The sequence below is a fragment of the Phoenix dactylifera genome, chromosome 12, assembly GCF_009389715.1.
Source record: "Phoenix dactylifera cultivar Barhee BC4 chromosome 12, palm_55x_up_171113_PBpolish2nd_filt_p, whole genome shotgun sequence".
NCBI classification, from domain to species: Eukaryota; Viridiplantae; Streptophyta; class Magnoliopsida; order Arecales; family Arecaceae; genus Phoenix; species Phoenix dactylifera.
Window position 1 is genome coordinate 9,899,144 of NC_052403.1, and position 144,179 is coordinate 10,043,322.

At 42.3% G+C, this 144,179-nt stretch overlaps 3 protein-coding genes across 3 annotated transcripts; 1 reads left to right on the top strand and 2 right to left on the bottom strand.

Moving 5' to 3' along the window:
* Positions 1-4,027: 4,027 nt before the first annotated feature.
* Positions 4,028-15,618, bottom strand: LOC120112753 (WD-40 repeat-containing protein MSI1-like). Its single transcript, XM_039132580.1, has 5 exons — positions 15,045-15,618; positions 7,111-7,437; positions 6,238-6,390; positions 4,538-4,662; positions 4,028-4,394 (listed from the first exon to the last, which is right to left on the bottom strand). Exons 1-5 carry the CDS (start codon positions 15,387-15,389, stop codon positions 4,286-4,288), a joined length of 1,059 nt encoding a protein of 352 aa, XP_038988508.1. The 5' UTR covers positions 15,390-15,618; the 3' UTR covers positions 4,028-4,285.
* A 6,326-nt stretch (positions 15,619-21,944) lies between these two features.
* LOC103723089 (N-acetyl-D-glucosamine kinase-like) lies at positions 21,945-68,745 on the top strand. The gene is made up of 7 exons (XM_008813897.3): positions 21,945-22,418; positions 27,039-27,186; positions 29,072-29,263; positions 66,098-66,226; positions 67,120-67,289; positions 67,379-67,509; positions 68,381-68,745. The coding sequence occupies exons 1-7, from the start codon at positions 22,208-22,210 to the stop codon at positions 68,456-68,458; spliced, it is 1,059 nt and encodes a 352-aa protein (XP_008812119.1). The 5' UTR covers positions 21,945-22,207; the 3' UTR covers positions 68,459-68,745.
* A 50,554-nt stretch (positions 68,746-119,299) lies between these two features.
* LOC103698881 (60S acidic ribosomal protein P0-like) lies at positions 119,300-124,118 on the bottom strand. Its single transcript, XM_039132581.1, has 5 exons — positions 123,652-124,118; positions 122,893-122,961; positions 120,242-120,340; positions 119,767-120,159; positions 119,300-119,676 (listed from the first exon to the last, which is right to left on the bottom strand). The coding sequence occupies exons 1-5, from the start codon at positions 123,907-123,909 to the stop codon at positions 119,533-119,535; spliced, it is 963 nt and encodes a 320-aa protein (XP_038988509.1). The 5' UTR covers positions 123,910-124,118; the 3' UTR covers positions 119,300-119,532.
* Positions 124,119-144,179: the final 20,061 nt, after the last annotated feature.

Genomic DNA, 144,179 nt, shown 5'->3' on the forward strand with positions numbered 1-144,179 from the left:
GTTGAGAGCGGTGGCTGAGAGTGGTGGCTGGGCTAGCCAAATTCCAGCTGGACCGGCTCCGATCGCGTCGTTGCCTACTGTAGGCCTTGGATCACCATGGTCAGAGCCTGCACTTGTTGAATGAGTAGGTCGAACTGCTCATTGCCCACAAGCGCGGCCGAGCAAATTCCGAGCTTTTTAAGGACCCTCGGGAGGTCGGAGCGCGGTGTTACAAAGCGTGCGATACAGTGCGGGCTCCTTGTGACCTCATCTCGATGATTTCTGCCTTCGTTAAATGTCGATGAGCTGGGGCAGGTGCCTTCCTCTAGCGCCAATTTATTGCCGCTGAATACGGATTAAGGTTGGAGGGCAACTCGAACAATCTTGAGATCGGCTGGAATTGAGTTGAGCAGACTGGTCGAGGTGTCGGACGCCGGCCTTCTCCACTGGTGACCTGCAAGAAGTCTGCTTGCCGAAAAATTTTCAGCAGATGACCCTCTGATGCCTAAGTCAAAATAGAGAGGCAACAATGAAAGAAAGAAAATTTCAGCAGAGTATGGTGCTCTGTGAATAATATCGGGTGTGTTCTTACATGTGATTTCCTTACCTAAGGTCCCCAAGCTGCCCCTTTATATAGGAAAGTCACTTTGTCGTTACCTGGGCCAACGTGATGCGCTCCAGGTGCCATTAGGGGTGCAAAATGGGTCAGGTCAGACCGGATCCTGAGTGACCCCGATCCGACCCGATTTCTTGTTCGAATCCTAATTTTGGACCCAAACCCGACTCAATAAAAAACTGGGTCGGGTCCATAGCAGACCCAATCAAGTCATTCGGGTCAAGTCGGGTTCGTAAGCTATCATAAAAAATCTAAGCAAAAGCGGAAGAGTTAGAAACAAGAAGAGAGGGAGGGAAAAAAAAAGAATATTAGTAGAAGCAGGGGCTCACCAGATCAACGGCCTCGTTCTTAATCTCATCGAAACTGATCGCCTTGTCCCCTCCCATCTCCAAAGAACCTAGTAGTCCCGAACTAGCGACTGTTACACCTCCTTTCCTCCTCTCTTCTGAAAGAAGAAGAAAGAAAGAGGAAGAGGGGGAGAGAGACAGTGGCTCACGGTGGCCTCTGCTGCAACGCGAGCACCTAGCTTTATACCCCGAAGCCCCACCCCCTCCGTCAAACGCGCAAGGCCCACTCCAAACGTTCCGCCGCCTGCCACGAGCAGAGCCCCTCCGTTGTCCTTGTTTACCAGCTGACGTGGCCTTCGAGGATGGGCTGGGATCCGGACCGAGGACCAGCGGGGTTGGGATCGGACCGAGATGCATTGTCCCCTTCCTCTTCACGTTCTTCCAACTCCCCTCGTTCACCGAGGATGCATTGTCCCCTTCTTCTGGATCTGGTGTCCTTGGTCACTCGGGTCCAAAGAAGACATTTTAATAAATAAAATATTAAATTTGAAGTCTGATTTTTCTGGTGGTGACGATTCTATTGAGGAGAGGTCTTACTTGGTATCCTTGGAGAAGTAGAAGATTTGGCTCTTTGTTGGATAGAAATCTTGGCACTACTTTCTTCTGCCATTCTAAGGTTTTCGTTGGTTGTGCCTTCTCTTTGCTCTTAGAAGAATGTTCCTTTGGGGCCCTTTCCGCTTGAGCAAGAGCCTAGAGGTGAAGGATAGAGCATGGAGCTTGATTTTTGAGGGATTGGCCAGAGGGAAGGCCAAGTGATTTTGAATGGTTGAGGGTTGTGGTGAAAAGTAAAAGAGGCAACTTGGGTGAGTATGTAAGCTACAGTCGTAGAAGCTAACTCTTGTCAGTTGGCTTTCTAGTAAGGTGTAAGCTCCTCTCATACAACTTACGAAGTTTTTTATTTATTATTTATAAGAATACTTTAATATTTTATATACAGGTCACTCGAGTTAGGTCGGGTCTGAATTCAGTAAACCAAGACCCGACCCGAAAATAGAACAGATCTAATTTTAGGACCCGACTCGGCCCCGCGGATCCTCCAATTCGGGTCCGGGGTCGGGTCTAACCATGGTGGGTCGAGTCGGGTCACAGGTCAACCCAACCCATTTGTAGCCTTAGGTGACATACATTGGCCAGTAGTACGGCTTTGACGTAGGAGGTGTATAGTACTAACCACGTGCCGAATACAGAGCTATTGCAACGGCCAGTCGCTGTCACGACGGCCATGGTCAGGATTGTCAGTCCTTGTCGGCACGTGTCGATTGGTTCGTCGTTTGGAGACGAGGTTGTTCTCCTCGGTCGGATGACTCCTCGAATGGGGCTGAAGTCGTCTTGAGGTCGCAATGAGGCCGGTCTTGTCCAAGGTCGAGTGTCTAATATTTTCCTAATCAAGTTAGAAAACTCTCTCTGGGTTGTTTGGTGGAAGATGTGGCTTGAAAGAAATGAAGAATATTTCAATCTATTCTTAGGAAGGAAGATGACCTGATCAAAGGATGTGAAAAAAGCCTATTAAAATAGGCGGCTTCCCATTGCTCCTGCAAATATTGTGATGATCTCTTTGTTCAGGAAGCTTGACTACTTTTTATTTTTCTTATGAGTTTGTATCTCTTGTTGCATTCATTTCAACATCTCAACATTAGAAATCTCATAAGATGGAAGAGGGCACCAAGCTGTTGTTGAATGGAAACTAAAAGAAAGATTTATAAGAAATTTCCCCTCTTGTTTCTAGAAACCAAATTAATAAATTAGAGTAGCATTTCTTATCAAACTAATACTAATATCTATCAACAACTTCAGATAGAATTTTCAAGGGCATTTCCCCATCTTTTATCCAGACTTTTGCATACAAATCCAAGAAAGGTCGCATCAAATCTTCTATCTACATGACCGAATATTTTGGCTAGAGTTAGACTGCACACTTTACATTTGCTCCTTGTAAAAGGAGTTGACGTAAAGTACCTACAAAATAATAGACCATCCAAAATGAAGATTCAAGTTGTTAGGCACAATCTACACTACAAAAGTACCTACAAACCAAAATTCATTTATTTTTGTGATTTCTAACTTATGCATCAACTCAATATAAAAATGAACAATATCAATTGCACTAGTCTGGTAAAATACATGATAAGGCACATAAATTAAAAATCCACTTTACATATCATGATCTATGCATCTTAAAATGTGGGTGGATGTTATTAAAATCATCCATTTGACACCTACACAAAAATACATGAATTTTGGTGTCTAAGAATTTTTTGTAGTGTAGATCATGTTAAAAGGTTTAGATCTAGAATTTGGATAGTCCATCCTTGATTTTGTATCGTCAACTCCTCTTTCAAAGATTTAACATAAAGCGTGTAGTCCAAGTCTTTTCGTTACCCATGAGTCAATATGTTGGCAGATTTTTTTCCCCTATGGTCTGTCTTTGAAATGAATAGTGTAGGTCTGTCTTTTCAGCTACAGGTAATCTATTATACCTCGTAGATGACTGGAAAAGTGGCAAGGTATGTGTAAATTTTCACAACTTCAAGGCTTTTTCACGATGAATCTGAGTCCCAATCTAATGAGACTTATCCAATCAGAGTATGTGATGATGGAAAATCCTCTCATCCATATAGGATTCTCTCTCTCTCTCTGTCACTCACTCTTCTTTGTTGGTGCTTCTCTAGCATATTAGTAGCGCTCCCTTCCCTCATCATTTGTACAGGCTTATACCTTCTCAGAGACCAACTATCATGTCTTGTATTAGTGGGTGCATGCATAAAAGAGAGAGGGGAGGAGGGGGGAGATCAACATGAAAGGGGTGTGCATTAGAGAGAGAGAGAGAGAGAGGAGAGAGAACAAAAGGGAGAGAAGAAGGGGATAATAGCAAGGACTGGGGGTGGGTGGAAGATAAAGAGGGGAAGGGAAGGTGTGCAGGACTGGGGAGTGACAAAGATGAAGAGGCAGAGGGGGAGGCGTGGGGACATCAGGGAGCACAATAAATCCACCTGAATGGGTAGATAACCTTATTGTCCATATACTCTTTTTACTTAGATGGCTCATATTTAATCCATAAAAAAAAATGGAGTGGAGCAAAACTCATGTGCCAATCATCTCCTTATGTACTTGATTTAGATAGACCTACCTAGTTTAGGTGTTAACGTTGTTAGCTTCAATAGTTAAACTTACACAATTCTCATTTTTCTATACTGTGCTTAATGGACTATACCACAAATATTAGGACCAGAACATTTATGGAACATCCTAGATATGTGTAGTAGTAGAAAGCAACAATCATAAACAAGAAAGGTTCTCCAATTAAAATTTCTTAAGCTGATAAATTTAAAAATAAAAAAACATACTAGAGAGAATACCTGCTAAGATCCCACACCATAAGCCTCCTACCAAGGCAGCAAGATGCTAATATAGTCTCATTCTTCGGGTTCCAACCAACTTGGAAAACTTCCTCTCTGTTTTTTTTATCACAACAAAAAATGAGTTTGTAAAGGATGTGCACATTCATATGCTCAGCTAATCAGATTACAGAGAGAAATTGAGCCAGCCACATTAAAAGACTGAATAACACATCACATAACAGTAAAATATTACTTACTTGTGGCAATCAAGGGTATGCAATGCAGTATTTATCTTGCGAAGGTCAAATAATTTAACAGTTTTATCAGTTGATCCAGTTGCTACCACCCACTCATTAAAGGGGTTGAATGCTAAGCAGTTAACCTGACAAAAGCATGATTTCAATGTCTGAGATATAAAGCTGCAGAGCTAGGTAATATATAATCACTTCGTTATTACAAATAAAAAGTTATTGAAGAAGACTGAATTTTAACGACACAGATACCATGAGCTTGTCAGTTTTGATGCAGGAGAAAATGTTTAAAAATACTTCATGACACATTGGCTCGCCTCAGCAGAAGTAAAAATTATATTCCTTCGAAGTCTGAGAATCATTTCAAAAAATATATATCCTTTTGTTTTATATTGCTCATTCATTCAAGCTAAACTAGATCTGTGATTTAAACATTAAACCATTTTTAACATGTTTAATGAAGCTTATAGATAGATTCATTCCTTACTAGTCATTATCACCACAGAGTTGCTACTCTCCCTCTCTCTATGAAACAGTTGCCTCAACTTTACTACATTTTTAACTGCTTACTGAAAGCTTCCCTCCTCTTCAGCCTTAAGTAAATTTGTGCCAAAATCTATTTCCAAAAGCATCAAAATCAGAATTTTGAAAAGTAACTGCTGCAAGTGCGATGGAACTTTCAAAGCCAAGTATTACAAAGATTAAAGGCAACCAATTGCATCTGGAAGCACTGTTCTGTTTATATGCATAGGTGAAATCAAGGTTTATAGCAACAGCATAGGCACCCATAATAGCTTGGTACCATTTTGACGAATGATGTCTCTTGATACCAGAATAGTAAATTAGGGGTGACTTACGATGTCTCAATATGTACTGATACCTTACCAGGTATGATCCAGTATGGCCAGCATGGAATGATATTTGCACCAGTACTTATATCCTTAAGTAAAAAAGGCGGCCCAATGCAGAAGGCTTCCACCATTGCGGGGTTTGGGGATGCTCAGATGTATCAACCTTATCCCACATATGACTAATCCTTAGGTAAAAGATTATTTCTTGCTATATCACTATAGGATTTATGAAGGAAAAAGGAAGTGGCAGTCCTCTGAGTATAAATACACAGAGTCATGCACATATCTTAGCTAAACGCTTTGTGCAAGTTGCTTTTCATTACTTTATGTGCAGGGATAAACTAGTGACTGTTGAACCAATGACACGGCTCTATAATTATAGAAAGAACTGCGACATGTTGTCATTAGCAGGCCTGCAACATGGACTGCTGTTCTCATTTCTTTAACATGTTCCCGACATTGTGTGTTTGTCCTATAATGGTATTGCTTAAGAAGTTATGAGGTCTCTTTCAGTCTCATGAAGAAATTATAGAATAACTATGCACTAACTCATTTTTGTTACCACAATTGTAAATCAAACTCAACAAAGTATAACCAGGCTCATTTTGCAGAAAGACAACAAAAGGTAACAGGCATTGTCCCATCTGCTCAGGATCAGCTAACTAATCTCTTTGAGTTAAGCTCATGATAGATCTGACAGGCAATCATCAACAAAATGAATCATCTTCAAGAAGCATATAGACAGACATTCTAGTGAAAATTCAAGTTACATATTCTACTGCATCTTCCTATGTCTATATATGAAGCAAGAAGAGGGTGGGAAAGAGAACCATTCTTGTTGCTCAGGATACTCACTTCACCTTTATGAGCAACAACAGACTGGCTTGGCTTGGTAGCTGAGGGTGTACGCAGGTCCCATATGTGTAGATGGCGATCATCACCAACGGATCCAAACAGATACTCATGCCTTAGATGCCAAGCAACATCTTCAACAACATCTTCATGGAACTATATAAAGGAATTTCACAAATAAAAGAGATAATAAGAATCATTCACTAGTCATGAAGATATTTTCAAAGTTTGTAGAAAACTGTTTAAATCTAAAAGACTTTAGGTGACCATATAATACATCCAAATAATAGGCTATAAACAAATATTACTTTGCATCCCACCTGATTATTGGAGCAAGCATCAATAGTTACCGCATCTTTCAAAGATTAACATCTTGACAATGCCTCAAAAGAAAAGTTGCCACTTCTTTCAGATGAAAGCTTGATTCAATAATATGATTTTACAAATCAAATACTTATGGGTCCTTGATAGTATTAAAGGTAAAAGGGTTATTCAGCAATTGGGCTTGCTTTAAATTTCATGATTCGTTCACACCTATTACAGCTCATACAGATACATTAAACAGCAAACATATGTCATAAATTACATCCATTGACAATATATGACGGCAACTTTAGTGAAATTTGACCTCATTATACCTTTTAATCTTTCAATATTGCAATGCAGCAAAGTTATCCTAACCTTTTATTATTATCCAACTGCTGAGTCTCTCTATAAAATATATGAGTTACACTCATATGCTAAAAGATCCACCCTATACTTATAGTCAAATGAAAAATCAAATGCATCACTGGGAAACCAGCATAATATATCATATTTAACAGAATTTCCATGTAAAAACTAAACAAGTAAAAAAAAGATTTTCCTAAAATTAACCTTAAAAATCTGTAGACAATCAAGGGCCTTATTTTTAGGAGTTGCATTGATGTCCCACAAGCATATTTGAGCATCATCAGAACCACTTAGTAGAAACCCTTGCTTAAATATGCTCCAAGATAAGCCATATCCTTCAGAACTGTGACCCCTTAACCTCAACTCAGGATTGCATACACCATCAAGAGGAGGTTTTGATGGATGCTTGCTGTAGTCAAAAACATAGACCTCTGCACTAACTGTTTTCGTCGCAATAATGAACTGGTTTTGAGGCATATAGCGAGCACGATTAACCTCCCCATCATGATTTATCTGCTGAATAATTTGCACCTGAAAAAAAATGAAAAAAAAATGTTATAGCATCCTAAGTTGTTTCGTACGTTATATAGATAATCCAAGCATTCTACTATGATAGCTCTGTCAACAAGTAGGATGGAGAAACGAGCACCAAACAATTGACCTATGCCCCAGAAAAAAAAGAAAAGAGAAAAGCGGCATTACTATGGAAAATTGCAATTATGGCAAACTAATCAGAAAACTCTTTTTCTTTTTCTATTTGTCCAAATTAGCACTAAAGGGAACAAATCGGAATCAATTTATGTATATCTTGTTAAGTAACGAAAACAACCAGCATGACTTCACCAGACAATTCTTTGTTTCATTTTGATAATAAGCACTAAAGGGAAAAATAGCATGTCCCTTATCTAAATCTTACCAAATAGAGAAAGCAACCTGTTTGTTCTATTATCCAAAAATAAAAATGAAAGAAAACAAGCTCTTCTTTTAAGATATATATATATATATATCCTCTCAGTGAAGCTGTCATGCACCATGAGTAACTTCAGCTTAGGCCTGAGTGATCTGAAATCTGGTTACAGAAAATTGAAATGCCTTAGTAAAACATCATCATGCTGATTCTTGAACAATGGAAATGAGCTATGGTCAGCCATCATATAAAACTGGTTTGAAAATGTGAAGATTCTTGAAGTCACTGAAAAAAAAGTCTCCAGTAAGGCTACAAGATGCAGAAAATGGCATGTTAGATGCCAAAAGTCTAACTCAAGTTGGCATGCAGTTGCAGAAACACAAAACATTTAGTACTCGAAACATCAATGTAACTAAGAATATGTTATATTTAAATTACTCAAGGAAATTATGATTAAAAAGCAATTAGAAGGAAAACACAAAATCCCTCAAAGGATTAGAAGAAAGGCATGAAATAAGCTTTGAATCTAGTCTCACTAATTGGATCCTTAAAAAAAGATCTTTCCTTGATCATCAGAAAGAAAACCTACAGCAGATAATGACTTCAGTAGAAAAAAGAAATAATATAAGATGAAAGATCTTCAAGAAAAAAAAAAGAAACAAAAGGAATTACATTGTAGACCATGGATTCTAAAAATCATTTAAGTAATTATTATAACACTATCATAAGTAAGCATGCATGCAGATGCATCTATCTCAAATCCACGCAAACACCTTAGACACTGGCCTCCCTTTACATGTTATGTACTCAGTGAGCATCTCTCCCTGCATAGCTTGGAAGCTGAGTTATGCAAAGATTCATATAAAGGAATGAAGGAAGTAATATAGACTCTACAGAATGAGATGAGGTAAGACAACTGGATCAAATGTGACGCCATTTGACGTATACAAAAAAAAATATTTATACATTTGACTTGGATATGATGATAAATTTTTAAAATAGAAGCTCATGAGGACTAGGAGAGAAACAAAATGAAGTGCATGGTAAAAGTAAATTAAGAATAAAGGAGATCAATAAAGTTCCATAAACTTACATGGAATTAAGATCTCAAAGTCAGATTATTATGCTATAGGAGAGGATAGTGCAACCAGGATTTAAAAAGGTTATAACACTTTCTAGAAGTAATTCAGCTACATGTAGAAGATTATCACTGTGTATTCTTACTGAAACAATTGATGGATATATTCAAAATGAAGTGGGAAAACACATATTTTAGAGTATAAAGAGAGCTTAAATGATGGGATGATAGAGACAAGCACAAATAATGAATTTACTGACCTTTAACAAATTTATGAGGCAGTAAGGGAAATTTACTTAGAAGCAAAATGCACTCAGCAGATTTAAGACCCTCTTTGAACATGCTTTAGATCCACAAAGTAGAACTATCTGCAAGGAGTCCTCTTAGCATATGTTTTGTACAAATGATATAATATTGGTCAATAAGACTAGGAATGGCTCAGAACTTAAACTGCAGTTCTGTATTAGGAAAAAGAAGATAGCATGGTCATTAATTTGGACAAACCAAACTAGAGCTGTTGGAGTGTAGCTTTTCCAAATATAACAGTAGTAGGGACTGGAGTTAGAATCACAAAATAAAAAAAATAACCCAAATAAATCACTTTTTCAATGAGATGTTTATGGAACAAATTAAGAACGAGTTACAAGACTAAAAAAGTAATTAGCATGCTGGTGATATTACCTAGCCAAACAGATCACTTTAATTGTTACAAGACGTCCTTAGGAATGGGTAAACCAGATCACTTGCTTATTTGTAAACTCATACACCATTGAGGATATTAGTAATAATCATTAGCTTCACAAGCAGGCCTTTTCTTCACCATATGGGTCAGTTTCACATACTATTGTATGATCAATATCATCGTCAAACAATAACACTTGACAGATTAAAGATTTCCAAAGGAGCCCATGTGTCTTTACATTCCTCAGCATATGCAACTTTACATTGAGGTAACCAAGCACTTTACATTGAGGTAACCAAGCTAATCGCACAATTAATAAGCACTACAATTTTTGCACCCCAATATAAACAGCGCCACTGTATACATTCATGTTACGATGTTGAACCAGGTAATACATAATTTTGCAGATAACCAGAATAACATCAAATTTTGACGCAAAAACAAGATAAGACATAACATGAACTTTCATGAAACTGAAACCCAGATCTCATAAACAAACTGTAGATAAACATCTATTTTTTTCTTTAGAACATAACAAACCAAAGAGCTATCCCACACTTAAAAATGATATCCTTAAAAGGGCAATAAACTATTATTCCTTTTAAAATTAACCCAATCGGGATAGACTTCCTCCATCGTATTGCTCATTCTCTTCTTCGATTCGGGTTCATGCTCGCACTTGTCCTCTTGCTCTTGAAGAACTCCATACTTTATTAATTTATGAAAAAATTAGTCTCGCGGAAGAGGCCTCTATGCAATCTACTACTGCATATATTGCCTCAAGACCTACTAAAATATTCAATCCAAGCAGTGGTCCTACTCACGGTGGGAATAATAGGCATTTTAACAATATCCAACGTCCCAATCATCCTTCAAGTGATAGCATCCTCCCCTCTCCTAATGAGCCTTCCTGTTTCTATTTCCCACACGGCCACTCTTCATGGTCTACTCGCCCAACCTGTCAAATCTATAATAAGGTTGAACATATTGCCATTGTTTGCTATTATTGCATGAACTATGCATATCAAGATTGCCATCCTCTAGAGAAACATGCAGCTATGGTAACCTCTCCGTCACTCACTGATGGCAATGCTTGGTATTCTGACACTAGTGCTACTCATTATATCCCCACCGACCCCAACAAGTTATCCATCTCATCAAAATATGGTAGTTTTGACAGTGCCCAAGTTGGCAACGGACAAAGTTTGTCTATCACTCATGTTGGTTTATCTTCTATCACTAGCTGTAAAACTAAATTTCATTTGTCTAATGTTCTTCATTGTCCTAAAGCTCCTACAAATCTCTTATCTATAAACCAAATCAAGGTCGGCGGAACTGTGCCGAACCGAGCGGTTCCAGCCAATCCAAGTCGTACCGGTGGCTCACCGGTATGATTTCGACAACAGAAACGAGACCCATTACCGGAGCCAGAGAAAAAGAAAAGAGAGAGCGAGTGGGGGAGAGAGGGAGAGGCCCCGGGTGGGGGGGGCGGGGGGCGGAGGCCGCAGCAGGTTCGAAACAGAGGTTCAGCTGTTGCTTAAAAAAAATCAAAATTTAAGTGAAGTCGACTTCACTTAAAAATTCTGAAATTCACGATCGGACCCCTGTTTCGAATTGGCTATAGTCTCGCCCTCCGCAGCCTCCGCCAGCGTCCGCCTCCCTCCCTCTCTCCCCCTTCTCTCTCTCCTTTTCTCTCTCCCACGGTGCCGTGCCCTCGCTCGTCGGTACAAGCCCAACACAGCCCATAACGGCTCGTGCCACCGAAGAACCGATACGGTGCCCGGTACCGGTTCCTCCAGCCTTGAACCAAATAATAATTGCTATTCTTACTTGATGAATCTAACTTTGTTGTCAAGAACAAGGATACAAAAGCAATGTCGTACCGCTAGATGACTAAGAATTGACTTCATCTTTTTTATTTTCTAGCAAAAGATGCACATTATCACTCACCAACAGCCCATGTGAGCTGTCGCATCTCCTTAATCTCTGGTATCATAGTCTCGACCATCTATCTCATGATATCCAATCCTCTAATTTCTCCTCTTTCAATTTCAAATAAACTAAAACAAACTCTATGTTCATCTTGCCAATTAGAAAAAAGCAGAAAATTAGGGGACCTTCCTCGGATCTTTCATGCTCAAACTTTTCTTATTATGTGTTATTTGTTGATGATTTTCACTTTATTCATGGCTTCTTCCCATGTGTTACAAATTTAGTTTCTTTGACATTTTTCTCTTTTAAAGCACAAGTTGAAAAAAAATTTAATAAAGTCAAAACCTTCCATTCCAATAGAGGTGGCGAATTCAAAAGCAACACTCTTAAGTATTTTTTTGTCTTCACACGGCATAATGCACCAATTTTCTCACCCCCATACTGTGGAACAAAATAGCGTTGTCGAAAAAAAACATCGTCACACTGTTGAAACCGGACTTTACACTTCTTGCTTATACATCTCTTTCTCGAAAATTCTGGTTAGAAGCATTTGCTACCGTAGTATATTTAATAAATCGAATGCTTATTGTTTCTCATTTCAAAATTTCATCATATGAGAAAAATTTTCAAAAATTTCCCAACTATTCTCATTTACAAGCTTTCAGTTGTTTACATTTTTCTTGACTTCGACCATACAAGTGCAATAAACTAGAACTTCGATCCACTAAATATTGTTTCTTAGGGTATAACGTTGTTCATAAAGGGTATAGATGCCTCGATTTATTGAAAGAAATATATATATATATCACGTGACGTCATCTTTAATGAACATGTCTTCCCTTTTTCAACCATATCACTGCCTTAATCAACTTTTCACAACCCCACTTCTGCTCTTGATTCTCTTTCTATGTGGTTACCTCAACTCCCCACTCCTATCGACACTATTTGGACTAATAACTGCACATTCTCATATCACTCCACAAGTACACATATCAATCTCAGAATATTTTCATTGGCAACAACATCCAATTCAACTACTACACCATATGACAACACAAGCATTCCAATCGAGCTCATCCCACCACCTCAATACAAGACCACCTCTTACCTTCCCTCCCTCGAATTTCCTCTACCACCACCACCCCCTATCACCAAACTCTACTCCCATACCAACCAACCAACCCACCACAATGCACCAATCTCATGACCATCCGATCTCAATCATGCATCTCCAAGCACAAAATACTATATCATACCCACCACCCTCTCCAAACCACCCTTCTATGTCCTATCCTATTAAACCAACATGTTTATATACAAGCCTCAAAAAATCCAAAGTGGAGACGTGCTATAGATCTCGAATTTACGTCTCTTCAGAATCAGCAGACTTGGACTCTTATCCCCTTTCAACCCAATATGAACATTGCCAGTTGAAAGTGGGTGTTTCAAATTAAACACAACCCGGATGGATGGATCCATCAACAAATACAGAGTTTGATTGGTTGCCAAAGGCTTCCACCAACAACCTAGATTTGATTTTATTGAGACATTCAGTCCCGTTGTTAAGCATACTACAATTAGAACTATTCTTGCAATAGCGGACTCATAATTGGCCACTCCATCAATTTGATGTAGAGTGTACCTCTTTACATAGTGACCTTCAAGAAACGATTTTTATGTCTCAACATCCTAGTTATATTGATCCATCAGAACCCACTCATCTCTATCAGATGCGCAAATCAATTTACGGACTTCAGCAAGCTCCTCATGCTTGGTATGAAAAGTTTGGCTCAAAACTTGTGGAGCTAGAGTCCATTATTTCACAATCGAATCCTTCACTATTTATATATCATCATGGCAGCATTACATTATATCTTCTTCTTTATGCTAATAATATCATTCTCCCTAGCAATAATAATGTTGCTCTTCACAAGCTCATTATTAAACTTGCTAATTCATTTAAGATAAAGGATATGGGCTCATTGTCATACTTTCTTGGTATTCAAGTGGATTGATTGAATGATAAAATTTTTCTACATCAATCCAAATACATCCTAGACTTGTTACAACATACCAACATGCTTAGATGCAAACCATATTCAAGTTCTTGCTCTATTGAAAAGTTAGGCCACATGGATAGCCCTCCTCTTGATAATCCTTCATTTTATCGGAATACGGAGCCCTCCAATATGTAACCTTAATATGACCAGATATTGCTTTCTCAGTCAATCAGGTCTGTCAATTTTTACAACATGCAATGAAGGTCCATATGGTAGCAATCAAGCGCATACTTCAGTTTCTCAAAGACACTATCACTTTTGGACTTCAGCTATGACTAGGCCCATTAAATCTTCTAGCATACTCGGATGCAGATTGGCTGGTAGCCCCATTGATAGACGCTCTACAAGTGATTTTTATGTTTTTCTCGGATATAACCCTATTTCTTGGAGTGCTAAAAAGCAAACAACAATTGCTCGATCATCTACTGAAGCGAAGTATCAATACCTTGCCCAAACTATTGTTGAACTACAATGGTTATGTTTCTCTCTTGCCTGAATTGCATATTCCTCTCCACTCTATTTCTTTAATCTAGTGTGGCAACATTTCTGCCATCTCTCTCACCTTAATCTAATTTTACATGCAAGAACTATAAATATCGAGATCGACTATCACTATGTCCAAGAATTGGTAGGTCGTAAGCTTTTAGAAGTTAAATTCATCTCTGCAGAGCATTCGACTTTGACAGTCCAAGTTTTACATTCAACCAAATGCTCAACTTGAGGGAGGATAATAACATACCTTACATTCTCTCAATTCAAATTCAATTTTTGAATTTAAACTATTGTTGTAATCTTCCCCTTATTTTTCTCCTATTTTCTCTCTATTCAAATTCAAAATTTGAATTGCTGCTGTAATTTTCTCCTTATTTTTCTCCTATAATCATACTTGTACATGCTATATATATATATTCAATACATACTCAAAGAAATCCCAACCGATCAAGTGGGATTTTAGCCATCACATGTCTCTCTTTCAAACGTCACATAACTGATCAGATGAAGAAAACATGAAAAAGGGATTCCCAGATGCCAACCCCCAGTCAAAATTCTATTTCTACTCAGAAAGATAACTCCTTTCCCTCCAATCTAACATAAAACTCTAGTGATAAAAAACAAAGGAAACAAAAGATTGGATTTTTCCTTCAGGTTCCAGGCCCCAGTCAAATCTTCGTCCTTAAAACCCTAGTGATAAACCCCAACTGAAACAAAAGATGAGATTTTTCCTTCAGGTTGCAAGCCCCAGTCAAATCTTCGTTTATTTTAGTTAAAAAGATTATTCCTTTCCCTAAAATCTAACGTAAAACCCTAGTGATAAACCCCAATTGCAAAAAAGATGAGATTTTTCCTTGACAAAACGAGCAATTTCTATGACCAATCTAACAAGCCAACAGAACGGACTAGTACAAACGATAAAGCACAGATCGGAGTGAAATTAAGGGAAAAGAGAGGCGGAGAGAGAGGGAGAGGGAAATTGGTCACCTTCCCACTGGCGCATCCGAACCCTCCGTTCTCGCCGCGCTCGTCGTCGTACTGGCGGGCGTCGGCCTCAGAGTCCTCGAGGGGGAGCTGGACCTGGGCAAGCATCAGGTAGTTGGGCTCGCCGTCGGAGGTGTGGGTGCCAAGCACCATCTTCTGGACGGAGTAGTCCTTGCCGGCGGGCTCCTCCCTGTCCGGCAGCCATTGGACGGTGAGGGAGGGCCACTCAAGGGCGTGGGTGATGACCAGGTCGTACAGGAAGGGGGTGTTCTTCTTCCATATCTTGTACTCCTCGTTGATCAGCCTCTCCTCCACCTCCCCCCGGAACTCCTCCTCGTCCTTCGCCATCTCTCTCTCGGCGGTTCTCTTTGGGCTTTGGGTTTTGGTCAGTAGAAGCTCTTCTTGGCGGGAAGCAGGAAGGAGTGCGGAGAGGCGTTTTGGAAAATTTGGAGGGAGGAGAAAGGATTGGCGGAATGCGACAGAAAGGGGAAAGAGGTAGGAGCTCTGGAGAAGTGCGAGAGAGGAGAGATGAGGTTTTTGCTGCCGCGCGAGAGGCCAGAGCGGAGAGCGAAAGCGAGAGAGAGAGAGAGAACGAAGGGGAGGTAAAGTGACGTCAAAAAGCTGAGGTTTTCGCTCGGGTCCGACCTGCTTCCAGCCCAGCTGGATCTTGTGGACTTTCCATGTGTCAGAACTCACAAATAACCAGTTATGGTACATGCCTACGTTAATATTGTGTTGCTAAAATTTTTTGTTATATTATTATTAAAAAAATTAAATTATAAAAATATTAAAATAATTAATTTAAAATTATTATTTTGGAAGTCATTCCGTCCATTCAATCTTTTCTCCAAAAACAGCCACAATAAGTACGGCTAGATGGTCAGAGGCTAAAGTTTGACCGCGTGATACCTAAGGCTGCAAATGGGTCGGGTCGACCCGTGACCTCGACCCGACCCGCATAGACCCAATCCGATCCAAATTTTAGGACCCACGAGTCCGGGTCGGATCCTAAAATTGGACCCGAATCATTTTCTGGGTCGGATTTGGGTTTACCAAACGGACCCGATCCGATCCGAATGGACCCGAAGAGAGAGAGAGGAAAAGCAAAAGAAAGTCTTTTTTTTTTTCTTTTTTTTTTTGGCATGGGTTGTGGTACTGTTGGTCAGTGTGGGGGGATAGCAAGTTAGTAACAAGCATAGGTTCACAGAATCCAAAGGAACGTCGGCCCGTCAGGATTCTCTCTCGATCTATTACACTGTTAAGACCTCAGGTGTCTCGGTAGCTGCCTTTTTTTTTTTTTTCCTTCTGTTTTTTGGTTTTTGTTTCTTTTAACTTTTGAAGGGAGAAAGTGAGGGAACACTGCAACTGAATATGGGTCATGTGCCAGTTTTCTGTAATGGAATTGGATTTTGGAAGAAGGTCTGGGATTTTTTTTGTCCTCGTGAGAGGGGAGCTGGGAGACACCGAGTTCCGTCCAATCAGTCATATAGATAAAAAATAGTGTGATATGAAATTTGGCTTGTAGACCGACTTAGTTAGTAAGTCATGGGTCACTGGAGCTCAATTGCAAAGTCTTTCAAGTCATGGGTCACCCAGCACCTCATAATTATGATATGACCAAATTAGATTTGCCCAAATTTTTTCCCAAAAGCATGAAAAAATTGGACCCGATCGGATCCGGACCCGACCCGAATCAGATCCGGACCCGACCCGAACCCGACTCGGACCCAACCCAACCCAACCTGATCTTCAACCGGGTCGGGTCCGGGTCCAAAATTGGGACCCGAACAAAAAACCGGATCGGATCGGGGTCACCTAGGACCCGACCCGATCCGACCCATTTGCACCCCTAATGATACCCAAAGCCAAATTACTTTTATAAAGTCCAAATCCGATCCATACTTAATTAAAATATTATATTTCTATCTAATATTAGACTACAAAAAATTAGATATTGAATCATAGTAAATACATATTAAATAAATTATTTTACTCTGCTTCGAACTACTTTATAATTTTATGTGTGCCATCAATTGTGAACCATGCCGAAGAATAATAATAATATACGTAAATATCTCATGAGATTTTTTCATAGGTAATTGGGTTGGTTTTAAATAGATAAATTATAATCAAATATAAAAAAATGATTCATAAGAAGTACTTTAACTACTATATATATATATATATATATATATATATATATATATATATATATATATATATATGTATGTATATAGAAATAGATAAAGACTAGGAGTTAGATTCATCAAAGCCATAACTTGGTCTTACAACATCCAAAGAATTTTGGTGGATTTAGATTAGAGTTGTGCAGCTAAACTATAGTGGGTTGAGTCATTATGAAGCTGGTTGGAAAATACCAACTTTGATGTAGAAGTGTTATAATAGAGAGAATCAAATTCAAATAATGGACAGGAGGAAGGCTAATTAAGAACTCAACGATGAGATGAAGACTAAGTACCCTCAAAATTTGAAAGCCTCAATTAAATTAATTTCGAGCACAAAATTATTTTAGGAAGTGAAGAATGTAATAACTCGATATGATTAAAACTAGTTTGGGGGGTGGGGGGCAGCCTGAAGTGGTTGGACCGATTGCACATGCCTTGCACGTGCAATAGAAGAGGAGGGAACTCTCGATAGGAGACCGCCTTCTTCCCCAAACCCATTAGAAGTAAGAAGTCCTATGGCATGTTGGACTTCGGCAAGATCTTAGGAACTCTTCTATAAAACTATTTTGCCTTCCTTCCAAGAACTCCACCATCAAGAATCCCTTTGGTCGTTGTCGATTTTGAGAGATTTTCCCTAGTTTTTCATCAAGAATTTTACTGGACCACCATTGATACCTCGTCGAAATCAAGGTATGACCTTTAATCCTTCCCCTCCTCCCTTTTTCCGTCTCAATGTCATTATCACTAGATGATTGGAAGTGGCGAGTCATTGGATTTTCATTAAATAGAGTCTTCCTTGATTCTGCCACACTCATGTTTGCCCTTTATTTCTTCCATCGTTGGTCACAACCGACAATGTTCTGCCATAGACCTTACTGAAGTCTGGCTTTCTAGCCGATGATGTCGAGATCACTGATGGCTCTCCATTGTGGATTGTGCATCGGGCCAACTTTCCATTCTTTCTTCTATTCTTTCCTTCACTAGTCAAGTACTATCACTGGGTTGCCACTACAGCCTGTTGCTACCATGGATGCCAACCCCAAGCCACCACCTCTTGCCACTACAATTGCTTGACAATCCCTCTTTTCTCCTTCCTCTATTTTGAAAGAGAAAGAGAGAACCTCCATGGTTTTCATTCCATTTCCCTTCTCTCTCTTTCTCCCTCCTGTCTCTTCCTCTCTCTCTAGTTAATCCAAGTGATAGTGGAAGGGGGTGGACTCTAGTAGAAGGTTTTAGGTTGTTGATTTCTACTTTTTGATTTTTATTGGGATGTTTGGACTTGATTTTGTAGGGGAGAAAATATCTATGCAAGAAGGTATTGAGCAAGGTACTTTACACTCTGGTTCTTAGATTGAGAGTGTGGGATGATGCATACCATGTTTGAGTCTCTCACTAATAGAGGTATGAATTCTTTAACACAATCATCTCCATAATTATGGATAATTTGCTGCATCCTCTCCTTGCTCCCCTTCGCACCATTAAGCCTTATAAAGAAAGAAATAGCTTTCTCTAGCTCGATGAAAAAAATATTTTTCTCGCTCTTTCAGCTTTGATTGTGTAATAGCTTCGTGAAAGCACCATGTACTAATGATTAAGATAAATAATTTGATTCCTATAAATAATTACCTATATGATTGTGGATATTCTATATAAAGGTACAAGTATAATGTGTTGATGATTTAATGTTGTTTGGATATTAATGTTCTTTTTTCTAATTCTATATAGAATATATTAATTAGAAAATCATGATTGCATGATCAGGCATAGGCGCTTGTTGACCCAAAAAGTTTAATTTTGATGATACAAAATAATTGAGTAAAAAGTTCGCTAATCAGTTATTGGGAGTGTACTAAAATTTTTGCATGAAGACAAGAAGAAATTTTTCAGTAACTATCAATATGGACAAATTAAACTTAATTATCTCAAGCTCTACACAAAAAGATTTGACTTCAAGAACACCTTGAAGAGACCCTTTAACACTCACATGCAATCATAACAAATTTCAACTCAGGCTATCTCAAGAGTCAACCCTAGGACTACAACGAGTCGACCCTAGCATACTCTTACAGACTGATACGCCTTCATGAGTCGACACATGAAGATAACGAATCGATTTTTGTCAATGGACGAGTCGATCCCTAAGCCAAACGAGTCAAACCCACAATGGCCACGGTAAAAGGCAACACAACAAAAACTACAGTTATTTCAAGTCGATCCCTAAAGATCATGAGTCGATCTCTAAAAAAGAGGAGTCGACCCATTTGTGCTTGACAACAATAACGGCTAGTTTTTCTATAAATCAGAATGATTGTACAAGTTGTGTCAGCCTTGGGCCGAGGTGTAGCATTCCTACCACGGGCTGGAGTTTCCATAACTAATCCAACATCGAAAAGTAGACTCTAGATAATGAATTGCGCTTAATCATAATTGTGACATAATTAAATTGAATTTTGCATAATTGTAAGAGTGGAGAGAATAGGAGCATCTAGACTAGTCAACTATGTGCGAAGTGGTGTGTTAGTTGTAGGCTGAGATATGATATTGTGGCCACCAGACATGGGCGGAAGCATGGCATGTGTTTGGCCTACCATGGGCTAGAGCATGGCTGTGATTAGTCCAGTATCAAAATCAAACCAAGATGATAAATTTATGTTTAATTATAAGTGAATTGAATTTTGCATATTGTAAGAGTGGAGAAAATAGGAGCATCTGGACTAGTCGACTATATGCGAAGTGGTGTGTTAGTTGTAGGCTGAGATATGATATTGTGGCCACCAGATATGGGCGGAAGCATGGCATGTGTTTAGCCTGCCATGGGCTAGAGCATGGCTGTGATTAGTCTAATATCAAAATTAAACCAAGATGATAATTTATGTTTAATTATAAGTGAATTGAATTTTGCATAATTGTAAGAGTGGAGAAAATGGGAGCATCTAGACTAGTTGATTATGTGCGAAGTGGTGTGTTAGTTGTAGGCTGAGATATGATATTGTAGCCACCAGACATGGGCGGAAGCATGGCATGTGTTTGGCCTGCCATGGGCTAGAGCATGGCTGTGATTAGTCCAATATCAAAATCAAACCAAGATGATAATTTATGTTTAATTATAAGTGAATTGAATTTTGCATATTGTAAGAGTGGAGAAAATAGGAGCATCTGGACTAGTCGACTATGTGCGAAGTGGTGTGTTAGTTGTAGGCTGAGATATGATATTGTGGCCACCAGACATGGGTGGAAGCATGGTATGTGTTTGGCCTGCCATGGGCTAGAGCATGGCTGTGATTAGTCCAATATTAAAATCAAACCAAGATGATAATTTATGTTTAATTATAAGTGAATTGAATTTTGCATAATTGTAAGAGTGGAGAAAATAGGAGCATCTGGACTAGTTGACTATGTGCGAAGTGGTGTGTTAGTTGTAGTCTGAGATACGATATTGTGGCCACCATACATAGGCGAAAGCATGGCATGTGTTTGGCCTGCCATGGGCTAGCGCATGGCTGTGATTAGTCCAATATCAAAATTAAACCAAGATGATAATTTATGTTTAATTATAAGTAAATTGAATTTTGCATAATTATAAAATCGGAAAAAAGAGGGGCATTTAGACCAGCCAACATATGTGAAATGTGATATATGTCGTATCAACTATGGACTAAGATGTAATATTATGGTTGTCGACCACAAGTGGAAATATGTTGTCTATTTTGCCTATCATGGGCTGGAGTGTGGGCAGGACTAGTCCAATGCCGGGATGATAATGTCGTCGAAACTAACCTGTGCTAACTATATAGCGATAAGTAATCTCACTGAAATACTGTTGAATGAAATTGTTGATTGGATGATATATAATATGTGATGTATGATATGCATCTCCAGACTAATTGAGTTGCTATATGGTTAAATTTGATGTAGATGTTGGCATGGCTTATATGTACGATATATAAATATATACACTGGATTGTTAAACACTTATTCAATTATCGGACTATTGATATGTAAATCTTACTATTTTTTTGTCAGCTATATATATTTGCTAAAACTTATTTTTATATTCATGCTAGTATGCGTGTGTGGAGGATTATTATTAGGCTGTAAAGCTCAAATCACTTTTTTTTTTCTTTTATCAGAGTCGCACTATGCTTAATGTATGGCTATGATTTGAGATTCTGGTGAAAAGTTTAATATTTAGAAGTCATTGGTATCGGTCAGATAATTAAGAATTATAATAGAACAATGAATGACCGCTTATTTTATTATGTTATTAAAAGAGATTTATATTATTCAATAATATTGAGGTTATGACGAATTTTTGAGAAAACGAAAAAGGAAATATTGTATACCGAGGCAATAAAGGTCACAGCCGAGGAAACAAAGATCAAATATAGAATGTTGGATTTGTGCGGGAGTAAAATACCTACTCACGGGCTACTTGAGGCAATCGACTTTTGTTGGCACTTGGAACGTGCCACGAGAGCCCATTGTTACCAGCTTCGCCACCTGCTTACGGTTGAACAAGGCTGCTTGGGATGCCAGAATTTTTGTTGACACTTAGAACGTACCACCAGCAGAGTGCAGAAATTTAATAAAATATTTTATTTTAAAATAATTTTTTAAATATATATTTTTTTTAATTTTAAAGGAATACGGAGACATTCGGTTCGTATTGCTTGGCTCACCTTAAAACCCAAGCCCCTTTTTTGCAGGGTCGCGCCGGTCGGTCAGCTCTAAAACGTCCCGAGTCTGAGCTCAACAGCTCATTTCAGTATTTATCTCCTCTCGATCTCCTTCCGCTGGCCCATTTGCGCCCCAATCTCGAAACCCCTCTCTTTCTGGTTCGATCCAAATTCGAATCCATCAATCCATCAATCCCTCAATACTTCCTTCCCCTCCAATTCCGCTTGTTTGGAACAGGGGAGGGAGAGAGAGATCACAAGAATATTTGGGATCGTCGCCTTTTGCATCGAGAGAGTAGTGGAGATGAGAAGGTATCGCAATGGGGAGATATGGAACTTCGAGAGCCAGACGCCCGCGGGCGGCGCCGGCGTCATCCTGGGCCTCGACGGCGGCACCACCTCCACCGTCTGCGTCTGCCTGCCGGCGGCAATGCCCCTCGCCAGCGCCCTCCCCGACCCCCTCCCCATCCTCTCCCGTGCCGTCGCCGGTTGCTCCAACCACAACTCCGTCGGAGGTATCGATGCCTTCCCCCGTTCTCCTTTTCTTTTGTATAGATCTTTTAATCCACATGAGCACAAAGAAAGGCGCCTCCTTTGGGTCCTGGGAAGTTTATTTCCATATGGGTGTTCGTCTTTAATGTGTTTTTATATAAATTAGGTCAATTTACAAACCAGAGATCGGCATTTGTTTGGTTCTTCAGGAATAATTGTTCTTTGCTATTGAATTTTAGATTTATGTTTCTATTTTATCCTGAATATGGTCAAGTCTCCATATTTTTTTGATTTCATGTTGAGCATCTTGGTTTTTCCTTGTGTTTTTAAAGTATGCCATCTCGGTACCGTACTCTTTACTAGTGCCACCTTGTTACTGTATTGGACGCTTGGTATGGAGCCAATTCAGCATACTGTCGGTACACCCCTGTATCATATATATATATATATATATACTAGTACCGGACCGGTACAATATGGTACGGTCAGAACTGTCCGATTCGATACAATATGGCATACCTTGGTTCATTCGTCATACTGTTACATTGCATGATTGTCTTTTATGGAACTAAAATGGGAGGTGTGGTGATCCCATGGCATGTTTTTTTCTTGCTTATGCTTCATCTTGAAGGCCATTCATTTTTTTTTTTTTTGACTAGAATTCAATTTACATGGATTTCTTTGCTCTACAAAAGGATTAGGGCTTAGAAATCCATAGGAATATCAACGATTGATATTAGAGCCCAAGCTTGGTAAGACTAGTGATGTCTATAGGAACATTTGCAACCATTAGCGGGATGAAAGCTTGGTTCATTGTACCAGACTGGACCACTTGGTACCCGGTGTACCTTGTAATACTAGTGGCAAAATGATACTTGGTACAGGGAGGGTGGTATCAAGTGTCTGAACCATGAATCGACCTATGCCGACACTATGTTGTGGTATCAATACAGGCGCCGAAATCGATACTGCTAACCATGGTTGAAAGGTGAAATTCTGTAGCAAGTTGAATTTTGGAATGAGACAGAGAAGAGTGAGTATTGTTTCACTTCGATAGGGCCTGCATAAGGCATTGGACAAGAATGTTAGAAAGGTGGCAACAATAAGAGATAAAGATTGAAAGGAGCTAGATCTGAGAGTGGTGATATTTATCCAATTGTTTATGGCTAACATGGTGGTGCGCAACATCATGGACAGAGTAAATGCTAAGATTGTTGGAAATGTTGGAGAAGTGTATATGGAAAACATATGTTGAAACAGGCTCTTCCTGATGCGACAGTTGTATGACCTGAGGATGAAAGAAGGGAAGAATCATCTACAACAAAAGGACATGTTCAATAGGCTCCTATAAAAGCATTTTGTTTAATTGAGCTAAAAATTGAGAGGTGAAAGCCCCTTTATTGCAGCATAGCCAAAAATTTCTTGCTTAAAAAATATCCTATTAACCAAGTGAAAGCAAAATAAAGTAGTGGATACAGAAGCTAAAATAATTAAATGAGACAAAAATTGTAATGTGTTAATGTAAAATACTGTAGTTTGTAGGATGAATAAAAGGCCTTACACCTTTTCTTGCTTAACCTTTACCTTCATAGGGCCTCAGTTGAAATATCATGGCCTCTCGTGCATCTTCTTCTGAACCATTGTCTTGAACCACAGGTTCTCACACAGTGTTACATGACAAGTAAATTTAAGAAGAAATTTAAAACTCCATCAATCATGATGATAGATTATGTAAAGCACATGGGGTATTTATGGTTTCTAGGGCCCATTGCAATAGCTAGGACTTCTCAGTGCCCTTAGTATTTAGCTCAAATTTGAATTTCTATAAAAGAAAGAGAAATTGGACTCAAAATCAACTTACACTTTGAATGATCTGATTTATGGCAGTAGGCGTTAGATGCATCTAATGTGGTGGCTGGGACTTTAAAGAATTTTTAGTACATTATGAAATTAGTTGCTTATGAATTGCTCGTGTTGTTGATCACCATATAGATTATACATCATTAGGAATCGGATATCATATCATTCAGAGAAGGTCCGCAGTTTTAGTACCAAGAACTATGTTGATACCTGATCATACAGTATGGTATTGAACCTTATTGTATCGACTATATGCAAATGCGTACCGATTCAATATTGGTACAGAAATTTTTACTTTTTTGTTTTTTTTTTATTTTGGAGATTATTTTAAGCTTTATGATGTTTGAAAGGAAAGAACAAGAAAAAGGAAAGAAAGAAAGGAAGGATGGGAGACCTTATGATCCTAAAAGATTCCGATCGCATGATGTGAACCTATAAGGCTATTTTTGTCCAGATCATAAGATCCGGATCATTGATTACAAGTTTTTAGTAACAACAATTCTGATACCTTTTGTTATATTATCATATTTAGTCTTTTTATTGAATTTAATTTATGTAATCTTGAAAAAGGTGATCTTAGTGCTTTAGTTCTCATAATTAGTATTTTAGTTTGAGACTGATTTGGTGTTTATGCTGATTTAACATTCAGTTTCTTCTTTGAAAAATATCTCATGCATCTAATGATGATTTTCAGAAAATAGAGAAAAAACATTGTGGGCTTGGTGTTTTTATATATTTTAGGTTTTAGTTAATTCATGGCATGTAGCTCCTCTCTATGCTCTTTTCAATTTTTTTGTTTCTATAAATAGCGGTAGCTTTTTCATGAACTATAGAAGCTACTCATCACCATGCTCAGATTAGAGCATCTTTTTTTACATATGTTTCCTCATATATTGATTGTTTTCTATACTACTTAGAATCAAAATTTAGGTTGGAAAGAAGAAAAGGAGAGAAAGAAAGGAAGGAAAGAAGAAGAAAAAGGAACAAAAAAAAGGAAGGAAAAAGAAGAAAAGGAAAGGAAGAAACCAAGGTAAGAAAAATAAAAAGGAAAGAAAGAAAGGAATGAAGGAAGAAAGAAATAGAAAGATGAAGAAAAGGAAACAAAGAAAGGAAGGTAGAAGAAAAGGAAAGGAAGTAAGGAAGGAAAAACGGAAAGAAAGAAGAAGGAAAAAGAGAAAAAGAAAGGGTAGAGGACCTTAACTGCCCCAAACCGCTATAAACTAAGTGAAACTAGGCAGTTCTGCATGGTATGGCCCAGTTTGGACGTTTTATTGAGCTGAACTGCCAAACCGTCTGTATAATTGAACTGGTTCAGCTTGGTGCACTCCATACTTGGTGATTTGGGACGGTTTGGCCACACTGAATCTGACAGAAGATAATGGTCATTGACAGAATCTGCAATTTAGGCACCTCTTGGCTACGCCACATTTCATGTTTTCTTCTATGTAGGGAATTATAGTTAGAGGAGTAATACAAAGGGTGGTAATTATGTTAGGTGTGGGCAGAGATAGGACCAAATTTGGTTGGATATATCATTGCATGGTTCAAACCGGTGTTGCTTAGACACATATAGGAATCAGACTCAGACATGTATCCAAGTATCTAACTTAGCAAGAGAGAAAAAGGGAGATATGGGGATACATGGATAGAACATAATTTTAACTAAATTTTATATTTATAACTTTAAACTTTGTTTGCTTAAACATTAAAAAGAAAATATTAAAGAGATATTTGTTTGTTAAAATCGTTCAATGTGTATGTGTCTCATTCAAACTTCCGAATTAACTTAAAGATAACAAAATAATATTTTGTAAAGTTATTTGAATATCTACATCCTTGACTAATCTTTAGAAAGAATAAATTATCCCTCCTAATATCAAAAATATAGGATCAAACTTATTGTTGGAAGAGTTCATCTCTCTTCCAAACTTTAATTGTAGCTGCTAAAGAACTTTATAAGTATCCAAGAATGTGATATGTATCCGACTCGATTATGTATTTGAAACGGATTTGATGTGAGTGCCCAGGGAACAGTGACTCAAACTTGATAATTTTTTTTTTGTTTTTTGGTTCTTGGAATTACAATTTGAGACAAGAATCTATTGAGTGGACGGGTGGTAGGTGACTGGTTACTAATTGGGGCATTCCTTTTGGAGAACAATTAAATTCTACAAACCTGTGTAGGTTGTTTCCTTCTTATTCTAGCGTGCGCTTGGGTATTGTAACCCCCCCACCACCAACACACACACAAACTCCTGTCATAACTTGGACAAATGTTGTTCAATTTTGATGTTGAAATGCTTTTTAAAGTCCTGAGTTATAGCTGTTAGCTTGTTTTTCAAATACAAGTTTAATCCTGTTTACCTTTCAATGTGAGGCACGATACGTTTGTTTAGAAGGTTTTGAGAAAAGACAGATTCCTAAGAATACCCAAAATTAAGGTGCATGAGAATTAAAGGAAGTTTGCATTACCAAAGGATATGACCTTTTGAAAGAAATGGATGACAGCTTGTCATTCACAAAGCTATTCTTGATATGATAGTTCGATTTATCTTGCTTAATGCTTATGAGAAAAATATTTAGCTGTTCAAAGTAAATATCAGAATTATTTTGCATGCTTTGATGATTCTTTTGAGTGTTTCATAACATAGTGGCAAATGCTTATATCATTTGATTAACTGATTTCAATTTGTTATAAGAAAAATGTCTAGTATATTTAAGTTGATAATTTGTTGTTAAACTGATGAATATTCAAGGAGTTGTTTTTATCATGAGTTCCACAGAAACTGCAGCCAGAGAGACCCTAGAGGAGGTTATGGCTCAAGCCCTTTCAAAGGCTTGCTCTAATCGTGCAGCTGTCCAGGCAGTTTGCTTAGCTGTATCTGGAGTAAATCATCCTATGGATCAACAGAGATTACTGGATTGGCTCAGGTCTGTTCCATAACTTATTTCAGGGAAGCAACAGAACTATTTAACTCCTTTGACTCTTTTGAAGCATAGATTCTTGTAAATTTTTTGTCTTCTCCATGCCAACAAGACAACATCAGAATTTACTTATTGCTTTTTCTTTTAAATAACAATGCTATTTTGAGTTATATGAGGAGGTATATATTTCTTCCCTCTCTTTTGTGATATTTCCTCCCAGCTGCTAGAGTTGGTCAGTTCTTAGACTTAAGTGCTACAGTTTTGGTTTAGTTAAATTGTTTCCGCTGTACCGGTACCGGTCGGCGTACCGGTAGCGGCCCGGACCGGTACGTACCGGTTCCGTACCGGTTCTTCAACAATAAACTACCGGTACCGGATTCCACGCTGATCTGGTACCGGTCTTAGGCCGGACCGGTACGTACCGACCTGTCCCGGCCGGTACGGCATACCATGGTTGTCATAGTTATTGGATAATTTGCTTTACCAAGTCGAAGGATTGTACTACCGGACCAAAGACTATCAAATAAGTCTTCTTTCTATAAACTTATTAAATAACTTTCCCACTTTCATATCTTTTATCTGAGGTAGTACATTCGAAATCATATATGTAAAAAACATATTTTCTTCCTAATAGAAATTTAACTTTCGGACGACAAAGGCAACTCACGACAGTTGGGGTTTCATAATTTTTGAAACATTTCACGGTCAACTTTTTTAGGAAACTGAAGAAGTATCATATTTGGAAATCCAACTTTGTAATGGACTTTGGATATCCTTTCATGTAATTGTATCTAATATTAGGATGGAATTAGACGTTTTGACTGTATGTTTTCTACTTTCTGAAAGTAAGATGTTGGAAAAACATATTTCCTTTCATAGAGAATGGCTTTTAGTTATCTACTAGTACTAGAGGACCGCTTATCCTGCAGTTTTCTTGCTTGTGTAGATTTACACCTTGAATTTCTGACCTTATAAGAAGTCTCCATGTTCTCACCTTTCTTATTTCCAAAAAAGATGGATGATAGATGTTGGTTATGGTTGTTGAGCTGGCTTAATTTTCTTAGTCTTTCAGTGGCTTGTATGTCCAATTAGATGATGATTATTTATGCCAAATCCTTGAATTTTACTCCTATGATAATTAAGGGTATCAGTAAAGTATTGATGCATGAAGATGCAGCTACTTATCAATGCGAGTGTTTAAAGATGTTACATTTACATTTCCAAACAAAATGCTAATAGATTCTTCCTATTTGAGATTTTAAAATGAAAACCTTCTAGCGTAGCTTCATTTATGTGATTATACAGATTACATAGTTATTAATTATAGCCAGATAACTAGATAACTCTTAACAAACTAAACATTTGTTAAATTGAGCCGAAACAGAGATAATATGAATAAATGATTGTAAGAAATCTATAGTGCCAAATATGCATTTGTCCCCCCACCCCCTTTCTTCTTCTTCTTCTTCTTCTTTGCTGATTGATTGGTCTACCATATTTGCAGGTCTTTCACTACACTGGCTGAATTCGCACCTCTTTCAGCATTATTCTTTTTTTCAAACGCATACCATATGCAAATGAAAGGGCAATAATGGTGGATCTTTTTGTGTGGGTTAGCATTGTATCTTTGTTGTTTTTTGTTCATCGTTGGGAGTGGGCTGTTTTTTATTGTTTGCATCAATCTAGGTAACTAAAAGATGATCGAAAATTCTCTGCTGTTGTTGAATCTATCACTACTTGCATCTTTCGGCATATCCCGACTTTTTCATCTTTTCCAATTCTTTCATCTTGATTTTTACGGAAACATTATTTAGCCATGCCTTGCTGCACCTTTCAAATGATTTGAAAATTGAAACTTTGTGACACCTAAATTTGTTGTTCCTTGTACCAGAGACATATTTCCAAGCCATGTCCGGTTCTACGTAGAAAATGATGCTGTGGCAGCACTGGCAAGTGGCACGATGGGAAAGCTCCATGGCTGTGTACTGATTGCAGGCACAGGCACCATTGCTTATGGGTTCACTGAAGATGGAAGGGAAGCCCGAGCTGCTGGTGCAGGACCAGTCTTGGGGGATTGGGGAAGGTTTGTTTCAGATTCTTTTTCATGCTAATATAGGTTATGCTGATACTCATGAGTCATGTTAAATTGTGTATGTATCAAAGGTGCTTAGGGTGATCCATCTTCTATGATTGCTCCAACGGTACTTGCTTTGAAATGTGAGCAGTAACAATATTGCCCAACACATGCTAGCAATAAGTTTATTCTACATTGTAAATAGATTTGAATTTAAATGGTATGTTAGATTAGATTTTAATGAGCTTGTTGGCGGAGGCCGAGTTGGTTGAGTCAGTCCTGCCGCCTGCCAGCGTGGATGCGCCGGTTAGTAGGGTGGGACATATTGCGGTCACTAAGCCCACTGGCGAGGCCTGATCGGAGTCCGGGGTGGGTGAGGCCAGGTCGGAGTCGACTTGAGACGCTAATCTGGTGCGGTTTAAGAAAATAAAGTAGCGCCTTCACTATAAGCGGTTGCTTTTAGTGTAATGGTCGGCGCTTGATCCTAACAACTGGCATCAGAGCTAGAGGTCTCGAGTTCGAAACTCGGGCATCGCGCTAGGGGGGATTGTTGGCGGAGGCCTGAGGGGCCGAGGCAACGTTGGCGGAGGCCGAGTCAACGTTGGCGGAGGCCGAGTTGGTCGAGTCAGTCCTGTCGCCTGCCAGCGTGGATGCGCCGGTTAGTAGGATGGGACATACTGCGGTCACTGAGCCCACTGGCGAGGCCTGATCGGAGTTCGGGGTGGGCGAGGCCGGGTCAGAGTCGACTTGAGGCGCTGATCTGGTGCGGTTTAAGGAAATAAAGTAACGCCTTCACTATCAGTGGTCGCTTTTGGTGTAGTGGTCAGCGCTTGATCCTAACAACAGAGCTTGATACTGCATATTTTATGCTTGAAGGAATGAAACCTTAGTAGTATGAAATAAACTTTGATACTGTCATGCCCTGACCCTAGATTCACAATACGAGGGTGTGGCAGCCGCCACACACTCACAGGAAGTTGACTTTGAGGATGATAGTGTTATTTTGATGATTAACAAGTAATTATCTAGAGCATGCTATAAGTTAAATTGATACTTCATTTATAAGTTCATTACTCTCAGTACATTTGTTTAATTGAAAATATATATATGGTCTTGTTCATTTGGATGAATCTAACCTTGAGAATGCAGCAAAGTGTGGATTGAGTCGACCCATAGGTTGATTGGGTCGACCCCGGCACATCTAGGAATCATCTGGCACACTCCTGCAAAAACAGCACAAATGAACAGTGAGTTGGGTCGACCCAAGGTAAGCATGAGTCGACCCAACCTCCAAAGAACCTCAAAACGCAAAGGAAGAATGCTCTCTGGATTCACTGAGAGGGTCGACCCACACAGTGGTTGAGTCGACCCAAACTCTGAGAGGGTCGACCCAAAGGGCAAGACAGAAAGACAGACAGAAAACAGTTCTCTGGAATTACTGAGAGGGTCGACCCAAGAAGAATTTGAGTCGACCCAAGTGAACTTTGAGTCGACCCAAAGAATGGTTGGGTCGACCCATGGGAAGAAAGGCTGAAATTGAGGTTTATGTGTTCTCTGAGAGGGTCGACCCAAGGAATGTTTGAGTCGACCCAAAGCAAAGTTGGGTCGACCCAAGGACAGGTTGAGCCGACCCAAACACGGGCTGAACAGTAACGGCTAGTTCTGCAGATGTACTTTTTGTCCTTCCCAAGGTCAGTAACGGCTAGTTTTTGAATTCTAACCATTGGGGGTTGACCAAAGAAGGTGGGAAGCTATTTAAAGGGGCACTATTCATCAGAGAGAATAACTTTTGAGTTGAATATCAAAGAGTACCCAAGAATACAAAAGTGCCCTAATCTTCTTCATCAAGAGCTTCATTCAAGAATCAAAGAAAGGGATTGAGCAGATTCAAAGAGGCATCAAGAGCTCCATCCCCTTTAAAGAGTGAAGCATCCTTGACAAAGAAGAGCAAAGCGACTTCAAAGCGATAAATACTTTCTAACTCTTCCTTGTAGCTTATATTGTTTCATATGCTCATTTAGGAGTTTGAATCCTTCTTTTTGTTAATTAAACACTTTGTAAAGGTTCGTTGGTGAGCCCGCAAAACCAACAAAGGTTTTTGGTGAACCCGGAAAACCAAAGTGTAAAGGTTAGTTGGTGATCCCGCAAAACCAACAAAGGTTTTTGGTGAACCCGGAAAACCAAAGTGTATAGGTTCGTTGGTGAGCCCGTAAAACCAACAAAGATTTTTGGATTGTGAGCCCGGAAAACAATCCAACTGTAATCCGCGAGATTATAGTGAATTCCCAAGGGGACGCTTGGGGAGTGGACGTAGGTGCTAAGGAGAGCACCGAACCACTATATATTGTTGTGTTTGTGTTGTGCTTGTGTTTTCATTTACTCTTGCATCATCTTCTACTCTTGCGTTAGTTTAACTCACTCAAATAGCTTAAGAAAGCATCCACCGCACTTAATTAAAAAAACGTTTAAAGCATCAAAATTTAGAAGAAACCAATTCACCCCCCCTCTTGGCTTGTCACCTTGGGCAACAAGTGGTATCAGAGCGAGGTGCTCTAATAGTGCTCATTGATCTAACAATCAAGAGTTAAAGATCATGACAACCCAAGTGGGATGTGCAATGAGTGAGGGGCAATCCACAAATAGACCACCTCTATTTAATGGCACAAACTACACATATTGGAAAGCTAGAATGAGGATATTCATTCAAGCTTCGGACTATGAACTGTGGCAAATCATCACTAGAGGACCTCACATACCCACACTTAACATAGATGGCACTATCATACCCAAACCAGAAATGGATTGGAATGAAAGTGATAGAAGATTAGCACAGTTAAATGCAAAAGCTGTAAATACACTTTACTGCTCTTTAGATGTAAATGAATTCAATAGAATATCCACTTGCTCCACCGCCAAAGAAATTTGGGATAGACTTGAGGTCACACATGAAGGGACCAATCAAGTCAAGGAATCAAAGATAAACATATTAGTACATAAGTATGAATTGTTTAAAATGGATTCTACCGAGTCCATAACTGATATGTTTACTCGTTTTACTGATATTATAAATGGGCTTAAAAGCTTAGGAAAATCTTATTCTAATTCTGATTTGGTGCGAAAAATTCTCAGGTCTCTACCAAGAAATTGGGAGGCCAAGGTAACCGCCATACAAGAAGCAAAGGACCTCAATACACTACAGCTAGAGGAGCTTCTAGGGTCATTCATGACCCATGAGTTGACTATGAGGCAAAATTCAGAAGATGAGGTCAAGAGAAGAAAGCCTATAGCCCTAAAGACTACCACCCCTAGACAACAAACTGAATCGGAAGATTCAGATGATGATGAAGATATTGATGAAGAAGGGATGGCAGTGCTTGAAAGAAAATTCAGAAGATTCATGAGAGGTAAGAATAAGTTCCATAAAAAGAAACCCTTTCTTAAAGGTAACTTAAGCAAAGAAAAGGTTAAGGATAAGAAAAAAGAAAAGGAGACTCCCATTTGCTATGAGTGTAACAAACCCGGGCATTATAAGATAGATTGCCCAGATTTGAAGAGGATGGCAAGAAAGTTAAAAAAGAAGAATTTTATGGCCGATTGGAGTGAAAGTGAGGAATCAAGTTCGGAGGACGAAGATCATCAAGACACGGCCCAAATATGTCATATGGCCAATGACGATGAGGTAGATTCTGAACTTGACTGTGATTTTACTGTTGATGAATTGCATGATGCATTCTTAGAACTCATGGAAGAACATAAGAAAGTAATTAATAAAAATAAAGCTCTAAAAGAAGAAAATCAATCTCTCATTAAAGATAAGATAAAACTGTCTCATAACTATGAAACATTAAGTAGGAAACTTGAAAATGAAACCAAAAATCTAATTGCTGAAAATATTAAGTTAAAAGAAGATGCTGAAAAGTATAAATCCTTGGTAGATAAATTTACTCTTAGTTCTACCAAATTGAATATGATACTTGATAGTCAAAGAGCTGTATATAATAAGGCTGGTTTAGGTTATAGAACAAATACAAAACAAAAATTCTTAAAGAATATCTTTGTAAAAGCTAAAAATGAAAATGTTACTTGTTATTGTTGCAATAAGATAGGACATAGAGCATATGAATGTAACTTTAGAAAGTCTAGTCAAAACAAATCAAGTAATAATCAAAAGATTAAATTCAAGAAAGTTTGGGTTCCAAAAGGAACATGGAGTACTAACCCTAAAGGACCCAACTTAGTTTGGGTACCTAAAGTTTCTTCTTGATCTTGATTGCAGGTGTGTCTTACAGCTGATAAAATGGAAAAACGATGGTATCTAGATAGTGGCTGTTCAAGACACATGACCGGTGACGAAGATCAATTTGTCACTTTGGAACCAAAGAAAGGTGGAGTAGTTACCTATGGAGACAATGGTAAAGGCCATATCATTGGAAAGGGTAAAATTTTCATTGCTCCATCTGTTTTTATAGAAAATGTTTTGTTAGTTAAAGGTTTGAAACATAATCTTCTTAGTATAAGTCAATTTTGTGATAAAGGATTTAAAGTTACATTTGAAGCATCTGTATGTATAATCACAAATCCTAAAGATAATAGCATTGTACTTGTAGGACAAAGGCAAAGAAATATTTACTTAGTAGATCTTCATGAATTAGGCAAGAAAAATGGTTTATGCTTAATTACTAATGAAGAAAAGAAGAATGAAACTAGTTGGCTTTGGCATCGAAGACTAGGACATGCTAGTATGGAATTAATATCAAAACTAGTTAAGAAGGAATTAATAAAGGATGTGCCAAAATTGATTTTTGAAAAGGACAAAATATGTGGACCATGTTCATTAGGAAAACAAACTAGATCATCTTTTAAATCGAAAAATGTAGTATCAACAACTAGACCATTTGAACTCATACATATGGACTTATTTGGACCTACTAGAACTACAAGTCTAGGAGGAAAGAAATATGGACTAGTCATTGTTGATGATTTTTTAAGGTATACATGGATTTCATTTTTGGCACATAAGAATGAAGCATTTTCAGAATTTTTGAAACTATACAATAAAATCATAAATGAAAAGAAACTCACATTGGTAACAATTCGAAGTGATCATGGCACGGAATTTGAAAATCAACACTTCGAGGAAATTTGCACTAAAAATGGAATATCACATCAATTTTCAGCACCTAGAACGCCTCAACAAAATGGGGTTGTTGAAAGGAAAAATAGGACATTGGCAGAAATGGCACGCACAATGTTGTGCGAGTCAAATCTTCCAAAGTACTTTTGGGCTGAAGCTATAAACACTTCTTGCCATATTCTAAATCGAGTTTTAATACGACCTATAACTAAGAAAACTCCTTATGAACTTTGGAAGAATAAGAAACCCACTGCAAAATATTTTAAAGTGTTTGGATGTAGATGTTTTATCTTAAATAACGGCAAGGAGGACTTAAGTAAATTTGATGCCAAGTCAGATGAAGGTATCTTCTTAGGATACTCCACATCTAGCAAGGCATACAGAGTATTCAACAAAAGAACCTTAGTAGTGGAAGAGTCGGTCAATATTATATTTGATGAGTCTGATAGTGAGTCTGCTAGGAAAGAAAACTCTATTGATGATGATACAGGAATTATCGATTTTGAGAAGTTAAAAATTGATGACGTACCAAATCAAGATAAGGGAGATGATTGCGTGCCACCACAACCCCAAGACGTGCCAAAAGAATGGAGGTATGCACATGGACATCCTAAAGACTTAATTATTGGTGATCCATCTCAAGGGGTAAGAACTCGATCTTCTCTTAGAAATTTAAATGATTATCTTGCTTTCGTTTCACAATTAGAACCTAAAACTTATGAAGAAGCTGAAAAAGATACTAACTGGATAAATGCCATGCAAGAGGAATTAAATCAATTTAAAAGAAGTAATGTATGGACATTAACTGAAAGACCAAAGCATAATTCAGTAATTGGAACAAAATGGGTATTTAGAAATAAACTAGATGAAAATGGAGTAGTTATAAGAAATAAGGCCAGACTCGTAGCTAAAGGATACAATCAGGAAGAAGGAATAGATTATGATGAGACATTTGCTCCTGTAGCTAGATTAGAAGCTATTAGATTACTTCTAGCATTTGCATGTTTTATGGATTTTAAATTATATCAAATGGATGTGAAGAGTGCATTCTTAAATGGTATTATTGAGGAGGAAGTATATGTAGAACAACCTCCAGGATTTGAAAATCATGAATTGCCAAATCATGTGTTTAAATTACATAAGGCATTATATGGATTAAAGCAAGCACCTAGGGCTTGGTATGATCGACTAAGTAAATTTCTGCTTGAAAATGATTTTTGTAGAGGAAATGTAGATAAAACTCTATTTCTCAAAAGAAAGGACAAAAATCTACTAGTGGTACAAATATATGTAGATGACATAATCTTTGGTGCCACTAACGATACTCTGTGCAAAGAATTTGCTGATTTAATGCATGGAGAATTTGAGATGAGTTTGATGGGAGAACTAAGTTTCTTTTTAGGATTACAAATCAAACAAACCAAAGAAGGCATTTTCATTCATCAAACTAAGTATACAAAGGAAATACTGAAGAAGTTTGGGAATGAAAATCATAAGGGAATTGGCACTCCAATGAATCCCACTAGTAAGCTAGACAAGGATGAAAAAGGGAAAAGTGTGGATATTAAGCTCTATAGAGGACTAATTGGATCCCTGCTCTATCTTACTGCTAGTAGACCCGACATTGTATTTAGTGTAGGGATATGTGCTAGATACCAATCGGATCCTAAGGAGTCACATTTAAGTGCAGTTAAGAGAATCCTTAGATATTTAAGAGGAACTACCACCATTGGATTATGGTACTCGAGAGACTCCTGTCTAGATTTGCTTGCATATTCAGATGCAGATTTTGCCGGATGCAAATTAGATAGAAAGAGCACAAGTGGGACATGTCAATTCCTAGGAAATAACTTAGTATCATGGTTTAGTAAAAAGCAGAACTCAGTGGCACTATCCACAGCTGAAGCTGAATACATAGCTGCTGGTAGTTGTTGTGCCCAAGTATTATGGCTCAAGCAACAATTAGAGGACTATGGAGTTAAACTAGATAATATTCCTATTAAATGTGATAATACGAGTGCTATCAATCTCACTAAAAATCCAGTTCAGCACTCTAAGGCCAAACACATAGAAATAAGGTACCATTTTATTAGGGATCATGTGCAAAATGGAAACGTATGCATTGAGCATATATGCACAGAGAAACAATTGGCCGACATATTTACAAAATCATTGAGTGAAGATAGATTCTGTATGCTCAGGAGGGAATTAGGTATATGTGATCCTTTTATTGAATGAATATGAAAGGGAGCTAATAGTGTCATGATACATTCCTCTAACTTCAAAAATCCCATGAAACATGAGTCAAATTTGTTATCTATAGATTCCTTACTCATGTATCATTGTTCCATAAAGAGGTTATAAGGATTGGAAGCAAGGAAAACTTTTTAGAAGCAAAAAGGGAGAGAAAACAAAATTTCTGCACTTGGGTCGACCCAACCCAGAACATGGGTCGACCCTACGTTGAGTCGACCCAAGAAAATTCTTGAGTCGACCCAACGTCGGGACCCCACTGTTATAAGGGGGCCCGAGAGCTCATCTAGGGCACTATTTGCCCTTTGTCTCCTTCCGAAAAGTCAAGCCCCCACTCTCCAATCTCCACTAAACTCCTCCAAACAGTAGATTTCCTAAAGATCTTGGAGAAATGGGACCCAAACGAGCCGTAGCCAAGAGATCCGGAAGAGTGACCCGAGTCCAACAAGAGGAAAGGCGTCCTACCGAGCCTTCTCCCGTGTCTCCACGACGTGAGGCACGTGCGGAGGTCCCTCCTCCTCCTTCCCCCTCAGTGATCCTTGCAAGATTTGCGGGGAGGCCGGTTACTACCGGGAGAAGGATTCATTCGGAGTTTTTCAACCAAGAAGGATTTCGGATTTGGGAATGGATCCAAAGACAAGGTTGGGAGTATCTTTGCTCCCTTGATGTGGTGATTTATCCCGGGTTGGTCCAAGAGTTCTACGCCTTCCTCAAGACTGGTATGGGAGGACTTATTTCAGATGTTAGAGGGGTTCGGATCCGTGTATCCGAGGAGAGCTTGAGTGAGCTACTACACCTACCCTGCACAGGAGCTACTCCGGAAAAGTCAGAAAACAAAATGAGAGCTCTACAGTTAATCATGGAAAATGAGAACTTCGATTTTTCCACAAAGGTAATAGCTAGCTCTCTTTCTGCTGAGATGAGGTTGTTGCTCAATATGATAAATAGGATTTTATTTCCGAAGACCGGGAGATTCGATCTAATCTCAGAGCGAGATCTTGCAGTTATGGAGTGTATGATTCGGGGGATTCCCCTAAATCTTCCGGCCATGATATTGAGGCAGATGAGAAAGGTGATAAGCAGCAACAGGATATCACTACCTTATGGCATGATACTCACATTGATTTTTAGACAGCATGGGTTACCTCTCGAGGTGGAGGCATCCAAGAGTCTGTATTCCACAGACACGTACACTGCACGGACACTCATACGCATGGGATATGCGAAAGTGAACGGGCAGTGGATTCACACCGGTGCAGGCATTCAGGGTGAGGCACCAGAGGGAGAGGCACCAGAGGATGAGGATGAGGAGCCTATGGATCATCCTACTGCACCCTCAGCGGCTGGACCATCGTCATCTGCTCCTCCGACAGATACGGATGACTTCTGGAGCAGGATGACAGAGCTCATGACAGCTCAGGCGAGGACTATTACTGACGGGCTCACGAGCCGATTGGACGCCCGGTTGGATGTCATGTCTGCTGAGATCAGTGATCTGAGGCAGCAGATAGGAGCACTCCGGAGAGAGAGAGAGACACATGGACCATCTGTGCCACAGGCTGCTGAGTCAGAGATATCGGCACAGAGTCATCCCGCTCGACGTGCTCCACGCCAGACCCAGTCTCACCAGGCTCGACCTCCCCTCGCCACTTATGCTAGGAGGATGAGGACTAGATCCCAGCCATTAGATTCCCCCTAGGCTGATCTTAGCATCTATGTTTAGAGCCTAGGCTAGAAATCTAGTTCTCATATGTATCTTGCTTTCCCTTATATCTTTAAATCTCGATTGAGGAACATTGTACTTATCTTTATTTTGGGCATTAATGTATGAAAATGTTCCTATTGTGATCAATGAAGTCTGAAGTTTGTTCTTAATTGCATCTTTTCCCATATATATGTTTTTGATGATAACAAAAAGGGGGAGAATAGAAGGAAAGAGTATATAAAGGAGAAGAGAAGAAAGAGTATATAAAGGGGGAGAAGAAAAGATAGAATATTCACTTTAAGAAAAGAAAGAGTATTTCATTTGAGAAGTTAAGAAAGAGTATTAATTTTGGGAGAAGTAAAGATAGTGTTTAAAGAAAGAGTATTAACTTTGTGAGAAAGAGTGAGTAAAGAAGTTATGTAAAGAAAAGAGAAATAAATGGGCAAACAAATTGAAAATCATATAAGAAAGCTTATACATCTAAGGGGGAGCAATTTGCAACAATGAAATTGACTAAATCAAAATTTCCATCAAAGTTCAGAATTTGGCACATATAAATTCAGAATTTGGCACGCACCTCTCGCACCCCGATACATAACCTGAAACTCAGAGTTTATCTCCAATTTTTGAAGTTTCATTGCTAATGAATTATAAATGAAAGGGGGAGCAATTCAAAAAGTCAAATTGGCAACATTTGAATGATATAGGGGGAGATTTCACAAGTATATATGAAAAGCTGAAATTCAGCAATTTAATCCCTTTTATAAACTGATTTTAAAGACAAGTATCAATAGGCTTATACTCTTTATTTTGTAATCATCAAAAAGGGGGAGATTGAGGATGATAGTGTTATTTTGATGATTAACAAGTAATTATCTAGAGCATGCTATAAGTTAAATTGATACTTCATTTATAAGTTCATTACTCTCAGTATATTTGTTTAATTGAAAATATATATATGGTCTTGTTCATTTGGATGAATCTAACCTTGAGAATGCAGCAAAGTGTGGATTGAGTCGACCCATAGGTTGATTGGGTCGACCCCGGCACATCTAGGAATCATCTGGCACACTCCTGCAAAAACAGCACAAATGAACAGTGAGTTGGGTCGACCCAAGGTAAGCATGAGTCGACCCAACCTCCAAAGAACCTCAAAACGCAAAGGAAGAATGCTCTCTGGATTCACTGAGAGGGTCGACCCACACAGTGGTTGAGTCGACCCAAGCTTGAGTCGACCCAAACTCTGAGAGGGTCGACCCAAAGGGCAAGACAGAAAGACAGACAGAAAACGGTTCTCTGGAATTACTGAGAGGGTCGACCCAAGAAGAATTTGAGTCGACCCAAGTGAACTTTGAGTCGACCCAAAGAATGGTTGGGTCGACCCATGGGAAGAAAGGCTGAAATTGAGGTTTATGTGTTCTCTGAGAGGGTCGACCCAAGGAATGTTTGCGTCGACCCAAGGCAAAGTTGGGTCGACCCAAGGACAGGTTGAGCCGACCCAAACACGGGCTGAACAGTAACGGCTAGTTCTGCAGATGTACTTTTTGTCCTTCCCAAGGTCAGTAACGGCTAGTTTTTGAATTCTAACCATTGGGGGTTGACCAAAGAAGGTGGGAAGCTATTTAAAGGGGCACTATTCATCAGAGAGAATAACTTTTGAGTTGAATATCAAAGAGTACCCAAGAATACAAAAGTGCCCTAATCTTCTTCATCAAGAGCTTCATTCAAGAATCAAAGAAAGGGATTGAGCAGATTCAAAGAGGCATCAAGAGCTCCATCCCCTTTAAAGAGTGAAGCATCCTTGACAAAGAAGAGCAAAGCGACTTCAAAGCGATAAATACTTTCTAACTCTTCCTTGTAGCTTATATTGTTTCATATGCTCATTTAGGAGTTTGAATCCTTCCTTTTGTTAATTAAACACTTTGTAAAGGTTCGTTGGTGAGCCCGCAAAACCAACAAAGGTTTTTGGTGAACCCGGAAAACCAAAGTGTAAAGGTTAGTTGGTGATCCCGCAAAACCAACAAAGGTTTTTGGTGAACCCGGAAAACCAAAGTGTATAGGTTCGTTGGTGAGCCCGTAAAACCAACAAAGGTTTTTGGATTGTGAGCCCGGAAAACAATCCAACTGTAATCCGCGAGATTATAGTGAATTCCCAAGGGGACGCTTGGGGAGTGGACGTAGGTGCTAAGGAGAGCACCGAACCACTATATATTGTTGTGTTTGTGTTGTGCTTGTGTTTTCATTTACTCTTGCATCATCTTCTACTCTTGCGTTAGTTTAACTCACTCAAATAGCTTAAGAAAGCATCCACCGCACTTAATTAAGAAAACGTTTAAAGCATCAAAATTTAGAAGAAACCAATTCAGCCCCCCCTCTTGGCTTGTCACCTTGGGCAACAGACTTTATAAGCATGCAACGCATTTTACCTATCAATGTATCAATATAACCTGGCAATCACATAGTTTGTATGCAGGCAGTGGTGATTATCAGAGCCACTAAACTATTAAGCTAAAAACATCGCATAATCCTGGGCCTGGGCCTCACATAATCCTCTCCTAATTAAAGTTCGTCCTTGAAATTTATGTACTGAAGACTGAAAATAATTAGGACGTAATATATCTGCTTTAATCTTGTAATTCCTAAGATTGATCACATCACAATACCTGGATTTGCCAAATTTATTCCACTATCGATGTATAATTGCAACTACTAATCATTTCTTTTTCTGATTCTCTTCCCAAAAGACAAAAGGTCTAACTTTGTTCTACATTACCTTGTAAGATGCTATTTCTACAATTACCTCGGATGTGTTATCTTGCGTAACTTCTACTAGAGATAGATGTTCATGCGCCATACCCTTAAGTTCAGAGCTTTTAATGTTCTTCAAAATTTAGTTCTTTCTACTGACCTTCTTAACAAGTCATAAAATTTCTAGACAATATGATTCAAAAGTTATTGTACTACTAAATCATTAAACATAAAAATCTCAGTGCAAATCAAAATCAAGAACTAGGATAATATATGTGAAATTAAAATCTAAGGAAAATATAAATCATACCGTTATCTGATGCAACATTTTCTTTTCCTATATAGAATTTTCTCATACCGATGATTTGGTGTCCGGATGGAACATCTTATACTTCTCTACTTCTTTCCTAATTGATTGCATTCATCCATTAGGTTTTGGTATCTGTTCATCTATACATCATACTCCCATATTAACTATCGATGTTCCGATCATAAGTCCTCACAGCTGGCATCGATTCTTTGGTACGCATACCTGTAATGCTCTTTATCCTCAAAATTTATATCATTAATTTCTAAATTAAATTGATTCTTGGGTTGGTTAATACGAAAAGTGACTGATTTCTCTTCTGACTCTTGTTGCTCTAATCTTGTGGGCCGCCATAGTCTAACAATCTCACGTGGCCCTTCCTCCCAGCTCACGACAATATCTGCAAACATTACATACTGCCCATTGTGAAGTTCATGTCCATAAGTTGGCTTAGGAAGTCCTAGCTTTTCTGTTATTTCTGCCAAAATAGTTATTGATGAAATCTCGATAACTTCCATTTCTTTGCAATTACCACCACAGAAAGATTAATTACTCATACAAAATGACCATTAAATATATATATATATATATTGGAATATAAATTCCAAACTGGATTAAATATATGCAGACTAAATATCTTCTTCTAGGGATAACATCATACAATTATGCATCGACAATTTTCACGTAACCTGTGAGTTATAATTCCACCACTCTTTCGCTGCGAAACTTTGATTCATTTATTTTATTAAATACTAGAGACTTCTGAAAATCATTCTTGTTTCAAAATACTCACACCGTACATGCTGATATCATATCTTAAACATTTAAGCGCAGAACAATTCCTTTTGCTTTGAACTTCAAATCTTAGTCTTACATGCATAGGTCTCCATTCCGTCGATTGACTATGATCTTAGTTTTATACTGCCTAACTTATTTAAACAACAAAGGAGTAGCTAATCACAACATATATATATTGGTGTGTGTGTGTTATACGACAAAAGTTTATATTCCTATAAATTTTAGTGCCGCTAGGATATTGTATAACTGGTGTTAGACACTTCTTTTAGGATTTTCTCTTTTACTTTGTACAGTAGGGGCTCTGCTTGTTGATGCTTGACCTGACTGGGCTATAGGAGGTGTTGAAGAAGCCCTACTCTTTATGCTCCTTCTATCCATACCTGAAACATGCACCGGTGTTCCAAAGACAGTCTATATCCGAATAACTTTATTCGTACTATGAACAACCGTCAGAACTCCTTTCTTGCTGACTAATCATATTTTCTTGGATATACTTCTAGACTGCCAAGCCAAACTTTGCCCACTTTGTAAAGCCATTGGCTTGGACCTCTTTCTTTGACCTTCCTTTTCCTTCTGTTTTTGTTTGATTTCTCTTTCCATTATCAAAGCTGGATTTACAATTTCCCCATAAGTAGTCAACTGCAAAGGTGAAACCCCTTTCCTAATTTCTACTCTTAAACACATTTGGAACTTGCAGGCTCGAGTCTCTTCGTCCTCTACCAACTTGGTGGCAAATTTGGCAAGTTCATTAAATTTAGCTTCATATTGAGCTATAGTCATGCCTTTCTATTTCAAAGCAATGAATACTTGTTCTTTCTAAGCTCCAACACTGGAAAGAAAATATTTTTCCTAAAATGCCTTACAGAATTTCTCTCCAGTGAAGCGCTTTGTCTCAGAGGTATGCTTGGTTTGTTCCATATCTCCATCAATCAAAGGCTTCTACCTGTAGCATGTGGGAGGCATAGGCTATGTTATATTCTTCCAAATATTTTATAATCGTAAAGGCTTTTTCTATTTCCTCTAGCCAAATCTTAGCCTCTAATAGTTCAGTAGTACCCCTGAAAGATGATTGCGATTCCTTTTGTTGTAATAATTGCTGTTGCTGTTGCAGAAATTGTTGTTGCCTCCGTTGTTGAAATTGCAATTGTTGTTGCAGTATTCCAACTACGCTCTCCATAAACTAGAGGCAAGGTCCGCTGAACTAGTACCGGAATCTGTATTGGTTGGCGAATGGTTCGGTACTGTTGCTGGTGGTCCAAACCGAGAACGATTGGCACAGCGGTGTGAACGGGGTTCCGTTTGAGTTGCCTTGGTTGGTGTTGATTGCGCTCCACCTTCCACCGGAAAACCTGCAAGCAAGCCTCGCACCACCACTGGGGTAGTGGGGGCCCTCAGACGATCAAGTCAGAGGAGATTGGAGGAGAAGGAGAGATAATCGTAGCAAGTAAGAGAATGCACTGGAAGTTCTTGCTTACCTCCCCCCTTCTCCCCCCCGCCGCATATATACCAGGCTGGGGGGTCCTTCTGGGGGGTTGGTCATCGTGTGGCACGATGGAGTTGCCACTGACATGGCCGTTACAGGGCGTCGTGGGGCAGCGCTGGGTACGGCCATGACAGGGCGTAGTGGAGCTCCGCTTTGTACGGCTGTTACAGGAGATCGTGGAGCAGCGCCGGATACGACCGTTGCAGGGAGTAGTGGAGCAGAGGGTCGCGGCGTGCTTCAGGGGAACAGCCTGTCGTTGTCGAGAGATTGCCGACTCGGGGTCGGATTGCTGGATCAAGGGGCAGCCGACTCGGGGTCGGGCTGCGAAGCCGAAGACATCCGACTCGGGGTCGGACTGCTGGATCAAGGGGCAGCCGACTCGGGGTCGGGCTGCGAAGCCGAAGATATCCGACTCGGGGTCGGGTTACTGGATCAAGGGGCAGCCGACTCGGGGTCGGGCTGCGAAGCCGAAGATATCCGACTCGGGGTCGGATTACTGGATCAAGGGGCAGCTGTAGTCTTCTTGGGCGCGCGTGCCGGTCACGTGGGGCATGGTGGCTGAGTTCCCCCGTAACAGTAGCCCCCCACTTCCGAGCCTGGAACTAGAAGGGGAACGGGTGAAGGAAGTGATGCTTCGAGATTGCCGCCATCCCTCGGAGAGGCGCGCGCGCTTCGAGCTCCCCGCCTTCTTTACGACGTATGGCGGTTGTTGCTGACCTGGCAGTCTGAGGATTTCGGCGGACATCCTTCCTTAATGGCGTCGATTCGCCTTTGGGGCGCGAGCGACCCTTCGGCAGCCAGGCGTCCTCTGGCGTCACCGAGGTGTCACCCACCTTTCCGCCTATTTAACCGGGGGTCCTCCTCCGTCCGCCTTTCTCTTTACAGACATCTTCGAGTTTCTCCTTTGCGCTGCCGTCATTGCCGTCGGACTGTTCGCTTGCTCCTCCTTTGACGCTCTCGGAGCCGTTCTTCCTTCTCTCCCGGTGAGTTGTCCCATTCTTTAATTTAGGACTCTCCATACTTTCTCCTTTTGTATTAGTGTACTCCAGTCGTTCCGGTCCTTTCCCCCTTCTTGACCCTGTCCTGACCGTAGATTCACTGGCCATTAGGGATGGGCGAAGTGAGAGCAGACCGCATTAAGTCGGAGCTGGTCGCCGAAGACCTAGATAGGTTCGTGGCTCGATACCACCTTCCCGAGGCCTGCAATGTTACGCTCCCGGGGCCTGAGGAGAGGATGTCCCATCCTCCTCCAGGGAAGGTTGCCATCAATGAGGGCATTCTTCAGGCCGGGTTCCGTTTTTTCCCCTCGGACTTAGTCGTTCAGGTGCTTCGGGGTTTAAGAGTGGCGCCGACGCAACTGGTGCCGAACTCATGGCGCGCCCTGACGGCCTTTCAGGTTCTCTGCCGCATGCACGAGGTTCCCGCCACCCTGAATGTCTTTTGGGAATGCTACGGCCTGAGCGGCCACCCCCAGGACAAAGGGTGGTGGTGCTTTGTGGCGCGGCGAGGGTGCGGCCTCGTCAAGGAGGCTCCTACCTCCATTCACGGCTGGAAGGGGCGCTTCTTTTTCGTTGACGCAGATCCCTCTTGGGGAATCAGGGCAACCTGGGAGACGCCGATGAAGTCCCCGATTGGCCTATCGAGGTTGTCGAGGGAGGAATCCGATGGCGTCGCCGTCTTGAAGGAGTTGGTTGCCGAGGGCCGGCTCCCCCCGGTGGCTCGCCTTATTTCCGAGGATACCTTGGTGAACGTCGGTCTGAGCTCGGTCCCCGCTGACCGTGAGCCCGCCACCATTTCTTTTTTAGCTCTTTTCTCCTCTTTCGTCTCGTTCTTTCCTTCAGTTTCTCAACCTCCGACCACCTTGTCCTTTTTGCAGAGATCGACGACATCATGCGGTCGGACAAGGCAACGGCTGTTGGTAGGACGTCCCTACTGGAAGCAGTCCGGAGGAAGAAACGAGCTCCTCCGAGCGGAGCCCCACCGGCGAAGAGGTCCCGCCGGCAGGCGACTCCGACGCCGACAGACGGGTCCGGACCCACCGATCAGGGGGACGCCGCGGGCGCGGACCGGCAGTTGACGCTGTATCAGCCCTCTGATGCCGAGACTACCGTTTCTCCGGAGGCATCACCCGGGCGCGCCCGAGATGGACGGGTCGGACGTGATCGGTCCCCAGCCCAGCCTTCGACTCGGTCGGCTCCGGATGATACGAGGAGGGACGCGCCGAGGCTCCGGCCGAGCGGGACCCTGTCAATTCCAGGGGCGATCCCCGCCCCGAGCATGGTCAGCATGGCCCTTCCCCAAGCGATGGGTAAGGGTAAGGCTGCAGAACCACCGTCCGACTCCGGGGAGAAGTCGGGGTCGGCCTTCACTTTCGCCGGCGCCCGAAACCTCATCGAGACGGTGCTGCTGGAGAAGGACCGCAGGCAGGTCCGGAAGATGAGGGTCCCTGACGTTGGGGCTGCCAGCTGCGTCTGTCTCATGTCGGTGAGTGTTCTTTTGGTCGCTTTCATCATTTATAGGCTCTGTTGATCCCCGCCTGACGCCCTCGTTTTTCCTATCTCTTAGCTCGCTCAGTACATGATCCGCCTGGAGGAGTGCTACGAGGAACAGGCGAGGCTTCTGGCGAGGGCCGAGAGCCAACTGAAGGCAGTAGAGGAGGGAGGTCAGGCTGCGGCGGGGAGGACGACCAGGGACCTCGAGACGAGGCTCCAGGTGGCCGAAGAGCGGGCACTCGGCTTCGCCACCCTCGAGAAGCAACTGTTGGAGGCTCAGGAGCAACTCAAGGTTGCCTCGGGTCTCGAGGGCGAGATCAAGAAGGCGGAGGAGCGGGCCGAGAAGCAGTCCCGGAAGGCTGCCGACTACCGGGAGAGGTGGGAGAAGGCCCAGCGGTCAGCCGACAACGCCCGCAACCGAACCCGGTCTCTTGAAGCCAAGCTGGGCGAATTGGAGTCGGCCTTGGAGAAGTCCCGCGCGAGCGACCAGGAGCTTCATTCGCGCCTGGAGGAGGCTGAGGCTGCTCGCATCGCTGCCGAGGCGAAGCACAAGGAGGCCCAGGCTGATCTGCTGAGGGTCTCCTCCGAGGCGGATGACCGGATTGTGGCGAAGGTCTTGGAGGCAAAAGCTCAGATTATGGAGCGAGCAGAGGCGGCGCTGGCCGAGAAGAGTGCGGAGATCGGGCGTCAGGCGGTACAGGCTTATCGTCAGTCCGCCGAGTTCACCCGTGACATGTCGGGGGCGGTACAGGCCTATCGTCAGTCTGACGAGTTCGTCCGTGACATGTCGGACGCGGGGTCCGACTCCTTTGTCTTAGGCTTCGAGGAAGGCCTGGCAAGGGTGTCGGCTAAGTACCCCGAAATTGACCTGAGTGGGATCTCCCTTCTCGACTCCCCTCCGGCGCCATTGCCTGCTGATTCTCCAACCGTCTCCCTACCCCTTGCAGACGTGCCGGGCATTCCCGACCCGGGGGTTCCTCCAAGCTGACCCTCTGTACTTTTCTTTGTGTGTTGGCGTTTTGCCAAGTTGTATGGGTCTCGGCCCTGAAACAATGAAAGTTAATGCAAATAGAGTTTCTTCATTTCACTTTCGTCCTTCTTCTTTTTAACTCTTGGTAGCGTCTCGCTGACTCCCGACTCTTGAAATTCTTCTGGCGCTAGGCCAGGTATCTGAGGGTTAGGCCTCAGAAAATTCTTCCGGCACTAAGCCAGGCATCCGAGGGTTAGGCCTCAGGAACTTCTTCCGGCGCTAGGCCAGGCATCCGAGGGTTAGGCCTCAGGAACTTCTTCCGGCGCTAGGCCAGGCATCCGAGGGTTAGGCCTCAGGAACTTCTTCCGGCGCTAAGCCAGGCATCCGAGGGTTAGGCCTCAGGAAATTCTTCCGGCGCTAAGCCAGGCATCCGAGGGTTAGGCCTCAGGAAATTCTTCCGGCGCTAGGCCAGGCATCCGAGGGTTAGGCCTCAGGAAATTCTTCCGGCACTAAGCCAGGCATCCGAGGATTAGGCCTCAGGAACTTCTTCCGGCGCTAGGCCAGGCATCCGAGGGTTAGGCCTCAGGAACTTCTTCCGGCGCTAAGCCAGGCATCCGAGGGTTAGGCCTCAGGAACTTCTTCCGGCGCTAAGCCAGGCATCCGAGGGTTAGGCCTCAGGAACTTCTTCCGGCGCTAGGCCAGGCATCCGAGGGTTAGGCCTAAGGAAATTCTTCCGGCACTAAGCCAGGCATCCGAGGGTTAGGCCTCAGGAACTTCTTCCGGCGCTAAGCCAGGCATCCGAGGGTTAGGCCTCAGGAACTTCTTCCGGCGCTAATCCAGGCATCCGAGGGTTAGGCCTCAGGAAATTCTTCCGGCGCTAGGCCAGGCATCCGAGGGTTAGGCCTCAGAAAATTCCGCTCGTTGGTCGGCCAAGGCTGGCGCAAGCCGAGGCAACCGGTCGGGGCTTCAGGCTAGTCTGCTCCCGGGATGATCATCGGGTTAGCCTGGCATCCGAGGGCCGAGCCTCGGGAGATTCCGCTCGTTGGTCGGCCAAGGCTGGCGCAAGCCGAGGCAACCGGTCGGGGCTTCAGGCTAGTCTGCTCCCGGGATGATCATCGGGTTAGCCTGGCATCCGAGGGCCGAGCCTCGGGAGATTCCGCTCGTTGGTCGGCCAAGGCTGGCGCAAGCCGAGGCGACCGGTCGGGGCTTCAGGCTAGTCTGCTCCCGGGATGATCATCGGGTTAGCCTGGCATCCGAGGGCCGAGCCTCGGAAAATTTCACTCGTTGGTCGGCCAAGGCTGGCGCAAGCCGAGGCGACCGGTCGGGGCTTCAGACTAGTCTGCTCCCGGGATGATCATCGGGTTAGCCTGGCATCCGAGGGCCGAGCCTCGGGAGATTCCGCTCGTTGGTCGGCCAAGGCTGGCGCAAGCCGAGGCGACCGGTCGGGGCTTCAGGCTAGTCTGCTCCCGGGATGATCATCGGGTTAGCCTGGCATCCGAGGGCCGAGCCTCGGGAGATTCCGCTCGTTGGTCGGCCAAGGCTGGCGCAAGCCGAGGCGACCGGTCGGGGCTTCAGGCTAGTCTGCTCCCGGGATGATCATCGGGTTAGCCTGGCATCCGAGGGCCGAGCCTCGGGAGATTCCGCTCGTTGGTCGGCCAAGGCTGGCGCAAGCCGAGGCGACCGGTCGGGGCTTCAGGCTAGTCTGCTCCCGGGATGATCATCGGGTTAGCCTGGCATCCGAGGGCCGAGCCTCGGGAAATTCCGCTCGTTGGTCGGCCAAGGCTGGCGCAAGCCGAGGCGACCGGTCGGGGCTTCAGGCTAGTCTGCTCCCGGGATGATCATCGGGTTAGCCTGGCATCCGAGGGCCGAGCCTCGGAAAATTCCGCTCGCTGGTCGTGCGCCTGTCGCTTGCTGCCCGACGGGATTTCTCCGTGGCCAGCTGCGATCGTGTTTCTCCTCTCTAAGCGTCGCCTGGGGAACACCAGATGGGCATTAAATGCTAATTGAGGGGTTACCTGGGAAATCGGATTGCCAGTTGCTGCTTGCGAGGAGTGTCAGTTAAGCGGCCGCGATACGCGCATTCTTCGAGGCGGATGCGGCCTGGGCGCGAGCGGAGATATGTGGACCTAGGGGTACAGGCCACCCGGAGTGTCCTGCACAAAGAATGCGATTAAGGAGAATAACGCTTAGGAAATCGCGGGAAGATACGCCTCGAGAGCCGGATCGGCTCCGGATTCAATGCGCCCGCATTTATTGGAGCCACCCGCATCGGAACGACCGAGGGGCCGCAGTTTGGCTATAAATATAGGTGCAGGTGCGATGGAGCCTGCCAAGCCGGAGCTGTTCAGGTTGCCATGGATCGTGGGCCTCCTCTCCGGCGCATGGTTGAGAGACCCCTACCGAAGGAACGGGAGGCGCGCCCTTCGCGACTTCCGCCAACTAGCCGTTTCATCTGGGATCAACAAGGAGGTTCTCCCCGGCGGAACTCCGCTCTAGGCGTTTCATCCGGGATCACGTCTCCCCTCCTTGAAGTTCAGCCTCCCGATTGAGCTCCGCACCAGACGCTTGATCCGGGACCGCGCCTCCATATGCTCTTCTCCCTCGTATTCCTTCTCTCCCCTAACACTGGGGAGGACCGAAATATCCCTTGGAGGTGGCGTTCCCCTGGAGGCAGCGGGAGCTTCTTCTGCGGCGGCTCCTCGTCTTTTTCGTGAGGCGTGGATGGCGCCTCTGGGTAGGAGCAGTGTGGACTTCTCCTTCGTCCACTTCTTCTTCATCCGCGCCGGCTCTTCGTCTTTTTCGTGAGACGTCGATGGCGCCTCCGGTTGGAAGCACCCACTTCCGGCGGGATTGCAGCCGCTTCGGACGGAGGTTTCGGGATCCCAGATCTTCAGCTCCTCGGAGTCTCCACCTCTTCTTTACTTTCTTTACACCCTAATTCTCCTCTGGGAATTCCTTGTAATCACACGAGCACGCCATTGTAACCAGAAATTATTGAAATGAAAAGTGTTATACATTTTTGAACTGTCTTTCTGGCATTGTCGTTCTACTGGTAATACATCCGCAGGTTAGCGGAGTTCCAGCTCCTTGGAATTTTTCGACCATCTAGGGCCTCCAACTGGTAGGAGCCAGGTCGGTTCACCCAGCGAACCCTATACGGGCCTTCCCAATTTGGCGCTAGCTTCCCACCTTCCGCAGGTTGAGATGCTTTAGCTCGCCTTAGCACCAGATCTCCGATTCTGAAAAGCTTCGGTCGGACCTTGGAGTTGTAATATCGGGCCACCCTCCGCTGATACATCGCCATCCGAACCTGCGCCATTTCCCTCGCTTCTTCCAAGAGATCCAGGTTCCCTCGGAGTTGCTCCGAATTGGCCTCGGGTCGGTGCGCGGCCACCCGAGGTGAGGGGAGTCCGAGTTTCACGGGGACAACGGCTTCCGTGCCATAGGTTAGGCCGAAAGGCGTCTCCCCGGTAGGGGTCCGATGCGTGGTCCGATACGCCCAAAGGACATTCTCGAGTTCTTCGACCCAAGCTTGCCCCGTCCGACCGATTCGCGCTTTGATTCCTTGGAGGATTGTCCGATTTGTGACCTCGGCCTCGCCGTTGGTTTGGGGATGCGACACAGACGTGAACCGATGCTCGATCCCGAACTCCTCACAGAAGTCACGAAAATGCTTGTTGTCGAACTGTCGACCATTATCCGAGATGAGGACCCGAGGTACCCCAAATCGGACAATGATGTTCTTCTTCACGAACTTCCGGACCTGCGCCTCCGTGATAGTGGCCAGCGGCTCTGCCTCCACCCACTTGGTGAAGTAGTCGATTGCAACAATTAAAAATTTTCGCTGAGCTGAAGCGACGGGGAATGGTCCGAGGATATCCATTCCCCACTGGGCGAAGGGCCAGGGTGCAGTGATTGGTGCCAAGGGGACAGAAGGGACTCTCTGGACGTTGGCGTGGCGCTGGCAGGCGTCGCATTTCCGTACATGATCCTTTGAGTCCTCCAACAAGGTAGTCCAATAATAGCCTTGCCTCATGATCTTGTGCGCTAAGGACCTAGCCCCCAAGTGTGATCCGCAAACGCCTTCGTGGACTTCGCCGAGGACGTAGGCCGCTTCCGAGGGGCGGAGGCACTTTAAGAGGGGGGCGGTGAACGAGGTCCGATACAGCCTCCCTTCATAGAGTACGTAGTGGGCGGATTTCATAACAAGTCGCCGAGCTTGATCTTCGTCTTCAGGGAGGATCCCTTCGGCGAGGTAGGCGACAAGCGGGTCCATCCAAGACGGCTCCGGATCGATCGCCATCACCGCTCCGGCCTCGCCGGTGCTCGGGGCATCCAGGGTCTCCAGGTAGATCGCCCTCGACAAGTTGTGCGCGTCTGCGCTCACTAAGCGGGACAACCTGTCGGCCCTGGCATTTTCACTTCTTGGGACCTGCTGGATGTCGACACTGCCGAGGTCAGGAATGAGTGCTTGCACCTTCCGGACATAATTCTGCATGGTCGGGTTCCGGGCCTCGAACTCCCCACGGACCTGCCCGACCACCAGCTGGGAGTCGGTGAAGACCTTCAGGCGCCGGATGCCGAGCTCCTTGGTGAGTTTGAGTCCCGTGACTAGGGCCTCGTACTCCGCCTCGTTGTTGGTCACTGGAAATCCGAACCTCAAGGCATACTCGGCTATCACTCCATTAGGACTGGTAAGGACCAGCCCGGCCCCTCCACCTTCGGGGTTCGACGACCCATCGATGTGAAGCGTCCAAATCGGGAGGTCGAGGCTGGGTGTTTCCGGCGACCTAGGTTTCGCCTCCTGCACCGTGCACTCAGCGAGGAAGTCCGCGAGCGCCTGGGCCTTGATGGCGGGTCGGGGCTGGTAGCGGATGTCGAACTCACCAAGTTCTACTGCCCACTTCACCAGCCGTCCCGCATTCTCAGGATTGCTGAGGATCTGCCGCAGCGGTTGATTGGTCAAGAGGGTGACAGAATGGGCCTGGAAATAGGGGCGAAGCCTCCTGGTCGCGGTCAGCAGCGCGAAGGCGATCTTTTCAGCCTTCGTATACCGCGTCTCGGCATCCCGTAGGATCCGGCTGATGTAGTACACAGGCTTCTGGAGCTTTGCCTCTTTCCGAACCAGTACTGCACTGACTGCGGTTGGGGAGACCGCCAGATAGAGGTAGAGCATCTCTCCTTCTTGCGGCTTGGACAGCAGGGGAGGAGACGCCAAGTATTCCTTGAGCTGGTCGAATGCTGCTTGACATTCGGCCGTCCAGAGGAAGTCTTTCGGGCGTTTCAACACCTTGAAAAAAGGTTGGCAGCGTTCGGCCGACTTTGCCACAAATCGTCCGAGCGCGGCGACCCTCCCAGCGAGCTCCTGAACCTCCTTCACTTTGGTCGGAGGGGACATATCTTGGATGGCCTTGATTTTGCCCGGGTTGGCTTCGATTCCCCGCTGGTTGACAATGAAACCGAGGAACCTCCCGGCCGAAGCGCCAAAGGCGCACTTCGCTGGGTTCAGCTTCATGCGAAACTTCCGCAAGGTGGCGAAAGTCTCCTCCAGATCCGCGATGTGCTGGTCTGCATGGCGGCTCTTCACCAGCATATCGTCCACGTACACCTCCATGTTCCGGCCGATTTGCTCTTTGAAGATTTTGTTGACGAGGCGCTGGTAAGTGGCGCCAGCATTCTTCAGACCGAAGGGCATTACCTTGTAACAGTACAGCCCCCGGTCTGTTATAAAGGCAGTTTTCTCCTCGTCCTGTGGAGCCATCATTATCTGGTTGTAGCCGGAGAAGGCGTCCATGAAAGACAGCAGCTGATATCCGGAAGTCGCGTCGACCAGTTGGTCTATCCGCGGAAGCGGAAAGCTATCCTTGGGGCACGCCTTGTTCAGGTCGGTGTAGTCGACGCACATCCTCCACTTCCCGCTTGCCTTCCGGACAAGTACGACATTTGCCAGCCACTCGGGGTAGCTCACCTCCCTTATGAATCCTGCCTCCAAGAGTTTGTCTACCTCCTGGTCGACCACCCGGATCCGATCCGGGGCACAGTGTCTCTTCTTCTGCTTCACTGGTCGGTGGGTCGGGTCGATGTTTAGGGCGTGAGAAATGACCTCCGGGTCGATCCCAGGTACATCGGCCGCTGACCAGGCAAATACATCGGCATTGGCTCGGAGGAATTCCACCAACCGGGCCCGAGCTCCCGGGTCGAGATTGGCGCCGACCCGGATCGTCCTGTCCAGGCGGCCTTCCTCGAGGGGAACTTCGATCACACCCTCGGCCGGCTCCCCGTGCCGCAAGGCCACCTCGTCTCTGGCGTCGAGGGACTCGACGCTTAAGGCTTCTACGGGCTTCTTCCCTTTGAGAGTTGCTAGGAAACATTGCCTTGCGGTCGGTTGGTCACCTCAGACCTCTCCAATCCCGGCCGCCGTGGGGAACCGCATGAGCAAGTGGTACGTAGAGACCACCGCGCGAAGGGCGTTCAGTCCGGGTCGTCCGAGGATAGCGTTGTAGGCCGAGGGAACACGGACGACCAAGAACCCGAGCCGCACCGTGGCTTCTGCGGGTGCAACGCCCGCAGTCACAGGCAGCTCAACGACACCTTCGGCCGAGATAGCGTCACCAGTGAATCCTATGAGGGGGGTGGATGTTTTGTGCAACAATTGTCTGGACAAGCTCATCTTTTGGAAGGCCTCGTAAAACAAAATATCAGCTGAGCTTCCACTATCCACAAGAACACGCCTTACATCATAGTTTGCCATAGTGAGGGAGATCACCATGGCGTCATCGTGGGGGGTCTGAACCCCCTTTACATCTTCATCACAAAAAGTGATTACATTGCCGACCCTCTGCCTCTTTGCGACGGCTGCCCCTGACGCTTCAGTCGAGCCCTCTGCGTTCCTCTCGGGCCGGGGGCAGCCCCCAGTGATAGTGTGGATCACGCCCGCGACGGGTCGATTCTGCTCCCGAGGCTCCTGAGGGGCCGGGTCGGTCGGACGCGGGTCTGCGGGGGGACGTCGGTCGTTCACATATCGACCGAGACGCCCCCGGCGAATGAGAGCCTCGATCTCGTCCCGAAGCTGGAAGCAGTCTTCGGTGTCGTGGCCGTGGTCCCGGTGGTACTCACAGTACGCCCGAGAGGGCCTCCTCCCAGGAATCTTCTTCATCTGTCTCGGGACCGGGAGGTCCTCCCGCCCCTTGATTTCCATGAGGATCTGGGCTCGGGGAGTCAGGAGAGGAGTGTACCGGTTGAAACGTCGGGACGGGGAACGAGGGCGTGGGGCGCCGTGGTTCCTCGCCGGTGACGGGCTTCTGCGCCGACGTTGAGGCGTCGGGCTCCTCCTCTGGCGTGCCTCTTTTCGCCTTTTCTTCCCGAGCTTTGGAGGGATCTCGGCGGCCTCCTTGCTCCGGTGGGCGGCCGCCTCCTCGGCGTCCGCATACTGGTTCGCCCGGGACAACAGCTCCGGGAAGCTCCGCGGCAGGCGTTTGTCCAGGGAGAAGGTGAGTCTGCCCTTTCGGAAGCCACGCTTCAGGGCTGAAAGAGCCACCTCCTGGCTCAGGTTCCGGACTTCCAGCGTAGCCTTGTTGAAGCGGGTAAGATAATCCCGCAAGCTTTCTCCTTCGTTTTGCCGGACATCAAAGAGGGAGTCGGAGACCAGTCTCCGCCGGCTACTGACGGCGAAATGGGTGATGAAGAGGCGAGTAAACTGGTCGAAGGACTGGATCGAGTTAGCCTCCAAGCCGGCGAACCATGCCCTTGCCGGGCCACGGAGGGTCGCCGGGAAGGCCTTGCAGAGGAGAGGATCTGATGCTCCGTGGAGGAGCATAAGGGTCCTGAAACTCTCGACGTGATCTCGCGGGTCTGCCGCCCCGTCGTAGGGCTCGATCGCCGGCATTTTGAACCCCGGCGGATTTGGGGTCCGCAGGATCCTCGAGGCAAGCGCCGGCTGGGAGGAGATCTCCAAGTCGGCGAAGGGATCTTTGGAGTGGCCCTTCAGGACCTGGAGTTGTCGGTGGAGATCGTCCACCCGCCGGTCCAGGGAGCGCGACCGATGGGTGGGAGACAAGGAGCACCGAGAGGGGGACCGACTGGAGCGCGGGTTCCTTGAGGACTGGGGGGTCTGGGAACGCGCCCGGGCCCGCCTCTCGTACCCCGCGCAGCTCCGATGGGAAGGTCCGGCAGAATGGACCGTGCTCGAGAATCTTCCTCGCGCCGGCGCTCCTCCCCATGGGAGAGGAAGGAGCGCGGGTTGAGGAGGACAGGTGAGCGCTCAGGGAGCAGCGGCTCCTGGGCCCGCTGCGGCGCCCGAGACATCACACCCTGCAAGTTCTGTACTGCCTCCGCGAGGGTGCGAACCTGCTGGGCTAACTGGTCGAACTGAGCGGCTTCGACCATCTGAATGGGAGGTGGAGCGGTGGAGTGTTGCAGAGAATGTGTTGGAGACGCAGCGGCCTCCCGGCCGGAGGCGCGAGAGGCCCCGCGACCGGAGGCATTGGAAGCTCCACGACCACCTCGCCGTGCCATTACGATCGCTCTGAGATTCGGGCCCTTCCTCTAGCGCCAACTGTTGCTGGTGGTCCAAACCGAGAACGATTGGCACAGCGGTGTGAACGGGGTTCCGTTTGAGTTGCCTTGGTTGGTGTTGATTGCGCTCCACCTTCCACCGGGAAACCTGCAAGCAAGCCTCGCACCACCACTGGGGTAGTGGGGGCCCTCCGACGATCAAGTCAGAGGAGATTGGAGGAGAAGGAGAGATAATCGTAGCAAGTAAGAGAATGCACTGGAAGTTCTTGCTTACCTCCCCCCTTCTCCCCCCCGCCGCATATATACCAGGCTGGGGGGTCCTTCTGGGGGGTTTGGTCATCGTGTGGCACGATGGAGTTGCCACTGACATGGCCGTTACAGGGCGTCGTGGGGCAGCGCTGGGTACGGCCATGACAGGGCGTAGTGGAGCTCCGCTTTGTACGGCTGTTACAGGAGATCGTGGAGCAGCGCCGGATACGACCGTTGCAGGGAGTAGTGGAGCAGAGGGTCGCGGCGTGCTTCAGGGGAACAGCCTGTCGTTGTCGAGAGATTGCCGACTCGGGGTCGGATTGCTGGATCAAGGGGCAGCCGACTCGGGGTCGGGCTGCGAAGCCGAAGACATCCGACTCGGGGTCGGACTGCTGGATCAAGGGGCAGCCGACTCGGGGTCGGGCTGCGAAGCCGAAGATATCCGACTCGGGGTCGGGTTACTGGATCAAGGGGCAGCCGACTCGGGGTCGGGCTGCGAAGCCGAAGATATCCGACTCGGGGTCGGGTTACTGGATCAAGGGGCAGCTGTAGTCTTCTTGGGCGCGCGTGCCGGTCACGTGGGGCATGGTGGCTGAGTTCTCCCGTAACAGGTACGATACCGATTTGGTACTATACTGATACACGGTACGGTAGGGCGTGCCGATATGATACCGGCACGCCCAATTCTTTTTTTCTGGAGTATTTTAAGTTGATTTAATTGGTAATCACTCTTTTTGAACTTTTTCAATGATTTTAAATCTAATTTGATATATTTTTAATATTTTTTGATGTTTTTATGATTTCGGTTTAACCTAAATGATGCATCTTATTGTTTTAAAATGATACAAATCATAAATTGATTAGTGAGATGTTGCATGCTACAAGAAGCAATATGAGATATCCTTAAATCAAAAGTAAGGTAAAAATTATAAAATAATATAATTAATTACGTACATTTAAAGTACAATATACATACCGATATTTTTTTAAGTTCTAGTCATGCCTTTCTATTTCAAAGCAATGAATACTTGTTCTTTCTAAGCTTTAACACTGGAAAGAAAATATGTTTCGTAAAATACCTTACAGAATTTCTCCCAAGTGAAGCACTCTGTCTCAGAGGTATGCTTGGTTTGTACCATCCTCCATCAATCAGAGGCTTCTTCCTGTAGCATGTAGGAGGCATAGGCCATTTTATCTTCTTCCAAATATTTTATAATCGTAAAGGCTTTCTCGATCTCTTCTAGCCAAATCTTTGCCTCCAATAATTCAGTAGTACCTTTGAAAGATGGTAGTGCTACCTTCTTAAATTCTGAAATGCCTCCACACATCCCATGATAGGCCCTAACACTAAATGATTGCGATTCCTTTTGTTGCAACAATTGTTGTTGCTGTTATAGAAATTGTTATTGCATCCACTGTTGAAATTGCAACTGTTGTTGTAGTATTCCAACTACGCTCTCCATAAACTGGAGCGAGGTCCGCCAAACCAGTACCGGTTGGCGGATGATTCGGTATGGTACGGTTCGGTACCATACCGACATGCGGTATGGTAGGGTGTGCCGGTATTTTTTGGAAGTATTTTAAGTTGATTTAATTGGTAATCATTTTTTTTGAATATTTTCAATGATTTTAAGTCTAATTTGATGTTTGTTTGATGTTTTTATGATCCCAGTTTAACCTAAATGATGCATCTTATTGTTTTAAAATGATACAAATTATAAATTGATTAGTGAGATGTTGCATGCTACAAGGAGCAACATAAAATATCCTTAAATCAAGTAGTAAGGTAAAAATTTTAAAACAATATAATCAATTACACATATTTAAAGTACAATATACATACAAATATCTTTTTGCTACCAAAAGCCTCTAGTATAGATGCAATACATCCACCGCCTTTGCTGACGGTCTTCCTGATTGAGGTTTTCTTGAACTTTGGATCTGCCCTACTGCTCATAGAACCGGAGTCCGACTCGTACTACGAGGGCTCAAATTGAGCCTTATGCCTAGCCACCTCATCCTGCTGCCACTAATCATCCAGGTTCGCCTGCATGGTAGCCTGGATCCGTGCCTTCTCGTTATTTGAAGCGGACGTCTTCTCTGGCTCTCTGGAGTGATAGAAAGGTGGCTCTGCCACTTGGTGGTCTACCTCCATTTTATTCTTGAAAATTCTCTCTTTCAGTCTTTTGAAATCCGCGAAGTGCTTCTTTATCAGCTGTCGAACCTTCTGTGGGCATTTCTAGCACATAGATACATCAGGTAACCACCAGCTAAGTGCTGCTTCAATCTGGTTATCCCTTTTCTTTTGAACTCTGTGTTGCATTAGTTGCACTTCCAATGGTGCCGACTCGCAAGCATTTGCCCATGATCCCAATCAATATCATGCTCTGTTTTTTTTTTATGGCTCAATTCCTGCAGGTTTATCAACTACATCAGTTTATCAATTCTTTAAAAATAGCAAAATTTCGTTATTATGAAGATAATTTTTTTACACCAAAAAATACATCTAATTTATCTAACACATTATACTAATTTTTTATATTATTTATTTATTTATTTATTTTAATTTTTTAAATTTTAAAAATATTTAAATATCATAAATTCAGAAAATATATTTTCTACTTCAGAAATACTTCTGAATTATATAATATGTACTACTAATTTTTCATAATTTTTGGTATTATTGAGATAATATTTAATTATTTTTTGAATTTAAAAATAAATTTTAAATATTAATATTTTAAAAATTAATTTTTGCTCAGATTCATGTAGAACCCAACAATAGATGTGACATATATTTTCTAGGCCCTTGGGCATGGATCAAAAGCTATTTATTTCTTATTTTTTTTAAATTTAGGTCTAGGCCACTGTGCGCATGATCGCATCAAAACTTAAATGAATGGACACCAAATTTTGCTAGAGAGTAGCTTGCCTTCCTTTAAATATGCTTCTGATTTTATATTTTTTATAATTTTTATTTTTATTTTTTTATTTTTAATCCAAAAATAAATTTTTAATTATTAAAAATTATATATATTTCTAAAATTAAATTTTTTTATGTCATCGGGGTCAGAACCGAATCCAAAGGTTGAACCGACTCGGTTTTCCACCTGTTCGGCTCGGTACCGGCCGAACTGGGCCGAACGGTTTGGCCCAGTTCGACATTCTTTGCATTGCTGGTTGCTATTGTTGTTCAATCTGGATATTTCCGGCAGAGGTTGTAGCACCCTCCAGCTGACCAATATTGTCAGCCTATTGATTTGAAGGTTCCTCTATATGAGAGTCATCAATAATGTTAGCAACCTTCTTAACACGACAGGGTGCCATTTCCAATTCACACTGAACAACAACAAAAGTTCCTTATAAGGTTTCAAATAAACTAAGATTTGAGGTTATTAACCACTTAGAACATAACAAATAAGAATTATGCTTTGATCCAAATAACTACCCCACCTACACTAAACTTATGTCATCTTCTAGGAGATAATTCCTATAAATTAAACTTATGCTTTGATACCACTCTAATTGTCACACCCTCGACCTTGTATTCACGATACAAGGGCGTGGCAGCTGCTGCACGCTCATAAGGCGTTGACCCTATAAGCATGCAAGGCATTTCACTTGTCAATGTATCAATATAACCTGGCAATCACATAGTTCATATGCAGGCAGTGGTGATTATCAGAACCACTATACTATTAAGCTGATGCATCACATAAAGTATACATAAATACCACCTTAAGTCATAGCTAGATATTTGAGTCCAAAAATTACAACTCAACTTTCCTTATTTATGTTTTTATACATAAAATCGTTGAAACCCAACATACTGACTTGCAAGATGGCATTACTATTATTCACATGCCTCAAAAACTGATACTTGCCCAAACTTGATCCCTGGGTTTGAAAAATATAAGTGAAGATTAGGAGCTTCACAACTCAGAAGTAACAAATCCAGTTTATAAAATTGAATCAAGTTAAATTACAAAATGCAACTTAATTAAATTATGTAAAACAAGATACATTCATGCTTACCTTCATGATAAATAGTTTCAATAATCTTCACATCTAAAATGATACATTTCATTCTTTTCCAATAGAATCAACATCATGGATCAATACATCATATCAGAGTCACATATCCAATATCATACTTATACTATGCTTGCATTCATGTACTAATTCACATATTTATACTTGGGTATATAGTTTATTTTTCTCTACAGCCAATAACTATGGCCGCACTTAACCCTTGTAGCATAGGTCACTCCACATTTAACCCTTGTGGTCTGGGTTACTCTACATTTACCCCTGTAGTTTGGGTTTTTAATCGGAAAGTGATCATGCGGCCACACTTAACCCCTAAGGCTTAGGTCATGCCACATTTATTCCCATGGCGGGGTCGCCACATTTCACCCCTATGGCATGGTTATGCCATGATTACCCTCGTGGTGGGGTCACCACAATTAACCCCTATGGCAGGCATATATTCAAGTCCGATTCCATACATAGTCATGCTGAGAGGCAAGTGATACATGTATACACATATATATACATAAATCCAGTCTTCTTTTTTTTTTTTTAAATTGTCACATCAAATTTTGCAGCTGAACGTGCCACAACATAGTTTTACATGCTTGATCCATAATGATGATTCGATCATAAAAGTTAAGTAGCAGATTTGCCATGATAAATCAAATCCCACATGATTACGAAATTTCATATACAAATTAATTTGGGAATCATTATATCAATTTGCACAATTAATCTTAAACAACTACCATAAAGTGGAGGTGTTACCTACGTCACATATGCCAACAATTAGAAAATCTGATCACTCTGCTAGGATTCCTCGGAACCTAATCATCCCCAAAACACACATATATCTAATTAGGGCTACATCAAAATTTCAAAAAAATTTTAAACTTTCCCTCAAAATTCCAAAGTTCCAATTTTCTAAACTCATGACTGCTATAATAGGGGAATGGCTATTATTCTAATGTCTATGCCACAACCCGTGGTTATTGTGAGAGGAGGCAGCATTGTGCGGGCCCCTTTCGCACAACATCTCACACGCATGCACCCACAGAGGAAGAGAGATAATGCCATGGAAAAAGACATGGCTGCTCTTTGACTGCTAACACATACAAATGTATCCACACACATGCACCCAAAGGGACAAGGAATAGATAGAGAGGGAGAGAATGAAAGATGGTGGAAGGGAAGAGGGAGAAAGAGAGGGACTGTGGGGTGGGAGAGGGCATAGTAGCCCGTTCTCTTCCATGACCCATGCATCCATGCACACGCACAAGGGAAGAGAGAAAGGGAACAGCCTCTTTCTTACTTTCTTTCTTTTGGTTCCACAGCAGGGACAGAGAAAAAGGGAAAAGAGTGTGGGGATGGTCTACTTATTCTTCGTTTCTTTCGTTTGGTTCCTCAATAGAGAGAGAAAGGGAAGAGAGGGTGGGAAGAACCTTCCTCTTCTTCCTTTCCTTCTTTTGGTTCTACAATAGAGAGAGAACGATGAGGTGGCCGGTATGACGGAACAGAGCAAGAGTGGTTCTTTGTTTTAACAGAGCATGCCCTCCCCTTTTTTCTTTCTTTTTTTTTTTCCTGTCCAAGAACCCCATGGGCTCACCCTTTGGGTAATAGAATGAGGGAGAAAGAGATGCGCCGGTGGCTGGCCCTTGGCCGCCACCCACAGTACAGCCTCCGACCATCGAGAAAAGGAAGAGAAAGAGCCTGGGAAGGGCTCATGAATAGTAGAACAAGCCCCGTGCCATCCCTCTTAAAGTTATATAAGAAACAAAAAAAAAACAAAAAAGAGAGGGAGAAGAGGCTTACTTGACAGTTGTGATGGAGGAGAAGATGTGAGAGGGAGAGGAGAGTAGCGGGAGCATCGAATGCGGGATGAGAGGGAGAGAGGATCGTAGTGGAGTGGCGTCGGATGTTCGTCGTCTCGGTATTGGACTCCATACCAGTGCCACACTACCACAATGTCGGTACGGTACAATACGGTATAAAATTTTTTGGCGTACCAAATATCGGTATGCCATCCATATCGGATACCAGTACCAAACTGGTACGGTACGGTACGCTCCGTATTGTCTGATTCGAGCGGTACGACATACCATACTTGTCAATGCTGTAACAAAATACTAAAAAAATTATTACCTGGTCTTTATTTCAACAGTTATATCTGGTGTCTATCAGATTTGACCATGCGTAAATCGTAATTCATAATTTCTCACAGAACTTTGTTAAGGACTGAAGTCTTTTACCTTCCAATATTACAATTTGATGGCTTATGTTTGAGTGGAAATTTACTAAATAAGTGAGAGCAATTTTAGTCTGACTTTGTTTTACTTTGCTTTTCTTTTTCTTTGTTTTACATAAGTTTAGATGTTTGTCATATTTCAGTGATGCAAAAGAAAATCTACAAATAGGGAAAAATGATTTTGGACTTTAACTTATTTACTCAATAATTCCATCTGCCTGCCATTGAGTAGCTCAAGGTCATCCGGTGTCTTGTGGTCCACGTCCATTTTTTTTATTTTCTTCTTAAAATCTTAGAGACTCATATTGAAAGGAAGTCCCCATACTTGATGAAAGAATATTATTATTTTAGTGCAAACAGCAAGGCAGAAAGACCCCATACTTTAGAGTTTGACAGACAGATTGGCCAAAGTTGATGCTATTGATAGCTAAGAAAAGAAGCATTTCAATGTATAAGATATTAAATGTACTACCTGGATGGAGTGTACAGGGGCAATGAGAATATAACTAAAAGTTGCACAATGGATGCGCTTCAAGATTTTGCTGAAAGTTGATGCCTTGATTGGGAGAATTGATATCTAATTAATACGATATATTTCACTGTTTAGATTACTAGATTCAGATCTATAACTTCCATAAGTATGTTCAGATATGATTCTGTTAACAAAGAGCAATGACAAGTCAGTAATGCTAGGTCTCAAATTAATTCTCACATCAGCCCTCCAAGTTTCTAAAGGAAATCTCGGTTTGCATTCTTCCTTTTGATCTTTTAGTGCGCTTAGAAATGTTTCCTTCTAATTTAGCAATATCTTTGATCAGTTCGTTGATTACCAATAAGTTATATTCTAACTCTTGACTACTTATTTCCTACAATAAGTAAACAAAAAAGTGTCTAAAGATTTTCTTGCAACTTCCATCTAGGTCTTTTTAGTTTGTCTCCTTACTTTTCGGGACTCCTCAAGATAGATTGGGGCATTTCAGCATGACCACATCATCACCTTGTTGTTATTGGTGTACTGTCCTAGTTTCCTTTGATGTGCTCAATCTATCATACAAATCCCCAGAGCCTCACAATATTAACTTTCTCATCTTTACAATGCTCATCCTGTATTCTTACTATATTACCAAATTTCTAAATTTGACGACATATTGACCTTATTGTCATCTTGTTAGATTTTCCCTAAGTTTAGCTGGCATTCAGTGATCACAGAACCCTTTAGATTCACAATTTTCGCTTAATCCATGTTAATCTGGCTATAGTGGAAATATATTCCCTTTTTTTTGTCCTTTCATATGAGAGAAGTAGCAAGTAATCACTTTAGAGTATCTCTAGGCCATTGTGATCACTGTGTCCTTTTATTTGTTATATTCTGGTTCAAGTGATACTTAGACACTTACCCAGGAAAGCTGTTCTAGATCATTTACTTAAACATCAAACAATTTTTCTGGGCCATAAATAATCATCCACCTGTTGTCATATCAAAATTTTGAAAATGAGGCCTGCTTTAGGGTATCATTCATCAATTCACATATGACCTGTTTAAGAACTAAGAAACTTGGCGTAGATCCATGATGCTTGGTAACTAACTCAATTGTCGCCAACGACTACTCACAATTGTTGTTCTCTTATGCCTATTGATTATGCTTTTACATATTCTGTTAGCTGGCACCTTTTTTCCACAACTACTGTTTGTCATACTCTTATCATATGTTACTCCAAGTTGAAAAGATGAATGTAAATTAGGTTCCTATTGATTTTTTCATTATTTTTGAGCAAATGATTAACATCAGTGGGTTCATGGATCATTTGGTTTTAACCTTTGTTCCACTACACTTACTGATAACTTTTGCTGGAGCATATAGCTTATTTAGATAGGAGTGATGCTATTTCATCTATCACCTTTATTCTTATGGACTGACATGGACACCTTATTTTGGAATCCTATATATGGTCACATGATCAGATGGATTCTGTATAATACTGAATGCCTGTTTGCTGTCTTACCCTTTGCACTTTTTTACTTGACCTTATTTCTACTAAGCCTTTGGAGTATGCTTGATGGTTTATGGCCATATTAAACAAACCTAACCCAACCAATTTGAATAAGCAAACACCAATTTTTTAGATTTTCAAAGAACCCAATATTTGATTTTACTTTAGGTTGGGTTAGATTTTCAAAGAACCCAATATTTAAAATACTTTCCATTTTTAGAACCTTTTTCTATATTCTGCCTGTTGATAGCTTTGATAAGATATCATGAGTTCCCTATTAATTGGAACAAAATCCGCCTATTTTCTGATATATCTTGTCCTTAAGGTCTATCGTCATCTGTTGTTTTATGTATTTAATAACTTGCCACATGTCTACTTCAGTTTTGGTGGGCACTAGGATTCTTTTAGATGAGGATAAAGTAATGCATGTGAGAGAGGCACTTCTGCAAGACTTGCAAGATGGTCGATCCAGCATAATGATTGCAATAATTTCTGTTATGTTATTGACATAATATAAGACACTAGTGAAGTTAAACTGCAGATTGGAGGACAGCACAGTCTCATATCTTTTAGGTGCAATACCCACCATCACCTAACTATTGATGCTGTTGGAGTTATGTTCCATAGTCACCTTGTAATTGAAACAGTTTATTGATAAAAATAAAGTGCAGTAGCTATGTATCGGCAACAGTATTCCACATTGTGTTTATACTTTAACTGTTAAACAGGTACTCATCAATGTGAGCCTGTTCTTTGTTGTGTAAGGCTCCAGATCGTTTGATGTTTTCATTATGATTGGACTGGAGAAGACAGTTTGGACTTTGGATCACCTGGATGGTACCTCAAACGTTGCTATCATTAAAATTGAGCTTTTCCTACCAAATATAAGTACATACATTTTGCTCTAGGTGTGTCATTACTTGTAGAAAAGATCGCGTTTTTCCAATTGTTCCTTTAGTCAATACACGAAGCCTCCTTGGTAGAATTGTTAACCAGAAATGATGGGAATTAGTATTCTCAGATCTTAACAACTTTTCAGGGGAACATATTCATGTTTGAAAATGTATTGCTTGTTTCCTTCCAACTTTCTCAATGAACTCCTTCAAAATTGGCTTCTTTATCTCTTCATCGACTGCAGCAAGATTATGATGCCAATCAAGCATGATAACTGAATTGTATGATACATGCTGGATATGCATGCTATTGCAATATGCCAATTTCATTATTGAAAACCAAAACCATTATCTGTTCTCTCAAGATTATGATGCCAATCAAGCATGATAAATGAGTTGTATGATTCATGCTGGATATGCATGCTATTGAAATGAAAATATGCCAATTTCGTTATTGAAAACCAAAACAATAGTCCTCTCCATGTGGGTATCTAAGTCTGTAGCTGTAATTCTAAAAAATTCAGGGAAAATCATGAGGAGAGAGGGGAAAGTATTGGGGAAAAAAGAATTTTTGTGAAAGGGAAGGATGATTGACAAGGAAGGTACCTAGGGGAAGGGAGAGGATTTTGTTCATTGCTTTGTCTTAACTAGCTCATGCAGAAAGCCAGTAGCTTTCTGAAATTAAATTTGAATATGATTTGTGCATATTTAGATGCTACAGTCTGATCTTTATATGACTTAGTACATATGAATAAATGCACAAACATATCTACTTGTCATATTCTAGTTGTCAAGTTTTCAGGTGTACATGCATGCATTAACTAGCTTACACATGCAAGTGCCAGATTGCCTTTGTTGTTGAACGATGTCTTCTCTTTTCTTTGGATGATTAGTATTACGGATGTAGAATGTCAAGTGTGAATCATGTTTCCCTTTTAGATTTATTTGTTTTTTTCTTATAAATACCCTCTTTCATGTTTTTTTAGTTGCAAAGAAAATGTAGGTGACTAGATGTGTACTTCATGCAGTGGGTATGGAATTGCTGCGCAGGCGTTGACTGCAGTGATCAGGGCACATGATGGTCGTGGACCCCAAACAAAACTAACAAAAAACATTCTTGACATACTTGGTCTTTCTTCACCAGATGAACTAATTGGGTACTTCCTTAACTTTGCATCCCTCAACGTAATAGATGCATGGAATCAGGCTCTTGCAGATTGATTAGTTGGAACATAAAATTTTACAATTCCATGAAACACTGTTTATTACTTTATCAGGTTTTCTTTTGCATGCTGAATTGAATCCTATGGCTAATAAACTAATATCCATTTTTTTTTTAAATTCATAATAGAAAAGGATCCTTGCGCAAAGATTCAGATACTTGTGCGTCAAGTTATCTGATGGACCGTGCAGAATTTATTTGCAGGTCTTTAGGTGGTTGACAGCTGCTTCTCTGGCTACCAGTTATAGAAGGATAATGTTACTTGGTCTGTCTGGATCAAGGTTCACTGTACCAGTGCATACCGCACCATACCGGGCATACCATACCGTATAAGACTGAACTGAGACTCGGTGCAGGAAGTGTACTGAGTCCTGGTACATCAAACCGACTATTGTACCAGGCATACCGACACTATACCACCATGGTATTGGTACAAGATCCAGTATCAAGATTTCGAACCTTGGTTTGGATTGTTTGTTTTACCCCTCAACTTAATTTCTCATAGTGGTTTATCGTGGAAATGTTTATGAGTATTGTTGATCTTAAAATTCATTTCAAAAGCATGCTAAATATTTCCTTATTTCACTGGTCTTTCTGCTGCATTTCTACAAATTTCTCTGAGTCCAGATTCTGTTGTATCTTTGGACATAAAATGCACATGAATACAAATGAGAATATAAGTTCTTGTTCAAATAAGGCTTTGTTTTTATGATTAGCAACTGCATGGCATGCTGCAGATGTTTTTCAGTTGATCAGTTTCATGGGTGCAGTAAACTAGAATGTCAAGCCCAGAAACAAGCATTTACTTTTTATTTTTATGCGGCATAGGTGGACCTATGCTGATCCCTCTTGGGCTCGTATTGCTGCACTAGTTCCAGTAGTGGTATCTTCAGCTGAAGAAGGTGACGAAGTTGCAAACAGAATATTATATGATTCAGTCCAAGAGTTGGCTGATAGTGTCATAGCTGTTGTCCGAAGACTTAGATTGTGTGGCAAAGGTGCAGGAAACCATGATGATCCACATAGGTTTTACTCATTTGGGTTGCTTACAGGTGTTGAGATTTTAATTGGTGCTTTTTAGTTGCAGATGGAAAGGATCCATTCCCACTTGTTATGGTTGGAGGTGTTCTTGAAGCGAACAAGAAATGGGATATAGGGAAAGAAGTCATAAATTGCATCTCCAAGGTTTACGCTGGTGCTCATCCTATTCAACCTAAGGTGTGTAGACCTCCAATCTATAATCATTTAGTGGTAGAAATGGCGCCTCTTAATGGTGTCTGGCTTTGAGAAATTTGTTTTTTCCATAATTTTTTCAATTTCTGATATTGTTTTTCACCATGGGTCAGATATATCAGCATAAATGAACCTTACCCCATACAATTTCTATTTCCCATATTGGTTGTGGTTTTGGATGTTGTAGAAATGGACCGTATAATTATTACAACTGAAAACCATGGAATTTGACATGATTACTATAAATTTTGGCGAACATGGTATTAACTTTAAGCAATAAAGACTAGGTGGAGTTCTAGTAGACAAAAATCTTGTCACAATTGTTTATATCTGTAGAAACTAAGTCAACACTTTATTCCTCTTTTTGTGTATTTCAATGAATTTATCAGCTTTTTCCATGGTCTGGCTACTCAAGTAACACAATAACCATTCAGCCACATTATCTATTTCTAGCAATTTATTACATTAATACTTCCTATTCCTTAAATTAAAATATGTGATAGATCCCTTTCTATGTAAAATTCATGTTGACATGCTTTTGAACACCATCTGTCTGATGCCAAGATTATTGTCTAAAGCAGAAGTAGCTGAATTGTTCACATCATTGGTTGCGTAGAATCTCTTGTTCCATATGGAGTTACAATTTCTATAACATGAACCAGATGACATAAGTCCTAGTTCTAATAAAAGAGCTTGTTTGGATGAAGTATGGGCTTATGAATCTTCTTCTCAGTCTTCCCTAATTCCCAATTTTTACAGATGTTGTCATGATACTATCATGCAATCGCTGACAATGTGAACCTTAAGTTATTTTCCTTCTCTCTTTTCAATTCGAGCACGTAACTCTCAATTGCAGGTGGAACCAGCTGTCGGGGCAGCGTTGCTAGCTTGGAATCATTACAGTAAAGAATTTACGGGTGATCACGGCAGTTGACCTGACTAAAGTTATCCAACTTCTGAAGAAAGTGTCTACCGTACAGTAACACATTTACAGATAGGAGATTAACATGAAAGCTGAAAAAAGGGAAAATTGCTCTGCTGTCAGTAGCACCTCCATTGGCATTAAAACTTTGGGCAGTTGTTTGACCTGATTACTGAATTTTATACCCAGTGCATGCAAATTCCATCTTTTTCCTTCTGTCAATTCTTGGCTCGTAGCATACAATGTAAATGGAAGAGAAGTGAATAGAAATGTCATTTGGTTCTCGATTTTTTCTTTTTGTCGTTTGGTCAGCCTTCATACTGTTTGCATCTAGAATGCAACCCTTCATTTTATTATCGGTTATTTTTAGTATTTGTTAACTAGAGCGAAATATAAGCAATGTTCCAAATGCAGATTATTTGTGTGGCTAATCATGATTGCGACAAAAACCCATCTGCACTACACCACTGCTTATTTTCCCTTATATTCTGTACGATTCTTTTATGGTAGACAACTAATCCTTTTTTTTTTTTTTTTTTTTTTGGGGGGGGGGGTGGGGTTACAAGAGAGGGCTAACTGCTAAAGCTTAGAAGATACAAAGGTTTGTAGCTAATTCAGAATACATACCAGCTGACATTCCAAACATATTCACATTCAACATAGAACCCAACCTGCAATGTTGTAAGAGAAACATCTTGAGCATCGCAACAGCAAGTAAACTGGAACAGAACATCAGCAAAACCTGTATAATATCCTGCAGAATGCAGTGCATTAGCTGAAATCACCTGCACCAGATGGTGGTGGTCCCGTACAAGGAACTTGCCCATCTCCAAGCCTCTTTTTGAGAAGTGATTAGTGAAACATTCGGTGAACCTTAAAGGTTTCTGGTAACGTGAGCCGATAGGCTACTGGCCCTATGCGCTCGGTGATACGATAGGGTCCGAAATACTTCTGAGTGAGCTTTTGGTAAGCTCGGCTATGATGTCGATAAGGAGGTAGTTTTAGAAACACCCATTCTCCTTTTGCAAGTGTAACCACCCTCCTCTTCTTGTCCGCCTGTTGTTTCATGTGGCATTGCGTCTTCTCCAAGTTACTTTTCAACTCTCTCATCAACTGGCCACGATGGGTCAAGTTTCTATCGACCTCATCGACAGCTGAAACTCCTTCCATGTACTGCATGATCGAGGGTGGTGCTCTCCTATATAACGCCAAAAAGGGCGTCATCTCAGCGGCGGAGTGAAAGGCGGTGCTATACCAATACTCTGCCAAAGCCAGGTTTTGCTCCCATGTCTTTGGAAATTGACTACACAGACATCTTAGGTACTACTCCACGCATTTGTTAACGACTTCAGTTTGGTCGTCGGATTGTGGGTGATATGCTGAACTCATGTTGAGCGTGGCTTCTTGAAGTTTGAAGAACTCATGCTAGAAGGTACTCACAAACACAGGGTCCCAGTCACTAACGACTGACCTTGGCATCCCATGCAAGTGGGCCACTGGACTTACAAAAAGTTCCGCCACTTCTTTTGCAGTATACGGGTGAGAGAGAGCCAAAAAATGTGAGTATTTGGCAAGTTGATCGATGACGACCAATACCACATTTTTTCCTTTGGACAACGGTAACCCTTCGATAAAGTCAAGGGAAATGTCCTCCCACACTTGAGTAGGCACCGGAAGCGGTTGTAGTAGCCCAGCCGGGGCTTGAGCTTTGTACTTATGTTGCTGACAAACCATACATTCTGCCACAAATCTCTGTATATCCTTCTTCATCGATTCCCAACGAAAGGCTTGGGAAACTCGTTTGTAGGTTCTTAGTGCACCCGAATGCCCGCCTATTTTTGTGTTATGGAACTCTCCCATCAACTTTGTACAAAGTGGTGACCTCGGTGGAATTAGGACCTTGTCTTTGTAGTACAAGATTCCTTTCTTGAGGTGATAGTTCTTCATGCCATTGGGTGTGGCTTCTAATTGTTGGATCTTGTGTCACAAATAAGGGTCTTCACTGTTGGCAATCCAAATTTCACCCCAAATGTCAAATACTAGGTGACTAAGGGCATTGAGCATGGCTGCTTTGGGTAGGTGAGACAAAGCATCCGCTGTGGTGTTTTCCTTCCCGGGCTTGTAGATAATCTCGTACTCATACCCCAAGAGTTTAGCCACCCACTTTTGCTACTCCGATGTACTCACTCGTTGCTCCAAAATGTGCCACAAACTCTTTTGATTAGTGCATATTTGGAACTTCCTTCCCAACAGATCCGTATCGCCTCCATGATTTCCAACATCTCTTTGGCGTAAGTGGACCACCCCTTCTTAGTCGAGCCTAGCGCCTTGCTCATGTGAGCTATAGGCTTCCCATTTTGAGATAGTACAACTCTAATTTCTTTGCCTGATACATCAGTTTCGATCACAAATATTTTCAAAAAGTTTGGAATGGCAAGCACGGAGGCTGTCTAATGCATCATTGCTTGCTTTAGAAGGTGGAAGGCTTGCTCGGCCTGAGAACTCCACTGGAACTATCTTTTCTTCAGCAACACTGTCAATGGTGCGACAATGATTCCGTAGTCCTTGACGAACTTTCGATAATATCACGTGAGCCAAAGAAAACTCCGTAGTTCTGTCATGGTAGTGGCACGTTGCCATTCCTGTATAGCTTTTATTTTTGTGGCATCTACCTGCACTCCATTAGCTGAAACAATGTGGGCAAGATACTCGACTTGTTGCCCAAGCAAGCATTTGGATGGTTTCAAGTAAAATTGGTGATCAGCAAGAATCTTGAGTGTAATGTCAAGATGAGACAAATGAAGCTGCCATGTGGTACCATACACCAAAATATCATTGAAAAATACCAAAATAAATTTACGCAAATACCTTCTGAAGATGGAATTCATGGCGGCCTGGAATGTCGATGGGGCATTGCACAACCCGAAGGGCATGACAAGGTACTCAAAGTGGCCGTTATGTGTGCAAAAGGTTGTCTTATGGATATCTTCAGGGTGGACTTGGATTTGGTGATAACCCGTCCTAAGGTCAAGCTTGATAAAATAGCGTTCTCCATGTAGTTCATTGAGCATATCATTGACAATTGGAATAGGGAACCTATCTTTGAGGGCGACAGCATTGAGTGCTCGATAATCCGTGCAAAACCTCTAGGTATCATCTTTCTTCTTCACTAGCAAAATTGAGGAGGAAAAGGGACTCTAGCTCTCCTTGATAATCCCACTTTGTAGCATGTTAGCTACCTGGCGCTCAATCTAATTCTTTTAGTAATAAGCATACCGATACAGTCATACATTGATAGCCAAAGTTCCTTCTTGTAAAGAAATCCGTTGGACAAATGCTAGCTCCGGTGGTAGCCCTTGAGGTTCCTCAAAAAGATTGGAGTAGTTTCCCATCAACTTTCGTAGGTCCGTGGGTAGCTCTCTCGTCTCGGCCAAGGGCAGGTGTTTGACCAAGTCTTTGAAAAATACAACAAATAATTGAATTCTCTCTTTTATCTCTCGCAACATTTTCCATGGATTTGGAATTTGGGCAAGTTGTGTTGGTTGCCCAGAGAGCTCACACTCTTAGCCATTCCACTTGAACTTCATCGTCAGCTGCTTCCAATCGCAAAACATTGGACCAAGCATCTCCAGCCATTGGATGCCGAGAACAGCATCCAACCCACACTAACGATAGCGTATAAAAGGTCACCAGAAACTTCTTTTCTTGTAGCTCAACCTCCACAGATCGAAACATTTCTTGGCATTGGAAGGTTTCTCCATTTGCGACTCGGACCCCAAATTTCATCGTGGCATCTACAAGCAGCTAAAGCAGCTTGGCAATGCGATTGCTCATAAAGTTATGTGTTGACCCACTGTCAATAAGGACTGTCAGCAGTTGTCCTTGGATGTGAGCCATCACCCACATTATTTTTGGTATGTTCCATCTCGATAGTGCATGTAGCGAGTTCACCGGGTGTGCGTCGTCTTCAAACTTGTCTTCACCGTAATGCTCGAGCTCGCCACCACTGGATCGTTCCATCTCCTCCACTCGATCCACTTCTATCAAGTAGACTTGAGGGGTCTCGCGTCGGTGCCTCGGGGTGAACCGCTCATTGCATTTGAAGCAAAGTCCTCTCTTCCGATGCTGTTGCATTTTCTCCTAGGTGATGTGTCGGATTGGTGTTGGAGTAGGGAGTCGCAGTACATTTGTTGGCATGGTTGGGGCTATTGGGGCACTAGTAATACGAGGCCCGATGCTATGTGAGGCATTCCACTTCTGCTCCAACCTTTCCTCCCTAATGCGAGCAATCGTGATTGCTTCCCGCAGAGAATGGGGTTGCCTCATGCGCACCACTTTCGCTATCTCTTCCTTGAGTCCTTCAATGAATATGCCGATGAGCGCTTCCTGTGGCTAGCCTCAGACTCAGTTGGCAAGTTTTTCGAATTCTTGCTGATATTCCCTCATTGACCCTTTCTGTTGAATACGCGATAATCTCTCGTGAAATTCATGTACTTGTTGGGCCCAAATTGAGCCAGTAACTTCCACTCAAACACCCTCCAGGTGATCACCAATCTCTCATCTCTGTATGCCCGTCGTAACCACTTCCACCAGTGGTTCGCTTCCTCATCCAAGTAAAATGAGGTTGTGGATACCCATTAGTTAGCTGGGGTGCCTTGACTCGGTGAACCGTAGAAAATCCAATCTCAGATGACATTCGTCCCCGACGTAATCTTCCATTCGCCCATGACCTTCATCCCACGAAGATAGAGGAGGCAAAGTTGGCGGCTCAGGCGGTGGTGGTTGCTGAACTGAGGTCAAAAGGTTGCAAATAACCTCCAAGACTTCAGTGAAGCACCCCTCCACTCGCGTTTCCAAGCCACGTAACCCCTTCTGCATGGCGCCCATCTCTGCTTATAGATGCTCCATCCTCTCTTTGTTTGACATAGCCTGGCTCTGATACCAGATGGTAGGTCCCAACCAGAGCAAAGAAAAGTCGAACTAGAAAGAAACTTACTTTATTATAATGCTTTACTTTGGGTGAGAGCAGGTACAATACACCAAGAAACAACAACTCAAACTCCTGCCTTTCCGTCCCAGACCCCTAGGCTATTATTTATACTAATAAAGCATAACAAACAAATGAAACTTTGGGCCTATGGTGAAACAATTGGTTCAGAACCTACCAATAGGTGTATATGGGTTGGCCGAGCCACACTCGGGCCCATATGCGATCAATTGGGTTCTAGTGCTTACTAAAGATTTAAGTGTAATTCTTCGAATTTGAGGTAGAGGCTACAAATTTGTATAAAATAGTGGGAGGACCTTTAGACTAAAGTCCAAGTCTTTAGTGTTTAGTCAATTCATACACTAATAAGCCGATTTTCTTTTATGCAGAAATGGCCACTAACCGATCGCTATTGGATAGTGATAAGCTGATAAGACCCAATTTTAATAGCTGGCTTAGAAAGCTGAAAACTCAGCATAGTCAGACCAAAAAGATTAAGGCTGACCAGAGTCAGACAGAATGCTTCTATTGTAAGAAGTAGGGGCATTGGAAGAGGAATTGTCCTCAGTACCTTGCCTCACTTGATCCGAACAGGCCAAGCAAGAGAAAAGGGCAATCAGTTGCTGATCAAGGTATTTATATGATAACACCTTGTAATTTCTCTATATGTGATAATTCGACCTGAGTATTAAATACTGGAAGTCCGTTTAATATATGCAATTCGTTGCAAGGACTTCAGGTCAATGAGAGATTTGAAAACAGCGAGAGATTCCTGAATGTTGGAGATGGAAGATCTGTTCTAGTTCTAGCTTTAGAAAATCTCAAACTTGTTTTCAATGCTCATGTAGTTGTCTTGAGTGATTGTCACTATTGTCCTATGTTCTTATTGAATGTAATTTCCGTAGGCCTCTTGGCCATGAACAGTTATGAAATTTCAATAAAGAAATGTTCTTGTGATATCATTATGAATGGTGTTACCGTAATGAATGGACGATTGAGCAATGGCATCTACTTGTTATCACAACCTGTTAATGTAATGTACACGTCAAGAAAGCGCCCTAGAATAGATAATGTCATGGATGTTTACCTTTGGCATTATAGGCTAGGTCATATTAACAAGAACAGGATGAACAGGTTAAGTAAAGAGGGAATTCTCAATGTTAATGATTGTGAATCATGGACAACCTGCGAGTCATGTCTTCTTGGTAAGATGACCAAATCACCTTTTACCAAAAAAGGTGAACGAGCTAGTGACTTATTGACCCTTGTACATTCTGATGTATGAGGGCCAATGAGTACAAATGCTAGAGGTGGGTATTCATATTTCATTACGTTTACAGACGACCTTTCTAGGTATGGTTATGTCTATTTAATGAGACATAAATCTGAATCATTTGAAATGTTCAAATTATATCGTAATGAAGTAGAAAAACAAACTGGCAAGAGTATTAAAACTCTTCGGTCAGACTGAGGAGAAGAATATCTCTCCAGTGAGTTTCTAACATATCTAGGAGAGAATGTGATTCTTTTCCAATGGACTACTTCTGGTACACCGCAGTATAACGGAGTATCAGAAAGGAGAAATCGAACCCTGTTAGACATAGTTCGATCCATGATGGGGTTTGCAAGTTTGCCCATATCCTTTTGGGGATATGCGCTTGAGTCAGCCTGTTATATACTTAATAAGGTTCCAAGTAAATCTGTGAATAAAACACCACATGAGATGTGGACGAGACGAAAACCGGTACTTTCTCACCTTAGGGTTTGGGGGTGTCCGGCTTATGTCAAACGTTTGAAAACAGACAAACTTGAAGCCAGGTCTGACAAATGTTTCTTTGTCGGTTACCCTAAAGAAACTAAAGGATATTATTTCTACCTTGCTGAAGAACAAAAGTTGTTCGTAAGCAATAGAGTTATTTTCTTGGAGAAGGAATTCCTTGGAGAAGGAAGTAGTAGCTCTAATGTTGAACTTAAGAAAATTCAACATGTAGAAGACCCAACACCATCCACTGAACCAGTTGAGTCTGAGTTGATTAGATCAAATCCAGAACCCACTTTGGATGTACCATTAAGACGATCAGATAGAGTACCACGTCAACCGAACAGATACTACGGTTTCTTGGTTCGGGACGGGGATCCTGTCGAACTAGATGAAAACGATGAGGATCCGATCACTTACATGGATGCAATGCAAAGAAAAGACTGATAAATGGCTTGGAGCCATGCAATCCGAAATAGAATCCATGAAGGTCAATGATGTATGGACATTAGTTGACCCACCTGAAGGGATTAAACCTATAGGGTGCAAATGGATTTTCAAAAGAAAACATGGTGCAGACGGAAAGGTGGAAACCTACAAAGTCCGTCTGGTTGCCAAGGGTTATCGTCAACGTTATGGTATAGACTATGACGAGACGTTTTCTCATGTAGCAATGCTCAAGTCCATTTGGATTGTGCTTGCGATAGCAGCACATTTAGACTATGAGATCTGGCAGATGGATGTTAAAACCGCTTTTCTAAATGGAGATTTAGAAAAGGAGGTGTATATGATCCAACCTGAAGGTTTTACATCTGAAGATGAGTCTAAAGTGTGCAAGCTGGACCGAGAAGTGTTCATTTATGGGTTACCACAAAATATCCACTGGAATTATTTTTACGTTCCCAGTGAGCACAAGGTAATTGTCAGTAGAAATGTTACTTTTCTGGAAGAAGCGTATAGCCTAAACGAAGGCAGAAGCGAGATTGTTCTTGATGAGCAATCACCTGAACCCGTAAAAGAAGTAAATGAGAACAATAAGGAACAAATAGTCATCACTGATTATCCTAAATTGTTCAGAGATCAAGAGCCTAGACAGAGTGAGAGAGTAATTAGACCTCCGATGAGATACTCAATGTTAAATGAGAGTTTACAATTGGAATCGGAGGATTTGGATAATGATCCGTATACTTACTCTGAGGTAATGAGCGATAAAGATGTTGCACGCTGGAAAGTGGCAATGGAATCTGAGATGGACTCTATGTATTCCAATGAGATTTGGACATTGGTAGACCGACCAGAAGGCATTAAGCTTATAGGTTGTAAATGTCTACAAAAGGAAAAGAGGACCTAGTGGAAAGGTAGAGACCTTTAAGACTAGACTAGTGGCAAAGAGTTATACTCAGAAGTTTGGTATAGACTATGAGGAAACTGTCGGTTTACCCTCACACGCGTTGCGACGATCGCAGCGGAAAGACGCGCGCGGGGTCGTTCATCTCATGAACGTCCAGAGGAACGTAGATTTCAAAAAAAATCTGAGTTCTCTAACTCAGAAGATCATGAAATCTGAAGGAAAGGATTAAAATTAATTACTTGATTAATTTTCAGATCTACAATTAAAATTATAAAGATCAAATCTTTACCTTTGAGCGGGTAGATCTTCACCGCTATTTGATGATCGTGGAAATCAGGTTCGCTTGAAGCCGCACAAGTGTCCGGCCTCTACGGGTATCCACATGAAGATCTGGATTGATCGAGGTTGCGATCTCACCGGGGTGCTAGCTCCCTTGCAGAGATCCCTTTTGATGGTTGGAACTTCTCTAAGCAATCAACTCTTGATTGTTTCCAAGAGGAGAAAGAAGGAGAAGGAAGAAACGCTTTCTTTTCTTTTCTTTACCATGGAAGAAGAAGGAGGAAGAGAGAAACACCTTTCTCTCTTTGTTTTCTTCCATGCATCTGATGAAGAGGAGGAAGAATCAAAAATCCTTGCTGCTCCTCTTTTGCCTTGCGGATGGAAGAAGGAAGAGAGGGAGAGATGGAGGCCGCTCGCCTAAAAAGAACCACCAAGAATCATCCCAAGGGGGGCTGCCCCCCTTTTTATTCTTTTTCTTTGAAGCCCTAGGCGTGGACTCCTCCTAGAAGTTAGGAGGAGCCGCACCATAGATTGGCCAAAACGGGTCTCGCGTCCCGGGCATCCGGGACGCGAGTCCCGTCCATCAGGGTCGCGCATCCCGGCCATCCGGGATGCGGATCCCGGGAGCATCCGAGGAAGGGAGGGGGAAGAGCCCCTCCCTTCTAATCCTAATCAAATTAGGATTTAGGTGGTCCTTGGTTCATTGAATCCTAATCTAAGTAGGACCCAATTAGTCTCCCTATTTGATTCACATGAATCCTAATCTAATTAGGAGTCATCTTTATCTATTGGACCAAAATTAATTAGGACTCTAGGAATCCTAATCCAATTAGGACTCATATAATTTTAGTCCTAATCCAATTAGGACTTTTAGGAATCCTAGTCCAAGTAGGACTCAAATAATTTGAAGTCCTAATCTAATTAGAACTCTAGGAGTCCTACTTCAAGTAGGACTCTTGAACCTTATCAAATAAGATCGAGTTCAATTAATTAAGTCCAATTGATTCAATCAAATTGCAATCCAATTGCAATTAATTCCTTCTTCAACTCACTAACTCTTAGTGGGTTAAACCAATTATCAATCAAATTGACAATTACAAACTATTGTGATTCCAAATCACAATCCAACCATTAGATCAATCAGATCCTCTATTGTGTGTGACCCCATAGGTTCTATTCTGTCTGGTAGTGAGATATATTGTGATCCCTATCATAATATCATTGAAACTCCTTTCAATGGGTTGGAACAATTCCAACTCTTCTCATTCGGATTCACTGATCATCAAGTGAATGCCTTTGAGTCTCACAATCCACCAGTGACACCTAGCAGCATGTAGTGGCAACCCAGCAGAATGGAATAGATGAACCTCTAGGTGCAGTTAGCGTATGATACAGTCCCTCTATCGTAGATCCCGACAGGATGGAGGTCATGGATAACTCGTCAAACCCCATCATCTGTCATATGTAAAATTTATTCGACTCCAGTTCGAGATTGGAAAACTCTTTTTCCAAAAACTACCTTGGCCAAGGATTTACGAACTTAGTCTCATAAATCACATAGGATCTCTCCTAATCTATCAAGGTCGATAGATTCCATCTAGATGCACCCCTACTCCTACAATGAACCTACTGCAGTCAATCTGCACCACAAGGACCCAAATGGATAGGGCCCATGTTTATGTACTCGTCAAACTACAGCAACCTCACTGTGAATAGCCGAGGCATCGCAGGTCAAAGGACCAGTCATACAACTGCAGCATTAAGTAAGTCACTGACGAGTGGATAGACATCCAAGTGACTACTTGCTTTGGTCACGCTCAGTACCCTTGTTCTCTAACAAGCACTTGCACAATCACTCTAGTGTCGCCACACTGTGGACTCAAGACTCATCCAGCTGACTAAGTGATCTGTGCACTAATCTCAGCGGATCGATCGCCGTCCCTCGTGATGGATCCATCGATTAGGAGCAATTCAGAAATTAATCATCAATGACACATGCCTCAAATTTTTAACTCTTGAGAATATGTGTCATCATCTTATTAATTTCTTGGACGATTCATAGACACATAAGAACATGAATGAAAAGAATGCCCATCCTAATAAATTCATTATTAGGTCAAGTATAAATTTATGTCCCAGAACAGAATAATGTGTCAGCCAAATTGGCTTCTAGGGCATACTTCTAACAATCTCCCACTTGCACTAAAGCCAATCAGCCATAAATCTAAGCCCCATCTTCTCAAGATGTGCTTCAATTTTCTGCTGACTTAGCTGCTTAGTGAATGGGTCCACCACATTTTCTTGGGGTCTACTTTCTGTACCTTTACTTATTTATTTTCGAGGTAGTCGCATATTAGGTTAAATCGCCGCTCTATGTGCTTAGACTTCTGGTGAGACCTTGGCTCCTTAGCAAGTGCTATGGTGCCATTGTTATCGCAGTATAGTGTTATGGCATCTAATGACATTACACCTAATTCTTCAATAGAATTCTTGATCCAGAAGGTTTCCACTGCACCCTTAGAGGCGGCGATATATTTAGTTTTCAAGGTAGAATCTGTAATGATCGGTTGTTTAGAACTCTTCTAAATTAGCGAACCACCATTGCACATATCTGATGTAGACTTTCTATCATCAATATGTGTGTATCCTTCTACCTTTAACTCTGATCTTCTCCTAAAAACCAAGAATATGTCCTCAGTTCTTTTCAAGTACTTAAGACTATTCTTCACAGCTATCCAGTGCTCGTGGCCTGAATTTGACTGATATATGCTCGTGACACTCACAGCATGTGCTATATCAAGTCGTGTACATAGTATGGTATACATAAGGCTCCCTTTAGCCGAAGCATAAGAGATCTTGCTCATCCGCTGAATCTCTTCAGATGTGTTGGGGCACATCTTCTTGGAGAGATTTATCCCATACCTAAAGGGTAATAATCTCCTTTTAGAGGTTTCCATGCCGAACCTCTTCAGCACTTCCTTTATGTACATATTCTGTGATAGGACAAGCATCCTCTTAGATTTATCTCTATAGACCTTAATTTCCAAAATATAGGATGCTTTCCTAAGGTCTTTCATGGAGAATTTCTTAGACAACCATACCTTGACCTTAGTTAGCATGGGAATATCATTTCCAACAAGAAGGATATCATTCGCGTACAATACGAGAAATACAATAGCCCTCCCACTAACTTTCTTATAAACACATGGTTCCTCTTCGTCCTTGATGAAATCAAACGATTTGATTACATCGTTGAAACGAGTTTTCCAACTCTGAAATGCTTGCTTTAGTCCATAGATGGACATTTGCAGTTTACTGACCTTGTGATCACCATCACAATATCATGATATGCTGCAACAGCGAGCAATATTCGAATGGACTTCAATATGGCTACAGGTGAAAAGGTATCCTGATAGTCAATGCTTTCGTACTGACTATAACCTTTCGCCACTAGCCTTGCCTTATAGGTCTCTACCTTGCCATCCGAACTTAATTTCCTCTTTTAGATCCATTTACACCAAATATGTACTATACCTTCTGGTGGATCTACTAACGTCCAGACTTGGTTGGAATGCATGGAGTCCATCTCTGACTTCTTTGATTCCAGCCATCTCTCGGAATCGATGTCTAACATCGTCTCGTTGTAAGTATTGGGATCTGTACCTTGATCCCTATCTTTCATGAGGAACATTTTCTCTACATCCTCTGTAAGCATACCTAAGTACCTTTTAGGAGGACGGGAGATCATATTAGATTTACAAGGTGGAGGAGGTACTACATGTACTGGCTCAATACGAATAGGTTCTATAGGCACAATGACTTGTTGCTCTTCAGAGACTTTCTCTTCGAGCTCAATTTTTCTCCCACTGCCTCTATCAAGGATAAACTATTTTTCAATGTAGATTGCATGTCGGCTCACAAACACTTTGTGATCCATTGGGACGGAAAAATCGTATCCTAATGACTCTTTAGGATATCCAATAAAACGAGTATTAATTGTCTTATCCTCTAACTTGTCCGCCTGTTGTCGCTTGATGTGGGCCGGACATCCCCAAATCTTGAGATAACTAAGACTTGGCTTCTTACCATGTCATATCTCATATGGTATGGTAGGAACAGATTTAGAGAAAACTCTATTCAATAAGTAAATAGCTGAAAATAGGGTATCTCTCTAAAGAAACAAGGGTAAATCAGTGAAGCTCATCATGGACCTGACCATATCCAATAGGGTCTGATTCCCCCTCTCAGACACCCCGTTGAGCTGAGATGTACCAGGAGGGGTCCATTGTGAAACTATACCATTCTTCTTGAGATAATCTTGGAACTCTCCACTAAGGTGTTTACCTTCTCGATCCGATCGAAGAACCTTAATGAGTTTTCCTATTTGTTTTTCTACTTCATATCCGAACTCTTTGAACTTTTCAAAAGCTTCAGATTTGTGTCTCATACACATATCAATACCGTGAGTAATCATCGGTAAATGAAGTAAACAATTATTTTTCCTAGCTTGCACATCGAATGGGCCACACACATCAGTGTGTACTAGGGTAAGTATTTCAGTGGACCTCTTCCCGTGTCCTACAAAGGGTAATTTGACCATCTTTCCTTGAAGGTAGAATTCACAAATCGGATATGACTTGGAAGTCAATGAGCCAAAAGCCCATGTTTCTCCAATTTGTTTATTCTGTCTTCTCCTATATGGCCAAGCCTGAGGAGCCACAAATACTTTAGATTTATCTCATCTCTAGATCTTTTGGATCCTATGGTACTCACTATTTGCTCAGATAATTTCACAGGTACATCCAAATGTAAGTGATAGAGACTGTTAATCATAAACCATGTGGAACCAATTTATTTCTCAAATAAATGGAACAATAGTCTTATAAAAATCTTTTTGTGCTAAACAAGATACAAAAATCAAATTTCTGCTAGCAGTAGGTAACAGTTCCTAAGTATTCTGAGCATATCTGACATACCTTCTTAAGGTGTGTCATCCTTTCTTGCTTTTTATGCTTTCCATGTATGTAGGACAGTTCCTCTTGCAATGGCCGTCCACAATGCAATGAAAACACTTTCCCTTGCAATCGACCCTTTTCTTGGAACTTTCTTACTTAGCCTTTTCTCGATTTTCTGCTTCTTCGCAGGCTTCTTCTTCTTCTTCCAGGTAGACTCTCTCTTGGAAGTAGAAGCCAACTCGACAGCGAAAACTATGCCCCTTGAACTCTTCAAGGTTTCTAAGGTAGTTACCAATTTATTTAACAATTCTGTTTTGGTGCATACAGTCTTGTTTATATGATAGTTTACTATAAACTGTTCATATGAAGCTGGAAGGGATTGCGGGATCAAATCCGTTTGCAATTCCTTGTGCATGGTCATGCCGAGCTTCTCAAGCTCCTCAAAATCCTTTATCATGGTCAAACTATGATTATGGACGAACTGCCCTTCGCGTATCTTGGCCTTGAAGAGCCTTTTAGACACTTCAAACCATGCTGCGTGACTCTGTTCACCCTACAACTCTTGCATGTGATTCAATATATCCCCGGCAGTCTTCATGTTCTCATGCTGGCATTAAAGTTCATTGGACATTGATGCCATTATATAACACCTAATTTTATTGTCATTGTTCGTCCACTTGTCATGCATCTTATGCTGATCAGTGATCAGACGGACTGGTAACGCAGAAAATTCATGGTCTAGCACACACCCTAATTTCACACAATTCAAAACTATTTTGAAATTGCAGAGCCAGTCTTTATAATTGGGTTTGGTCAAATGGTGGTTCTTTAGGATATGAGTTAAGAGTTTGGAAGCTGACTTTATAATTCTCAGAGAGTAAAGATTCTAGTTAGAATTTTGTACTTGAACTCTATTTGTTTTAAGGACATTTAAAACAAACACCTCCCACTATTTTCTCGAATCTCTTACACTCCTCCGGTAGAGAAACGAAAACCTGCGACTCTAGATTTCAAGTGGGGTGCTACGGTCCCACCAATTTACATGCCACCTCACCTAACAGTTATTGATGACACATAAATGATAAGTGTACAACTCTTTGTACAATGCTTCTCAAGCAAGTTGTAGCCTACTTGGTCTCCAAGTCATAAGAACCTCACCTAACAGTTATTGGTCCCGTTCCTTGGTTAAGTCAGACCCACCGTAATTCCCGCAGAAGTAAAGTCGTCATTGGGCCCTCACCTAACAGTTATTGGTACCCAACCCCACCTCTACCCCACAACATCTCATGCCAATAGAGAGGTCCAGTCCCCCGATGCAACTTGCCCACTGTATCCAGCCGAGACAAATCAACGCCGGAAAGACCTTAGCAACTCTACTACGGTGGAAAACCTTAAGACTTAATATTAGGTAATCTAGTCTTAGTGATTCCAACTTTGAGCTATTCATAGGAGGTAATCGATCAATTGGCCAGGTAAGCAGGTGGGAGGCTCCCCTTACTCAGAGAGTAAGGTCCTAATTAAGTAACCACCTTTAATGCTTTCCTAGACACCAATTAGATCAATTAATCAAATATGGCTAGCTCAATGCATCGTTCACTCTCGACTGATTGAGGAGGTTTTAGGTATCAAAGGATTTGCATTTAATGTAACAATCTATCCCAAACCAAATGTTATATAATTACATCTTATGTAAATGTCACATTGGTTCAAGTTTACATCCTATGTAAATATGAAACTCTTTCATATATTATGTGATTACATCTTATGTAAATGACATAATTGTTTCAGTTTACATCTTATGTAAATATCCTATTTTTAAGAATTTTATTTACATCTCATGCAAATAAATTTTGTTTAACTAATACATACATCTCATGCATACATTTTAAACACATCCTCAAACAGGGGTCGACTCATATATGCTTGGAGTCAACTCGAGTTAACCTTAAGTCGACTCGAGTTGACATCCTTTAATTATCATGAATCCATGATTTGATCATATCTTATTCATCTCATGCATATATAATTTTTCTTTTAAGCATAGGCATAAGCAGAAAAATATATTTTTATGATCATGAATCCATGATTGATTCTTATCACATGCATCTCATGCATATAATTTCAGATCTGATAATTTTAATTTTAATCATGCTACCAACTGAATCTCTGATTATACAAGACATGATTTTTAATTGTTTCAATCTCATTGTAATTTAAAATCAACATGCAACATCATAAGAATAAAAATCAGCATGCTGAAATTTCTGAAATCTGAAATTTCAGCACGCAGAAAATTTCAGCAAGCATGAATATTAAAATTCAGATCTAATAAAATCCTAATCAAGTCTATTAATGTTAATCTTAATCCTAAAAACCTGGCTCCGATACCACTGTCGGTTTACCCTCACACGCGTTGCGACGATCGCAGCGAAAAGACGCGCGCGGGGTCGTTCATCTCATGAACGTCCAGAGGAACGTAGATTTCAAAAAAAATCTGAGTTCTCTAACTCAGAAGATCATGAAATCTGAAGGAAAGGATTAAAATTAATTACTTGATTAATTTTCAGATCTACAATTAAAATTATAAAGAGCAAATCTTTACCTTTGAGCGGGTAGATCTTCACCGCTATTTGATGATCGTGGAAATCAGGTTCGCTTGAAGCCGCACAAGTGTCCGGCCTCTACGGGTATCCACATGAAGATCTGGATTGATCGAGGTTGCGATCTCACCGGGGTGCTAGCTCCCTTCCCTTTTGATGGTTGGAACTTCTCTAAGCAATCAACTCTTGATTGTTTCCAAGAGGAGAAAGAAGGAGAAGGAAGAAACGCTTTCTTTTCTTTTCTTTACCATGGAAGAAGAAGGAGGAAGAGAGAAACACCTTTCTCTCTTTGTTTTCTTCCATGCATCTGATGAAGAGGAGGAAGAATCAAAAATCCTTGCTGCTCCTCTTTTGCCTTGCGGATGGAAGAAGGAAGAGAGGGAGAGATGGAGGCCGCTCGCCTAAAAAGAACCACCAAGAATCATCCCAAGGGGGGCTGCCCCCCTTTTTATTCTTTTTCTTTGAAGCCCTAGGCGTGGACTCCTCCTAGAAGTTAGGAGGAGCCGCACCATAGATTGGCCAAAACGGGTCTCGCGTCCCGGGCATCCGGGACGCGAGTCCCGTCCATCAAGGTCGCGCATCCCGGCCATCCGGGATGCGGATCCCGGGAGCATCCGAGGAAGGGAGGGGGAAGAGCCCCTCCCTTCTAATCCTAATCAAATTAGGATTTAGGTGGTCCTTGGTTCATTGAATCCTAATCTAAGTAGGACCCAATTAGTCTCCCTATTTGATTCACATGAATCCTAATCTAATTAGGAGTCATCTTTATCTATTGGACCAAAATTAATTAGGACTCTAGGAATCCTAATCCAATTAGGACTCATATAATTTTAGTCCTAATCCAATTAGGACTTTTAGGAATCCTAGTCCAAGTAGGACTCTAATAATTTGAAGTCCTAATCCAATTAGAACTCTAGGAGTCCTACTTCAAGTAGGACTCTTGAACCTTATCAAATAAGATCGAGTTCAATTAATTAAGTCCAATTGATTCAATCAAATTGCAATCCAATTGCAATTAATTCCTTCTTCAACTCACTAACTCTTAGTGGGTTAAACCAATTATCAATCAAATTGACAATTACAAACTATTGTGATTCCAAATCACAATCCAACCATTAGATCAATCAGATCCTCTATTGTGTGTGACCCCATAGGTTCTATTCTGTCTGGTAGTGAGATATATTGTGATCCCTATCACAATATCATTGAAACTCCTTTCAATGGGTTGGAACAATTCCAACTCTTCTCATTCGGATTCACTGATCATCAAGTGAATGCCTTTGAGTCTCACAATCCACCAGTGACACCTAGCAGCATGTAGTGGCAACCCAGCAGAATGGAATAGATGAACCTCTAGGTGCAGTTAGCGTATGATACAGTCCCTCTATCGTAGATCCCGACAGGATGGAGGTCATGGATAACTCGTCAAACCCCATCATCTGTCATATGTAAAATTTATTCGACTCCAGTTCGAGATTGGAAAACTCTTTTTCCAAAAACTACCTTGGCCAAGGATTTACGAACTTAGTCTCATAAATCACATAGGATCTCTCCTAATCTATCAAGGTCGATAGATTCCATCTAGATGCACCCCTACTCCTACAATGAACCTACTGCAGTCAATCTGCACCACAAGGACCCAAATGGATAGGGCCCATGTTTATGTACTCGTCAAACTACAGCAACCTCACTGTGAATAGCCGAGGCATCGCAGGTCAAAGGACCAGTCATACAACTGCAGCATTAAGTAAGTCACTGACGAGTGGATAGACATCCAAGTGACTACTTGCTTTGGTCACGCTCAGTACCCTTGTTCTCTAACAAGCACTTGCACAATCACTCTAGTGTCGCCACACTGTGGACTCAAGACTCATCCAGCTGACTAAGTGATCTGTGCACTAATCTCAGCGGATCGATCATCGTCCCTCGTGATGGATCCATCGATTAGGAGCAATTCAGAAATTAATCATCAATGACACATGCCTCAAATTTTTAACTCTTGAGAATATGTGTCATCATCTTATTAATTCCTTGGACGATTCATGGACACATAAGAACATGAATGAAAAGAATGCCCATCCTAATAAATTCATTATTAGGTCAAGTATAAATTTATGTCCCAGAACAGAATAATGCGTCAGCCAAATTGGCTTCTAGGGCATACTTCTAACAGAAACATTCTCGCCAGTGGCCATGTTGAAGTCCATAAGAATTCTGTTGTATATAACTGCTTACTATGATTATGAGATATAGCAGATGGATGTTAAAACCGCATTTTTAAATGGGTACATCTAAGAGGAGATTTACATAGAACAGCCTGAGGGCTTCATTATTTCTGGAAATGAATCTAAGGTGTGCAAGTTGATCAAGTCCATCTATGGACTAAAACAAGCATCACGTCGCTGGAACATCTGATTTGATGAGTCAATCAAAGAGTTTGGTTTCTCACAAAATATGGATGAGCCTTGTGTTTACAAGAAGATTAGTGGGAGTACTGTTATGTTCCTAGTCCTCTATATAGATGATATTCTACTCACAGGGAATGACGTCGGAGCGATGTCATCTGTGAAAGTATGGTTGTCGAACCATTTTTCAATAAAATACCTCGGGGAAGCATCTTACATTCTTGGGATCAAATTGTTTAGAGACTGAAAGAAAAGACATTTAGGATTTTCACAGCTTAACTACATTGACAGGATACTGGTCAAATTCAATATGCAAGATGCCAAGAAAGGGTTCTTACCTGGAGGCATGGCATTTATCTCTCAAAGAAAATGAGTCCTAAGACTCAAGAGGAGAGAGATAAGATTAGGAGCTGTCCCTATGCCTCAGCAGTTGGGAGCCTCATGTATACAATGTTAGATATATGCCCTCATAAACCAAGTTTGTAAGACAATTTTAATAATTATTAAATTATTTATTTCTCCTTTTCACATATATGTTTATTTGTTTACTGGGTATTTTATTGTGACATAAGATGTTCGCATAGTATATATGTTGAGTAATATTGTAGAAAGACCACACCGATGATTAATGATTTATAGGCGTGGAGTGGTGGTCTTTCAGTTTCTTGTTAACTCATGTTGTTCTAGGCCGAGTTATATATTTTAGGCCTACACTCATTGTGCCGCTATATAAATAGGATGATAGCTTCGTCATTGAGGTAGAGACCTTAAGCAGACGAGTGGGTGACTGTAAGAGTACATGCATTGAACGAGATCCAAATATGAATACCATTTGAAAGTGATCACTGATATTGAGAAGAGTATTCAGCACAATTAGTTTATATGTCTTTTGACCTGAGAGGTCTATGCAAATATATTTGATGTGTTCTTATGCTTGACTGAGTCAATTGTTAATGGTCTTCTCCAGATCAAATATACAAACAAAGTTGGGTCTTGAGTGCATCAGATAGATTTATATAGATGCTCAATAAAGAATCCACTAGCCTCAATTTGAGGTAGTATTTTCATTATATTGTATTATTATTATAAGTCAAATATTTATTTGTAAAATTATTTTAGAAACAATTTTTGGGGTCCAACTGAATTACAGAATAAGAATTAAGAATCATATAAGCCAGAAATTTAATCAGTGATTTTTCCGATCCTATTGGCCTATATGGAAAATAGTGTTGTAGAAGGATAAATAAACAAAAATTGTAAGCAAAATGGATTTCACCAAAATTAATCTCATGTTCTCAGGGGTCAATTGCAAAGTGTTGATGGATATTTTTGCAATTTGTAGAAGCCCAAAATTTGGAATTAAAAGAATATATGGAGTTTTGTAAAAAATTATTTTTCAGTGATCCTACAACCGAGAATAGAGATCCCTAAGGATCCCACGGATATCATTGCCTAGGGTTTTATATGATGGCTATAAATAGCCAGGGTTGGCCATCAGAACTATATAAGAGAAGAAGTCACGCAAAATTTGCGAGAGCCACAAAAATCAGTGAGAGGCAGTGAGCGTGGATCTCTTGGGAGGCAATATGCTTGGATTGCTAGTGGTGAGATTTGTGTTTCTTTCGCTCAGTTCATTGTTTTGCAGAATTTTTCTCTTAATTTTCTTCCGCTGCAGGGAAAAGATCCTGGTTTTCTAGAAGACTCCTCCTTCACATAGAACAACCCATAACTCTCTTACAGAAGCATAAACAATAACATATGCTAAAGGAAAATAAGAAATAATTATCAAGTATAATTTTCTTCTCTGGGATAATGTTGTTGCTCCGGCATGGTGTTGTGATTATATATATATATAATCTTCTCAAGAACATGCAAAAAGATCAACTTGTGATCCAAGGAAAATATCGAGAAAGATAAGTTGAAAAAAAGGAATTTAAAAGTGAGGCGGTAATTAGAATGTTATTTACAAGGACAAGATGTGTCAAAATTTGAAACCAAATCAAACATTAATCTATATAAACGGGTAATTATCCAATAAGATAAACCAATTTCCAGAATTTCCACCAAATAAGCCGAGCAAACAAAACAAATGTCTAGCAATATGCTTGGGGTACTCTCTTGAGTACACACCTCAGTTTTAATCTTCTGAAGGTTGGAGCATCTTCTTTCAAATCCCTGTTTGTGCTGGAAGGCTTTTCTTTTGACAAAGTTAGCCTGTTGCACCAGTTGACTACATTGATGGATTAGTATTTTTAATCTGTACTTCTTGTTTTCAGCTCATAAATTAGGCACGAGCGTAAGTATCAATCTCAAAAATTAAAGGAAAGAATATGCATATGAATGGTTACTAAGAATGACTTGATGCGAGTGGTGTGACCAGGGAAAGAAAATCATCCATTTCCAAGCATCCAATTTGGATAGGACCTTCTCTTTGATACACCAAGATTAGTGAGACCTGACGTCAGGATGCCAAGGGACGAGCCCAACCTATAGCTATTATTTCTGCCTCCATAGTGCATCTTGATATAAAGATCTACTTAAATAACCTCCAGGAGATAGCTGCTAGATTGACGAGTATATCTATTCACCCTATTACATAACACATATCAGGTGGTAGAGATTGTGGGCTATGGTAGGTGGTGATGGATATCATTGGCGGTGATGAGTAGTGGTGGAGATCATCGATGGTGGTGAGTGATATTAGAGATTGTTAGTGGTGATGGGTGGCGGTGATTGTTGATGGTGGTGGGTGGTGGTAGAGATCATCAATAGTGATGAGTGGTGGAGAAGATTATTGGTAGTGGTGGATGGTGTCATGGTGATAGATATAATCAACAGGGCCGGTCCAACCCTTAGGCGACTAAGGTGGTCGCCTAAGGCCTCGGTTTAAAGAAGGCCCACCGCAGGAAAGGCCTCAAAGACAAAATGAAAAAGAAAAAGACCTCCCTATGAGTTTGCCTTTGGCTAGCCCACTGCAGGGAATGCCTCAAAGATAAAACAGCCTTAGGCCCCCAAATATATTGGGCTGCTTCTGATATTGATCACGATAAGCAAAGACGGAGATTGATAACAACAATGGACTACAATAGAGATCATTGGTGGTGGTGAATGGTTATGGGGATCAAGGCGAGTAGCCTACTGGCGGGTGGGAGGGGGGGCAATGTTGGATAGCAAGAGAAAAGAATGTTCTTTTTTTCCCTCCCTTTTGACTATTTTAAGCTATCTTTGTTTTGATACACCAAGATTAGTGAGACCTTACTCCAGGATGCCAAGGGAGGAGCACAACCTATAGCTATTATTTATGCCTCCATAGTGCATCTTGATATGAAGATCTACTTAAATAACCTCCAGAAGATAGCTGTTAGATTGACAAGTATATCTATTCACCCTATTACATAACACATATCAGGTGGTAGAGATTGTGGGCTATGGTAGGTGGTGATGGATATCATTGGCGGTGATGAGTAGTGGTGGAGATCATCGATGGTGGTGAGTGATATTAAAGATTGTTAGGGGTGATGGGTGGTAGTGATCATTGATGGTGGTGGGTGGTGGTAGAGATCACCAATAGTGATGAGTTGTGGAGAAAATCATTGGTAGTGGTGGATGGTGATAGATATAATCGACAGAGCCGGCCCAACTCTTAGGCGACTAAGCAATCGCCTAAGGCCCGGGTTCAAAGAAGGTCCACCGTAAGAAAGGCCTCAAAGACAAAATGAAAAAGAAAAAGGCCCTCCTATGAGTTCGCCTTAGGCCGGCCTACTGCAGGAAAGGCCTCAAAGATAAAACAGTCTTAGGCTCCCAAATACATTGGGCTGCTCTTGATCATTGATAATGATAAGTAGAGACGGAGATCGATAACAATAATAGACTACAATAGAGATCATTGGTGAAGGTGAATGGTGATGGGGATCAAGGCGAGTAGCCTACTAGCGGGTGGGTGGGGGGCAATGTTGGATAGCAAGAGAAAAGAAGGTTCTTTTTGTTAGATGTATGCCCTAGAAGCCAATTTGGCTGACACATTGTTGATTCTAGGGACATAATTTTGTACTTGACTGTTTATTATTGAATAAATAAAAGATATCTTTTCATTCATATTATTTATGTGTCTATGAATCGTCCAAGGAATTAATAAGATGATGATACATATTCTCAAGAGTTGAGAATTTGAGCCATGTATCATTGGTGATTAATTTCTAAATGCTCCTTATCAATGGATCATCACGAGGACGGTGATCGATCCGATCAGTGCACAGATCACTTTCCTTCTGGATGGACGAGACTTGAGTCCACAGTGTAGGGACACTGAAGTGATAGTGCAGGTGCTTGTTAGAGAACAAGGGTACTGAGCGTGACCAAGACAAGAAGTCACTTGGATGTCTATCCACTCGTCAGTGACTTGCTTGATGTTGCAGTAGTGTGACTGGTCCTTTGACCTGCGGTGCTTCGGCTACTCACAGTGAGGTTATTGTAGTTTGACTGCACACATACATGGTCTCTAGCCATATGGGTCCATGCAGTGTAGATTGGCTGCAGTAAGTTCACTGTAGGAGTAGGGTATGCACCTATAAGGAATCTATCGACCTTGATAGAAGAGGAGTAATCCTATGTGATTTGTTAGACTGAGTTCTAAGACCTTGGCCAGGGCAGTAATATAAAGTGAAAAAGAGTTTTCCACTATCGAACTCAAGTCGAATAAATCTTGACATATGACAGACGATGGGGTTTGACGAGTTGTCCATGACCTCCGTCCTGTAGGGATCCACGATAGTAGGACTGTATCACATGATAACTGCACCTAGAGGTTCATCTTTCTATTCTACTGGGTAGCCACTACATGCTGCTAGGTGTCACTGGTGGATGGTGGGACTCATAGGGATTATCTTGATGATCGATAAACCCTAATGAGTTGAGTTGGAATCGTTCCAACCCATTGAAAGGAGTTTTCAATGATATTGTGATAGAGATCATAATATATCTCACTACCAGTCAGAGTAGAACCTATGGGGTCACACACACTAGAAGTATTGACCGATCCGATGGTTGAATAGTGATTATGAATCACGAGTAATCAATTCGATTGATATTCGGTTGAAGAAGGAACAAAGAGAATTAATTAATTGGACTTAAACACAAATCCTACTTCGGGTAGGATTCCTAGAGTCCTAATTGGATTAGGACTGGAAATCCTAGTTGGAGTAGGACTGGGATTCCTACTTGGAATAGGATTCCTACAACCCTAATGAGATTAGGAATTTTGAATTAAAATTGGATTCCTACTTGGAGTAGGATTCCTAGAAATCCTAATTGGATTAGGACTTCGGATTCAAATAGAGTCCTAATTGGATTAGGACTAAAATTAAATACATCCTAATTAGATTAGGATTCCTTAAGTCTAAATTAATTATTAATCTAATGAATCAACATGACTCCTAATTGGATTAGGATTGAAGAGTTCAATTGAGTCATGGTTCATTCAAGTTCTAATAGGATTAGGACTAGCATGGATTGAACCCAATTGATTCATGATTTGGTTAAAGCCTAATAGGATTAGGACTTAGCCATAAGAGGGACACCTAATCCTCCCTAGAGGAGGATTAGGGCATCACAAGAAGGAGGGATCACGCCCCTCCTCCTCTCCTTGTGTGCGGCATGAAGAGAGGGGCCGACGCCCCCTTCTTATGGAATTAACTCTAGGGCTCCTAGATTGTAGGAGCCCTAGATGGCTATATAAGAGGAGGCAAGGGGCCGGCGCCCTAATGCACTTGAAGCCCTCCTCTTGCTGCCGCCACCCTCCCCTCTCCTCCCTTGGTTCAACCGCAAGCAAGGTGCAAGGGAAAGAAGAGCTTGGCGACATCCCTTCTTCCTCCTCTTGGCTTCAACGCATGAGAAAAGAAGAAGGCTGCGAAGGGCTTTGATCTTCTTCCTCTTCTTCATCCTTCTTCTTCCTCCTCTCAAGTGCAATCAAGAGTTGATTGAAAGAGAGGAGATCAACCATCAAAAGAAGTCTTTGCAAGGGAGCTAGCACCCCGGGAAGACAAGAAAAATTTGATCGGTCCTCTACTTCGTGTGGATACCCGTAGAGGCCGGACGTTTGAACGGCTTCAAGCGAACCCTCTTCCAAAAACCATGAATTCAGATTTGCGGTGATCATCTACCCGCGCAAGGTGAAGATCTGATCTTCCTAATGGTTTTAAAAGTTTTAATTCTTACCTAATTACGAAAGGTCTCGAAACAACGTTCATGCGATGAACGTTGATCCCGCACATGCCCCCTTTTCGCTGCCATCTGATTTTCGTTTTGAAATATCAGCGGCATGGGCGGGTCACCAACAGTGGTATCAGAGCCTAGGCTTCGTAGATTAAGGTAAGAATTAAATATCTAAAGGCTTATTAGATCTGAAAATTGAATGATCATGCATGCTGAAAATTTCTGCATGCAGATTTTTCAGGGGTGCTGATTTTTGCATGCTGATTTTTATGTGATAAAATGATGATTCTAATTGCATTGTTAATGAGATTACAAAGTTTAGAATCATGATTAGCATGATCAGCAACCTATGTCATGACATAATCAGTTAGTTTTCAGATCTGAAAATTATAATTGTTGCATATGGTGATGATCATAGGATTCAAACCCTTTTGGTATCAAATGTAATGACCTGCAATGTGATCTGCGATGTCATGTAATTTTTCAGATGCTTGCATGCATCTTATTTGATGTTTTGAGAGGCCTGCGTGCCTCCTAAAAGGAGATGTAATTTATTTTTATTTTTATTTTACATCTGGTTGTATTTCTGTGATGTGATGTACGTCAACGATCAAGTCGAAGACGATGCATGAGATGAACAGGGGTCTAAGCGGTTGATGGCGATTGGATCAAGAGTTGGTCAAGGATCGAATCAAGGATGCTTGGAACCAATTCAAGAGTTGAAGACCAGTTGATCGATTGACGTGCATGTGCTTGTAATACGACCTAACTAGAATCCATGATCATCACCTATTTAAAGTTTAGCTTTAATTTGATGCTGCGATTATAACTGCCTGTGATGTGCCGTTTGCATGTGATGTGAATGCGAGTCGGGTAGATAGGTTTACATGTGATGTAGCAAACCCAATTGAGACCTAAATCGAAACCTCCTCAATCAAGTCGAGAGTGAACCGACATGAGCAAGTCATATTAGATTAATTGATCTAATTGGTGTCTAGGAAAGCATAAAAGGTGGTTACTTAATTAGGACCTTACTCTCTGAGTAAGGGGAGCCTCCCACCTGCTTACCTGGCCAATTGTTCGATTACCTCTTATGAAGGGCTCAAGTTGCAAACACTAAGACCTGATTAACCAATATTAAGTCAATAGGTCTTCCACTGTAGTAGAGCTGCTAAGGCCTTTCTGATGTTGATTTGTCTCGGCTGGACACAGTGGTCAAGTTGCATCGGGGGGCTGGACCTCTCTATAGACATGAGATGTTGTAGGGTAAAGGTGGGGTTGGGCACCAATAACTGTTAGGTGAGGACCCAATGACGACTTTATTCCTACGGTTATACGGTGGGTCTGACTTAACTAAGAAATGGGACCAATAACTGTTAGGTGAGGTCTTCATGGCTTAGAGACCAAGTTACACTGCACCATGCTTGAGAAGCATTGTACAAGAGTTGTACACTCATCCATCTATGTGTCACCAATAACTGTTAGGTGAGGTGGCATGTAAATCGGTGGGACCACAGTACACACTAGAAACCCTAGTCGTGTGGGATTTCCGTTTCCCTACCAGGGGAGTGTGAGGGATTCGAGAAAATAGTGAGAGTTACATTTGTTCTAAAAGACCTTAGAACAGATTAGGATCAAGTATAAAAGTCTAACTAGAATCTTTACTATCTGCAGATACAATGTCAGCTTCAAATCCTTTGACCCGTATTCTTGAGACCAACCGACTGACCGGAACCAATTACAAAGACTGGCTTAGAAATCTCAAAATTGTTTTGGACTGTGAGAAAATAGGCTACATACTCGATTCAGATATCCCCACACTACCAACACGTCCTACTGATGTTCAGCGTGAGATGCATAAAAAGTGGTTGGATGATGACATTAGAGTAAAATGCTATATGATGACATCCATGTCAAATGAACTCCAATGCCAGCATGAAAATATGAAGACTGCTAGGGACATACTGGCACACCTGCAAGAGTTGTATGGTGAGCAGAGTCGCACAGCTCGTTTTGAAGTGTCCAAGAGGCTTTTCAAAGCAAAGATGCGCGAGGGGCAGTCTGTCCATGATCACGGTCTGACCATGATCAAGGACCTGGAGGAGCTTGAGAAGCTCGGTATGGACATGCACAAGGAATTACAAGTGGATTTGATCCTACAGTCACTTTCTGATTCATTTGGTCAGTTTATAGTAAACTACCACATGAATAAAATTGAATGCACTAAGACTGAACTAATCAACATGTTGGTAACTGCTGAGGGAGCCTTGAAAGGTTCAAGGGGCAATGTCCTTGCTGCTGAGTTGACTTCTGGTTCCAAGAGAAAGTCTACTTGGAAGAAAAAGAAGCCTGCTAAGAAGCAGAAGAAAGACAAGAAGCCAAAGAAGGAAGTTCAAAAGAAAAGGGCTAACGACAAAGAAAAATGTTTCCACTGCAATGTCGAAGGCCACTGGAAGAGAAACTGTCCTTCATACCTCGAGAGCCTGAAGAACAAGAAAGGTGACACACCTTCAGAAGGTATAGACTTGCTCATAATTGAAACTAATCTAACGGTTTCTTCTGCTTCTAGTTGGGTTATAGATTCTGGTTCTAGTGCTCATTTGTGCACTACCATGCAGGGTCTAAAGGAAAGTAGAAGGCTGGCGGAAGGTGCGGTAACCCTTCGGGTTGGCAACGGGGCAAAAGTTGCTGCTGTGGCTGTGGGCACCTACCATCTGCGACTACCGTCTGGATTTAGTTTATTACTTAGAGACTGCTATTATGTACCTGCTGCTAGCAGAAATTTGATTTCTGTTTCATGTCTAGCACAGAAAGGTCATGTTTTTACTTTTGACAAAGACTGCTGTTCTATTTATTTAAGAAATAAAATAGTCGCACGTGGTTTCATGATCGACAGTCTCTATCATTTACATATGGATGTATCTGTGAATGTTACCGAGCAAGAAGTGAGTGCCAAAGGATCCAAAAGATCTAGAGATGAGATAAACCAAAGATATTTGTGGCACCTCAGGCTTGGCCATATTGGAGAAGACAGAATGAACAAAATGGATAAAGATGGGCTTTTAGGCTCATTGACTTCTGAGTCATATCCAGTTTGCGAGTCCTGTCTTCGAGGAAAAATGGCTAGACTGCCCTTTGTAGGACATGGGGAGAGGACCACTGAAATACTTACCCTAGTACATACAGATGTATGTGGCCCATTTGATGTGCTAGCCAGGGGACGTTATTCTTACTTCATTACCTTTACCGATGATTATTCACGGTATGGGTATGTGTATCTTATGAGACACAAGTCTGAATCTTTTGAAAAGTTCAAAGAGTTCAAGAATGAAGTAGAAAAACAAACCGGAAAACCTCTTAAGGCTCTTCGATCAGATCGAGGAGGAGAATACCTTAGTGGGGAATTCCGGAATTATCTCAAAGAAAACGGCATAGTCTCACAATGGACACCTTCAGGTACACCTCAACTCAACGGGGTGTCAGAGAGGAGGAATCGGACCCTGTTGGACATGGTCAGGTCCATGATGAGCTTCACTGATTTACCTATGTTCCTTTGGGGAGATGCCTTACTCACAGTGATTTATTTATTGAATAGAGTTTCCTCTAAATTCGTTCCTACCACACCGTATGAGATATGGCATGGTAAGAAACCAAGTCTTGGTCATCTCAAGATTTGGGGATGTCCGGCCCACGTCAAGCGACTACAGGCAGACAAGTTAGAGGCTAGGACCATAAGTGCTCGTTTTATAGGATATCCTAAAGAGTCATTAGGATACAATTTTTACATCTCAGAGGATCACAATGTGTTTGTGAGCCGTCATGCCATCTTCTTGAAAAATCAGTTTATTCTTGATAGAGGCAGTGGGAGAAGAATTGAGCTTGAAGAGAAAGTCTCTGAAAAGCAACGAGTCATGGATCCTATAGAACCCATTCATAAAGAGCAGTACACGATGTCCCTCGACCACCTCGTAGATCTAGTAGGGTCTCCCATCCTCCCGATAGATACTTAGGTATACTAGAAGAGGATACCGAGAAAATGTTCCTAGTGGGAGATAGGGATCACATACAGGATCCCAAAACCTACAACGAGGCGATATCTGATATCAATTCCGAGAAATGGCTGGAAGCTATGAAGTCAGAGTTAGACTCCATGCATTCCAACCAAGTCTGGACCTTAGTAGACCCACCAGAAGGTATTGTATCTATTGGATGCAAATGGATCTACAAAAGGAAGATAGGTTCGGATGGAAAGATAGAGACCTATAAGGCAAGGCTTGTGGCGAAAGGGTATAGTCAGCGCGAAGGCATTGACTATCAGGAGACCTTTTCACCTGTAGCCATGCTAAAATCCATCCGAACATTGCTTGCTATTGCAGCATTTCATGATTATGAAATCTGACAGATGGATGTGAAAACTGCTTTCCTGAATGGATACCTTGATGAAGATATCTATATGGAACAACCTTTGGGTTTCACTTCCAGTGATGGAGATCACAAGGTTTGCAAGCTGCAAAGGTCCATCTATGGACTAAAGCAAGCATCTCGGAGTTGGAACACTCGTTTCGATGACGCAATCAAAACGTTTGATTTCATCAAAAACGAAGAGAAACCGTGTGTTTACAAAAAGGTTAGTGGGAGTGCTGTCGTTTTTCTCGTACTATACGTAGATGACATTCTCCTGATTGGGAATGATATTCCCATGCTAACCTCGGTCAAGGTCTGGTTGTCAAAAGAATTCTCCATGAAAGACCTTGGGAAGCATCCTATATTTTGGGAATAAAGGTCTATAGAGATAGATCTAAAAGGATGCTTGGCCTTTCACAGAAAATGTACATAGAGGAGGTGCTGAAGAGGTTCAGCATGGAAAACTCCAAAAGGGGTCTCTTACCCCTTAGGCATGGAATTCATCTCTCCAAGAAGATGTGCCCCAACACATCTGAAGAGATTCAACGCATGAGCAAGATTCCCTATGCATCGGCAATAGAAAGCCTCATGTATGCCATGCTGTGTACACGACTTGATATAGCTCTTGTTGTGAGTGTCACAAGCAGATATCAGTCGAATCCAGGTGAAGAACACTGGACAGCTGTGAAGAATATTCTTAAGTACTTGAGAAGAACTAAAGATTTATTCTTGGTTTTTGGAGGATCATCAGAGTTAAAGGTGGAAGGGTACACAGATTCAGACTTCATGACTGATGTCGATGACAGAAAGTCAACATCTGGATATGTGTTCTTGTGCAATGGTGGTACGGTGAATTGGAAGAGTTCTAAACAACCGATCATTGCTGATTCTAGTATGGAAGCTGAATACATCGCCGCCTCTGAAGCTGCTAAGGAAGGCTTCTGGTTCAAGAAATTTATTGCAGAGTTAGACGTGATGACATCAGATGCCATAACACTCTACTGCGATAATAATGGCGCCATAGCCCTTGCTAAGGAGCCAAGGTCTCATCAGAAATCTAAGCATATAGAGCGGCGCTTCCATCTCATACGCGACTATGTTGAGAATAAATATGTAAAGGTGCAGAGAGTAGACTCCGCGGATGTTGCCCAGATAGACAACCCAAGAGAGGGGGGGTGAATTGGGTTTTAAAATAATTTAGCTATTTAAAACGTTTGTGGATGACTAATTAATGCTTTAGCGTGATGATTGATTCGTTTATATGTGCTGTGAATGAAATGAGAGAAATAGAGAGAGACAATCAATCACAAACACAATGTTTTATAGTGGTTCGGAGCTAACCCTTGCTCCTACGTCCACTCCCCAAGTCTCACTTGGGAATTCACTATAACCCCTTGGATTACAGCCGGTTGTTTTACAAGCTCACAACCAAACTTGTTGTTTTACGAGCTCACAACGAACTCGGTCGGTTTTCCCTGGCTCACCGACTAGAACCACCCCGATTGTTTTCCCGGAATCACAATCGAACCCTTACACACGTTGGTTTTATACTCGGCTCACCAACTAACCTCTATACCCTTGATTCAATCCCCCGATTGAACCAAGCAAAGACAAGATGTAAATAAAAGGGACAAACAGAAAACAAAGCTTCTCAAAAGCAGATAAATAACAATATAAACTGAAGAGAGGTTAGAAGCCCTCAAACACGTTTGAGTTGGAGTTGAGTAGGGCTTCTTGAGCTTCGGGTCTCCTCTTGAATGTCTGGTCGACTTGAATGCAGGAGGAGGCTTCTTTAAATGCTGGGAAGAGGAAGTTGGATGGAGTTAATGCCGCTCTTCCCTCTTTTCGTTGAAAACCAACTTGCAGAGAATGAAAGCTTGATCTCTTTGAATGGAATGGTGCTTCTCTACCTTGCTACAGTCCTCTGTGGCTATTTAAACCATCCCCCACGGGAACTAGCCGTTAGAGACCTTTTTCTGCCCGTTCTGCACACTCTGCACAACCTGACAACATGTTTGTTGGGGGGTCGGAGTTGACTCGCGCGATCAGGAGTCGACTCGGCTGTAGCGGGAGTCGACTCATGCTTTTCTGGAGTCGACTCGCCAACTTTTGGAGCTGACTTGGCACTTTCGGAGTCGGCTCATCCTTTGAAGTCCACGGAGCCAATTTTCAACTTGGCCCACTCGAGTCGACTCGATAATCCTGGGAGTCGACTCGGCGCTCAGAGCCCGAACTCCCGATCTTCTGTCTTTTGGCTCGTCCAGTCTTGGAGTCGACTCGAACTTCTCTGGAGTCGACTCGGCTCTCAGTTTCCGAAACTTGGCCTTTTGTCTTTTTGGTGGAGCGCTGCCTTGGAGTCGACTCGAGCTGTCTGGGAGTCGACTCGCCTCTCAGTTTCCGAAATATGGCCTTCTGCCTTTTTGGTGTCGCGCTGTCTCGGAGTCGACTCGTGTATTGCGGGAGTCGACTCGAATCTCAGAGTCCGAAAACTCCTCTCTGACTTTTTCTTTGTGTACCACTGAGAGTCGACTCTCGCTTTCTTTGGAGTCGACCTGCCAACCATCGGAGTCGACTCGCGTTCCACAGGAGTCGACTCGAATCTCAGGGTCGAAATAACGCTCTCTGACTTTTCTGTCTGTAGCTTCTTGGAGTCGACTCATATTACTCCGGAGTCGACTCGGTAAACATCGGAGTCGACTCGCGCACTTCAGGAGTCGACTCGCTGACAGATTTTGAGTTGATGCTTTCTGTTCGTCTGTCTGTTCTCAGTCGGAGTCGACTCGTACTGGTCTGGAGTCGACTCGAGCCCGTGCCAGTGATTCTGATACGCTTGGAGTCGACTCGTAATATCCCGGAGTCGACTCGAGTCTCAGATTTTGGTTCAAACTGACTTCTTAACTTATCCAAAATACCTTGAACCAAATCTAGAGACACTTAAGACAAGATTTTCACTGAAACACTCAATTGAATTCATTAGTAAACATAAGATATACTCAAATGCTTTAAGCTCATCAAAATCAAATAGGGGTTTTAATCAATCACTCCACAATCTCCCCCTTTTTGATGATGACAAAACATTGAGTATATGTAAAGTGAATTGCTCAATAACCAATGAAATAAGATCTATAAATGAATTCAAATGTCTGGTTATTTAATTTATCCAAGTTTGAAAGGTGTGAAACAATAAATTTTGGAATTAAAGCTTTTCCTTTCATTTGGAATTATATAAGCCTTCATATCATGCAATCAATTGTTTGGCTTATATATATTTAATGATTTAGCTTTCTTAAAAATTCAGATTCTCCCCCTCAACATATGCATTCTACTTAGTTTTGATTCTCTGAATTTTCTTTTAATGCATTGAAGTTTTTGAACTGAAATTTTTGGTTTTTAGAGGAAAAATCTGTCAATTTGTTCTTGAGTAGGATTCAGCTAATCTCCGAATATCCCTTGAATAGATTCTGGAGATTACTCCATTAGGAGCCCCAACAGAGAGATAATGAGCCTCGAGGTACCAAATCCACTAAGAGCAAATTATGTTTTAATTTTTGATTCTCATTTTGATTTCTTTTATGTTGATTCCATTTACATATCTACTAAATATTTCTCCCCCTTTTTGTCATTGTATCAAAAAGGAGGTAAGCAGAACAAACAATCAATCAAATTGCACACAATTGAAGAGAATACGTCTACTCATTGTATTGATTTGTATGTAAATACGTTTGAGAATACAAATAAGTAAAGCAAAACAATACATGTCAAAATAAAACACAAAAACAGCTAATGTCTCCTCGAGGATGTAGCTCCTTCTCTCAAGGATGTATCTCCTCCTCTCGAGGATGTGGCTCCTCCTCTCGAGGATGTGGCTCCTCCTCTCAATCTGGTCTGCTCCATGAGGAGGGTGACCGCATCTGTAACATGCCCGAGCTGAGAGATAATGGACGAAGTGGCCCTGCTATGTGTAGTGGAGAGCTCGGTCACCGACTTCTGAAGTGCGTCCAGCTTGTCGATGAGCACATTCGACAAGCGCTCGGCCCCCTGAGTAGTGGTGCTCATGTCCTTTCGGATGTCGTCGCGCATCGTCCGAGTGGTGCTCGTGACCTCATTCATACTGGAGAACTGGGCCTGGATCAAGCTCCGGACATTGTAGATCTCTTCCCGTACATGGGCCGTCATGTCAGTCACGGCTGTCAAGGAAGGGACCAACTCAGAAGATGTGGGTGCAGGAGTGGGAGCAGGCACTGAACCTCGGAGCTCCCGAAGTAGGTCGTCCCGCAGGTCTCGGACAATCTCCTGCCGCAACTCCAGGAGCTGCTCAGGAGCAATCCGGACCTCCATGGGTGGTGGAGCTGAGGAGGAGGGTCCTGGAGTGGAAGGCTGAGTGGGATAATCAGAGTCTGGGTCAGGACTAGGAGAGTGTCTGGTGGTACGTGTGGAGGTAGAAGACTTCCTAACCCATGTCCCCTCGACCTTCCGAAACCCCATCCTGTGTAGGGTCCCCGGACGCATGCGATCTGTCCATCGCAATGCGCGAGAGGGTTCCCCCTCTGGAATAGGAATCTTGTACTCCCTAAACAAAAGAGTGAACAACATACCGTAGGGAAGGGTGAGCCTAGGTCTATCTAGTGGCTCACATAGATACCTATAAATGAGTTTGGGGAAGTTGATTGGGGTGTCCTGAAGAATATAAAACATAAGGGCGAGGTCCCTCTCAGAAACAAAATCGAAGCGCCCAGTCTTCGGGAAGATGGACCTAGACAAGATGCTCAGGAGGATCCGCACCTCAACAGGAAGTGAGCTAGCGGACACCTCATCTAAGGGGGACTGAGGTGGGTATCCTAGAATGGCCGTAAGGGCCTCAGTCCTATCCTCGGGGTGTGTGGGAGCCACCCCTACTTGTGGAAGGTGGAGGATGTGGGCAATGATATCCTCCGAAATGAACAAAGGGACACCGGCTACCGTGCCCTCTATACCCCCATCTCCCCGATGGACGGTACCGTAAAACTCTCTAACTAATCCAGGGTATGTGGGGAGATCTAACGTAAGGAAATACTCTAAGCCCTGGACACGCAATCTCTTACCTATGGTGAAGCCCTCCCGGGAGAGATAGTCGAAATCGATGTATCTCCCGGTGGAGACCGCCTTCCCGGCGCACGGCCTCGCGGGAACCGCCCTCGGCGGGGAACGAGCCGGAGGTTGTGGCCTCACGGGGTCGTTCCGAGCCTTGGAACGCCGCTCGCACCGGTCGCGGAATGGGGCCTCTTCCGGCTTGAGACAACGGATTTGCGAGGCATGGTTGACCTAGAATGGGATGAAAACCTAATGGACGATGAAAAATCGACGGAAAAAGGACCTAGGGGCGGCCGGAGACGATCTACGAGTCGACTCTAGGGTTTTGAACAGTGGCGGCGGTGAAAAGAAATGTTTTCTAAGCGATGAAGTTAGGGTTAAAAAGTCGGATCCCGACTGCGAGTCGACTCCACTGAGTCGCGAGTCGACTCGACCTCGAGTCGACTCCAAAATATGCGCGAGTCGACTCTCCTTATGTGCCTGTTGACCTCGAGTCGACTCCCGACTGTGTGCGAGTCGACTCCCCCTCTGCTGCCATCGTTCTCGAGTCGACTCCCGTGAATGCGCGAGTCGACTCCCCCTTACGAGCCGACTCTGAAACATGCTCGAGTCGTCTCGAACCCTGGCACGCACCTTAAAATCATGCTATATTCGTGCCGAATGAGGGAAAATCACTAAATTATGGCCTGATTTGATGATCATTGAAAAAAAACTCTATATTAGCTAAAATCTAGTCATCAAAATCAGTGAACTAGTGGAAACTACCACTAGGATGGATCAATCACTCCTAATCCCCTCCTAAGCACACTAAATCTCTCTTCACTTAGGGATTTTGTAAAAATGTCAGCTAATTGATCATTAGTGCAAACAAATTGTAGTGTCACATCACCATTCAGTACATGATCTCTTATGAAGTGATGTCTTATCTCAATATGTTTAGTTCTTGAATGCTGAATTGGATTTTTAGTTAGATTAATGGCACTTGTATTATCACAATTAATGGGTATTTTATCTTGTTTAATGTCATAATCTTCTAGTTGTTGTTTGATCCATAAGATTTGAGCACAACAACTCCCGGCTGCAACATATTCAGCTTCAGCAGTAGATAATGCAACCGAGTTTTGTTTCTTGCTAAACCATGAGATTAGGTTTTCTCCTAGGAATTGACATGACCCGCTGGTGCTTTTTCTATCAAGTTTACATCCAGCAAAGTCTGAATCTGTATATCCTATTAAGTTCAGACTAGATTCTTTAGAATACCATAAACCTATGTTCTTAGTTCCTATTAGGTATTTAAAGATTCTCTTAACTGCAATTAGATGTGATTCCTTAGGATTAGACTGATATCTTGCACACATGCAAACACTAAACATGATATCAGGCCTACTTGCAGTAAGATACAATAAAGATCCTATCATACCTCTATATAGTTTCTGATCTACAGATTTACCTGATTCATCTTGGTCTAATTTACATGATGAGCTCATGGGGGTGCTGATTGACTTGTTTCCCTCCATATCAAACTTCTTGAGCATCTCCTTGATATATTTGGCTTGATTGATGAAGATGCCTCCTTCGGACTGTTTGATTTGAAGCCCGAGGAAGTAGTTCAGCTATCCCATCATGCTCATCTCAAATTCACTCTGCATCAAATCAGCAAATTCTTCGCAGAGGCGATTGTTAGTAGCACCGAAAATGATATCATCAATATAAATCTGCACTAACAACATATCTTTATTTTACTTTTTCAGAAATAGTGTTGTATCTACATTACCCCTAGAGAACTCATGTTCTAATAGAAATTTGCTAAGCCTTTCATACCATGCTCTAGGTGCTTGTTTCAAGCCATAAAGTGCTTTGTTCAATTTATATACGTGATTAGGGTATTGATGATTTTCAAAACCAGGAGGTTGCTCTACATATACCTCCTCATTGATATACCCATTTAAAAATGCACTTTTTACATCCATCTGAAATAGTTTGAAGTCCTTAGAGCATGCATATGCTAATAATAATCTAATAGCTTCAAGTCTAGCTACAGGAGCAAAGGTTTCATCAAAATCTATACCTTCTTCTTGATTATAACCTTTTGCTACTAGTCTAGCCTTATTCCTTATAACTATTCCATTTTCATCAAGTTTATTTTTATAAATCCACTTGGTACCTATAATTGGATATTCAGATGGTCTTTCAACTAGATTCCATACTTTGTTTCTAGTAAATTGGTTTAATTCTTCTTGCATTGCATTTATCCAATTTACATCATTTTCGGCTTCTTCTATGTGTTTGGGCTCAAAATGTGAAACAAAGGCTAGATGATTATTTAAGTTCCTAAGGGATGCTCTAGTCCTAACGGGTTGTGATGGATCATCTAGAATTAATTCCTTAGGATGCCCGTGAGCATACCTCCAAGCCTTAGTTAGCCCATGATCTACTATAGTCTCTTGGCTTGATGATGCATCTTCAATTAATTTTTGATTGTTATCTTGTAATGTCATCTCATCTATCTTTTCTTCAAGAATTTCAGCATCATCATCAAAATTAACTCTCTTGCTAGAAGAAATGTCACTAGAATCATCAAATACAACATGTATAGATTCTTCTATAACTAAGGTTCTTTTATTAAAGACCCTATAGGCTTTGCTAGTTGTAGAATATCCTAAGAATATGCCCTCATCAGATTTAGAATCAAATTTACCTAGATTATCTTTCCCATTATTATGAACAAAACACCTACATCCAAAAACATGAAAGTAATTTACCTTTGGTTTTCTGTTTTTCCAAAGTTCATAAGGTGTTTTCTTTATAATGGGTCTCAATAAAACTCTATTTAATATATGACAAGAAGTATTAATGGCTTCTCCCCAAAAGTACTTAGGGAGGTTACCTTCACATAACATAGTTCTAGCCATTTCTTCTAGAGTTCTATTTTTCCTCTCCACAACTCCATTTTGTTGTGGTGTCCTAGGTGCAGAAAAATTGTGTGTTATTCCCTTTTTACTACAAAACTCATCAAATAAATGATTTTCAAATTCGGTGCCATGGTCACTTCTAATAGCTATTACTGAGGTATCTCTAGCATTGGTTACTTCTTTATGGAATTTCTTGAAAACAGAAAATGCTTGATCCTTATGAGCTAAGAACATGACCCATGTGTATCTAGAATAATCATCTACAATAACTAGACCATATTTATTTCCACCTAGGCTTGTTGTTCTAGTTGGTCCGAATAGGCCCATGTGTAATAATTCTAGAGGTCTAGAAGTAGAGACACATTTTATGGATTTAAAGGAGTTCCTAGATTGTTTGCCATATTGACAAGCTTCACATATTTTATTCTTTTCAAATCTTAGTTTTGGCAAACCTATCACAGAATCTCTTTTAACTAATTTAGATATTGTGTCCATACTTGCATGACCTAACTTACGGTGCCATAGCCAACTAGCATCATTGTCCTTAGTTTCATTAACAACTAAGCATGGGTTGTGTTTGGCAAGATCCTCAAGATCTACAACATACACATTCCCACGTCTTATTCCTTTAAAAACTAAACTATTGTCATTTGGGTTTGTTACGATGCATAGTGATGGTTTAAACATAACATCATAATCTTTATCACATAATTGACTAATGCTTAATAAATTATGCTTAAGACCGTCAACATACCTAACATTATCAATAAAAGTAGAAGGGGTAATTTGTACTTTACCTATACCAATTAAGGCTGCAAATGGGTCGGGTCGACCCGTGACCCGATCCGACCCGACCCGCGTAGACCCGACCCGATCCGAATTTTAGGACCCGCGGGTCCGGGTCGGGTCCTAAAATTGGACCCGAATCATTTTCTGGATCGGGTCTGGGTTTACCAAACGGACCCGACCCGACCCGAATGGACCCGAAGAGAGAGAGAGAGGAAAAGCAAAAGAAAGTCTTTCCTTTTTCTTTTTCTTTTTCTTTTTTTTGGCATGGGTTGTGGTACTGTTGGTCAGTGGGGGAGGATAGCAAGTTAGCAACAAGCATAGGTTCACAGAATCCAAAGGAACGTCGGCCCGTCAAGATTCTCTCTCGATCTATTACACTGTTGAGACCTCTAGTGTCTCGGTAGCTGCCTTTTTTTTTTTTCCTTGTTTTTTGGTTTTTGTTTCTTTTAACTTTTGAACTTTGAAGGGAGAAAGTGAGGGAACACTGCAACTGAATATGGGTCATGTGCCAGTTTTCTGTAATGGAATTGGATTTTGGAAGAAGGTCTGGGATTTTTTTTGTCCTCGTGAGAGGGGAGCTGGGAGACACCGAGTTCCGTCCAATCAGTCATGCAGATAAAAAATAGTGTGATATGAAATTTGGCTTGTAGACCGACTTAGTTAGTAAGTCATGGGTCATCTGTTCTGACTGGAGCTCAATTGCAAGTCTTTCAAGTCATGGGTCACCCAGCACCTCATAATTATGATATGACCAAATTAGATTTGCCCAAAATTTTTTCCAAAAGCAAAAAAAAATTTGACCCGATCGGACCCGAACCCAACCCGAATCAGACCCGAACCCGACCCGAACCCGACTCGGACCCGACCCGACCCAACCCGATCTTCAACCGGGTCGGGTTCGGGTCCAAAATTGGGACCCGAACAAAAAACCGGGTCGGATCGGGGTCACCTAGGACCCGACCCGACCCAACCCATTTGCACCCCTAATACCAATGATGTGACCTTGGTTGTTGTCTCCAAAAGTCACAACACCTCCCTTCTTAGCTTCAAGGGTGAAGAATTGATCCTTGTCACCCGTCATGTGTCTTGAGCAGCCTCTATCCAAGTACCAGCAATTTTTGTTGACCTTGGCTGCAAGACACTCCTACACAAGTAGATCATATAATCTTAGGTACCCAAGTTTTCTTGGGTCCTTCATGGTTAGTCATGTTGGTTCCTTTTGGAACCCATACCCTTTTAATTTTTCTTTTAGTTTTATCTTTTCTATAATCGCACACATTTGCTTTATGTCCTAAGGTTCCACAACAAAAACAGGTTATTTTCTTAGTTTTACTTTCCCCAGCTTTAACAAAGAAGTTACTAAGAAGTTTTTGCTTATTTTTTGGTTTATACCCTAAACCCGCTCTATTAAATACTGCTCGTTGACTATTAAGTATCATATTCAATTTTTCAGAACTATATGTAAACTTTTCAACCAAAGGTTTGTACTTTTCAAGTTCTTTAGTTAGAGTTTGTTTTTCGGTTTTTAGAATGTTTAAATCTTTTATGAGATTCTCGTTTAAGATTTGTTTATTGTTTTTAAGTTCTGAAATTTCCTTAGTTAATTTTTCATTGTCTTTACTCAAGGTATTAGTCTTTTGAGTTAAGAGTTGATTGCTTGTCTTAAGTTCTAAATTTTCTTTGGTGATAGAGTCCTTATCCTTAACTAATTTATCATATTTATGTAGGTATGATTGATTAGCTATCTTTAGCTCTTTATTCTTAAGATTTATGGCCTTATATTCAATCATTAGTTCATTAAATGCATCATACAATTCATCAAATATAAAATCTAGATGCGATTCGGACGTTACCTCATTTTCATTGGCCATGAAGCAGAAATTGGCCTTTTCTTCTTGTTCTTCATCCGATGATGAAGATGATGCGTCGGAGTCCGATAAGGTGGTGACAAGGGCTTTCTTCTTCTTGTACTTGCTGCTCTTCTTTAGTAAGGGACACTCAGCTCTGATGTGTCCCGGCTTTTTGCACTCATAGCAACCAATCCCCTCATTTTTCCTTTCCTTACCTTTATCCTTCCGATAGGAATTTGAGGGGCCTCTCCTTTGATGATAGGACTTCTTGTTGTTGATGAATTTTCTGAACTTGCGCACGAGGAGAGCCTCATCATCATCTCCCTCATGATCTTCTTCTTCACTGCTGCTACTGCAAGACAGATCTTTGTTAGATGATGTAGATTTAAGAGCTATTACCTTTTTCTTATGGGAGGACTCTTCTTCGCTGTGCTGCTTCATTGTTAGCTCGTGAGTCATTAGGGATCCAAGGAGCTCTTCAAGTGGAAGCTTGTTCAAGTTCTTAGCTTCTTGGATTGCCGTCACCTTGGCTTCCCATGATCTTGGTAGACAGCGAAGAATTTTCCTGACAAGATCACTGTTAGTATAGTTTTTGCCAAGGCTTTTTAGGCCATTGACAATGTCAGTAAACCTAGTGAACATGCTAGTGATTGTTTCATTTGAATCCATCTTAAATAGTTCATACTTATGAACTAATATATTTATTTTGGATTCTTTGACTTGATTCGTGCCCTCATGGGTCACTTCAAGTCTGTCCCAAATCTCTTTTGCAGAATTGCAAGTAGAGACTCTATTGAATTCATTCCTATCTAGTGAACAATAGAGCACATTCATTGCTTTCGCATTGAGTTGTGCCTTCCTAAAGTCATGGTCATCCCAATCCTTTTCTAGTTTGGGTACATTGACACCCTCTACATAGATGGATGGGATGTATGGTCCATTCACTATAATGGTCCACATCTCATAATCTTGGGCTTGGATAAATATTCTCATCCTAGCCTTCCAATATGAGTAGTCGGATCCATTAAAGAACGGGGGTCTTTGGGTGGACTGACCCTCAATGTGGGAAGATCCAAATGGGGTTGTCATTTTGATCTTTGACTCTAAGGTAGAAGAGTTTAGGCTCTGATACCACTTGTTGCCCAGATAGACAACCCAAGAGGGGGGGTGAATTGGGTTTTAAAATAATTTAGCTATTTAAAATGTTTGTGAATGAATAATTAATGCTTTAGCGTGATGATTGATTCGTTTATATGTGCTGTGAATGAAATGAGAGAAATAGAGAGAGACAATCAATCACAAACACAATGTTTTATAGTGGTTCGGAGCTAACCCTTGCTCCTACGTCCACTCCCCAAGTCTCACTTGGGAATTCACTATAACCCCTTGGATTACAGCCGGTTGTTTTACAAGCTCACAACCAAACTTGTTGTTTTACGAGCTCACAATGAACTCGGTCGGTTTTCCCTGGCTCACCGACTAGAACCACCCCGATTGTTTTTTCGGGATCACAATCGAACCCTTACACACGTTGGTTTTACACTCGGCTCACCAACTAACCTCTATACCCTTGATTCAATCCCCCGATTGAACCAAGCAAAGACAAGATGTAAATAAAAGGGACAAACAGAAAATAAAGCTTCTCAAAAGCAGATAAATAACAATATAAACTGAAGAGAGGTTAGAAGCCCTCAAACACGTTTGAGTTGGAGTTGAGTAGGGCTTCTTGAGCTTCGGGTCTCCTCTTGAATGTCTGGTCGACTTGAATGCAGGAGGAGGCTTCTTTAAATGCTGGGAAGAGGAAGTTGGATGGAGTTAATGCCGCTCTTCCCTCTTTTCGTTGAAAACCAACTTGCAGAGAATGAAAGCTTGATCTCTTTGAATGGAATGGTGCTTCTCTACCTTGCTACAGTCCTCTGTGGCTATTTAAACCATCCCCCACGGGAACTAGCCGTTAGAGACCTTTTTCTGTCCGTTCTGCACACTCTGCACAACCTGACAATATGTTTGTTGGGGGGTCGGAGTCGACTCGCGCGATCAGGAGTCGACTCGGCTGTAGCGGGAGTCGACTCATGCTTTTCTGGAGTCGACTCGCCAACTTTTGGAGCTGACTTGGCACTTTCGGAGTCGGCTCATCCTTTGAAGTCCACGGAGCCAATTTTCAACTTGGCCCACTCGAGTCGACTCGATAATCCTGGAAGTCGACTCGGCGCTCAGAGCCCGAACTCCCGATCTTCTGTCTTTTGGCTCGTCCAGTCTTGGAGTCGACTCGAACTTCTCTGGAGTCGACTCGGCTCTCAGTTTCCGAAACTTGGCCTTCTGTCTTTTTGGTGGAGCGCTGCCTTGGAGTCGACTCGAGCTGTCTGGGAGTCGACTCGCCTCTCAGTTTCCGAAATATGGCCTTCTGCCTTTTTGGTGTCGCGCTGTCTCGGAGTCGACTCGTGTATTGCGGGAGTCGACTCGAATCTCAGAGTCCGAAAACTCCTCTCTGACTTTTTCTTTGTGTACCACTGAGAGTCGACTCTCGCTTTCTTTGGAGTCGACCTGCCAACCATCGGAGTCGACTCACGTTCCACAGGAGTCGACTCGAATCTCAGGGTCGAAATAACGCTCTCTGACTTTTCTGTCTGTAGCTTCTTGGAGTCGACTCATATTACTCCAGAGTCGACTCGGTAAACATCGGAGTCGACTCGCGCACTTCAGGAGTCGACTCGCTGACAGGTTTTGAGTTGATGCTTTCTGTTCGTCTGTCTGTTCTCAGTCGGAGTCGACTCGTACTGGTCTGGAGTCGACTCGAGCCCGTGCCAGTGATTCTGATACGCTTGGAGTCGACTCGTAATATCCCGGAGTCGACTCGAGTCTCAGATTTTGGTTCAAACTGACTTCTTAACTTATCCAAAATACCTTGAACCAAATCTAGAGACACTTAAGACAAGATTTTCACTGAAACACTCAATTGAATTCATTAGTAAACATAAGATATACTCAAATACTTTGAGCTCATCAAAATCAAATAGGAATTTTAATCAATCACTCCACAGCGGATAATGTGGCAGACCCGTTCACTAAGTAGCTGAGTCAGCAAAAGACTGAAGCCCACCTTGAGAAGATGGGCCTAAGATATATGACCAATTGGCTTTAGTGCAAGTGGGAGATTGTTAGATGTATGCCCTAGAAGCCAATTTGGCTGACACATTGTTGATTCTAGGGACATAATTTTGTACTTGACTGTTTATTATTGAATAAATAAAAGGCATCTTTTCATTCATATTATTTATGTGTCTATGAATCGTCCAATGAATTAATAAGATGATGATACATATTCTCAAGAGTTGAGAATTTGAGCCATGTATCATTGGTGATTAATTTCTAAATGCTCCTGATCAATGGATCATCACGAGGACGGTGATCGATCCGATCAGTGCACAGATCACTTTCCTTCTGGATGGACGAGACTTGAGTCCACAGTGTAGGGACACTGAAGTGATAGTGCAGGTGCTTGTTAGAGAACAAGGGTACTGAGCGTGACCAAGACAAGAAGTCACTTGGATGTCTATCCACTCGTCAGTGACTTGCTTGATGTTGCAGTAGTGTGACTGGTCCTTTGACCTGCGGTGCTTCGGCTACTCACAGTGAGGTTATTGTAGTTTGACTGCACACATACATGGTCTCTAGCCATATGGGTCCATGCAGTGTAGATTGGCTGCAGTAAGTTCACTGTAGGAGTAGGGTATGCACCTATAAGGAATCTATCGACCTTGATAGAAGAGGAGTAATCCTATGTGATTTGTTAGACTGAGTTCTAAGACCTTGGCCAGGGCAGTAATATAAAGTGGAAAAGAGTTTTCCACTATCGAACTCAAGTCGAATAAATCTTGACATATGACAGACGATGGGGTTTGACGAGTTGTCCATGACCTCCGTCCTGTAGGGATCCACGATAGTAGGACTGTATCACATGATAACTGCACCTAGAGGTTCATCTTTCTATTCTACTGGGTAGCCACTACATGCTGCTAGGTGTCACTGGTGGATGGTGGGACTCATAGGGATTATCTTGATGATCGATAAACCCTAATGAGTTGAGTTGGAATCGTTCCAACCCATTGAAAGGAGTTTTCAATGATATTGTGATAGAGATCATAATATATCTCACTACCAGTCAGAGTAGAACCTATGGGGTCACACACTAGAAGTATTGACCGATCCGATGGTTGAATAGTGATTATGAATCACGAGTAATCAATTCGATTGATATTCGGTTGAAGAAGGAACAAAGGGAATTAATTAATTGGACTTAAACACAAATCCTACTTCGGGTAGGATTCCTAGAGTCCTAATTGGATTAGGACTGGGAATCCTAGTTGGAGTAGGACTGGAATTCCTACTTGGAATATGATTCCTACAACCCTAATGAGATTAGAAATTTTGAATTAAAATTGGATTCCTACTTGGAGTAGGATTCCTAGAAATCCCAATTGGATTAGGACTTCGGATTCAAATAGAGTCCTAATTGGATTAGGACTAAAATTAAATACATCCTAATTGGATTAGGATTCCTTAAGTCTAAATTAATTATTAATCTAATGAATCAACATGACTCCTAATTGGATTAGGATTGAAGAGTTCAATTGAGTCATGGTTCATTCAAGTTCTAATAGGATTAGGACTAGCATGGATTGAACCCAATTGATTCATGATTTGGTTAAAGCCTAATAGGATTAGGACTTAGCCATAAGAGGGACACCTAATCCTTCTTACAGGAGGATTAGGACATCACAAGAAGGAGGGATCACGCCCCTCCTCCTCTCCTTGTGTGCGGCAGAAGAGAGGGGCCGGCGCCCCCTTCTTATGGAATTAACTCTAGGGCTCCTAGATTGTAGGAGCCCTAGATGGCTATATAAGAGGAGGCAAGGGGCCGGCGCCCTAATGCACTTGAAGCCCTCCTCTTGCTGCCGCCACCCTCCCCTCTCCTCCCTTGGTTCAACCGCAAGCAAGGTGCAAGGGAAAGAAGAGCTTGGCGACATCCCTTCTTCCTCCTCTTGGCTTCAACGCATGAGAAAAGAAGAAGGCTGCGAAGGGCTTTGATCTTCTTCCTCTTCTTCATCCTTCTTCTTCCTCTTCTCAAGTGCAATCAAGAGTTGATTGAAAGAGAGGAGATCAACCATCAAAAGAAGTCTTTGCAAGGGAGCTAGCACCCCGGGAAGACAAGAAAGATTTGATCGGTCCTCTACTTCGTGTGGATACCCGTAGAGGCCGGACGTTTGAACGGCTTCAAGCGAACCCTCTTCCAAAAACCACGAATTCAGATTTGCGGTGATCATCTACCCGCGCAAGGTGAAGATCTGATCTTCCTAATGGTTTTAAAAGTTTTAATTCTTACCTAATTACGAAAGGTCTCGAAACAACGTTCATGCGATGAACGTTGATCCCGCACATGCCCCCTTTCCGCTGCCATCTGATTTTCGTTTTGAAATATCAGCGGCATGGGCGGGTTCCCAACACTTTTCTTCCCTCCCTTTTGACTATTTTAAGCTATCTTTGTTTTGATACACCAAGATTAGTGAGACCTGATGCCAGGATGCCAAGGGAGGAGCCTAACCTATAGCTATTATTTCTACCTCTATAGTGCATCTTGATATGAAGATCTACTTAAATAACCTCCAGGAGATAGCTGTTAGATTGACGAGTATATCTATTCACCCTATTACATAACACATATTAGGTGGTAGAGATTGTAGGCTATGGTAGGTGGTGATGGATATCATTGGCGATGATGAGTAGTGGTGGAAATCATCGATGGTGGTGAGTGATATTAAAGATTGTTAGTGATGATGGGTGGTGGTGATCGTTGATGGTGATAGGTGGTGGTACAGATCACCAATAGTAATGAGTGGTGGAGAAGATCATTGGTAGTAGTGGACAGGAGCGGCCCAATGTATTTGGGGGCCTAAGGCCGTTTTGTCTTTGAGGCCTTTCCTGCAATGTGCCGGCCTAAGGCGAACTCACAGGAAGACCTTTTTTCTTTTCATTTTGTCTTTGAGGCATTTCCTGCGGTGGGGCTTCTTTGAACCGGGCTTAGGCGACCGCCTAAGTCGCCTAAGGGTTGGGCCGGCCCTGGTAGTGGATGGTAATAGATATAATCGACAAGGCTGGCCGAACCCTTAGGTGATTGAGGTGGTCGCCTAAGGCCCCGGTTCAAAGAAGGCCCACCATAGGAAAAGCCTTGAAGACAAATGAAAAAGAAAAAGGCCCCCTTATGAGTTCGCCTTAGGCCGGCCCACTGCAGGGAAGGCCTTAAAGACAAAATAGCCTTAGGCCCCCAAATACATTGGGCTGCTCCTGATCATCGATAACGATAAGCAGAGACAGAGATCGATAACAACAATGGACTACAATAGAGATCATTGGTGGAGGTGAATGGTGATGGGGATCAAGGCGAGTAACCTACTGGTGGGTGGGTGGGGGGCAATGTTGGATAGCAAGAGAAAAGTAGTTCTTTTTTTCCCTCCCTTTTGACTATTTTAAGCTATCTTTGTTTTATTTTAGTGAGACCTGACGCCAGGATGCCAAGGGAGGAGCACAACCTATAGCTATTATTTCTGCCTCCATTGTGCATCTTGATATGAAGATCTACTTAAATAACCTCCAGGAGATAGCTGTTAGATTGACGAGTATATCTATTTACCTTATTACATAACACATATCAGGTGGTAGAGATTGTGGGCTATGGTAGGTGGTGATGGATATCATTGGCGGTGATGAGTAGTGATGGAAATCATCGATGGTGGTGAGTGATGTTAGAGATTGTTAGTGGTGATGGGTGGTAGTGATCGTTGATGGTGGTGGGTAGTCGTAGAGATCACCAATAGTGATGAGTGGTGGAGAAGATCATTGGTAGTGGTAAACGGTGATAGATATCATTGATAATGATAAGCAGAGACAGAGAGCGATAACAATAGTGGACTACAATGGAGATCATTGGTGGTGGTGAATGGTGATGGAGATTAAGGAGGGTAGCCTACTGGCGCGTGGGTGGGGGGTAATGTTGGATAGCAAGAAAAAAGAAGGTTCTTTTTTTCCCTCCCTTTTGACTATTTTAAGCTATCTTTGTTTTGTATTTTATTTCATATATATTGTATAGTTTCATCCCACTCCCTCTTTCTTCTATCTATTAACCAAGATGGAACAACGAGGAGTATTTTGGTCAAGAAAAGTTCAGAATGGCATTTACAACAAAAAAAAAAACCAAAAAAATGCTATATTTGCAAAAAGTGATAATGAGTGGCCACTTTTAAAAGTTGCCTTTCATACGTAGCTCTTAATTATATTTCATTCCGATGATTCCCTTCCTTTCGGTAGTTAATTAAGATGCAATCCCTTCTCTACGAAAGAAAGGAAATATGAACTCAAGGGTGCCACTTGGCTAAATCTGTAAAGTTTGGGTGTTAATACTAGCAGGAGTATTAAACAAATATGTTGTTCATGAGCAACTTGTGTTCCGCCTGAAATTTGGCTTGATATGAATTTGTTTCTAAGGTGCTGAGTTTGAGTAAGATTTTAAACTCAATATATAAATGAGCAAAACATACTCTATACCCAGCTTGCTCTTGTATGGCTCGAATAAGGTAAACATGAGTGTACAATAGAAAAATATTATTTATTTATTTCTTACTAGTTTATTATAAATAAACTAAGAAATAAAACCTTTAATATGAAGGTAAACATGAGTGTACAAAACATACTCTATATTTTTATTAACACTTTTAATATATCTTACATATATTATTTTTATTTTACTATAAAACCTTTAACTTCTATCTAGGCCATTAGATTTTTATCTAATATCTAATGGTTGAGACAATATGAAAGCAAATAAGCCACCATAGCTGACCCTAATTTTACATGTCCCCTCTTCCAAACCCCTTAATCGTGTGTCTCTGTCCTATCTCTTCATCGATGACCACCCACTCTCTCATTCAATCCCCTTCTCATCATCTTCCCCTAACTAACCGGCTATAATTGAGCTGAGCTCGAAATAGCTTGAGTGGGGATGAGTCAAATTCAAGCTCAACCTACCCAACTTGTGACAATCTTGAGCTAGCCTTAGTTCATCAAGCCAAGCTCGAGCTTGGTCTAGCTCACCCAAGTTCAGCTGGTTTACACCCCTTGATACCAATGACCTTGGTTCAAATCCTGCCCACACTCAATTTTGACCGATATCCTTCCATCCTAATTTTCAAAAAAAGTATGGTCCATATTCATCTATATAATATAAACTTGCAAAGTTTAGGGATTTGATGAAAGATTCAAGTATTCAAATAGGGATGATAATTTCTGACTCTACCCATTTACTCGACCAAAACCAACCCACCTAACTCAACCCAAAGGGTTTGTGGGTCAAGTATGGGTCAGCCAATCTTAACCTACTAATCGATCAGGTCAAGTTTGGATCATCGCCGTTCAACCCATTAGATTGTAAAGAAGGATTATATAATTTATATATATTAAAATATTTATTTTAATATTTATATATTCTAAAAATTATGTAATATTTGAATCATTGGATCACTGATTCAATGACCTGGAATTAAAAGGAGATATGGGTTGTAGCTCAAATGGTCAAAAAATATAACAAATAATCTACTCATTTAATGTAAAGTCCAAAACTAAATGGGCTTGGACATTCAACGAGTTAGCTGGTGGTATTGGCTCCAAGTCGGGTTTGGTTTGAGCATTGTTGACCTGCTGGCTCCCCGGGCCTTAAATCCAAGTATCCCACGACGACCGCATGGACTACCAAAGCGATGAAGGAGCTGGATAATACCTCGACTATTGAGAGGCGTATTGATATTGGATAGACTATGTTACATCAACCTCAGGTGTAAAAAGACTTGAATTTTATTTTTACCAGACATTGTTTTCTTTGATGGAAGCCATGTGCATACTTTATTCGCATTGTTTTGTTGTTTCCACTAGATGTGTAGCTGTGTTAGGATTCTCTTTCCATATGTATCCCTTTTTTATATATATAATCTATAGATTATTTATTTGCCAATAAATTGTCAAAGGTAGCGTAGGATGATGGGTTAGGGGGGAAAAAGGAAATGTCAAAGAATAAGGCATGCAAAAGTGCCTAAATATGATAGTAGAAAAAATCCATCTATGGCATTCCTTTTATGCGTAAATAAATGTACACATCTTGAGATCTTACTCAAGATAAAATGTTCGTTAAAATATATATCAAAAAGGATGTACACGCGTCTTAAAATTAGGCACAAGAATAGGGATATAATAGTCCATAAAATCTAACAAGTTATTCTTGTGTAAGAAATAGATATGGCTTCCTCCAGATTCAATAATTAAGATTTGGTTGGGATTAAAATAGGTCTTCAATTTTTGATTTTTATCTATATTTTTCCCCTACCGCACCCAGACTTTGATAGTTTGCACCTAGGGACTGGAGAGACAAACTCACAAGTCAAGGATAGACAAAGTGGCTAGGATATCGTAATGGTATTGCCTAGTCACGCTGGGCGTTGGAGATGTTGTATACCAAAAGACAATTCAAGATGAAGGGTCCACTAACCGAAAACGGGAGGGGATAAGCCAGGTGAATAGGATAGGTTATACTAGGAGTATGAGGTGTTATATGCTACATATTATTATTCAAGTGCTCCTTCGATTCAAATCAATGACCTGCATTACAATGTAATAGAATGATGGTTATCAAATACCTACTAGTATTAAAGCAATCATCAGAAGGACCAAACTTTTCATATAAAATAACCTGATGGCAACATGACCAAATCCCTCTTAGCTCAGATGTTTGAATTCCTATCCACAAGATGGAGCTATGGGGTTTGAATCTGGGTGGCAGGACCAAATGCTTTTGCAAACCAATCTCAAAGTATCGAGACTTGTACCACGGCTTCCTCTTCAAGTATTGTCTGAACAAAATCTAGGCAAACTCAAGGAATCGGCTCTTCCTGACGGATTAGTAAAAAAATTTGTCTTTGCTCGTCATAATATAAGTTGCATGTTTATTATTGTTCCTTCTTATTGGCTTTTACATATCATTTTAGTTGTTACATCCCTCTTGGTTTTCAGACCTCCACTTTTCAAAACAGGACAAAATCTAATCAATATATAAGTAACCTATGGTGCTCTCAAGAGGATTGAGATGATGCTCTCATTTTTAAGATCCATAATAGGCCATCCAAACTGAAAATCCAAACCGGTAAACATGGACCACACTTAAAAAAAATACCTAAAAGTCTAAAGTCATTTATTTTGATAATCTCTAGCCTATACATCAAGTCAATAAATAAATGAACCACATCAATAGTACCAGTATAGAAAAATATATGCTAGCTTAAATAAATTGAAAATATACTTTATGGAATATGATATACATATCTTAAAACATAGATAGATTCTAATTCACTAAATTTTGATGATTAAATTATAACAAAAAATATTATCATGCTATTAAAATCATCTATTTTAATGAGTACTTGATGATTAGATTAGAGATTAACAAAACACATGAAGTTTGATTTCTACATGTTTTGAAAATGAGAGGACCATATCAGTTATCCAACAACTAGAAACTTAAACTTGAAATCGGAGAGAAACCATGCCCTTTTATACATCAAATTAATACGAGTATATGCAAGTTTTTTTAAAAAATATAGATTTGAATTTACCTCTGATGTACCCAATTTAATGCAATTAGGTAGGCATCAAACTTTAAATAAGAGCAGTTATACAAAAAGACCCAACCAGGAATCTTGTATATGATCCAGACTCCATTTCAGATTATAGGGCTACCCGCTGCTAACATAGTCTGAGCAGAGATCCGTTTGGTTGGAAGAAGCTAAGAGGATTCATGCAAATGCTGGTTAAACTACATAATGCTAAATCAATTCTACATGACTGTTACTTGATTTATAAAGCTCACCTCTCCAACTGCACATCTACAGCTACAAAAACTACAATAAGATCTTCAAATACTATCTCCATAAAGAAACAATGTTTACCCTGCCCAATATGACATATATATCGTTAACACTAAATATTTGGTGTCTATTACAGTGACCAAGGAACTAAGGGCAGCCATAGGGTATATTTAATCACCCCCATCATCCCAGCACATCCCATGAGAAGTGAAAACTAGATAACAGTAAATTTTTGATGTGTACTACAATGACGCTGAGACTAAGGTCAGCAATTAAGGTATACTCAAATAGGAAAACCACATTACCAAAATAGGAAAAGAATTTTACTAAACGAAGATCATACTCATATATCATTAAAGAACAGATCATATTCTCAGCAAATTCAACAAACCAAACGAACATAACATCATAGCGCATCTAGAAGAAAGCAAATTCAATCCAGAATCTCTGGTCAAAACCGGCCTACCATAGCAAACTGTAAAGCTTCAATATTTCAGCTATCAAAAAGAACTAAAAAGAAGGCAAAATTATAAAGATATCCTAGAGGACTATAATTAATCAAACAAGCTAAAACCCATGTCGTCATCAGATTCCTCAGCTGGCTCCTCGTTCTTCTCTTCTTCCTTGGCTGCTGCAGCAGGTGCAGCAGCAGCATCAGCAGCTTCAACAGGAACAGCCACAGCAAACTTGCTGGGGTCCTGCATCCAATAGATAACGCTATTAGAATCAACTAATATCATGCTGTAGAGGTTTATTACTATGGCCCTGCAGAAGAGAACACAACCTACCTTCAAAAACTCCTTCACCTTCTCAGCTTGTGGGAAAGTATACTCAGTCGCGATAGCAACTGCCAGGACATTCTTGTATGCATTTATGAACATATGGGGTGCAGCTGCTATAGTAGGGTATGAAAGGGCCAAGGACAGTGAAGTGACTATAGAGACTCCAGCTGCAAACCTCTCAACCAAGTCATCCTCAGTGAGGTCCAGAACCTCAGGGCTGAAAACTGACCCATTGTCGTACACAGACTGGATGATGAGACCATATGAGAATGGTCTTATGCCAAGCTTAGCAAGAAGAGCAGCCTCAGAAGAGCCAACCTTTTCCCCTTTCTTGATCAGCTCAACAGGGGTAATGATTTCAACAGTACCCTTGTTGATCTTGGTTGGGATGTTAAGCACCTGAAAAGTAAAGTTGAAAGAGGTGAGCATCATAGGACTCACTAAAACTAAAAGAGCAAAGGTAAGAAGATTGCTAATGGACCTGAAAGAAGGAGGTTTGTGAAGGATCTAATCCAGTGTTGCCAGGAGGAACCACGACATCAATGGGAGCAACCAGGCCTACACGGGCAGGAGCTCCAACCTGTTTTACAGAAAGAAAATAAGAAACCATATGATATCAATCAAATGGGAATCAATGGGAAGGCGGCTACAGAAGAGAGAGAGAGAGAGAGAGAGAGAGAGAGAGAGAGAGAGAGAGAAGGAAAATATGCAATTGTTATATATGTACATGCACATAGGGATGTGCATACACAGAGACTGTCATATTTTCCATAATTTTTTTGCAATTGATTCAAATATAAGCATAAAAGTTCATAATTATGAAGCACTACCTGCAATTCTATTATTAAAATCTCATAAAAGCAATGTTCCTTCTGCGTTGTAACCAAATTCTTAAGTTGCTATTTTTTTTGAGAAAAGTGGGAAAACCACCTTCCTTTGGGCTTGAACATGGAACCTCTACTTAGCACATGCACTGAGGAGAGCGTGCCAACTGGGAGACCCACTTCCATTTGGTCTTCAGTTGCAAGTTCAAATTTATGCTTTTTACTGGGGCCTGGGGAGGGGAGTTGAGGTAGGGGAGGGGGAGTGATAGCATATCTTGTTCAAATTAGAATCTGAAACCAGTCCAAGAGAAGCACATTACAAAGTAACCATGCTAGACCAATCAAGCATCATATATAAAAGTTCGAAAAGAAGGGCTTATTTATCATGTTTCTCATTTAACAAAGCACCTGCAATTATGGGTTAAGGGCTTTAACCAAAAGGAAAAATAACTACCTTTCACAAACTTTGGATCTTAATTAGGTATGTTTTAAGTTCACAAACTTGATGACATTACCGGTCTGCAAAAATTTTACTTAACCACGTGAGATGACTTTGGGTTTTGTTGATTTATTACGTGATGATTTTATTGAAAAAGACCGAAGTCGCGGTATCTTTTTTACTCAAGATTGGGTCTCTATGCTAGGTGTTTTGCCCGTGTTAACTGGCTCTGAGACTGGAGCATCTTTTTCCAACTATCCGGGATGCTTACTCCACTGCTGTCGAATAAGCCTTTGCCTCATTGGAAAGAATCTATATTTAAGGGAGAGTAGCGCCCCGACCAGGAACCAGGGACGCTTTATTCAAGAAAGAATTTTCATTCTTATCTGCCTTCCCTCAGTCCTTCCTTCCCATTCTACGCGTGTCAAGTTGAAGAAATGAATGCAGCTTCATTCTTTTGCTGGTTTACATTCTTAAGGTTTTGTCGACCCTTTAGGACCGACTACAACACGACAACTATCAAAGGTGATACGCTCTCTCTGCTCGCGACGAATTGTTGATTCATCGCCAGAGATGGAGCTTTCCGTTCTAATACTCGGGTGGAGAGACGGAAGGTGCTTGTGGTAATTCCAAAAAGACTGGGGAAAATGCTGAAGCTACTTACTCAAGTTTCATCCAATTTGGTAGATTTTCTAGCTCTTTTTCTAAAGGTGTATTTGATCGATCTCTGCAGTACCTTCATTCATAGCAACACATACCTTCATTCATAGCAACACATTTGTTTCTGATAGGTGTCCTTAATTTTAACTTAGTGTTTTATACTTTCTGGGGTTATGACCAATCTAACAGACATGAGCTCATCTACCAGTTCACCTACCAAGCACAATGATGTTAATGAGATTCAACCCTTCTCCCAAAAGTATTTCAGTTAATCAAGAACTTAACAAGAAAGGCAGAAAGCAATAAAACAGAAAATCAAGGAATAGCAGCTCACCGAAAGCTGCAATAGGCTGAGAAATCAGTAAATATGCTGGATAATCGCCAACATAACACAAATGTGATAGGAAATATCATAGGATTTAACCTTGCCATCATCAAAGTGCAGTAATCTTATTATAATGCATCCATGTTGCCAGGCCTATAAAAATCAGCCGAACTACCCGCTGTATATAGAGGATATAAAATTAAAGCCTTTTCATGTACTTGTGAAACACCAATTTCCTGGATTGTAGTTGAATTGGACCAAATCAAATTACTAAAATGAATTTAATCATAGGATTAATTTTTTACCTCAACAATGAGGCTGCCACCCAATTCATTGGTATAAACATTGACGGTTGGGTGCCAGTGACCTGAGTTCAAGTCATGCCTTCACCATAATTCCTGATCTCAACAAATGTTGATGGGCTTTGTCCATCTTATTCTCAGGAAAAAAAATGAGAAGGAAGAAAAAAAAATCTTTTCTTCAGCATCAATCATCAACATGTTCGTTTCCTTTTGTTTTTAAAAGTAAATCATTTGGCATTTAGGAAAATGAAAATATTGATACAACAACGAAGAATATAAGCTCAAACACCATACAATTCCATCAAACCATCACATAATGAAATGCATTTTTCCTTGGCATTAACCCTTAATCAACCATATTGGCAAAATTTATATTTAAATAGCTCATTTCTCTCGCTCAAAACATATTTGTCAAACAAAATGTTAAAATTTGTTTCCTGATATTTAAATTTCTGATAACAATTAGAATATCTTCATGACATCTATGCACTACTTGGGAACCCTAAAGGCCTATCAGATCATTTACGAAGCACAACGGTGAAAACACACGCACACAATGTTAGTAAGAATGATATAGCAAACCTTGTATTTCGCCACTTCCTCTCGAACCTCCTTCAGATCTCCCTTCGTGAAAATCAAACCCACATTTCCCTGCATTAAAAAAGCAACATAAGAAGCAACATAACCAGACCACATCATATAAAGGAGGAGAAGAAAAAAAAAAGAAACATGCTTCAATAAACTAAATAACAAGTAGTATCAGAAGTCAACAATCAAAAATGTGGTCCAAAAACCCCTTTGCCATCTGATACAAAATGCTCAAAATCAAGAATGTGAACCTTCATGAAGAAGAATGTTACACAAACCGCTGAATAATAACTTATACACGAACTAACTATGTGAACAGAAACACCATCTGATGACCAAATCTCCGCAATCCTAAATATAAGGCATGCCATCTGCTATCAAAAGCCCTCTAACCTAGTAATACAACAACAAATGCAACACAAATATTACTAGATCCCAGCAACTCACAGCTCATAGTATCATAAAAAACTGATTTTTAGTTTATTATCAATCTCCTAAGCCCTTCAAACTCATTAATCTAATAACGATTCCTCCAGATTTACCGAAAAAATTTTAAAATCACAAAAAAGGAAGGATATTTTAAAAAACAACCATTTTTAATTATCGAACTACTGAATCCCTGAATCCAGATAAACTATCAACAAAACGCGCGGGAAAAAAAACAGCACGGGGAAAAAAAACAGCACAGGCAAAACGCGATTAAAAATCAAAACATATCTACCGAAATCTTAGGCCCGAGACAAGAATCTATACCACAAGCAAGGGGAGGAGGTTGAGATAGTCCTTGTTTCCGGTCTTCTCTGCATGGATCTTGATGCAGCGCCTGATCAGCGTGTTCTTCCCCATGAGAACCACCGAATCACCCCGGAGCCCGCTCCGGATGTTCTGGAGCTGGTTCGACCCCACGTTGTCCGCCGCCGCGATCAGCACCTGACTGTACTCGTCCAGGAGACTGCACAGCTTCTTGTCATACTCGACCTTCTTCTCAGACTTGGAGAGCTTGACCGTCATGGCTGCAGAGAAACGCTAAAAGGGATGGAAGGGAAAAAAACCAAACGCTAACCTAGCAAAGGGGAAGAAGAAGAGAGCCGAGAAAAGCTTTAGATAGAGTCGAGAGGGCCAAGACGAAGCTTAGCTTGGTCAAGGCGGACGGTGGCCGTCTGTTTAACCTCTCTGAAACCCTAGATGGCCCTAACTTCGGCTTTTATAGCCATCGACTAGGGTTTCCATTGAGGCCGATCACCTGTTAATGGATTGAGGTGCGGGTCGGGTCTGAGTTCTTGGATCCGACCTGTTAGAGGGTTTTGGCCCACTTTTTGACCCAAATCCTGTCCGTCCAAGAATTGAGTCGGATCCGGTAGAGGTTGGACGAGGTAGAGTTGGAGCGTGGATTGGATCATGTGCAATTTGGATCCAAGCGTGGGTTTGGATAGGGACGGAATCCGGACTCAGTTTGGGAATAGGTTGGACAGAGCCGGATTCATAAAAATAAAACTCATACGCGAATGCGAAATATGATGAAGCCAAAGAAAGAAAAAGCCAAAGAAAAGAGAAATTATGGGTCAATATTTAGACCCATACTCGACCCATTACGAGTTCAAATCAAGTTTGGGTCAAGTAAGTACAAGGTACGTGGATTTTTTTTTTTTTTTTTTGGAAGGAACAGGGGGGGTGTACGTGGATATTAGCAATAATGCAGGTTTTAGGATTGCCACGTGACAATAGGCTTGACGACAAAATCGTACTTTATGAATCATTGTTTAGATAAGCATTCATCTTGTTTATCCCTAGCTTTCAAGCAGAACAATGTTTAAGCTGGGCATGGAATAGGCATCACCACGTCTATTGTTGTGGTTCAAATCTAGCCCGAGGATGACCACGCTGGAGGAGTTGGAGAAGCTGCCGGAATATGGAAGAGGAGAATGAGTGCCACTTCCCGCGCGGCGGCGTACCTGCACAAAGCCTTACCGATGTCTCAGGTGAGGGCCCTCCGACACTCAAGTTAGAATGATATTCAGTTGGTCCAGCCAAAAGTCCCCTAGGTGTTACCTGACAGGGCTATTTATAGTCCCTATGGAGAGGCCCAGGTGGCGAAGATATTGCCCATCCTTATGAGAGGGGATGGCTCTAAGTCGGATGGCGCACAGCTAGAGCTTGCTGGTGGCGTGCAGTGCCGTCCATTCTTAGGAACGATAAGGTATTGACAGTTGTAGCAGGGTATGGCCGGAGTAACACGGTGATGTCCTTGGCTGTCGTGGGCCAGCAAGCAAAGCATGGCATGGTGGCGTCGCTATGTACGGCCACGTAGGAGGGCGTAGGCACGCATATGGGTACGTCCGTTGGCAGGGCTGAACTGGTTGAGAGGTCACATCGTGCATTTGGCGAGGGCGACCTGACGGGTGCTGAGGTTAGCCTAGCATCCCGGGTTCCGAGGTGTGCTCGGCAGAGCGCCCCGAGCTCGGTCGGGGCGAGTCGGCGAATATAGGAGGCACCCTGAGCTTGGTCGGGGCGAGTCGGCGAATACAGAAGGTGCCCCAAGCTTGGTCGGGGCGAGTCGGCGATCATAGAAGGCGCCCCAATTTGGTCGGGCGAGTCGGCGAATACAAGAGGCGCCCCGAGCTTGGTCGGGACAAGTCGGCGAATACAGAAGGCGCCCCGAGCTTGGTCGGGGCGAGTCGGCGATCGTAGAAGGCGCCCTGAACTTGGTTGGGCAAGTCGGCGAATATCCGAGGTCGGGCTGGTTCTGGGCCGGATCGAAGTTCCGTCTGGCTGACGTTGGTGTCTATTGGGCCAAAATTGGGTGGCCCTCTTGTTGTGGGAAGGATGATCTATTTCGCCCCCATCATTTGCCCTCCGACTTTCGAGGTCGAGTTTTTCAGTGGCTCAGGCGAAAGAAGTAGTCGGATTGTTGGTCGTCCTGCGGTGTGGCCCAGTGCTTACGAAGACGCGCACGCCGAGTAGGGGACGCTTGGTGCATTTCACAGTGGGGGCCTTGAGCCTGGCTTTCGGAAATAAGCTTGGGTGGCTCAGGCTGCCACGTTACCCCAAAGTAGGATCTGTCGTGGGAGCTTCTTAATATTCCACGTATGCGTTCCTTTTCAAAGGGTTTGCTGGATAGCACGTGAGAGGCCGGCCATTAATGTTCCATTATCCGAAGCGTCTCGCCTGATGGAATGCAAGAGGCCGCCCATTAATGTTCCGCTCTTCGGAGCACCTCGCCATAATAATCAACATTTAGTGTCGCGTTCTGGAAAGATTTGTTGAGGTCATTTCAGGGACTGTCACGTGGTGGAATTTAGCTTGTTTGATCGCTTGGGCTATTCGATCAGAGCCGTCGTAGTGGGCTATATAAGACCTGGAGGGGGCCTTAGGGTCGTCATTTGATCTCTTCCGCCTCTACCTCCTTTCTCTCTGGCCGCCATTGCTGTAGTGTTGGAGCTTCTCCTTGGGCATTCTAGGAGCTTCTAATCGACCTTTACCTCAAGCGCTATTTTCAATCCCCGACGATCATTCTTCTTTTCCCCGGTTATCTTCTTCGGCGAGCTTTCGGGTAAGCACTTTATCCCCTTCTTGGTCGCTCGGAGAGTTCTTTGTCTTCTTTTTTCTTTATAATTCTGTGACCAAGGCAATGAGTTCGCCTACGAGGGCCTTGATGCTTGGCGCAGGCTCGCCTCGAGCCTAGGCTTCTTCCGATATGGAGGAGGCTGAGTTCGAGGCAGGCCCAGGTCTGTATGAGACTGGCTCGCTCATGAGTGATGAGAATTTGGGCTCGGTTCGAGCCCGGTTTTTCATTCCTCCAAAGTTCGACCTCGAGCTCCCAGACCTCGGCGGGTGAGTCACCAACCCACCTAAAGATTGGATTGGAGTGTATGTAGAGATGCTCCGAGCGGGGTTGAGGTTCCCTCTGCCCGGGTTCGTGGACGAGCTTCTGACGGCTTACCATCTTGTGCCCGCACAGCTCGTCCCGAACTCGTGGAGAATGATAATCGGCTTTCTTGGCCTCTGCCTTGCACATGGTCTGTCCCCCTTGATAAGTGTCTTCCGGAGTTGCTTTATATTAAAAGGCAACCCCACAGACAAAGGATGGTGATACTTCTCCCCTCGAAGAGGCCACAAGCTCTTCGGGGACATCCCTACTTCCATTCATGGGTGGAAGGACAAATTTATTTTTGTTTCCTCCGAGCGGCCGTGGAGGTTTAATCCGACCTGGAGCTTTCCGCTGGCCTCGGCGAACAACAGACTCCCACAGTTGTCATAGTCTAAGCAGGGCATTCTAGACAGTTTGCTTGGACTAGAAAAAACTCCACGGCTTCCCGACCTGCTCAGCGAGGAGGCCTTAGTAAATGTTGGTATGAGCCCAGCTCGCCCCGAGGGTAAGAATAGCATAGTTGCTCCTTTTCTCTTTCCATGGCGGATTCTAATAAGATCTTTTGTTGTCAGACATTGTAGGGATGATTTTCAGCACTGAGACACTGATGGCCAAGTATAGGAAGAGGAGGGCCGCCCCAGAAGGGGCTTAGTCTGAAAGGAGGCCAAAGAAAGCTAGAGTTACCTCTGGCCTCGGAATTGAGCGAGGAGAGCTCGCCTCGATTGAGGCCGCCGCTCCTACTCTGGCTGGATCCGATCAGGTTCTTGCAGTGGAGGCCGAGGCGCCCCCATTGGCGGCAGGAAGGAACCCTTCTGACCAAGTGGCAGTCATGCTCGTCGGCCAAGTTAAGGAGATTGGAGAAGTCGCCCAGTTACCAGAATCGGGTCTCGAGCCGGGGAGCGGGCCGAGCTTCCGACTCCCTCTGTGGCCCTAACTCCTGTTGGGGCTGTGACTTTTCCTGAGGCTCTGGCCTCAGCTAGGACTTCAGCTCCCCCGAGGCTCTGACCTCAGCTGGGGTCGACTCCATCCCTTCCAAGTTCGGAGGGAGGGGATTGCAGCATCAGTGTCACGTGTCCAAGGACGACACAACCCTTGAGTCCGGCGACATTGCTCACGAGCTCGTGCGCAGTATCATACTCCCGCGCGACCGAGCTCTAATGGAGGAGAACTTTGACGACTTTGTTCGTCAGGCCTATTTGGCCAGTGTGTGGGTGAGTGATGCAGCCCTCCCGTTTCATATCCATTTTTTTTGTGAGTGCCCGACCTCTGTTGACATTTTGTCTTTTGTGCCAGTCCCTCCATGTGGTTGACATGCTAATGTCTGGCATGCTCGCCTACCGGGAGGAGTTGAGGGTGCTCAGGCCGAGGATGGAGCATGTCGAGCTCTAGAAACAAGAGGCCAAAGCTTGCGCGCAGCGGCAGCAAGAGGCCGAGGAACGGGCGGTGGTCATCGAGCAACAGCGACACGAGGCCGAGGAGAAGGCCACAGTCGCCGCGCAGCGGCTTCAAAGTGCCAGAAAGAAGGTACGGGCTGCCGAAGTCCTGATTAAGGACAGGCTCGCCCAGATTCAAGACATGGAGGCTGAGCACTTCCGGGCTTGCTCGTCTACCACAGGCTGCATCTCCGAGCTTGAAGCCGCCCTGGTTCGACTGCAGGGCGAGGGCAAGGCTCTTAGGGTAAAGCTTGGGCGACTCGAAAGTTTCGTGGAGGAATCTGCTCGTGAAGCTGTCAGGAGATTTCGCCAATCAGAGGAGTACCTTAATGAGCTGGCGGAGGAGGCTATCGCTGCCACGATCTAGGGCTTCGAGAATTATCGTAGCCAAGTGCAACGATTCTACCTTGGAGTCGACCTTAGTGGCCTTAAGCCGAATCTGGACGAAGCTGCTAAAGTGGTCGGGGTTGCCGCCGAGGCCAGTACCGAAGTCAGTCCAGAGATTATCCCCGAAGTCGCCACTATGACGGAATCAAAAGCCATTCCCGAGGCTGGCGTTAGAGCTGAAACCGCCCTCGAGGTTAGCATAGATGCCGCTACTGAGGCCGCCAACGAAACGGAGGCCGCTCCTGACGTCGATGTAGAGGTCGTCTAGGTCGACTAGTTTTTGTTTTTATTTCTATAAAGTCGGCCGCTGGGGCCTTTTGTATTCAACCCGACCTCAAGGTCGGGCTCCCTTGTATTTGGCCTTCGGCCCTTTTTTGACATCAATAAAGTATGCATTTCCTTCAGTATGTTGTACCCTCGATCAAGTATTTGAGCTCGTTTTGCTTTGCTTTTAGAATCTGGCTAGGCATTCGAGCTCGTCCTGCTTTGTGTCCAGTTATCAAAATCCGAAATGTATAGCTTAGGTCCAGGCCTATCTTGCATAGCAGGGGCTGCGTTGGGCGCTTGCCGGAGTCCTCATACTCGGCATTTACTTCCAATTTGGGCATAACCTTGCAGTTGAACGAAATTGTAGCTCTTCATTTGATACTGCGGGTCATTTTGGGTTCGGCTCAAAGGGCAATGCTGGCGAATAGGGGAAATCGATTCATGACCAGCTTGAGATAGAAAGCTGCTCGAGGGTTGACACGGGCTTAAGAATAGAAGTCCGCTCGAGGGTTGACACCGGCTCAAGAATAGAAGTCCGCCCGAGGGTTGGCACTAACTCGGGAATAGAAGTCCACCCGAGGGTTGGCTCCAGCTCGGGAATAGAAGTCCGCCTGAGGGTTGGCACCAGCTCGGGAATAAAAATTCGCTCGAGGGTTGACACCGGCTCGAGAATAGAAATTCGCCCGAGGGTTGGCACTCAGGAATAGAAGTCCGCCCGAGGGTTGGCACCAGCTCGGGAATAAAAATCCGCTCGAGGCTTGGCACCAGCTCGAGGATGGAAATCCGCCAGAGGGTTGGCACCAGTTAGGGAATAGAAGTCCACCCGAGGGTTGGCACCAACTCGGAAATAAAAATCTGCTCGAGGGTTGTTACTGGCTCGAGAATTGAAATCCGCCCAAGGGTTGGCACCAGCTCGGGAATAAAAGTCCGCCCGAGGGTTGGCACTAGCTCGGGAATAAAAATCCGCTCGAGGGTTTGCACCAGCTCGAGAATAGAAATCCACCCGATGGTTGGCACCAGCTCGGAAATAGAATCCGCTCGAGGGTTGGCACCAGCTTGAGAATAGAAATTCGCCCGAGGGTTGGCACCAGCTCGAACGGATTAGGCTGCCGCATCAATTAGGATGGGAGCGGTCGTTGGAATTCTTTGGTGAGTTGTGTAGGTGCTCCTTTTTCGAGGCGTCACTAGGTGGAAGGTGAGGAGTCAAGCATCAGTAGTCCGTCCTTCGAAGCGGCTCTCATAACTATTTCGATCTTCAAGGTTATGACCTCGGAAGATCCGCTAGGAAAACTTTTTGAGGGAGGAGGTCTCGGGGCCTTCACTCGATTCCTCTCATTTCCTTCTCCTTTCTTGGCTACCATCCTTGCTGTGAGAGGTTGCAGGGATGGTCTTCAGCAATAAGACCCTGATGGCCCGACACGATGGGGTGGTTGGGTCGGATGGAGTTCGGTCTGAGGAGAGGTCGAAGAACCTCATCATCGGCATGACGAAGGGCTTGCGCCACAGGGTGCGCTTCGGCTTCGCCTACAGACGCCAAGGAGAATGATGTTCGGGAGAAAAAGGCTCGTCGAGTTGGGCGAGCTATTGGAGGGGGTGACGGTCCAGGACGCAAAAGCTGTTGTTGCGGCCGGGTTGGAAACTTGTTCAAGCCGATGATTCTTTCTGAGTTCCGTTGTCTCTTTTTGCTTTTGTTAAATAGGCCATTTTGGCCCTTTTGTACTTAGCCCGACCTTGGGGTCGGCCATTTTGTAACCGACCCTTGGCCTTTCAATGAGAATGAAATGGATTTTCTTTTCCACCTTGGAATCTGGCGCAAAGTGTTAAACTTGATTTACCTGAATCTTCGTGCCCAACTAGTAAGACCTGCGCTGCGTAGCTTAGGGATTAGCTCGATCTCTATATTGCCATGTAGCTCCCGCGGAGCTGGCAAAAACTTTATAGATAAATTCTACAGTTACGAGGCCCTTTTGCTCCTGGTGAAAACCGCAGGGCGTCCCAAACCGAGCTCAAGGAACGACTTTGTAGATGGATTCTGTAGTCGCTGAGCTTTCCGGGCCAGGCTCGGATGATATGTCCCTTAATGTGGCAGCAGCCGGGGGAGATTCCTTTGGCTCGTGACTAATATAACGTCGGGCGCTCCGATCTTAGCTCAAGAGGCATTGTTGTAGATACCTACGGTCGTGGAAGCTCTTCAGCATACGATCGACACAACGCAGGGCGTCCCGAGCCGAGCTCGAGGGACAACTTTGTAGATACCGCAAAGGGGCCCGTCGCTGGAATCAGGGCATACTAATAGAATTTGCAGACTTATAGAATACTGCAGATGGGGGGCACTTCAATGGCTCCCCATTGACACCGCAGGGCGCCTCCCACTTAGATCGGAGGCACACTGATGGGGACATCAGAGCCCTTCATCCAGATGATCCTGAGCCCCCGGATTGAGTCAGACCTGTTTATTTGCATATTTATTTTATTTTTATTTCTGGACTTGTTTGCATTTTAGGGCTTATTTGTGTTATTTGTGGGCTTATTAGGAGTTATTTTTGTGTAAGGGGTTTTATGTTAGTTGTGTTTATTTGGCCCTATATATCGGGGACTATTTTCATGATTAGGATTTTAATGAATGATTAAGAACTTTCTTTTTCCCAGATCTTATTCTTCTTCCTCCTCCTCCCCTTCTCTTCTTCCTGCGTCCCTATAACCTCTTCTTCCTTCTCCCTCTCTTGTTCTTCCTTCTTCTCCTCTTTTCCCGCAATAGTCCTGCATCAACTTGGTATCAGAGCCCTGGCTTTGCCCCCGTTGCCAAAGCCACGATCGAGCATTTTCTCCCTTAACCTCCCACGGTCCACTGCCCTAGTTATTCACTCCACCAAAATCCCACCCGAGACTTCATCTCTGTCTCTTCCCCTCGGTGCTCACCAGAAGAACACACACACACTTCAAAAAAGAAAAAGAAAAAGAGAGAAGGTCCCTCCCTCCCTCTCGCTTGTCACAGAGAACAAAGGAAGGGCTCCGCCGGAAGATTTCCCCTTCTGCCTGTCGCCGTGTCTGCGCCAACTGCCTCCACCTCGCAACGCCGTCCCGCCGTTGGCCCGCCAATAGAAGACGCCGCGACCCCATGAGAGCCATCGGCCGCGCCTCTGTGACCACCGCCAGTGGCCGGACCCGAAGGGGCAACGCCGCCGTTCCTTCCCATCGCCACAGCCCATCGCCTCAGGTCCTCCGTCGCTGCGCCCACCACCACCATCAGCCACCTGCGTCGGATCCGCAGAGGGGCCGCTGCCGGAAGCCGCTGCTGGAGCCGTGACCGCCTTGCTGTTGGCTCGCCACCGGACGCCGCCGTCTGCCCGAGTCTCCCGTCGCCAGTACAGCCGCCACGACCTCCGCCCCTGCCCGCAGCCACCGCCGCGGAGATCAGCGTATCCTCCCGAACCCATCGGGAGGTTGAAGAAAGGATTAACGGGTAAGGCCTAAACCCGTTAACCCACAACTTGGTAGCCCGGATCCGCGACCGAAAAAAAAGAAGCAGTGCATGTGAGTTGCACGTGCGGGTAGTACGGATATCGGGTCGGGTCAAACCCGATAACTCGGATCCTAACGGATCCGAGTTAAAAAAAAGAGAAAAAAAACAAAAAAAAAGAAAAAAAGGGGTACGCACGTGACCGCACGTGCAAAAAAAAAAAAAAAACACCTTACCTCTGTTCATCTTCTCCCTCTGTTCGCCCGCTGTCGCCGCCACCCGTGACGCGCCGCTCCACCCTAGTCGCCGCAGCCATCGCCCCTCCAGCCTCGCTGCCCCTGCCGCCGTCGAGATCCGTAGCCACTCCACCTCCCGTGCTGCACTGCCCTCGCCGCCTTGCTGTTTCCGCCTTCGCTCGCGCACAACACCGCCCCACCTCAACGCACCGCCGTCTCTGCAATGCCGCCACCGCCGCCACCGCCGCCTCCACCTCGCCGCCGCATCGTACCGCCTCCGCGCCGTTTCGCCTTCGCCGACGCCCACGACCTTCTCCCGGCCGCATCTCACCCGAGGCACGCCCGCCGTCCTCGCCCCGCCTAAGCACCGCCGCTCGCCTCCCTTCGCCGACCGCTCTTCACTGTCGGTGCCTCCATCTCGCCCCTCTCCCTCTCCAAATCCAGAGGAATTCGAAACCCACTTTCATCTCCACTCCTTTCTTCCCTCATCTTCTTCCCTTCTGTGTTCCCTTCTTGGTACCGGATCCCAACTCCCCTCCCCTCAACTCCTCCACTGCCCGCCACCATTTCGAGCTTCCCCCTCTTCCAGTTGTGGCCGCCGATCCCCTTTCCCCCTTTCCACCATCCGCCACCTCTCGTCTCCATCTCCCTTCCATTTTTGGGCTCCCCAGGGTATCGGTCCAACAGGCCCACCTGCAGCAGTCCACTTGTGGCCCAGCGCCCTTCAGGCCGCCCACTGCTTCAAAGGCCCATCATCAGACCCACCGAATTTCTTTGATCAGGCTCCCAAGTTGTGTTGATATCAGGTCCATTGAATTGCTGTGATTTGATCAGCTTCGCGCCATCTGACGAGCCGACTCGCCGCGCACCGATCGTCGCCCCAGTCCACGAGCACATGATTCTGGTCGACTACTTCACGACAGGTGATAGGTTTTCACTTTCTTGGGCTTGTTCATTTAATTATGTTCTAGTTCTCTTGCATGATAGTTATATTTTTGAAACTTACTTTTACTGTGAAAATTTAGAACATAGAACCCCTACTTTCAAACCCATCCCATTTTTACTTCCGAACCCGCCCTATTACCCATTAAATCTTGATATTAAATTAGCACACCTTAGTAACAGGACGTTTCTCAATATTATTCGATCAGATTACTTTAGGATCAGAACAGCTGTACTACTTGATTGCAATCTAATTTCTTAAATTGAATAATCTTAATCTTTAATTTTGAATAACCGAAGTAAAAATCAGCAACATTTAAATTTTAAGTTATTATTGTAAAGACTTGCTGATTTCTGAAATCATAATAGATTGCATTAGTAGGTTGTCCTGCATCAAATTTGGTCCTACATTATAGTTATTAGGGTTTCATTAGTGACACTGTATTTCACATCATCACCCAGTGTCATCATTGCATGCCAACCTGTAGTGATATGGAGTACTATCTTAGTCAATCTAAAATCTCTGTAGCTACCATGAATTCCGATATTTTGAGGTCTATCAAGGAACAGATCGTTGCCATGCGGGCTGGATACAAGGAATTCACACAAGAGATCCGTGAGCTCATGCAAAATTCTAGGACCCCTACACCGCCAACCCCTGTTGCAGCCCAACCTAAAATCGGTTTGGTTGCACCACCTGTAATCCTTCCCCATTTTCTTGGGCACCAAACCCAATGCTCAAGGTGTCAACAATTCGACCACATAGCATCCCAATGTTCCATTCGGACCTACCTGATTACTGAACCAGAAGCTAGGAGCCAAGAGGTCGAATATGTCGAAGAAGTCTATGAACCAAATATAGAAGACTATGAAGAAGACTTTAAAGACGAACCTATAGAATTAGATTTTGTCCAAAATGATTCCCAAAGGGAGACTATTGATCTAAGTACAACCAAGCCACTTCACATCACTACTGTGGAAGAGGTAGTGACAGATATTGAGAGCCAGTCACCTGAATTGGCACTTGTAGCTAAAGATACCCATGTGGAGTCCAATCTTGAACATTCTCCTATAGTAGTTTCCCTTCTAGAGGAGTTTAATGATGTAGTCCCTGATGATCTTCCGGATGCACTTTCTCAGATGCGTGATATCCAACACGCAATTGATCTAGTTCCCGGAGTATTTCTGCCCAACCTTCCACATCATAGGCTCAACCCAAATGCATATGATAGGACCTGGGATTTAATATTATCGACAGTTGAGTTTGCATATCATAGTTTGGTTAACAAGTCCATAGGTATGAGTCCATTCGAAGTGGTGCATGATTACAAACCTAGGCAACCCATAGACTTGTTTTTCATGTCTCATCGGTATAGAGTCGTTGAGTCTGCACAATTAATTGCATCACATCCATATTCATTGCATCAAGAAATCAACAATTGTAGTCATTTTAATAACTTAAAATATAAATCCTGTTGCCCAAGGTGACAACCCAAGAGGGGGGGGGGGGGGTGAATTGGGTTTTTCTAAATTTTTAATGCTTTAAAAACTTTCTTAGTTGAGTGCGGTGGATGCTTTCTTAAATTACTTCAATGAATTAAACTATAGCAAAGATGAAAGATAATGCAAGGATAATCACAAGTGAAGCCACAACACAAACACCACGATGTATAGGGGTTCGGTGCACCCCAAGGCACCTACGTCCACTCCCCAAGCGTCCCCTTAGAAATTTTACTATAATCCCTCAGATTACAGTAGGATTGTTTTTCGGGCTCACAATCCAAAACCTTTACAATTTGGTTTTCCGAGATCACCAATAACCTACGTTGGTTTTGCGGGCTCACCAACAACCTAACGTTGGTTTTACGGGTTGACCAACAACCTACGTTGGTTTTACGGGCTTACCAACAACCTAACGTTGGTTTTGCGGGCTCACCAACAACCTACACCGTTGGTTTTACGGGCTCACCAACAAACCTTACAATTAATAATAGAAAAGAAGTTTAAAGCTCCTAAATGAGCAAATATAACAAGTATGCACAAAAAGAAGAGAGTAGAAAATAATTATCGCTTTGTAGATTGCTCTTCTCTTCTTTCCCAAGGTTGCTTCACTCTTCAATGAATTGGTTGAGCTCTTGAAGGCACTTGAATTCTACTCAACATACTTCTTTTGGGTTTGAACTTGAAGCAATAACCTTAACTTTCTTGGATTTCCTCTTTCTCTTGAATGCACACTTAGATTCCCACCAAGATTCCTTCCTTTGATGAATAGTGGCTCTTAAATACTTCTCCAACCTCCAAAGATGACTTCCTAGCCGTTGGAATGGAGAAACTAGCCGTTTATAGCCGTTGGGAGCTCAAAAAGTACTTCTGCAGAACTAGTCGTTATGCTGTCAGCCGTGCTGGAGTCGATTCGAGCAAATCTGAGGTCGGCTCAAGTTACTGTTCATCAGGCTGGGGTCGGCTCAAGTTACTGTTCATCAGGATGGGGTCGGCTCAAGCTTTTTTGGGGTCGGCCCTCTCAGGAAATCCAGAGACTTGCTTTCTTGACGTTTCAATTTGGGGTCGACTCAACTTTTTCTGGGGTCGGCTCAACCTAGGATCGGCTCAAGGTTTCCTGGGGTCGGCTCCACCTGGGGTCGGCCCTCTCAGTAAATTTCAGAATGCTGTATTTTCAGATGGTTGAAGCTGGGGTCGGCCCGAGCTTTTCTGGGGTCGACCCGAGATCTGTGCCATTTGTGCCATTTGTGCCAGAATGTGCCAAAGTGTGCCAAATTATACCAGGGTCGACTCCATCTCTTCTGGGGTCGACTCTAACCCTGTTTTTCTGCATCTTTAGGTTAGATTTGCATATTAAACATATAAAAGAAGTAACAACATTGCATATCATTTCTTTCTCCTTAGGATGCTTGGCACATTAAAGTTTAAGCTCATTAAGCATGTAAATGACAGAGTTAAGCTTCAATCAAAATAACTTGACTCTAAGGTATATTAAACTCTAAATTAGTTCTTTCCTCAAGTTCTTCCAATATAATTTGTTTTTAGATGTACTCTTGAAGGTTCTTTTAAATGTATCAAGCAAAGCGTATCAAGGATGTATCAAATCTTTCTTCCTTACTCACTTATGTACTGGATTAATTGAGTTAATAACATTAGCACTTCCATATGGCCTCAATGGCTTTGTAAGCATCAAAATAACACTAGGATCCTCAATCTCCCCCTTTTTGATGATTACAAAACATTGAGTATAAGCAAATTAATATTTATGTGAGAAGTAAGGTTTAATGTATAGAAAATGCTTTTGGTGTAAAAGTTTCAAATAGTCCAATTTAGAGAATATATCAATGAACCAAAAGCTCCCCCTATCTTATCCAAGTAGAATGCCTAATGAATTTTAGCTTTGCTCCCCCTTAAAGCAAGAGTTTCAAGCTATGTATCGAGGCAAGAAAAATCTCTATGATTATGTGCCAGATTCAGATTTTCTCTTTGTCAAATGTCTCCCCCTTAAGTATATAATACATGTCTCCCCCGTAAGTATACAATATATTTATCTCCCCCCTTTTTGTTATTATCAAAAAGAATGAATAGCAATGGATAGTATTGTAATGACACAAAGATCATGAGTAAAGAAAAAATGTATTTCATCATCTTTGCCAAAAGTATAATATTCTAGAGAAGAAATGCAGACAATAACAAAGAGTAGATACTAGTCAAAACAAATACAAAATCTAGAAGACACTAGTCATAATGAACATGCTTCATTATGAGCATATACTCAGATATTTTCTCCCTTTTTGACAACATCAAAAAGATTGCAAAATAATGAAATATTAAGCACAAGACAATATTTTATTCATTGCATGCCAAATTATTGCAAGAATATGAATTATGTGACTCAAGGCAATACTGTCAGGGCAAGATAATGAGTATAGATCAGAGCCAATTAAGATAGTTTTAAAATTATGATTGGATCACATCAAAATCAAGGATGAAAAGTTTGGCTTTAAAAATGAGACATTTAAGATGTGAGCCAGAAGAGATCTCTAAATGTAGATTCCAAAGATAAATTTTCGATACTAAGACAGATGGAATCCTTTTCAATTAATTTTCAGAAACAAATAATTTACCAATTAAGTGCAAATGAAAATTCAACTTTCAAAAGATATTCAATAAAGTACAAAGTCTAATACCAAAATATGCTTAAATTGATATCAGTTTTAGATCAGTTAGACATTAAAAACATACTAAAAGTTCTTTGCCAAATTTACATAGAGTAACCTTTAATGATTTAGCTTTAAGAAAATTCATTTCTCTTTCATTTATGTAAGGCTCTTGATATTAATTCATGCTTTGTAAGTAAAGCGGTTAAATTCAGAAATTAACAAGAATGATTATGAATCAAACATAAAACATTCAAGGTATGCATCAAATGTAAGTGACTTTTGAAAAAGATGCAGAATGCAAGAAGATTAAATATTTAAGGCTTTCCCTCAAAAGATACATTCTACTTTAAACATTCTTTTCTTTTATTGAATTTCAGATTTTAATGATAAGTATGAATGAACTGAAATTTTGTGATATAGAGTGATCTAGAGTTTTTCAAAATTTATAGCAATCACTCTTTTAAGTCTTTCAAGAACAAGTTATGCTTCCTCTTAACTTTTAAGAATATGCACTGAAATATTAATCAGAAAATAATTCTTTTGAAGCTCAAATTTCTTTCAAAAGCAATTACATTTTCTTTTCTTTATGAATCATTTGAGTGAGTTAAAATATTACTAGCCTTAGGATCATTCACTCTCCTCTAAAAATAGCTTTTTCTCTTAACGATAGAAGCACTTAATTATGTAGGAGAAAAGCATATAGAAAATCATTTAAGTGTATATTTATAAAATTCAATTTCTTAGTCATGTTTTCTTAGCAATGTATACATGAAGCACCATAAATTTTTTTAATATCAAAACAAAATCATATGTTTAGAACTATTTATTCGCAATCAAGATCATTGAAAAACACATCATTTAGACCAATTTCAGTATACTTATAAGATATAAAAAGATATGTTTCATATGCGTATCGGAGCAAACAACCAAGGCATCAAAATTAATTCTATTTTTCTTAAACTGTAGTTTTCATCTAGAAATCATATTGAGTTGTTTTCCAAAATGATGCAATCATTGAAGAATATAATGAAAGTTACAAAAATACAATGATAGAAGAATTTTAAATTAAGTTTAAGCTTTTATACAAAATCAGATTCTAAATTTCATAAAAATTTTCAAGAAAGCTTTCAAGATTATAATTTGAGATATGCATCTTCTGCATTGTAGCTCATCTTAAATTATTAAGATTGAAAACACATATTTCAAAAGTATTAGAACACATTCAGAATCTTTGTAATTAACATTTAATTTTGGTACAAATTAGAGTAATTTAACAAGTATCAGGATATTATGTACCAATGTTAGGCAAGATAAAAGATAAATCAGAATCAATTCATTTTGCCTAATTTGCAAATTCAAATTATTCTTTTCTTTTATTTTTCAGAAGATATTCATTAAAATAGAGATATCTTTCTCTTCTTCTTTTTGCAAATATATTCAACTTTCAGATTTCAAAGGTGATCATGAACGACAGATCTAAAATTTCTTTCAAAAATATTTTAAAAAAAATTCTTATGTAATTTTTCAAATATTCAAGCATTGGAACCGATTTAATAAGAAAATTTTTTTAATCAAAAGAGTACAAGAGAAATCCAAAATATCATTGATGAGTATGGAATGCAAGTGAAAACAATTTTCATTAGGCTTTGGAACACTAGTTATTTCGAAGTCAAAGGTGAAGCAAACACTTGTGTGCAAGGTTGAAAATGCAGAAGGAGAGTTGATGCCCACACGCACGACCACTAGCTGGCGTGTTTGCATTGACTATAGAAAGCTTAACTCCATAACTAGGAAGGACCATTTTTCTTTGCCTTTTATTGACCAAATATTGGAAAGACTAGCCGGTCAGGGTTTCTACTGTTTCTTAGATGGTTATTCTGGATATAACCAAGTGGCCGTATATCCCGATGATCAAGAGAAAACCACTTTCACATGTCCATTTGGGACATTTGCATATAGGAGAATGCCATTTGGACTATGCAATGCACCCGCGATATTTCAACGATGCATGATGGCAATTTTTTCGATATGGTAGAAAAATTTCTGGAAGTATTCATGGATGATTTTTCAGTTTTTGGCCCCTCATTCGATGATTGTCTCAATAATTTAACCCTGGTTCTAAAAAGATGTAAGGAGACCAATCTAGTGCTAAGTTGGGAAAAGAGCCATTTCATGGTTCAAGAGTATAGTCTTGGGACACATTGTGTCCAAAAGGGGTATTGAGGTAGATAAAGCAAAAGTTGATCTTATTTCTAATTTTCCTCCAACCAAATCTGTGAAACAAATTCGTTCTTTTCTTGGCCATGCTGGTTTTTACCGTCGCTTCCTTAAAGACTTCAGCAAAATCTCTAGGCCCGTGTGCAATCTCCTTGCCAAGGATACACCTTTTGTCTTTGATGGAGCATGTAAAGAGGCCTTTGAAAAACTCTGATCTAAGTTGTCTACAGCACCTGTCATACAGCCTCCCAATTGGACCCTTCCATTTGAACTTATGTGTGACGCTTCTGACTACGCCATTGGGGCGGTTTTAGGGCAACGGCTAGAGAAGTTACCTCATGTCATCTACTACGCTAGTAAGACACTCTCAGATGCGCAATTGAATTATACCACTACTGAGAAAGAATTACTAGCTGTAGTATTTGCTCTGGACAAGTTTCGGTCCTATCTCTTAGGGTCCAAGGTTATTGTGTTCACTGATCATTCTGCTCTCCGGTACCTCCTTTCAAAGAAGGACACCAAGCCTCGCCTAATTCGATGAATCCTGTTGTTACAGGAATTTAATCTAGAAATTCATGATAAGAAAGGTACCACAAATGTTGTAGCAGACCATTTGTCTAGAATCTTTCTCGAGCCTCCTCATAACATTTCACCACTTCATGACTCCTTTCCAGATGAACAATTGTTTGAGGTGCTGATAGTCAACTTTAAAGACCACGCAATAGCACATATCTGGTAGGATAGTGGTTACGGGTATCGATCCACAGGGATTGGGGTATAGTTATTTTTCTTTAAAAATAAAAAAATATTTGAAAAAGAGAATTTGTGAAGACTATTAAACTAAGCAATTTAATAAAAGAAAATGCAATTAAAAAGATATCAGTTTGGGAGAAACCTAGGACAAGGAATTCACCACTAACATCGAGACAAGGGTTATTTATATTTCAATTTATTCTTGGATAAACATGCAAATTGGTTACAAGCCTAATAAGCATTTAAATAAAAATTCACAAAAGTAATTTAGGCATAATCCATCTTTAGTTAGCATGAAATGTCTACCCTAATCTAAGGTGGCAGCACATCGCATCTTCCTTTAGCATGGACTATCTTATATTTACTTTAGTGATCATGAAGAGCAATTGTATAAACATCATATTTAAAATCACAGAATTCAAATATGGAATTAAAGAAATATTCATTAAGATCAAAGAAGTTTATACAATTCCAAGAACATAAATCAAAAATATAAAACCCTTGGCCCTTTGTTAGGGCTACATCCGGCCCTGGAGAAGAGATCAGCCTTTCATGGAGTGGTGGACGGCAGCAGCAGCACAGCAGCGGGCTCCCATCCCTTCCTTCTCTTTCTCCTTTGAAATATTCCCAAAATAGCCAAACCTCTCTCCCTCCTCTGCTTTTTTTTATTTCTTGTGGGAACTCCCTGAGAAGAGCCAAGCTCTTCTTCTCCCGGTGGAGAACTTGGCCTCTGAGGAGAGATTGATGGGGATCAGTCCCCGGTGGGGAAGAGGGAATGCCCCCCCCCGGTGGGGGAGGAATGAATGGAAGAGAAGAATGCCCCTCCTCGGTTCACGCCTGAGCCTTTTATAGGCTGCAACTCCCTCTCGCTCCTCTGTTCTGAATGAAGGATTAAGATGAACAGATGACTTCTATCCCTTGATCCTTGGACGCTGTGCTGAATCTGATCCGAAGAGCTGGATGTTGCATGAGCTGATCCGGAAGTTTGGATGCGGAACTGTGGAAAGATAGGAACAAAGGATTCTTTCGTGATCAATGGGATTAATCCGAATGAGAGGTAGTTTGGATTCGGTTGGCAGTTTGGTGAAGAAATCTTTGTTTCGGAACAGAGGAGGTGATTCGAAATGCTAGAGATGGAAACGTGAGATGGAGCTAATCCAGATGTTGGCCATGGGATAGAGATGAGTCGCCGGGAGGAGATGGATTCGGCTCTATTTTGTTGGAACACGGGAGAAGAAAAGATCACGGTTGAAGGAAATCCTTGGATTTAGTTGTTTGGAATGCTGGGATGATTCGGTTGATGGTTGATCCGTGGGATAAAGATGAATTCAGAACATGGGAACTGGGACGTATCTTGGATGTTATTCGGAGAAAAGGATGGGGCTTGGATGATGATAGGAAGGCTGGGAGCTAGCGGAATCTGGTTGGGATCATTCGGCTGTGGGTGTGTGAGAAGATCTCGGAACAGGGGAGTGATGCAAGACGCGGGCGGCTGGCAGCTGGGACTTGAGCTTATCCGGGAGAGGATGCTCTGTTCCGTGAAGCTTGGATGGAGTGTTTGATTCGAATGGGATGAAGCCAAATCGTGGGATGATTGCAGACGAAATCTGGGAGGAGGTGACGTGGAGATTAATCCGGAAGAAGGTTGCTGTTTCGAAACAGGGGAAGAGGATGCTGTTGTTAGCTTGATGTGGCTGAGAAGAAGTCCGGATTGGGATGAAGGTGGATCACGGACGAAGGATACGGCTGGGGAAGAAGCTGGGATCCGGTTCTAATCCGTGAAGCTGGGGAAGTTTGGATAAAGATTGGTTAGGTTGGGAGGACGTTTGGATTCGGCTGAAATGGAATGAAGGAAATGTGGGATGAAGAGGATCACGGGATAAGCTTGGAATCCGAGATGCAGGGGAGAGCATGAGCTGGGAGTTTATCGTGGAGGGGAGTTCTGTCTTGAGGCAGGGAGGAAACTAGGATGCTTATCCGGCTGAGATTTGAAGAAGATAAGGCTTTGAGATCCGTGCAACTAGATGGTATGCTTTGAGATCTGAGAAACAAATAATTGAAAAGTGTGGAAAGAGAATTAGGTGCAGATGGGAATTAATGGGAAGCACTGGGTTTTGGAGGAAAGTTCTTGGAGTCGACTCCGGAGGATGTAAAATCGTGAAATGATGTAGTGTCCGTTTAGGCTTTACCTAATTGAGCTTGACTTGACCTGCATGCATTAAACTTAATCAATAAATAATCAAATCAAACTTGAATTACCTTTAATAATTTATTAAAATGCAATGATGAAGGTGACACATTTTTTAGTTGAATTTACAAAATATATGAATCAAAATAATGATAAGTGCTATGAATAAGATATTAATTTATGCATTATTTAGCACTTATCAGGTACAAGAAGTGAAAACACCATGGTTTGCCAACATAGTGAACTATCTTGCCGTAGGATAAATTTTCGATCATTGGTCCAAGCAGGATAAGGATCGATTCTTTTCGCAAGTTAAGTTCTACTTTTGGGATGACCCCGATCTGTTTAAGTACTGTCCTGATCAAGTAATCCGTCGATGTGTGCCGGAATGTGAATTTCAGAGTATTCTTGATTTTTGTCATACCCAAGCCCGCGGAGGACATTTTGGGGGTAAAAAAACTGCTGCTAAAGTCTTACAAAGTGAATTTTATTGGCTCTCATTGTTCAAAGATGCCCACAAATTTTGCCAGACTTGTGAGCGATGCCAACGAATGGGTACAATCACCCGTAGAGATATGATGCCACTTAACCCCATTTTGATTATAGAAATTTTTGATGTCTGGGGTATAGATTTCATGGATCCTTTCCCGCGTTCTTTTGGTTTTGAGTACATTCTTGTCGGGGTTGACTATGTCTCGAAGTGGGTAGAAGCAGTTGCCACTAGGACTAACGATCATAAGGTTGTGGTTAAGTTCTTACAAACAAACATATTTAGTCGCTTTGGCACACCCCGAGCTATTATTAGTGATGGGGGATCACATTTCTGCAACCGATCTTTCGAAGCTTTGGTTCGCAAATATTCAATCACCCACAAAGTTGCCACCCCGTACCATCCCCAAACAAGCGGACAGGTTGAAGTTTCCAATAGGGAGATAAAACACATCTTAGAGAAAATAATACGCCCTGATAGGAAAGATTGGTCTCAAAGATTAAATGATTCTCTCTGGGCTTATCGTACTGCCTATAAGTCTCCTATTGGCATGTCTCCTTATCGACTGATTTTTGGAAAAGCTTGCCACTTACCCGTAGAACTCGAGCATAGAGCTTTTTGGGCCATTAAAAAGTTTAACTTTGATATGGCAGCCACTGGTTCTAACTGGAAACTTCAACTCAACGAGCTTGAAGAGTTATGCAATGAGGCGTATGAAAATGCCAAAATATACAAGACAAGGACTAAGGCTTTTCATGACAAATCCATTAACCGTAAGTCTTTCGAGCTTAATCAAAAGGTTTGGCTATTCAATTCTAAATTGCGTCTCTTCCCTGGTAAACTTCGCTCTAGGTGGGATGGTCCCTTTTTAGTTAGA

Bases quoted from the DNA above. Each gene is read 5' to 3' on its own strand.
- LOC103723089 (XM_008813897.3), top strand. From the start codon at position 22,208: ATGAGAAGGTATCGCAATGGGGAGATATGGAACTTCGAGAGCCAGACG. The intron at 22,419-27,038 runs GTATCGATGCCT...TGAGTTCCACAG, and splicing joins CAACCACAACTCCGTCGGAG to AAACTGCAGCCAGAGAGACC. The intron at 67,290-67,378 runs GTGCAGGAAACC...TTTTAGTTGCAG, and splicing joins ACTTAGATTGTGTGGCAAAG to ATGGAAAGGATCCATTCCCA.
- LOC103698881 (XM_039132581.1), bottom strand. From the start codon at position 123,909: ATGACGGTCAAGCTCTCCAAGTCTGAGAAGAAGGTCGAGTATGACAAG. The intron at 120,341-122,892 runs GTTTGCTATATC...TCTGTAAAACAG, and splicing joins AGGAAGTGGCGAAATACAAG to GTTGGAGCTCCTGCCCGTGT. The intron at 119,677-119,766 runs GTAGGTTGTGTT...TATTGGATGCAG, and splicing joins AGGTGAAGGAGTTTTTGAAG to GACCCCAGCAAGTTTGCTGT.
- LOC120112753 (XM_039132580.1), bottom strand. From the start codon at position 15,389: ATGGCGAAGGACGAGGAGGAGTTCCGGGGGGAGGTGGAGGAGAGGCTG. The intron at 4,663-6,237 runs GTGAGTATCCTG...TGCTTTTGTCAG, and splicing joins TTGTTGCTCATAAAGGTGAA to GTTAACTGCTTAGCATTCAA. The intron at 4,395-4,537 runs GTAAGTAATATT...TAAAAAAAACAG, and splicing joins CATACCCTTGATTGCCACAA to AGAGGAAGTTTTCCAAGTTG.